This window comes from Strongylocentrotus purpuratus, unplaced genomic scaffold (genome assembly GCF_000002235.5).
Source record: "Strongylocentrotus purpuratus isolate Spur 01 unplaced genomic scaffold, Spur_5.0 spur5_scaffold_10, whole genome shotgun sequence".
In the NCBI taxonomy this organism is placed as follows: Eukaryota; Metazoa; Echinodermata; class Echinoidea; order Camarodonta; family Strongylocentrotidae; genus Strongylocentrotus; species Strongylocentrotus purpuratus.
This window is the reverse complement of record NW_022145595.1, coordinates 26650235-26771072: the sequence shown is the minus strand read 5'-3', so window position 1 is coordinate 26771072 and position 120838 is coordinate 26650235. Positions and strand designations below refer to the sequence as shown.

Sequence of the window (120838 nt, the reverse complement as noted above, 5' to 3'; positions counted from 1 at the left end):
GATTTCCCAAAGTTGCATTTTGGCTCAATCAGAACAAATCTATAATCAAATAATATTAACATATTCTGAATTCATTTCATCTGTTGAAAAAGGATCCAGGCCATGCACTACATAGTTGCTATGAGTTGATTTTGAAGTGTTAACCAACCTGAATCATTGATTTATGACTGTCTTTGCTCGATGATTAAACAGAATATTCCACTTTGTACTGCATTTAGGAACGAAGAAGTGATTGGAAGAAAAGCTTGAATTTATCTGCTTCTCTGTCTTGTGATCTTCATTTGGTGCTGTTTGAATACATCTCTTTGTTTATTTATATCATTCATTGTTCTATGTACATCACATGTTAGTAGGGACCAAAGCTATGCTTACTTTACCTTTCTTATTTAAATGTTTTTGCACTCGTCTTGTACTTTTGTCTCTTTCTCTCTCTCTCTCTGTCTCTCTCTTTAAAAACTTATTTATAAATATCTAAACTTATATGTATATTTGTTACACTGTACTTAATATGTTATGAAAAAAAATACCTGGTAGTTTAAGTTGACTGAAACATAATGTTTCTTGTTATATAGAGTTTATTATTTTTGTGTCTGTGAGGAAAAATATCATCATGAAAATTATATTTTGTATTTATATTGTATTGAATGCTCACTTTATCAAATTTGTGTTTTGTTTATAAGAACTCTGCATTCTTGTTGTATATGTCTCTTATGTACCTTCTTGACGTAGTGAAGATGCAAGGCGTCTTCTCAGAATTATTTATGCACAGAAAATGTTTGTCAGCATTAAAACATCTCATCTCAGATGATTATTGAATAAATACAGTTATTATTTTATTATTATTATTATTATTATTATTATTATTATTATTATTATTATTATTATTATTATTATTATTATTATTATTATTATTATTATTATATCACTAGTCAAGCCTTATAATGATGTAGGATTACTAGCAAGTTACTTTTACATGCCAAAATATTGCTATTTCAGAACTTAAAGTATAACTAAATTGCATTTTACAACTATCAATATAAGCAGAGGTATGCTGAATATAATTGTTACCAACCAAACCGGTGCCAAGTTTCACATGAATATTGCACAGCTAGGAAGCCATAACATAATTGTAAAACAATGCCCTATCCTTACAACACATGCCCTATAAGGGAGCATTGCCTGAGAACTTCCTAAAATTTGGTTAAATCGTTAAAGTATCACTAAAGAACACTATTAAACTGGTTTATCAAATATTTTTGAAATAGTTATTTGGATCTGTGTTGGTTTCTCATGAATAAATTGGGATCAAATCGAGATTAGCAAAGAAAATCCAAGGAACATATAATACAGATGGCTATTTCCTTTGCATAGTTATGTTTTAAACCTCTTCTAAAAAAGCTATATTTATTTGTCAGATTTATTTTATTTCAACGATCTAGGAAATCTCATTACAAGGCACAACAAATTCTCCAGTAGGCCAGTCTACTACAAATTTCATGACAGCTTTTAAACCTCTCCCTAATTTTAATATCCATTTGGAGATGGTTTTATTTTTAGTTTCTGGTGGTAAATTTAAATTTCCATTTGGGTTGAACCTGAGTAATATAGACCTACATATTACTGGATGATCTGATGTTAACTGTCTTTGTATATACATTATGCCTGAGGACAAATGATATTTTATCCTTGATACTTTTTGACCAAGTTATCTCACTTTATCTGGCTTGTCCTCTACTCTGAATGTATGTATATGAGTAGTAAGCTAAGCTGAGCTCTGCTCAATAAACAAACAGTATTCATAGGGTTAATGTATTTATAATTATGCTATCCACATGTGACCTTATACCTCAAAATCAGGAGTAAATCACCGGATCTTTGTTAAAAGCAAGTTTTAAGGTCCTATGAACATTAAATATTAAATACTTTAAATGGTATGACCTCTAATTATAAGTACAGAGAGAAGTGTCTGTTTCATAAAATATTTAGGTAACTTTTGCCCAGTTTTGCAAAAAAATTTAGATTTTTTTTCTTTTAATGCAACCATAAACTTTATTTCTCTTATATCATATTGAATAATTATAGTTTGCTTAAAACTTTCCACTATTTTTGTTCAAAACTTTCGAATCATTAACCTTTTACATACAAGACTTCAAAGTACATTTCATTTTTTAATTGGGTTTTGGATCTGATCATATTTTACACTAGCAGATTTTGGATTTTGATCAACTCAAGATTTTATCATAGATATTGCAAAGATTTGCTGGTGTTTTATTTTTGGTTTTGATATATAAAGTCACAGAAATATTTATCATAGAAACAGTATTAAGACAATCAATGCTTCATTATAATAGAATAATGATATTTATGACGATACCTTCATAAAGAAGTATTTGGTCTAGGCCTTTATATATTATCAAATTGAATTTTGGTTAAAAAAAGCTCCACAATGACTCTATATCATTGATCATTTCACTTTTGCCACCTATGTTAGTTAATATTAAGAAAGATGATTTGCTCCTCAAGTAACAATTTCTTGTTTATATTTGATTATATCAATCATTTCAATGATATGACTAACTTTGACATAGAATCAGAGGCTAGATATTAAATTTTTAAAATATTAAACTTCATTTATTATTTTTCATTTTTGTGTGTTTTTGTTAAATATGTAACCATATGATTTTTTTTAAAGCTAGTAAATACCCCTTAAACTGTGCATAGAAATTGTGCTCAATAATTACAGATAAAGTTTTATTTTGATTTTTGTGAATTTAGACACTGATATTTTGTCATGTACCTCTGATTTTCACTATTTATGAACAAAATTTATATGAAGTACATTATGATGATTTTTGATAGTTTTTCTGTTCTGTAAAAATGAAAGGTGGTCAGGCAAAATTCTCTAAATACCAGGTTTCATGTATATGCAATCAAAATTGTTAGATTCGAATTCCTAGGAATTATTTTTTAGCCTGCTCAGAATGGACAATAGATGAAGATTTTTTTTTTGTCTTGAAAAAATCTTTGTTTAGATAAAGTTAGCAAACCAAAAAAGAATTATGCATTTCAATAATACATGTGCTTTTTTAGGGATTTTATTTTATTTCTATCGTAATAAAATCAGCAGGCATTTAATTAAATAAAAACTTTTCCATTGTAATGTCTGATTATGTTTTGTTGACTAATCTCAAAGACTGTGATGTTGGTGGTGGTGATGATGATGAAGATTATTATTAGTGTTATGTGGTGGTGGTGATGAGGATGATAATCACGATCATGAGGATGATAATCACGATCATGATTAGTGGTATGTGGTGGTGGTGGTGGAGGTGGTGATGTTGATGATGATTAGTGGTATATAGTGGTGGTGTTGGGGGTGTTGCATGAGGTGGTGATGGTGTGGATGAGGATGAGGTGATGATGATGATGATTAGTGTTATATAGTGGTGGTGGTGGTGGGGGTGTTGAGGTGATGATGGTGATGATGATGATGATGATGATGATGATGAAGGTGATGGTGATCGAGGATGATGGTGCATGATGATGATTGGTGATATGTGGTGGTGGAGGAGGTGATGATGATGATGATTAGTGGTATATAGTGGTGGTGGTAATGGTGGAGGTGTTGCATAAGGTGGTGATGTTGATGAAGGTGATGGTGATCGAGAAAGATGATGATGATGATTAGTGGTATGTAGCCAAGTGGTGGTGGTGGTGACGGTATAGTGATTGGTAGTGGTACCTCTACACCTACTGCCATCTCACTTTGAAAGGGTGAATGAGTGAGAGTTAGGGAGAGGGGAAGACGGGAGAGAGACAGCAGAGAAGGGGGTACAAATAAGGAGAGTATAGGAGTGTGAAAATAAGACAACCCTTTGCCACAACTTCGTCTTCTTAATTCATATCTCATCAACATGCCCCCCCCCCCCCTCCCCACAAAAGAAAAAAAGAAAGGATCAAGAAGAAAAGGGGGGGGGGGTACAACCCGTCCCACATGCTCTACTTTGTAGTTCAGCTTTGTTTTTCCACAATGCATTTGGGGGGAGCCATCATCTCATTGCTGGATGAAACAAATTAAAACAAAAATAGGAAACAAGATAATGTTTCCCATGCTTACATAGCGGAGTATTAATTTTGTAGAGAGAGAGAGAGAGAGAGAGACACAGAGAGACAGAGACAGACAGACAGACAGAGAGAGAGAGACAGACAGATAGAGAGAGAGACAGACAGACAGAGACAAAGAGGGGGCGTGGAGACATTGATCATCATCTATGGACTGTGCATATACCTTAATTTTCTACCTCCTCAACAACAACAAAGTGTGTGATATTTTCTTGCAAATTCCTAGACTTTGGATTTGAAATGTTCTTGAAAGAAATGACATCATGGAAACGAAATGTATCATCAATAATGATGTTTATGTATATTTTTTTTAAATTGGAACTAATTCATTCGATTTCTAAACAAATACAGACTCGGAGTCAGAGCCCAGTCTTTTCTGTTTTGCCTTTATTCAGATTTTTATATACACAATAATAAAGAACCTTATTTTTATAGAGTACATTGTCTCATACACATTAAGACATATTTTTAAAATGTTGTTAATAACTATCCAACCTAATATAGACTAGTACATGTTCAATCGAGTATACAAATTGTGAAAAAAATTCTTCAATTTCAGAGACGTTGACCAGAAGATCAACAGCGCCCCTACCAGTCCCAACATTTCTGTACATGTGCTGCGTGTTGCTCCAATGCACGTGTTTATAAACATCAAGTTTGACAAGTATAAGTTTACAGCGTGCTCCAGACTATAGCGCCCCGAAAGGATCAACGATCTTCGCACTCACCACCCACCCTCGAGCTCTGGCGTTAAACACACTGCGGATCATGTACGGTTTGACTGAGTAGATTCTAGAGAACTCAACACCATGACAAGTAAAGGTAGCAATTTCAGCATCTATGTTGGGAACCTCCCGATGACATTTACGGACGTGAGTAGAATTTGAATTTATGATTAGATGTCTTTATTTATTATAAATTAATGTTATTTTGTTCATGAACTTTTGCTTTTCAAATTGCGTGCACAAGCCCAGACAGTGCACTGCATAGCACAGATTGAAAAGCATGAGGCACATGAATACGCTTCCCCTGCTGTAGAACATGGTTGAACATAAGTAAAAAGAATGTTTTTTTATCCAACAAAGCAATGTAAGGCAATTAGGCTGTTAAGATTTTTAGAAATTACATTTTACTTTAATGTCAAAACTGGAGGAGGATAATTAAGCTGATCTAAGCAACCTTCAACTTCAAGCTTGAACAAACTTCGAGTCAGAGAACTCATTACCAAAACAATCGCAGTTGTAGCGTTTAATTAGCTCCAAATTTGTTAAATAATGAAAACTAAGAAAGTGAAGCTGGAAACCTGTGTAACATATCCTCGGTTTTATCTATCAGATGATGATAATCTGCCAGATTTTCTGGAAATTATCTTTATTTCTTATCAAATCATGATTTGTTTTTCTTGCAGAATGATTTTCAACAGTTGTTTGGTGAGATGGGTCCCATCTCGTCATTATTCTTGAAAGATGGGAAATCCAAGGATGGAACACAAACGTTTAAATATGGGTGAGGATTAATTAATAAAAGCTGTCTCTGCTTTTTCAATTTTCCCTTTTGTATCGTTTACTACGGTTGGATAATTGAAAAAAAATCACAACTATTGACCAAACCTCCCCACTTTCATTTAAAAATGCAGTTACTAAAGAACTTTTTTCCAAAATGTAATCGTCCACCACCTACAGTCAAAAGTCTTCTCCGGAGTATTTAGGAGGAAAAGAATCCAAGGTCCAAGATTTACTCAGAATAATACATTTTCAAATTTCGAGACGCAACCATGTTTCTCTCAAAAGATACAGCTGGCAAAAAACATGTCAATATTCATCCAATTTTTGTCAGAATCGACAAAAAAGATGTACACGCAGAGTTATTTTGTTTTGCTGATTATAGCTCAACAGCTGCATCGCGCAATATGCAACCATATGCGTGTTGCTTAGCTACACGCGCTACTTAAGCGTGATCGCAAGCTCCACCCCCGTTGTCTTCCGTGTGCGGGTCTGTTCGCCAATTCACAAACACACACATGTGGTCTGAATGCATATGCATGTGCAGATTCTACGCGCCGTCACCATGGGTTTTGGGCTGTGCGGAGCTCACCCCTCCCTACTTTAATAGCTGAACCGAAAAATGGGGGAAAGGTATTTTCGAAACTGTAATGGCTTGTGATCCCTTGGGGCTAGAGATAAGCGAAAATATAAGCGCCAGATTTATTTTTTACAACTGGGACCGCTCGGGCGTCATTTCTCCAAAATGGCAAATCTCGGAACTAGCAAGGAAACAACATTTAAATCGCTGTTTTGACCAATATATTTTTAGAAATCTGAGATGACGCCCCTTTGGAAATATGAAGATTAACCTGCTCTTTCATATGACACCTCATTTATTGAGTATTACTTTCAGGATCACGAGCAATAAAGGTTTGAATCTTGATTTGGTAATAAAAACATTGACCAATTTTGCATGATCGCACAATGCATGTAGACTGCATAGGGATGCGTGCAATCTCTACGGGAAGGATTTTAGCACACAACATCAGGTGCGCGATCAGACACCCTACTATAAGATGTATCACAGAACTAGAGATGACCCTTTTAACATTTTTCTCTCTTAAAATTTGTATTTTTAATTGGAACTACAGTGTGTTTGGATTATTGCAAGCTTAGTAGTGATAATCTATATCATAGGCTAAATCATGAATTTCTTCTCGGATTTACTTTCATAATGAAGGTTGAAGGATAAGTGATTTCATTTCTTGAAAGAGAGTTAGCTGATCCTGACAATGATAGTTGATTTTTTAATTTTTTACTGTACATTTGTTATGAGAACAGGGATATACATTTGTAAGTGTCCGGATAGTAATGTGTTTATTTGATTTAGTAATTCGGTGAGCAAACTTGATTAGTCCACAAATTTTGTACATGTTTTTGCTTTCGTTTAGGTTTGTGAACTTTGAAGAAAGTTCGTCTGTAGATGTTGCTATATCATCATGCCAGGGTAAACTCATAATGGGACGAGTACTGACTGTCCGGAAGTCAGAAAAGAGCAAAAAGTAAGAAATATATTTAAATTTTGCTTTCAATTTTGTGTACCATGCTTGTAGATTTGTAAACGTCAATCTCTTCTTATATTTATGTTGGTTGATTTATCATTTGTAACATTTTGTAAATTTGCAATTTTCAGAAGATTGAGCACCACTGTTCAAGGTTGAACAAAAATATAGGTCAAAACCCCTCCCCCTCCCCCTCCCCCTCCCCCTCCTCCCTCTCCTTTCAATAATGCAAAGCAGAGGAATGCATATTGATAGCATTCCATACCAGCTGAAAAAGATATGCATATCACCATAAATATCAGCATTTTTGAACCTGCACTCTCGACACAACATGTGATGTATCTATTCAGTGACCTGTAGGAAACACCTATTCATATGACTACAGTTAGGGCTTAGCTTTTTGTCTTGCTCTTTGCTGTTGATAACATCTTGTACACTTTCTAAGACCTTTCTAAGGTCAATTGCAAACTTGAAACAATGATTCTGATTGGCCTTGTTAACAATATGTGCATGGAACAGATTATGCAACAGATTGTAAACCTTTGTGTTACAGAGCTGTTGTTGTGTATGCCTGCATGTAGCTGTTCATCTATCATCATTGTTTGATGATAGTATTGTGATTTGTTGTATTCAAGGCTCATAGTAGGATAAGCTAGGGATTATCAGAGAGTGTCAATAGTCCTATTAAGCTCCCATTGTGTTCTGTCATAAAACTCTTTGCATTGTTAGGTCTCAAGTACAAGTCACAATTACTTATGGGCTCACTAGAATGTAATCCTTTGATAAGGTCTATTAGGCTGAGGATATGGGGTGAGACATTGTGTGTCATGTGTTTAATAATTGCTATTTTGCACCTTCTGGAACTCCAGTTAGCCTAGATGCCTCAGCTTGCTTGGATGTATGGGGCGCAGTTATCGGTGTCTGTTCTTTTGATACCCTTCAAAGCCATACTAATACTCTCTTTCTTTTTCTCTTTCTCGTTCTCTTTCTCTCTTTCTCTCTCTCTCACTCTTTTTCTTGCTCTCTCACTCTTTTTCTTGCTCTCTCTCACTTTTTCTTGCTCTCTCACTCTTTTTCTTGCTCTCTCTTTTTAAAATTCTCTTCACCTTCTCTTATCTTCTCCCTCTGCCCCTCTCCCTCCCACTCTATCCCTCTCACTCTGTCAAAATATACACTCTCTCAAATAGTCTTTGTTGATTACAGAAATAGTCTTGTTATATATTTGACTTTGATTTCCATCTCAACATCTGTAATAGAGGAAAACGTGATAATGATTATATGTTAATGCAATATGGCCTTTGGTTAATACATTGTAGGGCTTGTGAGTACCATATTTTACCTTCAATGTTTTTTTAAATTTCTGTACAAAGAATTAGATATCAAAATGGATAGCCACAATCATTAACCAACAAGTAAGTTCATTTTCACATAGAGTATTGATTTCATTTTCAAATAGAATTGCCCGTAACAATGTCCCATATTTTCTTTTTCTTAGCCGAAGTCTGTTAGGAAATACAGGACGTCCAAACCCAAACTGGAATGATGGTGCTCATCAGAATAATAGAGGTATATCAAATGTCATCGGTAGCTAAGTTGATGTGTGACTAGTTATTGAAATGTACACAATTAGAAGATTTGGATATGTGTCTAAAATCTCATGGTTACATTGTAACAGTTTTATTTTTAAAGAGTTCAGTTTCAAAATCAGACATATAAGAAAGTGTATAAAGGGCTTAGACCTCTCATGTTGAAATATGAATGTGTCAAAGTCTGTGAAGCATTGTAGATCTTTATATTTGGACTAATTTTGATTTTATTTTATTTCTTCATTTTTTGAAATATAATATAACTGAATAACAAAGAACAAAGAACATATACAAACAACAATTTATTCATGTCAAAATGTGTTTTTACATAATATATGTACATATAATAAAAACAACTTAATATTTCCCATAACACATTATCTTAAATTTAGAGTATTATCCGAATTATCTGTTGAAAAAAGTGCAGGAGACCGCAATCATAAGTGATGCTTGAAGGTAGTGACCATTTTTGTGTGCAGTTTGCATATTATTATAATATTTAGCATTATTTACACCTGTTTGTCTCATGTTTTTTTCTTCTCTTTCCTGTAGGATCAGAGGATATAAAGAAACTCCAGGGATATGAGGTAATTTAGTTTTGATTGTTAGTAGACTGATCAATTCAACCCTCTCCCCCATACCAGAATGTGGAATTCATTGATGTAAGATTAAACATAACATTGGCCAAAACCATGATGGATAATGAGTTTCCAAAGCACCTTGAGACATACCTTTATAGATGATACAAACAGAGCTGCCACCTTTTCCGTTTTACCCGGAATTGTTCAGTTTTATCATCCAAATTACGTTCTTTTCTTCACAAAATATGTTTTTAAAATATTTGTTGTAATTTTATTTTAATTTTTTTTTTTTTAAACATATCACACATCAAACGTCTGCCCTATAATGTGATTTTGATCTCAAAGTCAATAGAAAACTAAGGTTAAAACATACTTCAAGAGAAAAATATTCTCAAAAAGAAGGAAATGCAGATAATACCTAAATAACAACAAAATACTTACTTGTAAATAAACTATAGGTCCTAATATGGAAGAAAAAAAACTGCATGAGGAATGGACATTTCTGCATTGGAAGTGTGTCATGCATGGTTGTAAGTTTCGTTTTAATGAATTCCTTTTTTTTTTTGCCATCATGGTTCCTTTTTTAGGTCGCACAATGTTGGCAGCTCTGTACAAATGGAATGTTACTTGTTTCTTGCTTTCTAATGAATCTTGTAGGAGATGGTGAGCATCACCCACGTTGTAGATCCACACACCCTGTACGTCCAGGCACTCAACAGAGACAACCTAGAGAAGTTCTCTGTCGTCATGGCAAAGCTCCAGGACTACTGTAACTCTGCACCAAGGCTACATGAGCTTCACCAGGATAGAATCAAGGTCATTAAATCAATTTAATCAAGTATATTGATGATTTAGTGGTAATAAAACACAATGTAGCTTTAACATATTTAAAGGGATCCGGTAACTTTGTCTTAGATCCTTTAAAAAAATCCTTGATTTAGCTCATGCTGCAATGATAATTATAAACCTTTAGGTCAGTCAGGAACCCCATGACTTTTACAAGCAGATCGCCTGTCTGATTATCAAGATATTTATCATTGAAAATCGAAATCAAATTTTGTGTTTGCCAAACGGTTTTCATAACACTACAGTCTATTGGGGAAAACGAGTATGGTAAAACCGGTCACTCAAAGGTTTTTACTTTTTTGAGGCACTTCTTGATCATTTTGAAGCGCAATTTTTGTAGGGCTTTAATATTACACCATATCACAGACACTGATAAGATGTAGGGCCATGCATCTCAGATTTAACATTGTTAAACGATCCCTTAAGTGACCACTTTTGATGATAGGCATTCTCATATTATCACATTTGAGGAATATTTTGGGAAAGAAACTCAAGTAATGACAAGTTAATGAATGCACAGGATACACACCATATGAGAAATGATGTTAAATGTAACTTTCTTTGGAGAGAGGCATGTAGTTGTAAATAATTAAAACCACACAATATTCACTATGTCAGTCTTGTTAATTTTTGGCGCATTTATTTGAAAGTATGTTAAAACATAATTTTACCATGTATTGTTTTGTTACAGAATATACACACAAGAATACTTTCATTTTTATACAACCTGCATACTTTCTTTCTCTGGAAATGCTTGTTAACCTAAGTTGTAATCATTTGAAGTTTTACTTTTTCTCTTTTCTTAATCAATCTGTTGATGATTCTTTCAGATCTATGGTGCAATTTTCAAGGATGATGAAGCGTGGTATCGCTGCAGAGTGCTAAATCATCATCAGAACAAGGTAAGAACAGGTGGAATCTCTGCCCTCTTTATCTTTGCCCTCTATTTCCTTAGTATCAGTTGCTTTTGTGTATGAACTGCTAGATGTTACAATATGAAATATTGTCTATAAGGCCTAAAAATAAAAGATGTATTGCCCTTTAAGTGCCAAAACATGGGTCAGTCGGCCGGGAACCTCTTTCATTTTTTTTTCTCCCTCTTTGGACTGATATTTCTCAGTTTTTAAAGCTTTAATTTTTGTTTTCTCTAAAAAAACACTTTTTTTTTTTTTTTTAAAGCCGAAAGTAGATTTCAAGATTTTGGGGTCGGTCGCAAATGGCAATACAACATCTTTTTTTTAAAAGCCTAATGCATGTAACAGTTGACTAAAAATATATTTCCATTTGTTCTCCCCTACCGTTCCCAGGCCGAGGTGTTATACATAGACTATGGGAACAGTGCTGAGGTGGATATTAATACTATGGTCCATCTCTCTGATGAGCTAGCAAGCATCGGTCCTATCGCTCAGAAGATCAGGATCATCGGTGTAGCTCCAGTGTTGAAAGATTCTTCATCTGATGCTGCTAGCCAGGTTAGTCCCGTGATGATGCAAGAGCTATTTTTGTAAGGGATAGTAAAGAATGAGCGACAGGTAGCTTAAAAATTTAGTTAGGTGCAACGCTACAGCTTATTTAAACAGTACATTTCTTGCAAATCCACATTTGTTGTTCACCTATGTCTCAGGGATCTTTCAAACCAGTGTAAGTGTGCACCTGTGTCCAACGTACTGCTTCTGATGCATGATAAGAATAGCAGTGTACAGGGTCCAACAACAGATCCTTTTGGGACTCCATGGGTAGGCATGTGAGGTGATGACTGAATCCCATCGATGACAACTGTCTGTATTCATGGTTGGGGAGGGGGGGGGGGGGGGGGAGGGGAGGGGTCATTCCAGGATCTCTGCTGCAGAGTGACCCAAAAATGTTGAAACTGTAAGGTCCCCAAAGTACCTGGACTTCAAGCCAAACCATTTTTGTTTGGTGTAGTAGTTTAATAGTCAAGTTACTCAAATTACTCTTCCTTTGGTTTCTAGACTATGCCTATATGAATTCCTTAATTATGCTGAGACTGGTTTTCGTTAGCAACTGAAGATCATTATAACAGGCATGATAATTACCCGATTTAAATCGGTTTCCTGATTTTTAAAAAAATTTTCCTGATATTTTTCCAGATTTTTTTTTTCTTCCCCCGATTTTTCTTCTTCCAGATTTTATCCCAATTTCCTGATTTTTCCCTTATTTTGTTTATCCTTCTTTATTCTTCCCTATTTTTTTCTCCGAGTCCTCGTTCTTTCTTTTTTCACTGCTCACTGTCACCCCTGTTATAAACCCAGGACAAGGGTTCCCTGGCTGTGCAAATTTACAAAAGTTATTCAGCAGCTTCCTTTTGTTTCCAAACCAGGCCTATACATTCCTTGGAACTCTTGAAGCGGAGGGAGGTGATGGGAAGCAACTGAAGATCATCATCGCAGAAGGCATCAAACCCCAAGAAGATGGCTCCCTACCTGTACAGCTCTTCCACAACCACGTCAATGTAGCACAGACAATCAACAAGAGGTTTGCTCCAGGCTACCAAGAGAAGATGATCCAGACAAGCTCCTCCAGGCCTCCTCTTAAGACAGGTGGTAGTGGTGGAGGAGCTGGGAACCAGTGGAAGAACAAGGAACTGCAAGGAGGGGGTGGAGATGTAAATGGCATCAATGGTAAGAATGAGAAACCTTGGAGTCCTGGGGGGTGTTTCACAGAACTTGTCATCAGTCACAAATGACAGTTTTTGTTATAAGCTAGTGAAATCTTTGCTTCAGATTGGTTATCAACAGATTTGTCACTGATTTTGTCATGTGTCATTGAAAACAGGCTTTGTGAAACGAGTCCCTGATATGGACAACCTATGTTGCATTTTAATAAAGCTCTTGCAGTGAGTTACTCCAGTAAACCTACTTTAGCGATCACTCGTATGAAAAGATCACCAATCCGTGCCCCGCTTCTCCTAAAAATGAAGAAGTTTTGCAGGTTGATAAGGCAGACGTTGTTTTCCATAGAAAATAGACCATTTTCGTAACTTCTCTTGAGCAGTTTTATACAGATTAACGTGATTTGTGACTAAATAAATAAGCTTTAAAGGGATCCGGTAACTTTGTCTCAAATTCTGAAACAAAATCCTGGATTTAGCTCATGCTGCAATGATAATTATAAACCTTTAGGTCAGTCAGGAACCCCATGACTTTTACAAGCAGATCGCCTTTCTGATTATCAAGATATTTATGATTGGAAATCAAAACCAAATTTTGTGTTTGTCTAAGGGTTTTCATAACACTACAATATATTTGGGAAAATGAGTATGGTAAAACCGGTCACTCAAAGATCTTTTCTTTTTTTAATCACTTGATCATTTAAAAGCGTGTTTTTTTTTTAGGGCTTCAATATTACACCATATCACAGACCCTAATAACACGTAGGGCTGTGCATCTCAGATTTAACATTGTTTAACGATCCCTTTAACTCTCATTATTCATCTGTGATGGATAAATCCTAAAAATGATCATTGGACTTGGTATTATTAACATATGCATCCCAGGGTAAACTATAGAGTGGTTTCGTTCTGTGTATTATTTGAAGAAGAATAAGCAGGTTGTTTTGTGACTCTTAAATTGTCACCAACTGTGTACATGATAGCTAGCATGAGTTTGTCTAAATACATCAATATTTACAGGACACAAGACACACCACCATAACAACAAAGATATGAGTGACTTGATGAAGAGATTGGAGAACTTGGAAGGTGTCATGGAACAACTCAAGGATGATAAATTCATCTTACAGAAACAACTACTACATCACAAGGTATTTTTCTTCCTGTTAACATTGCTAATACCACCTGCAGACGCTATAGTTTATTTATGGGTTCTAGGACACCTACCCCCTAGACATCCAACCCTCCCCCCCCCCCCCCCCCCCCCCCCGGATTACCACAACTATCCTAGGGGGTAGTTGTCTGGGAGGTAGTTGTCCTAGAGGGTAGTTGCCCTAGGGGGTAGTTGTCCTAGGGGATAGTTGTCCTAGGGGGTAGTTGACTGGGGGTGGATGTCCAGGGGGTAGGTGTCCGGTTAAGCATTTATGACATGAAGAAATTTAGGAATTTTGCTAGAAAGAGAATTAATTACTACATTACTTCTCTTATTTATTAATATTTGAATTTAAAAATGATGTTTGGTAATGTTTGATATTGCCAAATAGCTTTTTCAATAACGTGAAATCATATTAGCATTTATATTCATCCAAACATGGACTTCAGTGATGTGATAAAAACTAGAGGTACTAAAAATGTGAATTTTTTGTATTAATATATTTAGTAGTAGTAGTAGTAGTAGAAGACTTTATTGGATAACTTGTTTAGCACAAGTAATAAATAATAAGATACTCATTTCAAGTGTGTAGGATAATATGTATTACATACAACATATAGCTCTTATCAGAACTTCAGAAAACTGGTAATTGATATTCGCCAAAAGTATATTTCATTCAAAACTTTTTAGATGACGTGTTGTTTGATATACTACTACACATAGTGATATGTTGCTTTATAGTCCAGAAGATATGAAATACTATGTGCTGTAAGGTACATTTTACAACGGTGATGTATGATTATATTGATGTATATGGTTTATTTAGACCGAGGAGGAGAAGAAGAAAGAGGAAGAATCCAAGAAGATGAGTTGTGTTCTCCAGTCCCATCTAACACCTCTAGCTGAGAGCTTTCAGAGGATCAAAGAGGCCAGGTATGATGGCTGTCTTGAGAGGTGATGAGAGAGAGGTGGTAGAGGTCATGTTAGTGGTTTGGATGATAGTGATGATATTGATGGTGGTGATGATGATGGTGATGATGATGATGATGATGGTGATGGTGATGGTGATGAGGATGATAGTGATGATGATGGTGATGGTGATGGTGATGAGGATGATAGTGATGATGATGATGATGATAAAGATGACGATGATGAAGACGACGATGATGATGATGGTGATGATGATGAAGACGATGATGGTGATGATGATGATGATGATGATGGTGATGATTATGGTGATGGTGATGAGGATGATAGTGATGATGATAATGATGATAAAGATGATGATGATGAAGACGACGATGATGATGGTGATGATGATGATGAAGACGATGATGGTGATGATGATGATGATGATGATGATGATGATGATGATTAGGATGATGGTGATGGTGATTAGGATGATGAGGATGATGAGGATGATGAGGATGATGATATTGATGAGGATAATGATAATTATGATGATGGGGGTGGTGGTGGTGGTCATAACAATACCCAAAGGAAAATGTTTTAAAACGTATTAGTTTTTTCAATTAATTTTGCTCTGTCAAATCATAAACGTGCAAATTTACATATATGTGTTCAGTCAATCACTCATAAAACAGTATAGGAGAACTATAAATTCACAGAGCTGTCTTTATGTATACATGTAAAGGTATCTTTACCTTTCATCTTTTGTTTGAATGCAGGACTGGTTTCTCAGTTGATCCCGAGAATAAGAACACCGTCCTGCTCGCCATTGATCTTGCTGCTAAGAGACTGCATCCATTCATGGAGGGTAGTCCTACCAAAGAGAAGGGTGATCTGATCAGTCTCATCCCGGACTCAGAACCAGTCGGTATAAAGCTCCAGGAACTAGAGAGAATGCAGCAGGTCTTACAAAACCTACAGTCTCAGGTAAGAATCACTAGTGATCATTTAAAGGGATCCGGTAACTTTGTCTTAGATCCTTAAAAATAATCCTTGATTTGGCTCATGCTGCAATGATAATTATAAACCTTTAGGTCAGTCAGGAACTCCATGACTTTTACAAGCCGATCGCCTGTCTGATTATCAAGATATTTATGATTGAAAATGGAAATCAAATTTTGCGTTTGCCAAATGGTTTTCATAACACAACAGTCTATTGGGGATAACGAGTATGGTAAAACCGGTCACTCAATGATTTTTACTTTTTTGAGGCACTTCTTGATCATTTTGAAGTGCAATCTTTTAGGGCTTCAATATTACACCATATCGCAGACACTGATAACACGTTGGGCCGTGCATCTCAGATTTAACATTGTTAAACGATCACTGTAATGTATGATAATATTGTGTTTCTTAGTCTCTGAAGGCTTACATGGTGATGATAGATTTGAGCAAGATTTGCAGTTACATCATGTATTCTCTTGACTTAGACCACTCATGCTCTATCTCGACGTTTCATGGGTTGTATCTATTAAATAAAAAAATTGTGGTTGTATATCTTATAATACACAATTTGTCAATGTCTTCAACATTGAAGCTATCTTTGATTGGGTGACAAACATGTAGTGCTGAAATTACCTTCCTGGGAAATTAAGATAACAAATACTGTCTTGGTAGTTTCCTGTACTGCACTTGTTAACAAACTTTAAATTCTAAAACTAGGAATCAAGCATATTGATCGTGTGGAAGAGCTGTGATTGAGATTCACGTATCCTGTTTGTCTCATTCAGGTTGAATAATAAAATCTTCAGTTTAATCTCTCTCTGTATTTATCTTCATATATCTGAATTTTCTTGTAGGCTGAGTTGGCGGATGCAATGCTTCAACGGAATGATGCCCGTCATGAGGCCTATAAGGCTCTCACTAGCTTCTTGGATGATGTCAAGAAGTTACCCATTGCCAAAAGACTAAAAGATATTGAGGTAGGTAATTGCAGGCTGGTGTAGATTTGCTGATTGCACTGTTAACCAAATTTATTCCTTAAAGCTAAACTTTAGTACTGGTAATGCGATTGCATTGTGAAAGAAAAGGTGTGAAAGGATCAGAAACAGTTGATCATGTAGCATGTAAGTATTGGTGTGCACTGCAAGGTTCTGGAGTCATCAAAATCATAATAAATTTGACCGAGTCTTGGTAAAGTAACAAACACTCACATAGAAAGCTATATATGGGACAACACACATCGTGTCGGGGATGGTACTACCTTGGTTTCCTTGTCTTTCTATGCTCATTACTCAGCCAGTATACATTTTCTTCCAAAATTGTTTGGCACATGTCATTTATTTGTAATCTTGAACATTCAGTGTAAGTTTCGTTTGATTCTGTGAGAATTAATTTTTTTTTTTTTACCAGTACTGGAGTTTATCTTTAACGTATGAATGTTAATTTATATAGATATTTATTACATCATCACTGGATGGATTTTGTCCTTGTTCTCTGTTTTTTGTAGACATCTGTCTTGTAATCTCACCTCATCTCGTCTTGTAAGGGGATATATTTCGGATGTAGGTTGATTTGTTTATAGGTAGATGCTCACATAACATTTTTTCTTACAGTGGTAAACAGCAGTTTTGGATAATAGTAGTTTGTTAGTAAGTCTTCATTGAAGATCTGTTGTTCATGTGTTGTGAGGCTGAAAATCATGTTAGTTGCCAAAATTTTGCAATCATGTTTCCTTCAATCTAGTGTCTTTTCTTCAATTTTCTGTCTTTATTCATACGTGGATTATCTTTGCATATTTGCTCTGTTGTCACATTCATTTTCTTCTTTCCGACTTTCTGTCTTCTTGTTCTACTTGGACAGTTTAGAAAGTCAGTTAAACAAAGGGTATGGATCTTACATAGATCCGACCAAAGTCTTTTCCCACTTTCTTCAGTGTTCACAGTTTCCTTTATGTTTCTGTCGATAGAGTATGGTGAACCAGTTAGAGTCCGAGTATGGATCTTACCTGGACCCAACCAAAGTGATGCAGCCAGACCATAGTGTAGCAGACGTAGAATGCTTTGATGAATACCAAGCATGGCTGGTAAGTTCAGGATAGTCTTCTCATGAATGAGATATCTTCTATCCAGATGATGATGTGGGGGGGGGGGGGGGGGGGGGTGGGTGGAGGTGGTGGTGGTGGTGGTCATAACCATAAAATTTTTCTTAATGTATACAAAATGAAAATGAATAGTGGTTTCTTGTTTAGTGCTCATACCCACCGTGTAAGATGATTATGTTGCTCCATAATACACTGTCCTTAGCTAGGTTACCAATTTCTTTGCTTATAGCATCAAAAAAGGTTTCCATTTACTACACCTCTTACTATAAGATGACTTTTGTGAATGTTGTGTGGATATTAAACTCGGTGTAATTACCCCATCGACTAACAAATTCTCTCATTCCAATTGACGAGAACCATTATACCATATATGGTTCACATAGTCATAAGGGTTAATAATATACAGATGTTAATCGCATGTGTTTAATTTCTTACACAGGAAGAAAGATCTGGTAAGATTACCCCTCTACGTGATGAGACCAATGAGCTGAGGATGAAATGGTGTGAGCTACTCACCAACATGAACAAGGTATGGTGTTCTGTTATTTTCTATGAACAGAGGTGTAACAGTTTCCTAAAGGGATAAGGGGACAAAAGATGCATTGTTGATATTGTTGTATTTTGAAATTTTCAATATTTCGACTTATTTGAATGAGGAAATTGATGAAGAAATAGAAATTTTAATAAATAAATGAGTAGAAGAAGAATGTTAGAATTCTCAACAGGATTCTTCATTCTTGTAATTTGTATATGAAGGTTTTGGAAGGGGCATAATTGTTATTGGTCCATCACTGAGATTCTGCTAAAATGTTAACATTTCAGGGGAATTTAGGCAGTGCATTACAATATGAAAGATGCTATTCTAGTGGATGCCTGTATGAAGTGAATATTTCTCCAAAGATAATGGAGCAACTATTTCTGTTTGTGTTTCCAACAAATAATCAGGAACAGGAAATATTGTTGTCATAACCTTTGCAATCATTTTGCTTGTCTTTACTATGTTCTTATCAAATGCAAATAGTACAAATTTACCTGACTTTCCAATTTATAAATTTTAATTCATTCTTATTTTGTAGTCTTTCCTGTTTGATGATATCTGCTCACCATCTCTGGAATCTACCGATAAGCTAAGGGATGACTTCCTGGTTGCTATGGAAACTGAGCTAACATTCACTCTCCATGGTTACACGCCATCCATTGAGCTGGATGATAGCACTGCATTGCAGACCAAACAGGTGAGAAGAATCATTCAGTTAGAGAAAGGAATGGCTGACAGACTAATGTATAGAAGAGAGTCAGTAAACTTTGAAAGGAGGAATACCGCATTTGTCGGCGTTAAGACCGCACCGCCACATAGGTCGTACCCCTACTTTGACATTTCGTGGAGAAAAATAGGAAAAAAACAAACAGACAAAACAAAATCATTGTTATTTTCTCATAGAGAACTATTTTTTCTACAAACTGATACCAAATTCATCAATATTCTTATAAAATTTAAAGGAAAAAACTAAGCTTAAAGTTGTATTTACCTAAAAAATGTTGGTAAACTTAGCAAATCTTCATCAATTTTGAAGATAGTACTGTATCACAGGCAGTTTTGTTGTCTGATATTATACCCCTACCAATCTCAATCCTTCAACAATTAGATTTGCTTCTGATTGATTGGGAACTCGATGTAGATCAATCGTAACAGGTGTTTGTGCAGGTGTTGAGTTTTTTTGCCATTGGAAACCTTGTGACTGGGGGAGGGGGGCACCTATTTTAATTTACTTGGATTCATCTGAATTTGGAAATTGTAATTAAATTGTTTATACTTTTAATATATAATGCTTATCAAATTTATACCAAATTTAAATGATGTTTATGTCACACATGTTATCATTAGTGTTTTCAAAATATGTTTTCATGACCTGTCAAAATGGTCATAACATTAGTGTAATGTATATGTTAAAGGTAATACAAAGTTTTGGGAAATTTGAAAATTGGGTGGGTAGTGATTCTTTACAGTTTTTATATATTTGGATGCCCCTGTAGATGTATTATAAGCACTAGAAAAATTAGCCCCCAAAACACTTCTGCTTTCGAGAATAATTGAATATAACATTTTACCGGTGCTCCCTTTTTGAAACTTTGATAAATTTCAAAAAGCGCCTACGGCCGTACAATGGTAGCTGCGACCATGGAAATCTCAGAATATGTATTTCTGATATATAATTTCCAAACAGGAATAGCTAATTGGTTGATTTTAGTCAAGAAACATTGTTTTATAGCTTGATTAATATCTTGACCTTGAGAGGGAGCTATACAACATAAAGAATTTGTTATTTACAATTTCATAACTTAAGATTCGATTTGAACCGCGACAACGATCACTGAATATTTTAGTATCGCATATGCTTCCAATATGTTCATTGAACCAAATTCATGACACCATACCAAAACTTTGTATTACAGGAGCAAGATGTGAGAGAAGTGGAGGTAGTCTCGTCCACCGTGCATGCCCTGGTCAAGGCCCTCGTCAAAGAGAAACAGACGTTGGCAAGCCTGGCTCAGGTGTGTGATAACTTCACCACGATGGCCGCTCAGCTCAATCCCTGGCTGAACAACAGACCTGATGTATCGTGTCTACAGACTATCATGAAGGAGGTCAAAGGTCATAGGTCAAGACTCAGGCACAAACTCGCTGATAAGAAAGACCTGGAAGAGGTAGGCCTCTGGGTTTTCTTTCTCCTCCAATTCTTCAATCATCCAGAATATTGTTTGTGATTGATAGCTGTCCTTGCAATCATCTATTTATTTCACCAAGTTTATCTAAAATTCCTTTTACATATATAATGTTAAAGTCATTTGACCCAGTTCTGTATAGATTTTTTATTAGTGTTTTATTTTCTCTACAGTATATAATTTGATTTACAGTTCACGATACATATTTTGCCATCAAAGAAACATATTTTGTAAGCTTGAATTATTGTAAGAGAAAATCTTCACATATTTTACCCAACAGACCATTTTTCGTGTTTTTTCTTCTCATATGCCTCATTTATTAAGATAATACTTTGTATATTCTTTTAACAGGATACCGAGCAGTGTAATGAGAAGTGTATGGAAGAGCTACAGGATGAGATACATACCATTCAGGGGAAGCTGTGGACGCTCTACCAGAAGGAAGATGCATTACTGGTACCAAACATAACATTCTAATGCATCAGTCTAATATCAGCATTTAATAATAATAATAATAATTAACAACATTTGTATAGCGCTTATCACAAAATATGTCTCTAAGCGCTTAAGAAAAATAGAAAGAGAAGGAATTACAGCCAAATATTAAGTTATACATAATAGATAGTGGACAATCGAGGGGGCTGCATATGCAAATGAAAAAGGCTATTTAACAAAAAAGTAGGTTTTTAACATGGATTTGAATTTGTCTGTTGAATCTGCTTGTTTTATACATTGAGGTAAATTGTTCCAGAGTTGAGGGGATGCTGCATAAAAAGTTCGGGAACCATAAGACTGGGTATTGGTGGCAGGAACTATTAAGAGTCATTTCTTGTTTGAGCGCAGGTTGCGGGAGGGTAAGTATTCTGATATCAGCCTTTGAAGGTAGACTGGAGCTGTTTTTGTCAAACATTGGAAAGTCAGCAAGAGGATCTTAAAATCAATTCGTTCCCGGACTCTTAGCATGTGAAGCTCCCTAAACAGTGGAGTGATGGACTCACGTGAACGACGCTTTGCAATAAGTCTAGCAGCTGAATTTTGTACTCGCTGCAATTTGTTAATTTGTGCATCAGGAAGACCATACAGAAGACTGTTGCAAAAGTCAATACGAGACATGACCAGTGACTGAACAAGTCTCTGGGTGGTCTTTTTAGTAAGAAACTGACGGATGCTACCGATTTTATGCAACGCAAATGAGGCAGATCTGCATACATTGTTCACATGAGTCTTCAGAGATAGATTATTATCAAATGTGACCCCAAGGTTTCTAGCACCTGTAGAACATTCTATGTCAGTACCATCAAGACATACATCATCAATCGGACTACAAGTCCTATGTCTGCTAACAAAGTGTATACACTCCGTCTTATTTTCATTTAATTTCAATCCATTCTGTATGGACCAATTCTTAATGTCTGTAAAACATGCACTGAGTCTTTGTAGAGTTATTAGTTTAACAATCATCACCATTATTACTCTCCTGTTATACATGTAGTATTATCATTCCTGACTTGATTATGACCGTCTTAGTTTCAAATGTCAATGTCATCATTTACCACTATCAAAATCATTGTGTTTACTGATGAATGTATCTGATACACAACTATCAAGTCTATCAAGACAGATGAAGGTTTTAATTATTGTTCGTGGACTGAAATTTTATCAAATGATATTTTATACAGTAGGCTTATTGTTGCACCATGTGAGAGGCGGGAGGATTGGGGAGTCTTGAAAAGAACTGTTGGTAATCTTTCTTGAGTTTATAGTTCTAAAGAGAACTAAAGCGTCGGAAGGAGAGAATGGGTGGTAGGAGGGGCTGACAGGTTGACTATCAGTTGTCAGGAGTGGGGAATAGCTGCCGTGCGTGGGCTTAAGACACCAAGTTGCTGTGGGCTCGAGTCTCACACGGTGTAACCATAAGCCTGCTGTATATCTACATCACCATGCAAGCCGATGCCTATAAGCAGAATCTAAAAGTTTTTTATGCCTCCGTTACGAAGTAGCCGGAGGCATTATGTTTTCGGGTTGTCCGTCCGTCCGTACGTCCGTACGTCCGTCCGTCCGTACGTCCCGTTCTCGTGATCGCGTTATCTGAAGAACCGATTGATGGATTCCTGCCAAACTTTAGTCATGTATGTATCTTGCAGAGCCGATGAACTGATTAGATTTTGGGGTCACGAGGTCAAAGGTCAAAGGTCACAGGGCTCATTATGTATGCAAAAACAGCTCGTGATCGCGTTATCTAAAGAACAGATAGATGGATTCCTGCCAAACTTCAGTCATGTATGTATCTTGCAGAGCTGATGAACTGATTAGATTTTGGGGTCACGAGGTCAAAGGTCAAAGGTCACAGGGCTCATTATGTATGCAAAAACAGCTCGTGATCGCGTTATCTCAAGAACCGATTGATGGATTCCTGCCAAACTTTGGTCATGTATGTATCTTGCAGAGCGGATGAACTGATTAGATCTTGGGGTCACGAGATGAAAGGTCAAAGGTCACAGGGCTCATTATGTATGCAAAAACAGCTTGCGATCGCGTTATCTCAAGAACCGATTGATGGATTCCTGCCAAACTTAGGTCATGTATGTTACTTGCAGATCCGATGAACTGATTAGATTTTGGGGTCATGAGGTCAAGGTCAAAGGTCATGGGTTCATTATGTAGGCAAAAATAGCTTGTGAACGCATTCTCATTAGAACTGACAGATGGATTACTATTTAACTCAGGACATCTTGCAGAGCCAATGAACTGAGTAGATTTTAGGGTCATGAGGTCAAAGATCAAAGGGTCATATATGTATATAATGGATTACAATTGAAATTGATTTGAAAAATTTCTTCTGTTTTGGTTTGTAAAATTGCTCCATGACGGAGGCATCATTTTCGACTGCGCGCAGTCGAAGTTCCATCTAGTTTTTTTTTCATTTCACGACAAGTTTGTATATCAAGAAGTTGAAAACTTTTTTTTTTTCTTCCTCTTTCTACATATATTCATGAAGAAACCACTTGATTCATTCCCTCTCTTGTGTATTGATTTGCATTTTAACAAGTAAGATATTTTACTGTATCTTGAATGCCTCTTCATGAATTATTTGTATGTACTATTACTTTTTTTTAGAGGGAACTTTCTGAGCTGACAGCAAATCATTACCCCGAGCTGCCATTCCTGTACCCAGTCATAGGCATCAGCAAGTTCTTGGTAAGTTGAATTCCTCATTTCTGTCTCAAAAGGTAAAGTGTAAGCACTATCTAAATGCTTGAAATGGGAAGTCATCTTTTGAAGGGGAGCATTGTTGTATGATGCTGTCCTATGATGCTGTTGTCATGACATCACAAAATACTGATTCTTTTCCTGTAAATGTACTTGTCTCTGTTTGATTTTGTTCAGCCCACATTCTAGTGATGGTGCCTTGCTGTATGCAAATTCCTGTCATAAATGTTATGAAATGATATATTTTCTTTTCATTGTGTATTTATTCCAAATCATTTATTGCTTTAGATGGTATTGGTGATATAATAGATTGGATAAAGGCACACTCTTCAAATCTCTTTGTATTTCAGACATGGGAAATGATATCTCATATGCATGAATGTACATTTGACATTTCATTATAATGGAGTCAATCTCCTCTTACTCATAGGAAACCAATGGACTAGTCAAAGATGGTCGTGACCTCACGCACTTTGACCTTTCACCTGTACCAGACTGTAAGAAGACGACCGTGAAGCTTGCCAAAGCTAATGGAAAGCCTGTCAGCGTCATCAAGGTACAGTCTTGTTTGCCGATATGTCCATTGTGAACTGTTAATACAGTTATCCAACATGTCCATGCAAGAATTGTTGGCTGTTTTCAGTATGTACCCCTGTTATTTTTGTTGATAATCATTATACAAGTTTAAAGATAAAGACCAGTTCTTGTCATGCGATTGCATTGTGAAAGAAACGTTGTGGAATCGATCAGAAAAGGTTGATCATCTAGCATATAAGTATTGGTGTGTACTGCAAGGTTATGGAATCATCAAAATGATAAGAAATTTGGCCCAGTCTAGTAAAATTACAAGCACTGTACACAGAAAGATGTATATGGGACTATGCGACACGTGCGCGATATCTATCCGGTCCAGATATAATAATTTACCAAATATATCAATTTAATAACTGATTTGATTGTAGGTGATCCACCTGCCTGACAAGCACACTCTAGATAAGATGATAGCCTACTCTGTGATTGAAGTCCCAGCCTGCATGAAACTCCATGCCGTCTATCCAGAGAGTGACGGCTCTCAGCTCTTCCTTCAGTTACCATACATGGGACTAGGAAACCTAGAGTCTGCTGTTAAAGAAGATGGACTGCTCAGCAGAACAGATGTGATCAATGTCTGCAGGTAACAGCTTCTTAGAGAATGATGATGACTACAAACGTTCTTATGTGGATGAGGGTCATGAGGATATCGATGATATTGTATTGAAGATGATAATAATAATATTAGTGGGTTACTTGTTACTTGTAGAGATAATCCCGATGGCAGCTATCATACAGCTAAACTGGGTTCTTGTATAGCGCTCATGTCTGTCAGACTTGACACTCCTGGCACTCCCGATCATTACCCTGGCTTTAGCACGGCTGCCATTACGGCGCTCTAGCATTTCAAGGAATTAATTCCTGCCAGGTACCCATTTACATCACCTGAGTTGAGTGTGGCAAATGTAGATCAATGTCTTGCCAAAGGACATTAGTGCCGCGACGGGACTCGAACCGCAAACATTGTGATCGACAGTCCGGGGTCATATCCACTCGACCATGACATCTGATGAAGAGAATGGTTTGGATGGTGATGATGATGATGGTGATGGTAATGATGATGATGTTGATGATGCTGCTAACGATGATGAAAAAGAAGATGGCTATAATAATCAACGTGTAAATTTACATTTGATTCTTACATCTTAGAATGTCAAACATTACATTGTGTTTGTTGCCCTATCCTACAAGAAAAATAAATATTTTCTTTTACCATACAAAATTCTGAGCTAACTCTTGAACCCTGCCGCCACTCCTGTTCTTTCTTATCATAGGAATGTCTTAATGGCATTAGAGGGACTTCACCGACTAGGTCTGGTTCATGGAGGAGTACATCCAAGGAACGTCCTCTTAGAGCAAAGAATGGAAGGCAAGGAGGAGGGGGAGGAGGAGTCTTGTATCATTGCCAACCTGGCTGAATTCGACTTCACTATGACAACTGTAAGTAGAATTTAAAGATAAAGACCAGTTATGGTCATGCGATTGCATTGTGAAAGAAACGTTGTGGAATCGATCAGAAAAGGTTGATTGTCTAGCATATAAGTATTGGTGTGTACTGCAAGGTTCTGGAATCATCAAAATGATAAGAAATTTGGAAAGTTTTCCAGCAAAATTTGTATCAACACATATTAGTCAAACCATATTCTTTAACATGAAAGGTAATAAGAGCTTCCATTCCATTTCATTTTTTGAGGGGGGGGGGGCATTTCCAAAACTGGTCTTTACCTTTAAGATATTCAGGTGCCAAATGATTGAGTAACTGGTGTTTTGTCTCTCTCTGTCTGGTCGCTCTTCCTCCTGCACCTGTAGAGTGAGACAGCTCTGAAAGGATTCACCTCTGAGACAGGAATGCGTTTCACTGCTCCAGAGGTTAACTGTGGACTTCAAGCGACATCACAAGCTGATATATTTGCTTGTGGACTCCTCCTTCTTTGGGTAAGAATTCATTTTTTAGTTTCCATGGTGATGCCTTTCATGTGTGAGGTTGAGGCTTTGATTTTTAATTGGGAAATGATTTTGTATTTCACGTCATTAATTATTGTTTGCCACTCCTCGCCCAGGGGTGACCGTGAACCATACTTTCCAATACCTGCATATGTTTCAAATATTTTAGTATTTCTATCAGTTATAATCAGCTCATTTGAAATCCAAAGTGGATTCTTTTCAGGCTGAAATCTCATTTTTAATATACACCGATTATTAGAGTGCATAAGATGTATGGATGTACTAATAACATATATGTCTTGTTTTTGTTTACAGGCCCTTTTCCCAACCAGAGTCTTCAAAGTTGAGCCAGACGGCACGCCAGACCTGGAAGGCTGCAATCTACCGCCCTCTCTGACGGAGGTTCTAGATTCCATGCTGAATTACAGCCCTTCCAAACGACCCTCTGCTGCCCGCGTCATGGAGTCTGCATTCTTCACCAATCCTCCAGAGTTTGCCGAAGAGACGGTGACGCCGATGGAGGTGGCAGCGGTTGATGGAGGAGATGTGTCTCTGAATGAGAGTTCTCTGTGTGATATCCCAGAAGGAGAGGAGAATAAGCTTGATGTTAGTGCACCAGGAGATCTTCAGATGGAGCATTCACAACAGGTAAAAATGGTTTTGCTTCAAGAATTCTTTTATATTGCACGACCTCTTATTAAAAAGAAGAAGAAAATATCAAGCATCTTTATGATATTCATATGTGAAATTATGTTGCTCTGCTGTAATCTGTATGTATACTATGTTCTAACAAATCATGTCGCAAATCTGAACAAGTTATTTATGGTAAAGATTGATACTAGTGTGCAATGTATGTCTTCAGACACATGCTCAATTTGAGAAATGTTTAGTCATCACTCTTGCATTAAATAAGGGCAAGGAAATCACCCATTCCATTTATTTGATTTCTATCTGACCTTTCATGAACAAAATCCACTTGTGGTGAAAGTGAAGACACATCCAGCCTTGCCTCAGAAAGAACCCTAACAAGCTGCAGTGGAGATATCAAGAAATGGGATTCATTTGAGACTCAGATTCATTACAGCCACACTGAATTTGAAATGAAGATGATAAATTCACTGTTCTGTCTATTTCTCTTTCCTGTTTTTTTGTCTTCTCTCTATTTCTGTATACCTGTTTTAGACAACACCTGTTGATGTTTCCCTGAAGACACCACCAGCGTCTCCTGTCAAGGAATCCATGACAGAAAAGAAAGGCCAGGACTCACCAGGACACATAGTCCAGGACTCACCAAGACAAGTCCAGGACTCGCCAGGACACGTAGTCCAAGACTCGCCTAGACACGTTCAGCAGTCACCAGGAGGTGTAGCTCAGAACTCACCAGGACGGGTAGTCCAAGGCTCACCAGGACACGAAGTCCACGACTCGCCGAGACAGGTAGTCCAGGACTCGCCGGGACTTGTGGTTCAGCATTCACCAGGATGTGAGCAGACCCACGATGAGACCCCTATGGATCAGGGAGAGGAGCAACGAGCAGAGAAACCTGAGGCGGTAGTCCAGGAAGTCAGTCAGTTCACCCTGGAACCTGCTCACAAAGGTATGACTGTAGTAATGAAATCATGATATGGACTTGGGGAAAGGGGTGTCAGAATGTATTATCTGAGCTTCAATGACAACTGTGAATAGAATTCCAAGTCTATGGGGTTTACGAGCCAGTCAATAAGAGAAACCTGATTTTGGCATGTCTGACTTGAGACCCAGTAGTTCTTGACAAAAAGGTATCGAGATGAATTTTTGATATATAATTTTCATAAAATTGTATCAAGTGGCCTGTAAGTATCAAGATAACTGACCGAATCTAGTCCTCGAGCCTTGTTAGTTATCAACCAATGCTTTCATGGCTGTAGTAATGGATGATTAAATCAAACGAGCTTCATATCAAACTGTACAGAATGAATTAGATCATTTAAGACTTTTAATTGAAATGTTCTTTACTGTATATTTTTCCCATCTGACAGTTGAAGAAGAAGCTGGTGAAGAGGCTTCAGACTGTGATAGTGGTAAGTTCTTGTCTCAAATCTTCTTCGTAAAGTGAGGAGTGTGATGTATTCTTTCAGAAGGGAATGTGATATCTCTATATACGTTACTGTCATGTCAGAGGTGTAGCATGCAATCTGTGTGGAGAAAAAAATTGGCAAATCACTTCAAATTTAGTTCATTCAGATAAGTACCCTCAAAGTTCTTTTAAGCCAATTCCCATTTTGGTCTTGTAACTCAAACACCTGTTTAGTATTACAGTAATCTTAATTCTCCTGGAGCTAGTCATCCGCAACATTTGTTTTAATTCTATCATTTGGTGCAGTTAGGATGAGGGTTATCTCTACTAAGCATTAATTCTAATTCCATGTTTGCCTTTTGTTTGAAGAGCCTCCTCCTCTTGAAGATGATGAGGTCATCAACCATGTACCAACACTGGTAGAGAGAAGCATGCCTTCAGAAGGTAAGTCTAGTGAAACTCCTTCTCCTTCGGGACAAACTCTACAGTAAAGAAACCGGTTTGATAGTGGATTTCTCCATGGTTCTAAAACACCTCTTGCTATCTGAAAGAGAAAGTGAAGTACAGGTCCAGGGGTGTTTTACTATGATCCTAAGTTGAACTTATCTGTAAGTTGGACTTACTAGTTATAGAAAGCCATTAGCATTTTAGAAAATATTTTGTAAAAGTTATTTTAAAAGGCATATAATGTTGATTCAAATCATTCATATTTTCTATTATCATGGAGATTTCATGTTCTTGATGTGGAATTTATGAATAGTCTAAAATACTTGGAATTTTTGTTTTTGAATATATTTTATTTTAAGGCTACAAATTGCTCTCCATAATGTCTAATTCCAACTTAGAGTTAAATTTGACTTATGTTCTTTGTGAAACACGCCCTTGTTTCTAAAGAGATATGTATTGACCACAAGTTCTCCCATTAAGTACAAACTTAAACTCCTATCTCTTTGGTACAGAGTTATGATTGATGTTCAGTTGCGATCTATTTGAATCAATTACAACTGTTTGATGGGACCCCAGGTACTTGATGAAAGAAATACTTCAGTTTGAGCAAAAAGTTTATTATGTTGTAAAGAGAAACAACTAAATATTTAGAGGTGTCTATGCTCTCGAACCATCCCAAACAAAACATGACACAAAATAATGTTACACTGTTAGTTAGTTCCAAATTGGTCATTGTATATCACTTGAGCCTTGTTCAGATATGAAAAGGCAAAACCATGGCAATTTTATAATAACTTTTGTTAATGACGTAAGTGTACCATGCATAATATTGCTGTATCTTACAACACAGAGCTCAGTGAATACACACTGGACCTTTGTTGCACACACTTACCATTCATTTACATGGAATAAAACCTGGCAGATTTTTTTGTGATGCTTTACCATGTCATTTATGAACGAGCCTTTATAATGATGAATCTAGCAGTTGCAGGGCTTGAATTCAATAAGCTAAATACAATTCTCTTTCCAACATATCAGTTAACATAGCAGTTGGAAAATGTACATGTGATTAAAGTTGACTGATTTCTTTATTTCCTATCTTTTGTTTGTTCCCACAGAACCAGTTGGAGTCACCAATGCTCGAGAAGAGGCTGATGATAATAGCTCTCCAGTGTGAGGGCTGATGCTATCTCCTTATCCCAAGTTTCAACTAAGCATCCAAAAATTGGTCAAAATCCTAGCAGGAATTGTTTTATATTACAGTTGTTTTACGTTCTAGAATTTTTCATAATAAGAGAAACACCTTGTTTTATCTAGAGTTCATTTTAGTATTGAACCAAAAAGTAAAGGTATAACCATTCGTTCAAAAGCCAAAAAGGGCTTGTGATCATGGAAAGTTACTTTATTTTTATCAGTAGATATATACTTTGTTTTTATACATTGACAGGCTGACTTGTTACGGACATGTATATTATGTAGAAACTCAAAACAGTTTATAGGTTAACAATGACTTCAGGAATTATGAAATGTGTGAAGCCAGTTGGTTATGTTACTCAAAGATATGTCACTAATGATTTATTATCGCTCGCTTTCTTTACCTCAAAACTCAACATTTTGATCAAGAGCAAATTTGCTTGAAAATGTTATGAATTAATCATGATAAGTTAGTTTTGATTTCAACTCAAAATGTTTGCCTTTAGTTTATAAGCAGCTGATTTGACAAAGTATTATTCAAGTTGTTGCGAACAGTATTCCTTGCCAACTAGTATTAGCTTTTCTCCCCATGATGATGTTGGGCAGAAATTCCATTTTTATGTTTGCCAAGGAGAGGGCCTTGTTTATACCTCTTTCAGATGTGCCAAAGATACAAAGCTGCAAGCTTATGATTCTGTATTCATTTGTTGTTTTTGATATGTGATATGAAGATGGGGAAACGTTTTCTTTCTCAGATGTTTATGTTTAGATTGCCAACAAGCGGCCATTCTCGTACCTCTTTCAAAATGTGCCAAAGGTTTTACACATACAGACATATGGTTCTGTAATGGAGTGTGTGATGTATTATATTGATGGATGATCAGGTAGAGTTGCTTCCATTCCATGAATTCTATAGAGAAGAGGTACCAATAAGTTTCTAGTTGTACATCTATGAATGACGCCTATACCGAATACCGAGTTTTAGCTATAGAATATTAAGAAGCTGATGACGGTGGCTCTTCTTTGCAAGTGATGGGGTCGCCTTGCCTCTTTCCATTTCTGTTAGAGGCAGATTGTATTGATTTATGTGACATTTGAGTCAACAGTAGTAGTTGTTGAGATACATCATGTGTAGTGAAGTTGTTTGATCTTAATGTCAGGGAGATAGCCCAAGGTTTCTGCATGTAGCAAACACTCTTGAACAGTTCTTCCAACAGTAAATCCAGACAGAGGCTACAAGTGAAGGTTTAGGATGAAAAGCAGAGGAAGAATTAACATGCTTAATTTACTTTTCTTTTTTGTTTCATAGTTAATTTTCTGATGTGTTCTTTAATCTTTACCTTACTTTATTTCATTAGAGATTTCCTGTAGTTTGAAGAATTGCTGTCTAGCACTGATTTAAGACTGAACGCTGTATTGTCTGTGATCTTTGGTAAGCAATGCCACCCTTATTCCCTACTGGCCTGTCTTCATGAGTCGAGTTAGCACTCTCTATCAAAAACAGTTTGGAGAGACCCTTTGGATCAGAGTGTACTTCCAGAGTAAAGCAAGTGTAGAAGTCTTTATTTGTACCAATACTGAATACCCTTTCCACAAAAGTAGAAAAGTTGTATGATAGATGGTGCCAGGATTAGAGATTAAAATATAATATGAACGTGTGGTCTCTTCACCAAATCCTTCTGAAAGGCCAAAGAACCATAAAATTTGAATTATCCAAACTTCCAAAATCTTCCAAACAGTAGTGGTGCGAATCATGGCTTTCCACATGTTCCTGACTACTGCTTGCAGTACGTGTCTGGTGTATGCTGGCTTTCCCTCCAATCAGAATTGATGAACAAGCTTGACCAATCTTGGCCTACTTGGTATTGCTTATCAGTATTACTGGTATAGATGATTGTACACATGATTTCAATACAAAAGAAACGTCAGAATTTCAGCCTCTATTTCAGAAGCCAAACCATGGCTGCTTCTTAGCCCCAGTCTGTTCCAGTGAGAGCATGTACTTGATACTATGGTGTGTGCATATTTAACTTTAGTCAAACTTCCCTAGATTCTTCTTTGGTGTAGTCTGCTTCCTTCAATCTTGAAGATTCTTGCAGAACTTTGGTGTAGTGTGTGTCACAAGGCTAGGGTGCATGTGCCAATAAATAACAAGGTGCAAGTAAAAGCAGCATTGGATCTAGCTGCTGCAGCCTCTCGTCAAGGCTGTCACAACATTGGCTGCGAGGGTGTTCCATGTCCTCACAGTTCTGGGGAAGAAGGAGTTCTGGTGTTGCTGAGTCCTGGATTGAGGTCGGAGATATCCTTGTGAGAGCTGGTTGTGAATCTTATAGAACATCAAAACGCTGTTGGAGTGATGTCCATCCAAGCTCCTGCAACATTGAAGATACGCTGGATGTGTTGCGGTATTGATTCAATTTGTATCAGGCTTTTAAGGATTATTTGCCTAGTCATTACAAAAGGGTAATTCTAATAGACTTTATATTAGCCTTTATTGCTAAGTTTGTGGTAAAATGGATGATTATGTCCAATCTGAGTGGTACTTTGTGTCAGAATTGAAGCACTTTTTTCACAACCGAATGTGGTCAAAGTGCATTCAGGAGAGCTTGCACTGAATTCTTCCCCGAGAGAGGACCTGTGTTCCAAGGTCAAGGCTCTTGTATTCTGTCCTTGATATCTTGTGTGTGTGCATCAATCAGCCATGATCTCGGGTTGTTGAGTTCATCTCATCCACTTCCTTGGCATCAGGGTATGTAGTTGTGCTTTCTGGTTTGCAGGTAATCACTAGAAGCACTCATCTTGAAGGGTGGTATGTCCTTGGTGTTCCATCTGATGGTAAAGTTAGCAGGAATGTAGATAGAAAACAAAAGGAATTGTTATTGAGAAATTTGCGTTGTTGGGGTGTCTTCCAAGCAAGTTTGTATCCCTCAGAGAATTACAAGGTGAATGTAGTAGATGTACTTGCCTCCTTTGTTTAGGAGCTTGTTCTTCCTGTAGGTATTAGGAATGCATTATGGGGTGAGATTTGAATTGATTTGAATCTTTTTCCGTATAAAAAGAAGTACAATAATCGAAACATTACACAATATGTAGACATACTATTAGAGATAAATGGCTGGATGGATGGCCGGCCAGCCCTACTCGGCATCCAAAAACATGGTGGCCCTGTTCAAACGAGGGGTAGGAAGGACTTTGGATTGGTTGGTATGTGTGCTATATCCTCTTTGGCATGGGTTACGGTCTTTGATCCATAACGACCTGTAGCTTGAATCTTGATGCCCCTTTGGTGGCGTGGCTTTTTCGAAAAATGAACCCTCGACGGGATCTTCAGTAGGGTTGAGAAGGCACTTGCCGCTACCTCGTAGATATTTTCGTTTGGTCTGGATAGTGCTTCAGACTTTGGGTAACTACATGTGCAATCCTGGAAGACTCCTTGTTTTGGGATAGCCTTGTAGCTGATGTGATGTACTGTGGGAGGCAGGTAGGATAGTATTGGAACAATTCATCATTGTGACCTCATTGTGTGAGGTCATGGAATCCCTGAATGGGCAAAGAGAGTCAGCATAACAAGGTAAACAGTAACATACATGCAGATGATTTTACAGACCCCTTTTCAATTTGACCACCCATATTGTTTCTTTAGAAATTCCCTAAAGTATCTTGAAATCATGTTCGCTCTTCCTTTTGGGAGAATTTGTATCTTGATACCCATTATAAACAGACGGCTATACCTATTGTACATGACTCTAAATGGGGACAACTTGGTAGAATCCTGTCTGGTAGTGCGATATGCAAAAAGGATGGTGTTAATCCTCTCATCCCAATCAACACAGTCCCCTCTCACCGAATTTTCCAGACATTTGATCAAGGTTTGATTAAACCTTTCACACAGGCCATTTGTTTGTGGGTGATATGCTGATGAGACATGGTGTTTGGTACCCGTCAGCTTCAGCATCTCTGCCACTAAGTCGTCGTTGAATTTTCTCCCCTGGTCGGTGACAATTGATGCAGGAAAGCCTAACCTATGCACAGAGAAAAAGATTATTATAGGACAACAAAACAAAAGGAAAGATTTGACAATTAGTTCACTTTGGTAGCCAAATTTTAAAAGTTGTGAACGAATCAGGTTCCCTAGTCCAACACCTGGTCATTTCTAGACGCGTGTATCCTCTCTTCAAACAAGAGACTGGGAAGTTCTTTCTAATCTTCCTCAAGCTTCAAAATATTTTGCATATTATCACAACCAGATGATTCTACAGTATTTTGATCAAACCCTCATGCACCTCACAACACACATATCATTAAAGCAGCAACAGTTTTCAAAACACGCCCCAAGTTTTGCCTGTAGGTATGACTGGTGGTTTGAATGAATAATGCCTCACCTACTCGCTCTGCTCATGCACATAAATTAACATAAATCAACATAAACATGAATATGTATGAGGTTGGTATCAATATATACATTTATATACTGGAAGAGAAAGCCACACCAGGACATATGAATTACAGAAGTCGATATGAAAAGCCTCTGCTTGGAAGTAAATGTATCAAGTATACTGGCCTTAGAGAAATGCACTTTGATGAAGCTCCATAGGCCGAGATATTCCTGCATATGAAGGATCCTCATGTAAAGAAGATACTTGGTATTTAGAGTTATGTAGTAAGCAAGACATCCCTTAATGGATTAGACAGAGGTTGAAAAAGTATGTAGAGAGTTCTAAGAGTGCGTTTGTGGTATTGACTCTGGCCGGGTATACCGCATCATTTCTTGAGTTGATGTTACTTGAGTTTGAAATGTTAGAGAGTGTCTTGAGTAAAATTTACTCGCTGGATGCAACGTTTGGATGCGGGCTTGAAATTCAAACTCCGCGCCAGTATATCAGAATGTTTTTCAAAGATGTGTAAGAACGACTGGAAGAAATGAAAGTGATAACTTTTTTGAAGATGTGGTCAACGTTGTTCATCTTAGCCTAGGTGAAAGAAAAGATACACACAGCAGAACAGGTCTTTGCTTCGAGATGATATCAGATATGTGTTGTATGGTAGTCGAAAGCGACTAGTGGTAGTTTCGTCTTTCCCATTCTTTACTTCTGTTATTCCTCCAATATATTTGTTTTCTTATCATTTCTGGTTTACATACAAGTAGATCTGTAGCAAAGTTGTTGATGTACTAGGCATCCAAATGTACTAGTGTTGATTTTAATCTTAGTTTTCTATTAAGAAACAAGTCAAAGTGGTTTGTTGTGGTTACGGAGGAGTATGTATCAAAACTCCTTTTATCAATGATGTTCAAATTAAGGAACATTAGTCTGAGGTATTATGTGATTCAATGGGCTTTGAAATACAGTTGCCGATATGAGGTCAGATCTGTAAGAAGTTTGTCAAGTTTTGTATTCATTCTGAAGTAAATTGATCTACAGGGATTGTAGATGACTTCTACAAAATATGAAAAACTGCGAGAGTTTTGTGTTAAAGGTGGAATTTCCACAAAAATGCTTCTGGTGCATTATTTAGTTCTCCAGCCGGATTTCCAAAGATTAATCATTCCAAAACTTTTAGTTTAAAAAGTAGATAAACAAGAAGTTTTAGATATATGTGCAAGTTGAAGGCTGATATAAGATCTACTTTGCTGATGACTTTTTTTTGTCAAATGTTTTGTACTTTTGTATATGCATGCGTTTAGTATGTTCTGTTCGTGTTTGATTGCCAGATGGCTGGCAAGTCCAAGATCTAAATAAAAGATCATTTATTGAACAACAAAGTATACCATTGTTATTGTGAATTTATTTTGCATACAACTCTTATACTTGTGTAAATTATGTTGTATAATAGCTAGGATCTAGATATATGTCATAGCTTATAATTCCATGTACCGGTAGTCTTTTGAATGAACAAAAATGTGATTAAAGAGGAGGTTGAGTTCTGGGAAGAGGTGAACAATTATTTGTGAGCGCTATCATTGTAATTATGCAAGTGTGGACACATTTTCCTGTAGTCCCATATACATCTTTCTTTGTACAGTGCTTGTAACTTGGACCAAATTATGATGATTCCAGAACCTTGCAGTACACACTTATAGTTATATGCTAGGTGATCAGCATTTTCTGATCGTTTCCACAATGCAATCGCATGACCAGAACTCAACTTTATCTTTAAATGCATCTTTACTCTCCACCAATCAGAATCACAGATCTTATATTTTAATTGATTTTAGTGGTGTACCGTGGCAACGATTTTATGCAACATTCTCTTGGTTTAATAAGTAATACACCGGCAGAATTTGGAAAAGTTGAAGGGTCCAATATATTTTCTTGATTTTCTCAGGATAAGTTGTGGCTTTTTTTTTTTAACACAAAAATGTTGAGAAGTCAAGGGTTTTGAAGGAAATGTGAGATACTGATCAATATCTTTTGCTGCAACTGATTCCCTTGATACATGACCATGATTCAAATGTTGATGAAATTGTTTCAAGTCTTACAACTCACAGGTAATGAAGTAAAGTTTCCAATTAAAGGAATAATTGGGAATTCTAAAGTGAGAACTATATTTAAATGGAAAAGCAGATCTATCCAGCCAAATAAATCATTCCTGTCCTAACACTTTTTGGAAGGCTATTTGATGAAATCAAACATCAAATCAATCTTTGAAAAACTAAATTAACTAATAATAATTAAAAAGTTCACCAAATAGACGTCTTTAGCTAACGATGAGTATTACCTTCAAGTTGGAGAGACATTTGGATTTCATGAACAACGGGGCAATTAAATCACAAACCACAAGAATACAGATCAAAACATTTTATTTACAATATGGACAAACATGTACACACATAAAATGTAATTAATTTGAATACATTAACTTTGTAAACATTTAAGATACCCACAAGGATATAAATGGATAGCTGAATTTGAGCTCTGCTACCAAGTATTTCTAAGCAAATCTGCCTAAAATTATATTAATGGAGGCATGGGCATCGAACAAAAAGTATACAACAACTACAACTCTGCTATTGGCCTATCATAAGGTTATACTGTGTAGCTGCTTGTAATGTAGATCCTATAAGGTGCTCCCATTCTCATATACCCCTTGTTAATCATAACATTTAATAGTTCGATATTATAATTTAGTGAAGACATTACGTTGATGATTTCACAGAAAGGTGTATTTTCTTCTTTTAGGGTCACATTCCTTTGATTACTCAAAAACCTATCAAATATCACAGATCACACAGGGTACTGACAATCTATTACTAGTATATGAATCACTGATCATATAAAAAATTCTCATTATTAAACTGAAAACTTGGTTTGAGAATACATCAACTGGGCAGCTATATGGAAGAGGAATGATGGAAACATTCAACTTTGAAATCCACAAAGAAACCAGACGGAATACATTCATAAGTGTCCCACAAACATTTTCTCCTTCTAATAGACATAACAATTTCATATATTGTAGTGACTTTAGCACTCTACTCACTCATATTTTATAGGCATGTGGAATTTTAAGAAAATTATTAAACTTTTCATTAAAATTGTGTTCATTGTAATTAAATCTTGTGTCTTCTGTAGTAGGAAAGGTAAACATGTACCTGGCTGTACCTGAATAGGAACAAGTTGGAGAAGAGCTGTGACAATATTTATCGCCCAAGAATTGATGCAGACCACTTTTACTTTATTTCAAAGATTTTTTTTTTTTAAAGTGTCTTCATCAATCATGGTACGAAAAATATAAACCAAAACACCTTTTCCTATTGTTGTTCATATTCAGCCGATGTCCTTGTCCATTCAGATTTACAGACTAAATCTGGTTGTATGACAGATATCAAAGTGCTGTGGCTCTCCAGAAAAAGTGTCTCGTAGTGAAGCGAAAGAATCTGCAGGTATTCCAGATAGAATTCATTGACATCTCCTTGGTCATTGTTCAGAGTCTCAATTAATTGTAAGATAAGAAAGATTTATTCAGCAGCTTGTTCCTGGCCTCCCCCATCACCACCCTCGGCTGGTTCACCCTCGGCCGGTGCATCAGCATCAGCAGCAGCAGCCGGTTCTTCTCCTCCTTCTTCCATCGGTGTTTCTCCTTCTTGTTGACCCTCCGCTGGCTCTGCTGCTGGTGTCTCCTAGGTACGAATATGAGAAAAGAAAAGGTGTTTTATCATCATAATACATTCAATTTCATCAACATGTTAGGGATTATAGCTACTGGAAACTACTACTAAAAATGCATGTTTGAAAATGTAAATAAATTAACATGATAATGAAGCCCTGAAAACTGAAGGGGTTTCCTGAACTTGCCGTTATTTTTTATAAAAAGCAGTGAAAAGTTGTATAAATAGCTGACTAGTGCTAACATGCTCAAGAGCATATAGTTCTATAGACCTTCCAAATATGTGTTACGATGAGATAATTGATTTTTTTTTCTTCTTCAAAATGCTAAAGGAAAATACTCAGATGAATTTTAATGCAAGACATGCAAATTTAAGCAACCTAATAAGCATTCTTTTCTTCTGTTGGAGCTGAATAGGTTTCTACCTAATAAGTGGATTAATCTAAATTGAAATCTAACCTCCTGTGTTTCTTGAGTTTCCTGGTTTGCTTGCTTGGCTTCATCATCCCCAGCCTCCTCACCCTCCATCACTGTCTCTAGGTTAGGTGCTCCAGGCAGATTGGAGCGATCCTTAGGAGCTGCATTCTTCTCTGCTGTCTCAGCTTCCTCTCTAGCTCTCTCTTCAGCCTGCTTGGTTGAGAGAATGGAGAAAAAAATATGGGTGAGAAAATATGATGCAAGTTGTATAAATATCTAAGCAAATATTCTAAGCTTGCTTCTTTAAAGCCCCTCTGCACTAGTTTGGCCAGGAGGGATTAGTCCTCCCTGCATGGTTACTGACATGTGATTATCTCATCAAATCAGCTCTCAATTAACATAAGAAAAAGGGGATCATGGGCGACCAATGGTCACCGCTTAGGCATTATTTGCTATATAGAGGGCGAAAGTAGCTATAAGTAGTGCAGTGGGGCTTTAAAGCAGTTCATATGATGAAATATATTTGTTTGGTATATCTGAGGAATTGTTCTGATCCATTCAAAGATTGCACTTTACAAATCATGGTATACAACTCACAACTTTGAGAGTATGTTTTGTCAAAAAATTGCATTTTCTATTAATCTACAATATGTGATTTATAATTATGCCTATTTACGGAACATAAAGTACACATACACTGTACATGTATGCATCGATAATATACTTCAGTTCTATTTGTCCACTTTCTCTAAACTTGTTTCATTACATAAGACTTTGTCATTTCAATAAGAATGACTTTCATTAAGTTTACTTGAATTAGTTTCATGTAAATGGATGTTTACTCAATCTGACAAATCAGAATTTACAAGAGTAGCATATTTAATTTAAACAGAAATGTTTACCAGTAGGGGAACAAAAAATCATGTATTGTCTTTTTTTTTATCAATCAGTCTTTAACATGTATTATGGGTAAGTCTGTTATGGACTTTATTTGATCTACAAATGAGACATAAAATGGGGATGGGGATTACTCACCTCTCTTGCTTCTTTCTCCTCTTGTGCTAACCTCTCTGCTTCTGCTCTCATCTTTTCTTGTCTCTCCTTCTCTTTCTCCGCCTCTATCCTCTCCCCGTCCAGTCTGACAGCTAGCTCTGCTTGCTGAGAATCAAGAAGGCACAATCAAGTTAGATAATAATAATAATAATAATAACAATATTTATAAAGCGCAACATATCCATCTCTAGAGATGCTCAAGGCGCATACAAATTATTTAAATTAATATTCAACATACTTAAGATTAAAGAAATATTAAATGTTAACTTACATTACATCACATAACTTCATGGTGCCATGGTACGTACAATGTGGCACAGTGTGATGGTTCGTTTTGCATGGGTTGTATAACAAGAACATTGAAATTTAACAATATGCATTGAGCATCAGGTGAGTTTTAAGCCCAGTTTTGAAAGTAGAAAGAGTGTTGGCTGTCTGAATAGAGAAAGATACCTTGTTAGGTTGGGTTGAGTATTAAGGGAATAATTGATTCCTTAAATCTTTGCTCAATAATAACAATAACAGTAGTATTGGACATTTCCACAGCCCGTGCCTGTATATTCACCACGCAAGGTGCTTGAGGTGTTCCTATATTTACCTCGGCTCTCGGCTAGGCTACCAATTTCGGTGCTCACAGCATTCAAGTAATTTCTTTCTTACTGAAACCCATATAACCTCTGGGTGGAGTACCTGGAGCATGAATACCTTAATCTGATAATTACAGTCTACTCTGGGAATAGCAGAAATAGACAATGCGGTACATTTTCCACACACCCTCATGTAACATTAATATAAGTGCATTGGATCACTGAGTAATGTGCTCAGGTATACGAGACAACACCCTTCTGGCTCTCAGCAGATGTCGTGTAAATCATGTAGTTTAGAGCCAACAAAACAACACATAATGCATTTTGGGCATTTTCATCTACATCTACACACAATATTCACATTACTTGTAAATGTTTCTGATCAAATGCATGATTTATAAGCAAACCTCATTTGCGCAGACTTCATTCTCCTTGTATTTATTGAGCCATTGTGCGATGTATTCAATTGGATCAAGAGGTCTCTTCTCTGCTACCTCTGCCAAAGCTCTAGTCAGGCAGTCTCCAAGATGTTTCTTTAGATATTCTGTGTCCATGTTGGATTATGAAACTGGTATAGGATGAAATAATCTGTAGCAATAGAAACAAAAAGAAACAGACTAAATACAGATATTTTTCACCCACATACCGATATTGCAAATGAAAACTTTATACCAGAGGTACAACTATTCTACAGCAACCACTGACTTACTCATTATGTAACTTGCCTGTAAAATCATCTGCCACTCACTAAGTATTCAAAATGTTTCCACTTGAAAACAGATTTAATTAATTTAGACTCGAGGCATTCAAATTCAAATTCAAATGATTTTATTTCTCATGCAAATTATAATACAAGAATAATTATATCACAACAAATATGCAATAAAACGACACAACATCTATAAGGTCTATGGAGATGTTATGAAGCTGACAGACTATTTCAGCAAGAGCTGACAAACATCAACATCTGTGGCATCCTGTGATGTTGATTATAGTTCTTCTGAAAGAATATTCCTAAGAGTCTGGAGGTTTTGAAGTTAAAACAATTTAAGGCTCAAGCTGTTTTAAAATGTAAAAAAATAGATAGGGTCAATAGACATTACTTTGAATGAATAACAAGCTACATGTACATCACTTCCATGTGAAAATGTGTGTTTATAAAACGTAAAGTATTGAAAATTCATCTAGTAATGCGCAAATTTGCAAGAAAGAAGATTGACGGCCTATGGAGATCTTGTAATGGATGTCACTTCTAAAGGAGGGCAGTGTTGCACATTGCAGTAACTTGTTTTCTTGTTAGATTAATTCAATTATTGATGGTAAATAAAACAAAGAAGAAAAATATGTGTAGTAGTAGGCTGGGCTCTTACTCCCATCTTGAGACCCTAAGTTTCTTTATGATTGGAAGTCCCAAGTCTGCACACTCAAGTCATAAGACCTGACTAAATTTGAACAAGAATTTCTCTCAAAATCTAATGCTAAATTTCATATAGATCTACATGTAATTCATGATAGATGTAATCTAAAGTAAAGGGCAACTTACTAGTCAAAATCTCATCAAACATTGAGCAAGAATAATGTAGAGTCTACATGTAATTTTCATTAGAAAAAGTCAGTGTCATTTTAATATTGCAAAAATAAACATGCCCATGCCTGAGCACTCAAATATTTAAAATCGATCTATGTTTAGTGAGTGATTTTTTAAACAATCGTTTTACTTCTGAAAAAACACAATGAAATTCGAAAATTTAGACTTTTCACAATATTTTTATTTATTTTTGTTACAAATTTGTATTCCTCTTAGTACAGTAATAAAACTTTGTGTTCACTGCACATTTTGTTTCATCAGAATCACGCAGTTACATTTAGATCTATGCAAAAACATGTTAATAATATTGAGTTTACGAGAATGGTCGTTGAGAGAAAAATACAGCCAAAGCAAAGCAAAGGCAAAGCAAAAGCAAAAGCAGGCTGGGCTTGGCTTGATTTGGCTTTGAATGTTTGGCTTTGGCTTGTAAAACTATTAATAGAACATGTGAGCAACAGCATCAAGATATTGGTGATTCTTGTCTCAAGACGGCTACGTGTTAAACACCACTCCGATCAAAGTTCAAATGTCGCAGATGCACCGTCGCCGATTTATAAGCTCGGTAACAAATTTTACAGGATAGACACTACACAAGAGTGGGCATATGGGACCGTTACACACTTTTATCTTGATGTTCACAGTCAAAGTTCAACTTAAATACAAAGATATGTCTACAATATTATTTGATCCAACAGTTAAGATTACTACGATATATCTCACCGTTTTCTGATCTCTCCTTCTTTTATTTACTCACTTCCTAGGCTGGATTAAGGTTCGGTTTATGGTACGGTTGCCAAGACAGATTTTGTTGCTGTATTCAAAACAAGCTCGTTCAATATTGTTTGAGAATTCGTCACTAAATTGCATATCAGGGTTTTTTTTTTAAACATAAAAAATATTTTAAAATATACATAAATTAATAAATATATTTTTTTTAAATTTATTTTAAATACAATTATATCATAACATGATAATGTCAACTTGATTTTATGAATATTTTTGACTTATCGCTGAGCCGAGAGTTCCAACCAGTACATAATAGAACTGTCATCGGCATCCCCAATCCACAGATGAGTATGAATTTACAAATAGTACCAAAATATAGAAGAAAAAAAAAGAAGAAATAAAGTGAAAGGCGTAAATATTCTAAAAAAGAATGAAACGCCGATAATACCAAACAACAACAACAACAACCCCAATCCACACATAATGACCCCACGGCCATCATCTCTCACTGGTGACAAACTTGTTACCGGTCTTCCACGTCGATTGATTGATTGATTGATTTTTATTCGACAAGCTTCCAACATACAACAATATACAATATAACAGATCAAAAAATAAGTCAGCTTGAACAGGATAACCCACGAAAGCTCGAGAGCTTATTTCCAGTGGAGGGGGGGGGGGGGGGGGGGGAGGCCGGGGCACAAAATGGCATGGGGTGAATTTCAGTAGCGTACGCAGGATTTTTACAAGGGGGGTTTTAACATTTATAAGCGGGGGGGGGGGGGGGGGGGGTAAGAGCACATTTTTTTTTTTGCTCCCGAAAATTTGCAAATCGCGCCGGCCACAAATTCGCTCGATGGGGGGGGGGGGCCTTATTTTTTGGGGGGGGGGTGGGGGCACGTGCGCCCTGTGCCCCCTGGATCCGTTCCTGTCCGTTACAGACATGTATACAATTAATAAGTTAAAATGGTAATATTTACAGACAGATAAGAAAATAAAAGAATTACTTATGTGAAAGATAATAATATTAAAAACAACCTTGTATGGCCGAGCTTACTTTTTTTTAAAGTTCATTATTCGTTTATGTATTCTTTATACAAAATACACAATATGAAATGTATTTGCACAACATGATGAAGATCAATTGATCATTGGGAAGGGGAGATTAAAGTATGTAAATTATTCCAATAGCTATAGCTTGCTGAGTGAGCTGCTAAAAGAGATTAGTTCATCAAGTATCTGGGAATTTATATAGACGAGAATTTACTTTCGAATGATCATGTGCAACATTTAATTTCCTTTAAAACAAAAGGTTCAACGTATAGGCCCCCTACAGCCTTTTTATTCTACAAAACTGTAATCCGATCTCAGTTTTACTAATGTAGTGTGGTGTAGGGAAGGGGCGGCGCCAGGTTATTTTGTTAGGGGGCGACTAAGGCGCGCCACGCAGAGGGAGGGGGCGGGGGGGGGGTGTCGTCTTTGTGCATACTTTTTGCCAAATTAAAGAGAAAACAGTCTTAAGTTCAACTAACAGGAACAAGAACGCAGGGGGTGTCTGAGGGGGGATGTGCCCCCCACAGATTTGAAGATTTTTTTTTTTTAATTGATGCATGAATGGCTCGATTTGGTGCATACTTTTTGCAAAATTAAAAAGAAAACAGTCTTAAGTTAAAGTAACAGGAACAAGAACGCAGGGGGTGTCTGAGGGGGGATGCCCCCCCCCCCCACAGATTTGAAGATTTGTTTGAAAGTGATGCATAAATAGCTCGATTTGGTGCATGATTTCGCCAAATTAAAAAGTTCCACTAACAGGAACAAGAAGGCAGGGGGGGGGGGGGGGGGGGGGGGGAGTGTCACCATATTTTTCAGAAGGATTGTTATAAATGAATTTTTCGTTTCCATTGAACAATCAACAATAAGGTTTAGGATATACAAGGGATTAATTTGATTTCTTTCAGTTGGCGAAGGTTTTTCATCGTATTAAACCAATGTTTGAACTTCCGGTAATGTGAATGTAATAATGTCGCGTCTAAATCTGATCGCCTGATTTGGCTTGCTTTTTCTGTCTTTTCTTCTTTTTCTCTATCTTTATTTTTTCCCTCTCCCCCTCCCTTACGTCATATTTTACATTTTATAGTTCTCTTTCTCCTGGCCTTTCTCCTTCTCGTCCCCTTCCTTTTCTTTTATTCTGTTTTTTTTCCTTTCTTCTCCTTCTTTTCCTTTCCTTTTCATTCTCCTTTTCCTCTTTCTCCTTCCTTTCCTCTTCCCTTTTTCAAAATGATAGGGGGCGGTTGCCCCCTGCCCCCCTGTGTCGCCTCCCCTGGTGTAGCGTAATATGAAGAGGTGGTGGAGCGACATCCAAAATGGGGGGGGGGGCACCAACAAAAAAGGGCACTTTCTGGAGAGAAAAAAGGGCACCTACAACGGGAAATCTCAAACCGAAAATATACATTTTTTTAAACATTTGTATATACCCCTATAATGTGATTACATTACCAGGGATGATTTATTTGTTTATCTTCATACATCATATAAGATATTGTTTAAGCATCATACCTTGCAGTTGGGTGTGATGGTCCGAAAAGTCATTTGCGAGCGAGGAAATTATTATGAAATTAGGGGCACGTTTAATGATGAGAGGAAAAGGGGACACTTATTGAAAGGGATAAGACACTTATTAGAACAGAACAGGAGCACGTGTCAAAGTACAAAGGGTAATTATCAGGAGTCAAAATTGGGGCACTTCTTACACCTAAAATAGAGGCACTCACCAGGGATAAATAAAAGGCACTTATGAGAATGGGAAATGGGCATTTGTCGATGGAAAAGAGGCAACCATCAGATTTTGATAGGGGCATTTATGAAAAAGGGATAGATTCCTTGTAAGAAAGGAAAAGGGGCACGTATCTATGTTTAAAGGGAAATTATCAGAGGTGAAAAGGGGCACTTATCGCATCTGAAAAGGGGCACTGACCATAAATGAAAAGAGGCACTTATGAGAATGAAAAAGGGGCACTAATAATAAAAGGAAATGCGCATTTGTTGAAAGAAAAGGGGCACCGATCAGATTTTAATAAGGGCATTTAATGGAGGTGAAAGGGGGCTTTTATGAAAAGGGGAAGGGGCACTTATAAAAAGGAAAAGAACATTTATTAGGAAGGAAAGGGGGCACGTGTCAAAATAAAGGGGGTTGTTTAGAGATGAAAAGAGCACTTTTCAGGAGGAAAAGGGGCACTTGTCAAAATAAAACGAGTATCTCTCAGAATTCAATAGGGTTTTACCAGAGATGACTTGAAAGGGGTACTAGCATGATAAAGAAAAGGGACTATTTTTTAGGTGAAAAGGGGCATTTATGAGAAGGGGAAGGGGTTCTTTTTTAAATGGGGGCACTTATCATAAGGAAAAGGAGCACTTATTAGAAAGGAAAGGAGGCACATATGAAAATATAAGGTGCGCTTATCCGAGATAAAAAGGTGTAGTTATTAAAAGAGGAAGGAAAAGGGGGCACTTGTCAAAGTAAAAGGGACACCTCTAAGATTTGAATAGAGCAATTATCAGATGTGAAGGGGTGCTTATCAAAAATGAAAAGGGGCGCTTCTCGTATCTGAAAAGGTGCACTTACTAGAAATTAAAAAGGGCACTTATGAGAATGGAAAATGGACACTTATTGCAAAGGAAAATGGGAACTTGTCGAAGGAAAAGGGGTACATGCCAAAATAAAAGGGGCACTTATTAGAGGTGAAAAGGGGGAGGGGGCACTTTAAAAAAATAATAATAATAATAATAATAATATTGGATTCCTATATAGCGCACGTATCGACCTTGCAAGGTCCTCAAGGCGCTCCAACATTACCCGGCTATGCTAGGCTGCCGATTTCGACTCTCACAGCATTTTAAGGAATTTCTTCCTACCGGTACCCATTTAACACCTGGGTGGAGAGTGGCAAATGTAGATCAATGTCTTGCCAAAGGACATTAGTGCCGCGGCGGGACTCGAACCGCGGACCTTGTGATCAACAGTCCGGCGACGTATCCATTCATCCACGACACCTCTAGGGGCACTTGTCAAAGTAAAAGGGGCATTTTTTTATGTAAAAAGGGGCACTTTTCTATGTAAAAAGGGGCACTTTTGGGGTACTTGAAAAAGTGGGGGTATTTTTAAATGAATAAGTTACAATTTATTGTTCCCCCTGTTACATATTTTTTCACAAATTATATTTTACATTTTCTCAGCTATGATTTTCATCAGTAAAGGTTAAGTCATTGATTTAAAAAGTCTTTCCAACTAAAGCTTGGTGCATGATCAGTGGCGGATTCCCCCCCCCCCGGTAAAAAAAAGGGGGGAGGAAAGGGGGAAGGGGGGAAAAGAAAAAGGGAGAACAATAGAAAAAGGAGAGGGAAAAGAAAGAAAAGGGAAGAGAGAAAGAAGAAGAAAAGAGGGAAGAGAGAGGAGAGAAAAAAAAGGGGGGGGGGGAGGAGAATAATGAGAAGGGAAAAGAAAGAAAGGGGGATGATATTATAAGAAGGTAATTTTTACCGGGAAAGGGACGGGGGCACGCAATTTGTTTGGTAGTTGGAACGTAAGTTTTATATTATGTTTTTAAGAAACAGACCAGAGGGGGCACAGTGCCCCCACTTTTTCACGCACACGAAAAGTGCCCCTTTTTACACAGGAAAAGTGCCCCCTTTTTTAAACATAGGAATAGTGCCCCTTTTACTTTGACAAGTGCTCCTATTAATTAGTAAAAGTGCCCCTTCAACTTTTCTTTTATTTGGTAGTGTGCCCCTTTTCCTTCGACAAGTTCCCATTTTTCTTTGCAATAAGTGTCCATTTTCCATTCTCATAAGTGCCCTTTCTCTGGTAAATGACCCCTTTCAGGTACGAGAAGTTACTCCTTTTCACTTCAGATAAGTGCCCCCTCCACCTCCTATAAATGCCCCTTTAAAATCATTTTCTTTCAACTAGTGAAAACTTTCCTTTCTTATAAGTGCCCTTTTTTCATTCACATAAGTGCCCCTTTTCATATTTGGTCATTGCCCCTTTTCAGGTGCGATAAGTGCCTCTTTACACCTCTGTTAATTTTCCTTTTAACAATGATACGTGCCCCTTTTCGTTTCTAATAAGGGACCTATCCCCTTTTCATTAATGCCCTTTTTCACCTTTTATAAATGCCCCCATCAAAATCTGATGGGAGCCCATTTTCCGTCGACAAATGCCATTCCCTATTCTCATGACGGACCTTTTCCCCTGGTGAGTGCCTCTTTTTGAGGGTGTAAGAAGTGCCCTATTTTCACCTCTGACAATAATTACTCTTTGTAATTTTCGCACTGCGACCTCACAAATCTTAGAATTTTTCCTCGCTCGCTCACTAATAATTTTTCAGACCATCACACCCAACTGCAAAGCATGATGTTTTTAGCAATATCTTATTATGGTGTATAAAGTGAAGCAAGTATTGTAATCACAATGTAAGGGTTTATACCAATGTCTAAACAAAATGCATATTTTCGCTTTGAGATTTCCCTTTATAGGTGCCCTTTTTTCTTGGTCCCCCCCCCCACTTTGGAAGTCACTCGGCCGCCCCTGAAACAGATAGTTTGTATGAGTTCAGGAGTGGAAATTTTCTGTCAATTTGAGAACCAAAATTTAATTTTGCATCGGTGATATTCTGTTTCATTGAATTGAGTTTCCCGCAGAGAGGATTCAGTTGGTTTAATTAAAGAAGGAAGAGAGTCAAAATAAGAACCAAAAGCAATATGTTTTTTCATTTACTAATGACAACTATGTTTTTTTTTAGATCTCCTTACACAGAATATTGGAATGGGTTTTTCACTATGAATGTTGGTTGGAGACATCATTATTCATATTAATGTATGTTTCTATCACCAGGAAATAAAGAATTTTCTGTCTACATGAACCTTTCCTGGTTGCTTATCAATGCATTTGCCCGCTGGTAAATAATAATTTCACAAGTTGATATCCCTCACCATTGAATTTGTTTTTGGTAATGTCTAAATTTCGTTTAAAAATAGATGATATCAGTCTGGTAGGCCTACACAGCAGGCAAGAGTCAGGACTAACATTTAGCATGTTATTAATTTTATTACCACTCTTATATTCTCTGAAATGTTATCTTTATTGAGGGTGACTTGAAAAAGTTAATAACTTGGAAGGGAGGGGGTGCAACCTGCTACACGCTTTTACCTCTTTGTTGCTTTGATCCATTGCCGAAAATATTTTGGCACCTATCATCCCCCCTCCCCCCCCCCCCCAACAACGGATACAAATCGACACCCTTGCCTGCATGGTATATCGGTTGTAACATAAACCATTTTTTTTTTTTTTTAAATGTGTTTGTGACATAAACAAGTTAGTTAGATCAAAAGAAGTTGAAAAGTATACAGATCAAAATGGTGAGATTCTTCAACTGTTCTGGTCCAAGAACTCACGTTGGCTACAGCGAACCGGTTCTAAAGCTGGTTTTCTTGAAGTCAACCAAAGATCAAAACGTGCATAAAACATATCATACCAGACAGTATAGTCTGTAGGTCGAATCATTTATATTCGATCAAACTCATTATGGCGATCTAATTGTTATTGACTAACATGATTATAATACAGGAAATAGCCGATTCAGCTGAAAAAATAGGTAGTATTGGAAATTCGTTTTATTACATTGCCATAAAATATTGGAATTTCCCTCCTAATGATAATAAAGGAAATAGACAACTTTGCTCATTTTAAGAGGAAATTAAATGAATACCTATCACAGTCTGAGAAGAGAAGCGAATGACATGTTATATGAATCATGCAGAACACTTTTCTTTTCTCTACCAGGTTCATACTTTTTAATTTTTTATGATAGTTTTGTTTATTTACGTTTTAGAAATTAAAAATATTCCTCACTATTTTCCTCTTCCTCTGCCTCTTCCTCCTCCTCCTCCTCCTCCTCCTCCTCCTCCTCCTCTTCTCCTCTTCTCCTCTTCTCCTCTCCTCCTCCTCCTCCTCCTCCTCCTCCTCCTCCTCCTCCTCCTACGTCCTCCTCCTCCTCCTCCTTCCGTCCTCCTGTTCTTCTTCTTCTTCTTTTTCTTCTTCTTTATTTTCTTTGTCTTCTTATTCTCCTTGTACTTATTATCATTACTATCATTATTATTTTAATGTGGTTATTATTATTATCATCATTATTATCTTTAATAAGTTTTTTCTTATCTGTCTGTCATTGAAGTGTAAATTATAAATTATACGAAACTAACTGATTAATTTTGTACATGTATATGTCGGGGACCCCACTGGAAATAAGCTGGCGAGCTTTCGTGGGTTATCCTGTTCAAGCTGACTTTATTTTGATCTGTTATTCTTGTATAAATTGTTGTAATAAATAAATTGTTGAGGCTCGGCGAATAAAAGATCCTTTTTTTCTTCGCAATTTGCACCTTTAAAATGTGCATTTTACCCGTCACCATACCTGCTTGAGCGCGCGGGAAGCGTTATTTTTTTATGCGGCACAGATTGGGGCATGGCGCGTGTTAAACCTATGGGAAGTACGTTCTTTCCCTTCTGAATAGTGTCTGCACGTACGTGAGACTAGTCATGTTCGCTAGCGCATTAGCGCTGCGAAGAAGTTTGTATATCCATCGCGAACTATGTGTTTAGATAACATTCCTCTTCGTTTAAGTTAGTTAAGTTTTATTGACTAATTATTGTGATGTTCTCCTTATTGACGTGCTGCCTCCTCTTCAGATTTCCAATTTGATTTTAATTGTTGATGTAATGATTTTCCATGCGGTAGTGGATTACATGTAACACTATTAAAAACAGACCTCTACTACTTATACTGTCTAGTACGCACACGACCAGTATTAGTCTGTAAATCAAGACCCCTTTTTAAAAAAAGCCCCAATCTGTGCCGCATAAAAAAATAACGCGCGCGGGAATATGAAACTCCGTTTTGCCTTTTGAAAAACAAAGTTTTTGACAATCACAAGGGACATTTTCGCAAATAAAGTTGCTCTTCATTTCGAGTGCAAACTGTATCATGTCAAGGAAGAAGGTGAGTCAGATTAATATTTCACATGTCGTCAGTCCTATGAAGAAAACCGAGATATACCAATCGTTTGTCGTTCATGAATGTTGGTGAGAGGAACCAGCAGTGTTGATAACTTTTTGCGGGAGAGCGCTGGCCTGGTAAGACTTATGCAGGAAGTAGATACAATACAAAGTAGGCGGTGATCATTTGAATGGAGCTGCTAGCTGCTAGCTGAGCTGTGTCCAAATGGTGTCAGTGACAGTCTTTCTTCTTCTTCTTCTTTTGTGTAGTCTGCTTCCTTCAACCTTGAAGATTCTTGCAGAATTGTAAAAGATAGTGAATCTGTAGGCCTACCGACACGGTAGAGTGCATGAGACAAGGTGCTAGACCGAATTTTCCGTCTCTTTCGTTCGTTAGCCTCTTAATTTATTGGGGTAGGGTCGGCCTGCTCTCTCTTTAGAGACGGAAACCGTCTATACACATTCCCTTGATAACGCCACGGCCATTTCAGGTCGTAGCGTTTTGCCCCCAAAATCCCCCAAAATGTCGTTTTACCTCGTCTAGATCTAGATCTATATCCCAATGTAAATTAGGCCTAGGCTATAATACATCGGTTCCACTTACTAACTTGATTGAAATAATCCGTTTAATGGTCCCTTTTAAGGAAATTATGGGTCAAAATTGACATCCATGTTGAATCTACTAGTCTACGCCGAAGGCAAAATGATTATGAAGGAAAAACTGTGCGCCATCTACACGTTCGTAATGGCGTTATCACAGTTTTTTCCTTCATAATCATTTTTGCCTTCGGCGTAGACTAGAAGGGATGAGATTGATTTAGATGACTCCGGCAGCGAGAGTTTAACACGGCTTGCAAGATTTTCAACATGGATGTCGATTTTGACCCATAATTTCCTTAAAAGGGACCATTAAACGGATTATTTCAATCAAGTTAAGCAAGCAAAAAAGAAGAAAAATAAGGTTATCGTGCCTGAGTTGAGACTGCACTGAGAGTGAGAGCACACTCAAACTTCGCTTGATTCCAGTGAAAATCGCCAGTTAATCCCCCAATAAGGTGTGTGCAACAATGGTCTGTGTATTGAGAAGCTTGACAAATGTCAGTTTTATTGAAGTATTCCCCATACCATTACCAGATTGGTATTCATGTCTGGTGTCTACAGTAGTACAGTACATGTAGTAATGTAGGAGTGGTGTGGTCTTGCATATCAAGCCCATTTTTCTCTGACGAAGGATTTTCTCCTTTTAGAATTTGATAATTACTTTTTTGTGAAATATTGATGTGCTGATTGAACTACATGTAAAGCTTGAAGTTAAAGGCTTAACTTTGGAATCCTAATCAAAATCGTAGGCCTAGGCCTATGTCTGTTGGACGTCCAACGTTGGTGCGTTGGCATGTTGGTAATGTACATTTATGTTCTCTTCACTTAAGTTGGCACGTTTGTGTGTTGGGTTGGTCCAAAAACCCTAAATTCGCATGGTGGGGTTATTCTAAAGTTAAAAAAGTGTATCAATCACCTAAAAACACATTTGTGAATTGTGTACAGCCGAAATCTAATAGATATCAACTTTATAACAAACAGAATCAACCAAAAAAACAGAACCCAGGCCAACATTCTATGGGTTAATGGGTAAGAAAAAACATCAAATGACATTCACAGAACCCCAGTCTTTCTATAGATCAGTTAAATCTATCTAAGGCCAGGAACAGCTCCAAAATGTTGAAAGAACAAATGAGGGGGGGGGGGGGGGGGGGGGGGGGGGGGGGGGGGGGGGGGGGGGGGGGGGGGGGGGGGGGGGGGTCTGGCTCAGTCGTAATCCAAATAATTTCTGACAAGCAAGCAAGCATACCTAAAACAAAATCTATCCCCCCACCTCCCCCCCCCCCCCCCCCCCAAAAAAAAAAAAAAAATAATAATAATAAAAAAGAGTTATCAAGATTAGGAAGAGATGGGAGAAGGGGGTAGGGACCGATGGGTTCCAGATGCCCCTTGTTTATGACCCTCTTGAAACCGTATTTTGAGAGCTACTGTAGGCTAGGGCTTGACACTAACATACTAAAATACATGGGGGCTCGGGGCGAATTAGCCCCCGAAATGCCCAAAAGAGCCCCCGAAAGTAAAAAATTTGCATCGAGTTAAATGCAAAACAAATTAAAGAGTGTTATTTTCATGGAAGCAAGCTTGATAATTACCCCCCCCCCCCCCAAATTTTTTAATTAATTTTTTCCCTGATTGGATGGTGCTTTGCAGCATCTAATTGCTGGCAATTTGGCCATACAGTGCAAGACTACTTGTACATGTAGGATGTTAGTGTTAATGTCTTTTTGCGCAGAGTTACAAATTTTCACATTTTGGGGGTCCAGATTTCAAAAGTTTATTGTTGTCTTACTCCATCAATGTTTGCGCCAGTAAAAAGATCGATGATTTATATGTCGGATAGTACATGTAGCTCAGCATGCATGGATACCAGTAGCTGGATAGCATGAAAATGTCCATTCTGAATGTGTGAGCAATGGTATCCGCATGACTACCATGGTTTCCTCTACTGAAACCTAACTTGTAATTGTATTGATCTTTAAGCCACGTTAGCCCCGTCCCACACGTACCTACTGATGAAGCTAAGTGAAGCTGTCATGCAACTAGTCTCATCATTCTAGACTCTGAGTTGATTGTATTTATGATATTTGATTTGTATTTACCTGTACATGTAGAGAAAGAGAGAGAGAGAGAGAGAGAGAGAGAGAGAGAGAGAAAGAGAGAGAGAGAAAGAAAAGAGGGAGATAGAGAGAGAAGGTATGATTTGTAATTTTGTATTCAGAGAAAGAGAGAGAGAGAGAGCTCTAGATAAAGAGAGGGGTATTATACGATTGTTATTCAGAGAAAAGAGAGAGAGAGAGGGGGGGGGGGGGGAGGGAGGTATTATGTGAATTTCATTCAGATAAAGAGAGAGAGAGACAGAGAAAGAGAGGGGGGGGGGGTTGCCTCCGAAGGAGCTAGGCATTCCATCAATGTTAGATATTGCATCCGTTGTGGTGTGAAGTATCACATATTCATTTCCAATTTCAGAAATGCCCTCATTTCAGTACATGCACACTGTACACTGTATTTCGAACTCACTTCTGAGAAATATAATATAACTCAGAAAATTCTGTATTTTTCAGTTTGTACATTTTGTTATGCAGAGCACCAGAGCATCCAAAATTTGTAAAATATTATTTGGAAATATATATGATGTCTGCTTTCATTCTCTTCAAACCTAAATTATACTGTACATGCTTGAGAGAGACTGAGAGTAGATATGATTATATCAAATGGTTTCTGTCAAGTCATAGTTTCAATATTACTTTTGAAGTGTAACTGGATGTGATGGAAAATGCTTTTGTCATTGACATCAACAGTTTCATAAATGAAGGTCTGAAAGTTACTTTCAATTGAATAAAGAAATATATACTGTACACCACAACATGACTAATCATTATTCCATACTAAAAATAAGTACTGAGCCTTAGCTCTTTCTCATGTACATGTATCTCCAGCTTTCAATTCTGAGAAGTTATGTGAATAAAACATGTACATATACTGTACATCATTTTTCCTTACCATGATGCTGTTTTTAAAAAATCCAAAAAGCTTCTGATATGCTGCTCTTGGGGTCACTAAAAAGGGTAGTTAGATAGATAATAATGATAATATTCTGCTTTTACACACGTAAATGGCGCTCAATACGTCTATGATGTCTCTACCCGCTTTACAGATCATGTCCTATTAGGACTACATTTACATGTCCTATTAGGACTACATTTACATGTCCTATTAGGACTACATTTACATGTCCTATTAGGACTACATTTACATGTCCTATTAGGACTACATTTACATGTCCTATTAGGACTACATTTACATTTAGATACTAGATAGTGGACAAATGTTGTCACGTCAGAAATTTAGAGCAAAAACAGAGCGATAGATGAGATGATATAATGATCAGCGTGGGTGGGTGTGACAGAAAGACAGTGAAAGAGAGAGGGGGAGGAGGGGAGAAAATAATTGGGTTTTGGATCGACTTGTTTCCTTCACATTGTATGATTGTAAAGCATACCACAAAAGTAAGTTGATTATTCATGTACATGTATCTGTGTCTACAAACGACAGACAGGAGCTGCATTTACAACTGCAAGCAAAAATCTTCCTTTTTTCTCTCACATTCTGATGTTTCATCGGTAGTTGCCCTGGCAAACACGATGAGAAACCGAAATCAACAAATCCACCTCTGGAGTGTTTTTTTTAAATGCCAGCAGAAATTTCACAGATTCTTGCATTGTAAATATCTGCTCTTGAAACATTGGTCCTTGTGATCACGTGTAGAGCAGAGACAAGTCCGCATGCTGCCGTGCTCTCTACAAGTTTACCCAAAAATTGAAATGAGCAAACACCAACATTGGTTTAATGGCTTTTTCCAGTACTTGCAGTAAAAAATCAATGATTTTTCAAAATGGTGTAACTGGGTCTAGTATCTGAGAATCATAATTTTCCTTTTTTATTTATCATACCGGTATGTAATCTCCAATCCTCTCAAGTATGACGTCATAGAGGTCTGATAAATGAGATTATCTTATTTTTGACCTGCATCTAACCAATTGTCATGAATTGTCCTGCTCATGTTATCTCTATTCCTGTTGATAACATGAATCCATTCAGGTCTGATAACTGAGACTAGATATAGAGCGCATCAGATAGTCAACCTTTTCGTTGTATCTCTGGTCTGCTAAACACCTCAACTATATTCATGTCTGATAACTGAGACTACGTGTAGCTCTTTCTCATTTTCTGTTTAGCCCTTTGAGCTTTTATGTCAATTCAGGTCTGATAATTGCGGCTACAAGCACTTATAGAATTTCCTTGTATCCGAGTATCATCTTTCTCTCATATTTTTGGTATTTTTATTATCTAGTCTTCATTTGTGTCTGATGATTGAGACTACATGTCCATCTCTCTCCTACAATACATGTTTACCTCCAGCCCGCTCATTGTCTGGATTTCATTTGTGTCTGATGCTTGAGACTAGATGTCCAGTTCATCCCTGAGTATCACCATCTCTCTCACATTGTATCTCCATCCCTCTCAGAGACTGAACTTCATTCAAGAGCTTGATTCTTGACTTGCATCTCGCCCGTGGCACTGACGACTGAAAGCCTCATTTACTTGTTATCATCGACCGACCGCCGTCTACCTGGCCATCGCTTCTGATCGCGTTACGCCGATAATCGCTCTCTCCTCATCGCCAGGAGAGCCGGATACCTCGTCAGGTAAGAGAAACTGAAACGCATTTCTGATAGCTGCTTAGAGGGTAATTACCAATAATTGCATTTTCATTTCTGTTATTAGCTCTCGGATGTTTCTCTCCTCCCTTTGAGGATACATGAGTGCTCGAGGGCTGGGGGTTGAGATAATAGCTGAGTAGTATTTTGTAAGAGAGTTGATTAAAAGCCCAGGGGATAGCTTGATAGGATGGTATTGCCATGGAGTCAATAGCACGGTCAATTAGTGGATATGCCAGGCTATTCAAGCTCCATCCCACTCACTGCATCATTGATGTAACTTGATGCAGTGGGATGTCTAGGTACCTGATACTGATGCTGTTATCTTAATTTACTTTGCTGGATGACAGGGTCTGTCCCTCCCTCATGTAAAGGACTTTATTTCCATTTGTTTATTTTCTCTAAGTGTACACTGTATGCATAATGACAAAAAGCAAATATTAATTTTGATTACAAGGGATACATAACAAGGACTGAATGAAATACTCCCTCCATGCTTTGAAAACATCATTTATGAAAAACTAAATCTGCAATTACCAAACATTTCAAAATGAATAAATACATTTATAAAGAGTGAGATGAAACGAAATAAAAAATTAAATACTTTACCAATCACTCTATTTATATTGATTTTTTGATAATTTGCCAGGAAATTTTTTCGGATGATAGAAAGAGAGCAAGATTCCTGGTTGTCTGAGTGAGGCCCTGTATATGTAGGAATGCACAGTTTTTGTTTAAACCTTACCTACATGTAACATGAATGTTAGTGAAACATTGCAGGGAGAGAATATGGAGTTGATAAAACAGCCTTTTTACAAATAACATTAAACACTGACAAATAAAAGTATTGTAAGCATTAATTTCTCAGTCAGCAAGCAAGTAGAAAAATATTTTTGTTATTGAACTAAAAAAGCCTTGTATTGTAAGTCTTACTTGATAAGCTATAATTATCGCGTGATGCTAACAGGATGATATACAAGGAAAGGAGTTGTGGTCACATGGATTTAAGTCTCCTGACTGTAAACCACAAGGTACAGGGATCAAATCCCTGCTGCAGCAGTCCTTTGCCAAGACATTAATCCACATTTGCCACTCTCAACCCATGTGTAGGATGTGGGTACCTGGTAGGATTTATTCCTTGAATGAACTTAGCACTAAAGCTAAAGCTAAAGCCAGAGGTCCAGAGTAATACTATGAAAAAGGCCTTTCTTCTTCCAGTGTAAGTGCTGCTTCAAGATGATGAAGATAAACATACTGGAAGTGATAGAGATGTTACATTGTGTAATGTGTATATCATTATTTTGTACATAAGAATGGTGGAATATTATTACAATTAGGGCCAAAGTTCACATGCATACAAGACTGTAGACGTATACTACATGTAGTGCGCAATCTTCAAGTCCTTGAAGCAGCACTTTTCTTGGAAGAAGAAGAAGAAGAAGAAGATGTAAAACTTTTTTTATGGAGAGAAAATGAAGGCTGTGTGGGAGGAGGAGGAGGGATGAAACTACACTTATTTTTCTGAAGTAAAAAGCAGAGCTGTCAAGTTGAAATAGCAAATGAGAACAACAAAAGAGAAGAAAAGGAGTGAGAGAGAGAGAAAGAGAGAGAGAGAGATAGAGAGAGAGAGAGACAGAGAGAGAGTGCTTTTCCAGTGAGTGAATGCATGCATGATAATGCATCTTTGTGCCAATCCCCTAGCAAGCTTGATTTGTTCTACGCCTCACAATATTGATCCACTAATTGATGCGCTGCTCAAATGCAAGGTGTCAACAAGGGTTTCCATGGATACCAGGTGAACTGCATACTTTCCATTGGAAGCATATTAATTTTGCTCTCTGAAAAAAATTGCAATTTCCCTGGCAAATTGCCACCATTTTTTTAGAGAGCAAAATTGTGTGCAATTTTAAAAGTACAAAACCTGAACATCATTTATCCATAGTTTAATACCTGCATGAAAATTATTGTTTCACTGTTTCAAACCATTAATTCATCTGTGTTTTAATATTGACTTGAACGAATTTAAGAAATACCTGTTTCTTTAGTTTAAAAATGTTATAACCTGTATGGTAGGGAAGCTGTAATTGATTTTGAAAAGAAAAATACAAGGAACAACCAAGAAAAGTACATTGATAACATTGATACACTGTAAATGGTCAGAATTACATGTATCATTCATGAACACAAATTATTGTTGACAAGTGCTGGTAGTTTGTGAAGAATACATTGTATCTGAGCATGGAAATGAAATGAAATCTTCATCTTATAATTTTAACTTAAAGACAAAATTATACAATTGATACATGTACAATGTACATGTATACCAGATTACCAGTACATTTGTAGTAAAGCTACATGTACATGCAGATATAATTAAACTTGTCATGCTGATTGTCAAGATTTATTTGATTTTACACCATTAATACATATCCGGATAACTGGCTTAGGGATTTCTATTTCTTCAATTCTTGTTTGTTGCTCTGCGGCTTGTCCTACCAATCTCCCATATCAACCAAAGATCTTGTACCCATTGGTTACCATGGCAATAGAAACATCCCATCATTGCTTGTCCCTTCGATGTCCCTTCAGCCCACTGGTTCATGAGAAAGGGACGCGGGCGGCTAGCAGTAATTGAAATCGTGTTCATCATGCCTCCCTAACGCTTGCTCAAGTCTTATGCCTGAACTTTTCAACTTGCAGATCAAGTTGTTTAAAAATAACTTTACTTAAAGATTACTTTACAACAATGTTCTTTGTGTTTGTGTGGGTGTGGGTGTGTGTAAGATAGGGTGGGTGGATGAATGAATGATGTCACATTTCTCTTATTTTCTGTTGATAGAGTCAGTCTACTGTTATCTGGGTGTCTCTTTTTAAAAGCTCTGCATTCCTATTAACCATGCTATTAGTATTAGATAATTTCACCAAATGTTGACTGTAATGCAAGAATATGCTTTGTCTCTAAGTCATCCTAAGCCTGGAAAGGATAATTCATTTTTACTTTACACCTACCGGTAGTCAACTTTGCCTGAAAACAAGTCTATCAAAAAGTCTTTCAAAAAGAATTGAAAAAGATCTAAAAAGAGTCTTTAAAACAACATGCAAAAGACTTGATAATCTACATGTATTTACATTCATGTTTATTGCATTATACTGTAGTATGTGCAGGTATTACTATTATTCTCTTATGAGTTGATACAGCCCTGCCTTCAGAGAAAAATAAAGAGATGGCAATTCTTTCAAAAAGAATTGAAAAAGATCTAAAAAGAGTCTTTAAAACAACGTGCAAAAGACTTGGTAATCTACATGTATTTACATTCATGTTTATTGCATTATACTGTAGTATGTGCAGGTATTATTCTCTTATGAGTTGATACAGCCCTGCCGTCAGAGAAAAATAGCGAGATGACAAGGAGGACCGGGGGCGGGAGGATGATGTTTATGTTTCTTTTCTCTCCTCCCGGTGGCAACCTGTAAGATTGCGTAGATTACGTGAGGCGTGCAGTAGGTTGAGGTTGATGCAAACTTGCTAGCGGTAATCTGATTTGAGGTCATGTAATCAGCTGCGGCTTTGTATCAGTAATAAGGTTTCATTCCCTGTAGAGATGTCATGAAGCCTTTGGTGAGCAGATGTACAACCACATCATCTGTTCAGAGCAAGAAGGGCATTAACTCTGTGTTAAAGTATATGAGTTAGGGCCCTTCTGGTTCCAAAAAGATGACAAACAATGTAGGATTTAATAGAAATGATAATATACCATACTTACATAGCGCTGCTAGCGCATATCACAATATGTCTCTATGCGCTGTAAGAAAGAGTAAGAAGGAAAGGTGGATACTGGATAGAGTAACATAAGAAGAGTGAGGAATGCTCAACACATTTCCTCTCGTTAAAGCTACGGTCACAAAGGTTCGTACGAACCATTATTTCGTATGAATCTCCGTTTTTCCATTGTCTGAAAATCGTTCGTACGGCGTTCTTAGCAGTTCGTTATGGCATTTGTGACCGAGGCTTTACATTGGAAAGTAGTTTTTGAAAAGAAATGTTTTCAAGCGAGGCTTAAAGTTCATTCAATGCAATATTTGCCTACTAAAATACAGGTAAAAACAACTACCCTACTTGTAGTAGTACAGTACATTGTAGTTCAGAAATTGCACAACATTTCCCTGGTTCTCATCTCGTTCTGATCTATTCATTTCTACAAATCATATCCAGCCATTTCTGCCAATCGGTATTTGCTTTTCATTCACTCCACTTGATTTGACCTGTTGATTCCAATCCTGTACATTTGCCTCCTTGCATTAGTTACCATGACAACAACTACGAAGGTTACTAATTGGGAGCAACTGATTTTAGGATGTGCAAATTATCATCTGAGGTTAATAAATAGAGGGGATACTGTACTTCTGCTTGAACTGTACATGTACATACCTGCCAACCCTTCAGAATAATCCAGAATATTCTGATTTTTAGGATTTTAAGGACCTAAAAATTTGGAATATTCTGATTTTTCAAAATTTTGATTGTGTGTGTATTGCTAAAGCCAATTTAAGCTTGTTTTATCATGTGCCACGATTTGAGAGTTTACGTATTGCGTGCCTTGAATGGCTGCATGATCGAGCAGGGTATTTGTATCCGCTCTTTTGTACAGAAACCCTGTATTGACACTTTCACTGCCATTGCATGTGCAAACGCCTGTTAAGGGTACAGATTTCTTATTTTCAAAGGCATACCGTGCTAGAAATTGCTTATTCTTGTTTTCAAATGTTGGCAGGTATGCATATTTGTATGGTTGTGCAATGAATGATTCAAAAGTCTCCATGATATAATTCTGTTTTTCTTTTTAAAATTGTTAATACATCATAAAATCTTTGAGGGTGGTGATGTACTGATGTATACCTATACATATATATATATATATATATATATATATATATATATATATATATATAATTTTAATGGGTGGTATTCTCATAAGTTAAGCCGGGACTAAGTCCAGACTAAACAAGAATTTTAATTCACACTTCTATGGAATGCTAGGTTTCATCTTCCTCCTTCAATATTCATGACAAAGATAATCTACCAAAGACTTTGTTGAAATTCAGTTCATACTCATATTGTCTTTTTCTTCCCATTTCATTGCAAAATTAATTTCTTGAACACTTTTCATTGAAGGATTAAAATAATCTGTACATGGTAAATGAGTTGGTAACTGGCACTCCATAAAAGTGTGGACTAACTTAGTACGCGCTACCGGAATACCACCCAATAACTTTAACTTAAGATTGATCTTAAGTATCAGTTATATTTGATAAGAATACATGTGTGTGAGTCTGATTCAGGTTATACTAGCTTACCATCTACCAAAGATCAGTGATTTGATGAGGAATGTAGGCATAGACAGATTGTAAACAGAAGGAGAATAGGAAAAACATCAACAACAATAAAACAGCTGTAATAAACATGTTGTTTGTTTGATGGAGGTGGCATGTACATGTAGCTAGCATATGAAACCAGGGCATAGGAGTTTAAAGGTAAAGACCAGTTCTGGTCATGCGATTGGATTGTGAGAGAAACGTTGTGGAATCAATCAGAAAAGGTTGATCATCTAGCATATTGGTGTGTCCTGCAAGGTTCTGGAATCATCAAAATGATAAGAAATTTGGCTCAGTCATGGTAAAGTTACAAGCACTGTACACAGAAAGATGTATATGGGACTACATGTATGCCGCACGTGCGCGATTTATATCTATCCGGTCCTGATAGATTCAATACGTTACCAAATATATCAATAAGTTGTTCCCCGGCAAAACTTATATCATCAATGATCACGTATAAGTCAAAACATATTTTTTCACATGATTGGTAATAAGAGCTTCCATTTCATTTTTTGAAAGGGGGGCATTTCCAAAACTGATCTTTACCTTTAAAGTTTGTATTAATTTGTAATTACTTGTAGCTTTTTTTCACTTACCATATTCTCCACTTATTTTCTTTTACTTTCATTAGGTGGTCTGTCAATGACAGATCACCTATTGTTTTGTTATTTTTAATTTAATACTTATCCTAGCTTTTATTCATATTATTATGATTGAGGAGGGCAGCATGGAGGTCTTTCCCTTTAAAACAAGACATTTGATTTCCCTTCAAAAGACAATATCAAATGGAGACTGAATTAGTGAAGTGTAGTTCTAATAAGCAAAGTGGATTGGACAAAGAACCGCCTCTCAAAGTACTTACTTTCCCATAATCTCAGGGGAATGGTGAACGGTTTAATTAAGTCGCTGGATAATGTTCCGAGTCGTAATGTACAACTCATTGCAATTGTATGCTTTCTTAACAGTCAAGTAACAATCGATCAAAGGTAGGACCAGTACATGCACTCGACCTTATCTTTAAACCCTTGTCTTTTAGAAAACAAATGGTGTGCTGCCTCACCAGGTTCATGTACATGTATCTGTTCTAATATGAACATGGTATTTAAAGGTACAAGTAATGCTGTCAACACATTACTGATTACTCTCTGAAAAAAAATCAAGTGATCACGGACGTCACTCCTCTGGAGAGTGAAAATGTAGTGAAAATAGAGTGAACATTCACTCTTTTCTTCTTAGAGAGCACTCTAAAATCAATCGATTTTCACTCCTAAACAAGTGATCACGGATGTCACTCCCAAGAAAATGAAAATAGAGTGAAAATTCACTCTCTTTTTTTAAAGAGAGTACTCTCTTGAGAGCCCAGTGACACTCAAGAAGAAGTAGTGAGATGTTTTAATCAATATTGCAATTACATGTTCATGTAGGCCTATACAGGTCTATATTTACTTGAATGATTTCTGTCAAATGCTAAACTACTGAACAGCTTTGCAGCAGAATCAATCATTCTTTATAAACTGGCCCTTCATTTTTGTAAACTCATCGTTGCTCATTGACATTCAGTGTTCTACCTCTCGCATGCATTTTTTTCATTCAATAAAATGTACATAAAACTTTGCTGTTGTCTATCACTTCAAGACCTTCAAGATTAATCCCTAATGTCATTCAGTTTCACTCATCTTAATTACTGTAATTTTGATAGATTTATAGCATTGAATAGAAGGTACACTATAATGGAGGTATCAGAAAGTATTAAAGGGGTCCGGTAACTTTTTCTTAGATCCTTCAACAAAATCCTTGATTTAGCTCATGCTGCAATGATAATTATAAACCTTTAGGTCAGTCAGGAACCCCATGACTTTTACAAGCCGATCGCCTGTCTGATTATCAAGATATTTATGATTGAAAATCAAAACCAAATTTTGCGTTTGCCAAATGGTTTTCATAACATTACAGTCTATTGGGGAAAACGAGTATAGTAAAACCGGTCACTCAAAGGTTTTTACTTTTTTTGAGGCACTTCTTGATCATTTTGATATAACACCATATCACAGACACTGATAACACGTAGAGCAGTGCATCTCAGATTTAACATTGTTAAACGATCCCTTTAAGGGGTGCATGATGTGGAATGGTATCATGCATTTAGCTGAACAAGGATGTGTTGATGTGAATGAGGTATAATTATCTACCACATACATGTATGTCAATACATAAGACAGCTGTCCTGGTTTCCACTAACCCCCTCCATACCAGTCGCAAGCGCAAACATGTATCACAATGTAGGTCAAGTGCTCCTACCCTTGTCTCTCATTTGTAAACACGTACTTAATCCACTTTTTTGCGGTTTGCTTTAAAGGTGACAAAAACAAGTCGATCCAAAATCCCATAATCCCCCTCCTCCCCCCCCCCTCTCTCTCCCTTTCAATGTTTTTCTGTCACACCCACCCACGCTGATCATTTTATCATCTCATCTATCGCTCTGTTTTTTTGCTCTTTATTTCTGACGTGGACTACATTTGTACACTATCTAGTCCTTATCTAACTTAACTACCCCTTTTATTAACCCCAAGAGCAGCATATTAAGAGATTTAAGGAGGTTGTGAATAGCACCAAAGTAAAAGAAAATGATGTAAAATGCATTTCGGTGTTGCTATTATACACATAAATGCCAGCATTATTTGTAGGATTTCCATAATTTCTTTTCCATAAAACCAAATATTATTCTGCATATACTGTAATGTACGTATTAAACAACTTTTGATGTGTTTTTCTGTTGCACTTTATTTATGATTACATTACTTTTAAACGAAATCAGACTTTAAAACAAAGTTATTGATTAAGATATATATCGTATAACAAACAACATTTATACTTATCTCCTATCCGTTCCGGATGTATAGAAGTCGTTTTAACTCTTTGAATTAATTACTTCAGTGTCTGGGAACAGATGGAAGATCTGAATTATGACTGCTCTCTCGTTGGTCTCATGCGCCAGAGTATAGGGGTTCAAGTTTTTAATCTCATTGTATTGTGACAAAACTTCATAAAACATTAATTACAGCTGTTTTCGCAGGAGCAGGTTTTCATGACCTTGCTAAACTTAGCATTTGTAGTGTTGTAATTGAATCGTTTTATATCTTCCCTTGTGAATCTTACACCACTTTCAAAATGTGCAAAACTTAAAAAAAAAATATATTTGTGAGGCAGAATTAATTTCTATTGCCATGAATCTACATCTACATCTATAAATCCTCTGCTTAGTTTAACTTTATTTTTTATTTTAGTTATAAAAAAATAAACTCACCTTTAATATTCAATATTGCTCTCGACTTTGCAAAAACATAACAAAATATATATACATAAACATAATATAATATATATTTAATTCTTTGATAATTGCGATGATTTAAATTTTAAAATCTTGTACAAGATGCTATTTTTCCTTGCAGTAAAACCTTCTTGTTTCATTATATCCTCTGTGAAGCCAAACCAAACCTGATTTTGATTTCAATACTGTGATTTGAAAGAAATCCTGGGATGTTGTTTTGGTGTTTGTCAGCTGTGGTTCTTGAGCCGTGAATGATGCATGATCACCAACAAGGTGAAGATGGAAGGAGGATGCTTCGATTACCATGGTAACAGCACACTTGACACCCCCTTATCCATCATCAGCTGTGTTAAATCTCATACCTTCACAGCTGTGTTACCCTCTGAAGGAGGGCTGATCATTACTTAGATTACTGCTTACTCTTCATCATCTACATCACCGCAATGACATCATCTTTCCTTCGTCAGTTTTGTTTTGTTGTGTAGGATTAGGATGCACTTCAGTTTCTCATTCAATTTCATTGTCCTTTCTTTCTTTTCTCCTTTCACCTTTGCACTTGTTTTTTCTCATTTTTCTTATTTAATATCTCTTTAAAAAATCCACAAAACTTAAACATTATTAACAAAGTCGCTCAACACAATAATAAGTTGTAAATAGCTTTCACAGCTATACTTTCATTTCATTCATTCAAATATTTTCATTATTTGGCTGTAGTCTAGGCCCTTTTCCCTTTCATTTGAGAGACCAAACTAATTTTGACGTAAATGAGTTATAAAGTCAACCCTTATATTAAGTTGGTTTTAATACAAGCAGAAAAAATGAGAGAAACAAACTAGTGAAAGTTTGAGCAACATTTGATGAATATACATGTAGGGCAAACGGGTTGTTAAGTTGTGTTTGATTGATTACACCTTCGAAAATTCATAACTTTCTTATTTTCAATTGTTTTTTGCTTGAACTGTCACCGCCCGTTTCTCTCATTTTCTGCTTCTATTAAAAACAACATAATATCAGGGTGGACTTCCCTTTAAAATCAAGACACAAAGTACTGTTTCCATTTGAGTCTGTGTAAGCAGACTATTGTGATGAGTTCTTGGTGTAACATTGCGAAGATAATTGTCCTTGGATTGTCAATCTTGACCTGGTATTCTACCCATGCTAGGAATTAACAAACATCTCGCTACTCTGTCGTAGGTCCGGCAACGGTTCGCCAAGTGAGCTTGGGGGCCACAAAGGAGGATCTCAAGTTTAGTTGTTGTCTTGAGAACCCCAGCTTTTATTTTCAATGTTTCATATTACCACGACAATAAGTGCAATAGTGCATATTAAATTTCATGCGCACAAACGGATATTGTATTTCATGTTGGACAAGCATTTTTGGCTGTTTGCTCACATATGAAGCAAAAGAATGCTGCAGATGACTTTTTTGACAACACTTTCAGTTCGAATGATGCATTAGCGTAGCTCAGAAAATATGAAGTTATGTTTGTGCAGTTATGTTTGTGCAGTTATGTCAACATAATTTTGATGTGTGGGAAATTTTGCATCAACATCTTAACAGATGCGTTTGATGGTGATGGCAGAAAAAAAAAAATTAATTTAAAAATAGTAGGCTGAGAATGATTCTGACAAAGTCTTTGTGAAGAAGATGTTGATTCACACAAATGTATAACAAACACAAAAAATATGTAGTTTTTTTTATTAAGAATTATTGTACAAAAAGTTGAAGAAATTAAAAACGACATTAGAAAAATCATCTTTACCCTGATGGAACACCTAAAGGAAAGCATTCTGTATAGGTAGATACCCGAGATAACGTACACCTAAACCCCATGTCGCTAACTTTAAATATGGCATCTTTAATTGACACATATTCGTGATTTACGAGCCCCAAAGTGGAATGATAAATTTTCGCTTCTTTTGATTTATGATATATACAACTGTCCGCTTACAAAGAAAATTCATTGGTAAATGAGCGATAACAAATCTCTTTCTCCTTAGTAGAGGAAGAGGGGGGTTTATCCTGCATCTGTTTTCATATACATGTATATCTCTCTTTGATGGAAACTTGGTTCAGTGACCATGGCGTCTTCATTTCAAAAAGCAGCTTGCCAAATTGTAAAGATATTTAGTTTGAAATTGATTGAAAATTGACATTCAGCCAACCCAGCAAATAAGTATACTCTACATGAACAAGTACTAAAACAAGTAAATTACACCAAGAAAATATCAATAACAAAATTTTGGAATGCATTCATTTCAAAAAGCAGCTTGCCAAATTGTGAAATTATTTAGTTTAAAATAGATTGAAGATATGACGGTCAGCCAACCCAGCAAATAAGCATACTCTACATGAACAAGCACATGTACTATAACAAGTAATTTACACCAAGAAAATATAAATAAATAACAACATTTTGGAATGCATTCATTTAAAACTTTGCTTCACCAAAATAATGAATACAGAAATTATAGGTTTTCCCATTTAAATGTTTGTGAATATTTCACCTTTATAGTATACACAGTATGCTTTTCTCTCTGTGTTTGTTACTTATTGATCGTTGCCATTACACATTTCACTTGATTTTGCATCAGTATAGGCCCTCAAATTCCTAGATTTGTCTCCACTTTGTTGTTTAGTGTCTGTAATGGCAGTTGTTATTGCAGGGGAACAAGTTGGGGGTGACTATGTAAATGTATACAGGAGAAACATCAAAATCAAGTGTAAGCTTTGCTACGATTACAAATGTATTAATTCAATCGAGATTCTCCTATCAAGATTCCCCTTGTTAGACAAACACTTTAGACACCTAGGAAGAGGTGTAAGCTTAGCCTTGGGGTAAGGGGTTTCTTAGCATGAGAATTCAACCAAAACAGCCTCTGTAAACTTAGCCCTCCAGACTCCAGTCCCTGATTTGTTTGAACTCAATGCATTTCAATTAGAATCGATCATCAGTCAAATACATGTACGTCAGCTGAAACATGAAAAAGTGATTATAATCTGATAGGAGACATCACCCAAATAACCCTTTGTTCCTTTTTCTTCTTTCCTTTTTTCCTTGTATAATTTAGATTTTTTTTCTCTCAAGGGCATTCCCAAAATATCTCTGTATTTATCTCCGCTTTGCATGTTTTCCACACAGCCCTCCTTCAGGCCTTAATTTCCAATGCTGAATCATCATCACTTCTTTGTTCCTTCTTTCTTTCCTCTTCTTTTATTTTTACTGAAGTGGAAGGAAGAGTTGCCAAGAATTATGATGTGTCTGTCTTTGCACATGAGTTTATGTTTATTTCATCATTTTTCTATTTTGTTATAAATAGTGCTGTAGTCAAACGTTTAACCGTTCGGTATCCGACCGCCCATGGCGGATTCCGTTTTCAATTGGACGGTTTCGTTTTCCCGTTTAAAAAAAAAAAAAAAAAAAAAAAAAAAAAATTAAAAAAAAAAAAAAAAAAAAAAAAAAAAAAAATGATTTTTTTTTTTTTTTTTTTTAAAGTTTCGATTTATGCCCCTCCACCTGGCACTATGCCTGGCAATGTCTCCCAGCTCAGTAATCGGTGTGATGACTTACCACTTGGAAACTAGAACAACACTCCAATTTGTCTGTCATCTTGGTTTGAAAGTAATCTTTGTAATAGATCTCAATATATATTCATCCAAGTTTAACACATGGTGTACCACAAGGTTCTATCCTAGGTCCTCTACTGTTTTTAATTTACATTAATGATCTTACACATTATTCTAAAACGATATTGTTACTATTATTTGTGACTAGTTCACAAGCACAAATCGGCGCCTTCCCGCTTTTTCACACGGCCAAAAAAACAAAAAAACAACAACAACAAAAAAACGATTTTTTTTTTTTTTTTTTTTTTTTTTTTTTTTTTTTTTTTTTTTAATAAATCGTTTAACCGAAAACCGTCCGGTTTTGACTGGCGGTTAAACGGAATTGGAGATATCCGTGATGTTACAGCACTAGTTATAAATATTGCTCACTGCCCTGGAAACAGGGCCACTATGGTAACCAGGGGAAGTCTGGGTATGCTTGAAAACACCAGGTAACCAATTTACTTCTTCAAATAGACGTCAGCCGATACAGAGAGTGCAGAATACCGTTGTTGTGAAGGCAACTTTAGACAGCCCAACCAAAAAATACACTTTAGTCTTTACACAGCCACATTCTTCTGTGAGCGCTGTCAACTCCAGTAATGTTCCGTCATCATTCCTGCTGTCAAATAACATCATAGAAGATCACTGTCTCGTAAAAAGTGTTTCTGCAAACATTTTATGAAAGATATTGTGTGTTGAGGTTTTTACAAGTGTGATAAATCAACAATATTGTATCCATATTGAAAGCTTCGTTTACTGCCTATCATTGCAAAAGGAAAAAAACAAAAAAGGTTTTGAAAGCAAACATACACTTTCCCAGGAATTTAAATAAAGTTTTCAGTTATAAAAAATTCCCTTATTTTGGTATGGCTATTGCAAGTTCATAAACATGTACATTGTTTCTTGCAATGAAATGCTATTTAGCGGCAGGGTATGAATATCAGCTACCCAATGAAAAATAAGAATGGCAGAAAGACTTATGGTTGGATGTATGTGGATCACTCCATGGTTTTGAATATTCAGGAAAAATTCTCATTCTAAATATTTAAGAATCTCTGGCCTCTACTTTTATGTTTCTACCAGATTTGACTGATATACAATGTATTATGTTTTGTCACGCTCAACTCGATTATGAAAGGCAAAAAAAAAAACTTTTTGAAATATACACCTGTATGGTTGATAATCATCTCATATAAAATGCATGTCCACGCAAGTGTGACCCAACGGAAGTTCTGTATATTTCCCAAAAGACTGTGCGTGCACGCCCAACAGTTGTTCCTTGTGAACGGTAGGTCATTCTCTCCTAGTAGATTCATCCGAGTGGCAAAAGTGCATTCCTCTAACTCTAAGTGAAAGAATTTGCTTGCACACTTCCAAAACTCATGATTATCTTGGACCAGCAGAAAAAACTTGATGCTTGAAAAATTCACCCTCCATTATTCTTCGCACTGAAATATCTTGTATTTTATTTCTGATGAGAATAACATAAACATTTCAGGAGCATTTCTCATACAGGTAGAGGACAAGTGCCTATTTATATCAATCACAATTATAACGCTACTCAGACACCCCTCACCCTAGGCATATTACATTATGTAATTTTTGCGTTATAACACACCTAATTTTATGCGTACCATGCTGAAATAATTTCATAATGCCACGGCAGTGTTATTTGAAGACGGTTTGTACAGCATCACCTGCAAACAAGACTTTCTGCTTCCAATATTGAACTGACCTTTTCACTTCATCAATGTGACGTCGGTCCCTACAATTGATAATAATCTTCCAATTTTTATTGGTTTCTTGTCATATTGGAATGTACAGATGTGAACCTCATAGCTTTATGCTGATGTCTGTTAGGATATTTGGAGGTTTCGGAATGACGTTATTGCTGCAGAAGATGGAATGCAAGTAAACTGTTTTTATTACGGACTTGTGATGAACGTTTCTCAAGTTTCAAGAGATATGTACAGAATCGTTTCTTCAAAATTTCTCTCTCCCTCTTTTTACATACATAAAATAGGCCTATAGTTTTGTTTACAGGCATATATATCTTGTTTATAGAAGGCAGGGGAAATCAAAGTAGAAGTGAAACAAATCAAATTCTATAGATTTTATGTATTACGGGAAATTTTATTTCTTTTCAGTCAAGGAGTATGAGAAAAGTATGAGAAAATCAAGAATTAGGAGACAGGAGACGTGTAGGAGTGAGACAATGCAAGAGAGATGTTGGGAAAGAGGTGTGTTTTGAGTTCATCAAAGTGCAATTTGCTGTAGATGATGATAATGTATTTTGAAATTTGTGGGATTAGCTTTTACATTCATGACTATTATGATCATTGCTATTGATCGAGTACTTACTTACCGGTACTGTACAAATGTACATGTAGGTCTGTAACTCTACTTTATATCAAAACAAAACTAACCTACCTGAGACAGGTTTCCGGAATGCTAGCCCTAAAGCTGTCCTTATACAACCCCTGTTACTTTGCCTTGCCAAAAAGCTACCTGAGGTACCAGTATTGAGAGTGGTAAATATGAATGCAGATAGATGCCTTGCCAGAGGACGTTGCTGTGGAAGACATGCAAACCCTTCAGAAAATATAGACATGCCAGTAGACATGTACCTTACATATATTTTCTTTATGGAAAAGAAAATACTTTGTAGAACAGCTGTAGGAATGAGTTTCAGACAAATAATTGTATTAATTTAGCAATAACCAATGCATGTATGAAATTGCATGCAAAATTAATTACCAAGGGACATGCACTGTAGTTTGCCGTAAATTATATTCATTAGAGGCGTGGGGACCTACACAATGTATGCATGTATGGTTGGTAGACATGCGAGCAAGTTGTGCGCAAACAAATTAGGTGACCTATTTGAAGGGGGTAGCAGTAATTATTCATCCCCCCTCTATTTGTGCTTCAGAATAGGCTAGAAGAAATTTTTAATTCCTCTGTGTCCAGTTCACCCTTGTTTAGGACTATCGGTGTTTGTGTGTGTTAGAGAGAGAGAGAGAGAGAGAGAGAGAGAGAGAGAGAGAGAGAGAGGGAGAGGAGAGAGAGAAGAGGAGGATTTTTTTAAATTGTATACCTTCAAGCTCTTGCTATATTGAGTTTCAAATTGAGGATTACCATTGTACCAGAATATTTTAGAATTTATTTTCAAGTTGGTGTGTTTTTCCAATTTTTATTCATATCTCCAGGCACGGAATAGATTTAGAGCCATAAAGATGTAACTCGAAGTATTACTCACGTTCTGAATTTTGTGTTTCTTGTTTTAATAAAAGAGAAGAATAGTCTCAGATTTAAGGGAGTAAAGTACAGAGCTACAGTACATGATCTACCATAGTGAGACCATTATGCATGTTATCTTTATTTGAATTTAAAATGGTTGTATTAAGAGAAAATAATGTACCGGTACTGTCATCATTCTTGATATCATCTGAGTGATCTGACAGTCATTTGTTTCAAGGTAATAGGTGATTGCTTTTAACAGATATCTTGTTTACTGCTTTGGGAATCCTGATCCATTATCATAATCATAAAAGCATCTATGATGACATTTAAGAGGTGCTTTTTATATCATCCATCAGGAAAGTCGCTGGTTTGGAAGTGCTGAATGTATGAAGGATGTCAAGTGGAATAAACTCATCAATAATTTAAATGTCTATGATTGAGGAGGCATTTTACAGTTGACAACTAAATTATTCATACCCTTACCAATTTGTGTAATTTTTTTAAGTCTCTGAAAATCTGATTTGTCCTGATTTATGTTTCTTGAGATTGTGACATATCAAAGCTTACCGGTACATCTAAAAGTATTTAACAGGAGCCCTAATTCAACCAATCCACCTTTCATTCTTGAGTTACGAAAAACACACCCCCTCAAAAAACACTTCATCCAAAAGGTGTTTGAATAATTCAGATGTTAACTGTATCTCTTCTCAAGTCAACACCTATATTAAGCTACCATACTCTAGTCATGAATATTCCACCTATCAACAAACAAATCTCTTTTAAAAATGCTTTTAACCAATGCACACAAGGAAACAAACAAAAAATAATGACAGAAACCTATTTTTTAAAAGGCAGACAGGCAAATAAAGTACAGTTTCTTACCATTGGTCATGCATAAATCTCGTACCACCTTCTTTTATATAGGGGTGGGGGGGGGGGGGGATAATCCAGCCCAAGAAATTTTCAACTGTGGACCTTCTTTCTTTTTATCTTGCAACAAAAACATGCATATGTACAGGAATTTGAGGCTTGCTTTGAAACAAAGTTGTTTGAAAGATAGGTTTTGAGCTTCATATAAAAATGAGAAAAGAAAGTTAAATGTACAAAACTAAGATAATAACCCTTGATAGTTCATTAAAGTAATCGTTAAACCAAGTATCACTGAAGGAGTTCATATCATCTCTAGATAGATAAACTGTTTATCATCCTACTATACCCCCTACCTAAGCAAACCTGATCAAAATGAACCACACATGATGGCATCTCAAAAGTTCTTCCATTGATCGTAAAAGACATCTTCCTCATCCTCCGCCCCGACCTGGAGCGTGCCGGGGCATCCAGAGCAACTGTTGAACGATGACGACAGACTAAATTGGCAGTAATTGGCATCAGTCACAGAAACATAGTCATAATTGCCACCCAAAATGACAGGTTTGATATTCATAACGAGATGCTATGCTTGATGAACAGTGTTTGTCAATCTCACCAGCTCTGCCCACAACGACTGATCGAGCGTGGGGTGAGAATTTGGGATGGAAATTGTCAGTTTGGGACAATACATGCATAAGCTAGTGATCCTATGGAGAAGATTTGAGGTATAGAGTTATTCTCTACTTGGATCTACTGTAAAGCTTTTGATGGGTAGGTCATTGTGAATTGATCACATTAATTTATTATAAAAGCAATTCAATACCAGACTAGTCATTTGATTATAGTAATTATAAATGTCAGACTCCACATTCACCTCTACACATACTGTACATGTACAGTACATGTATGTAAACATTATTTTACAATTCAAGGGCATTTAAGATTAAAGAGAAGGTCAAATTCTAGAAAGAGGTAAAAAATAATTTGTGAGCGTTATCATTGTATTATGCAAATGTAGAAAACGTTCCCTGAAAAGCATGGCTCTTCAAATGCCGTAATATTTTAAATATGGCATGTAGCATCGTAAAAATCAGGACGGATTTGTATGCCACACGTTCTTTATGTGTACAGTGCTTGTAACTTTACAAAGTCTGGGGAAAATTTATTATTATTTTGATGATTCCAGAACCTTGCAGTACACACCAATACTTATATGCTAGATGATCAACCTTTTCTGATCGATTCCACAACATTACTTTCACAATAGAATCGCATAACCATAACTCAACTTTATCTTTAACTACAATTGAGTTTGTATTTGGATGAACTGTAAGCATTAACAAAATAATACCTTCAAATATATTTTTGGGGGATTCTCCTAAGCCATACTTTCTTCTCACTCACTTGAAATGTATTCACTGTTACAGCAGGATTGTACAATAGACCAGTTCACGGTTAGCAAATTACTGCAATGACCCTGAATATCCACAGATCTTCAAAACATGAAGAGGTCCCACTTTGTACATTTTGAAATAATCACTCCTACAGCAATGGAGGTGCCATATAAATAGCCTTTGTTTCCCATTTTCAAAGAATACTTCCACTTGTGTATCATGAAGTGCACTGCTTGTGCATGAATGAATAATGATTACATAAATTTCATGAGCACGTATCCAGTATTTCGTCTCCGTGTATTTCAAAATTTGTTCTGTAATGATCTTTATCTGCTCATGCTCAGACTGCAACTGTGAACTGGCTTATTGGATTGAAATCAAAATTTAAAAGATGTACATTGCACATGTAGCCATACTTCAAGTACAACTGTATATAATGGATGCAATGGGAACACATTCTAATATATATAAGGCAGACCTATATTAGAGGCACTGGGTTATTTCAATCATCGCAAGCACAAGTGCATATACGTCTTCATTCTCACTGGTGTTTCTTGAGCAAACAATATGAAATTAATTAATTAAGTTGACAAACAGCCTTGGTAAGAATTGATTAGACTGACACATGTGAAGGGTTGAAAGTCTAGACTCCTTTGCGTAATATTATTACCTCAGGCAATCCTATTCACAAAGTATATTTGGTCTTCAGATGATACATATTTTAATTTATTTATTTAAAGGATGGCAACGATGATACACAAAGGTGAAACAATTTGAAATGAGTTTTTTCCTCCAAATTTCACACCCTTCATAATATAATATTTTTACAACAATTATTTTGTTGTTGTTATTGCTCAAATACAATGCAGTATGATTAACAGTTTTATGTGAGAATTTTCTCACTTCAAAGTACCTAAAAAACAAAAAAAGCAGTAGCCCTTTCCATTTTTTATTCTTTGTTTTCAATCATTCTGACTTTTTTGTTCTTCCTGTCATCGCCAAATACAGCCCTACTTGAATAGTAGTATAGTAGCTATTCTCTACTCCTGACGACGGATAGTCAACCTGTTCGAAACGTTGAGCCCCTCCTACCACCCATCCTCTCCAACAGGCACTACAGTTCTCTTAAAAATATAAGCTCAAGAAAGATTACCATCAGTCTTTTTCAGGACTACACACACACTCAAGAAAGAAAGATTATCAACAGTCCTTTTTAGGACTCCCCAATCCTCCCCCCTCTCTCTCACATAGTGCAACAGTAAACCTACTGTATACTTTACATCATCTTTTAAAAAATGAAGTGGTTTCGCCGCATCATACCTGAAGGAGCCCTTACACAGTGAAAGGGTTTGTCACTTTGTCAAAGTTCTCTCATTAAGCGGTAAGTCAAGTGCTTACGATCCTGTCATCATTATTCTAAAGATGACGGCAGATATGAAAGCTAATTAATGGCTGGAAATTTCAATTCCGTTAGCCTTAGGGATGGTTACTATGCTACACTTTCTCCTTGATGATCATCTCGCATCATTAGTATGGACTCATGGGAGCACTGAGTCTACATGGGTATTAGTATGGCAAGAGTGATGGGGGAGGATAGGCAGAGAGAGAGAGAGAGAGAGAGAGAGAGAGGGGGAGACAGATAGGGAGAGAGAGAGAGAGGGGGGGGGGGGGGGGGGAGGCAAGATAAAGAGAAAGAATGAGGGGGAGAGGGGACAGAGAGAAAGAGAGAGAGATAGAAAGAAAGAGATAGATCGATAGAGAAAGAGAAAAAAAGGGAGAGAGAGAGAGAAAACTAAAATATATATATTTTAAATAATAAACTGCTATTATCTTATTTTGACACACGTTTAAGATGGAATTGATTAATAGAGTTTTTTCATAATGATCAGATTTCCTGAATATTTCAAAGAAAATTATTCTAGAATGTAAAGTAAAACAGGCTTTAAAGATAGTGTACTCATTTAGTCTGATATCTTACAAATTTGAGTATTTCAAATAATGAATTCAACAAATTTCTAAATCTGTTTAACCATTTTACAGTATACAGGTGGCAGCTAGTGTCTTTTAATAAAAATCGATTCGGCTTCAGTACAAATAGGAGAATGAATTGTTTATATCTTCATTCAATTTCAAAGAAATGAATCTCCTAACTATGTGTAAAATGACTTAAAATGTAAAATTTGCAAATATCAGGCTTGATAATTACCTGATTTAGATCGGTTTCCCAATTTTTTTCTTCTTCTTCTCCTGATTAAAAAAAACATTCCTGATTTTTTTTTTCTTCCCGATTTTCCCCTCCCCCCCCCCCTATTTTTCCCCAATTTTCTTACTCAAAAGTTAGATGCCATTTTTTTTTCCTGAATCCTTTTTTTTTTAGTGCTCACTATCATCCCTGAAATACATACATATACAGTAGTCCCTCCAAACCTGTTGCCTGTAGCCAAAGAATCATCCTTGAAATATGTTATTAGAGCAGTCAGCAGTCAGCACTTCAATACTTCGTAAACGTAAAAAGGTTATTATTTATTCATCCTATATATTTTCCTCTGCTGCTTTTGATGGCTTGATCTTATCAAGTATTCATGATTCATGAAGGCAGTTACAGGATTTGCATAATCAACAAGCTTAACCCATTGGGATATAATTTGATGTTTATGTAATGCATTTCCATACGTATATGCTCCAGCTATTTGAGGCTTTGTCTAGTTAGCAAATTTAATCTATAGAAAGGATGTGAGCTATTAATAAAACTTTGATTGTCATCCTATTAGAATCTAGAAATATATATCTAATTTTGTTAAATACTAGAATTGTTATTACCATTTAAAAAAAAAATCTGGTGTATATTGCAAACTGTTTTTGGTAGTTGCAGTATTTTCTTTCACTTTAATTAAAGAAATAAGTAATTGCAAATGTTTTAAAAAAATTGAATACAGTACACATTTTGACACATATATACATGTACAGTAGAGCAAATTCAGAGTTAACGTTATATTGGTGATGTGTGACGAGCCCTTAAAGGGATCGTTTAACAATGTAAAATCTGAGATGCACGGCCCTTTATCAGTGTCTGTGATGTGGTGTAATATTGAAGCCCTAAAAAAAATTGCGCTTCAAAATGATCAAGAAGTGCCTCAAAAAAGTAAAAAATCTTTGAGTGACCGGTTTTACCATACTCGTTTTCCCAATAGACTGTAGTGTTATGAAAACCGTTAGACAAACGGTTTTCACAATTTGTCATTTCAATCATAAATATCCTGATAATCAGACAGGCGATGGGCTTGTAAAAGTCATGGGCTTCCTGACTGGCCTAAAGGTTTATAATTATCATTGCAGCATGAGCTAAATCCAGAATTTATTTCAGAATCTGAGACAAAGTTACTGGATCCCTTTAATAGAGACGACACTCTCTTGACACTTCCAGACAGATGATTAGTAATAGGGGAGAATAAAAGGTTGTTTGTCTGTCTGTCTTTAACCTTTGGGGACTCATCGAGGCAAAAAAATGAAAGAAGAGAAGTCATTATTATTGAGCATGGCATCGAATTGATCTAGATAAACTGATTTACATGTACATGTACAGTATATGGATAACGCATGATCCAGTACTGACATACATTTGTACATGGTAGGGTAGGGTACATGTTCATATGAAAAATTGGGGGGGGGGGGGGATTCATTTTCAATTGTTACATGAAAATTGCTGACTTTTCACTTTCGGACAAAAAAATCTGCAGTTTTTCTCCACATTTTCAGTATTTTGTCCTCTATTCAAATTTATTAGTATACTGTACATGTAGTTAAATCCATTACCCTTCAATTATTTTCACCAGTTTTCCTGATGGCTGGCATACTTATAATACATGTAGGATGGATATTTTGAGATATCTGCCAAAGTCATTTGTATCTTTAATGTATGCCCATGCTGTTTTTATATTCATTGAAAATTATATTGATTAGTATGGTGCTATTAACAACTTAAAGTTCTTGAAGGCATGGTGGAAAAAGCTGCTGATGACTTTGGGGGACTGAGGTGCTAATTATTATAGATTTTTGTTTTTGCATAATTAGGTTCTAATCTCACCTTCAAATGCATTCACGGCCTGGCTCCTCCCAACCTATCTGAACTCACCACTATCAGGCACCCATCCTGCTACTCCCTCCGCTCCTATCAAGGCTCACACTGAACCATCCACCTAACCACACTTGGTGACAGAGCCTTCTTAACTGCTGCTCCAAAAACTGGAATAACCTACATGTATCGATACCTCTTTGTAACCTACAAACTGTCAATACCTTAAAGGTAAAGACCAGTATTGGTAACGCCCCAATTTCAAAAAATGAAATGGAAGCTCTCATTACCAATCATGTGAAAGAATATGTTTTGACTAATACATGATGATAAAAAATTTGCCGGGAAACCGCCTACTAATTCATATATTTGGTAAATTTATCTCTCTCATGGTCGTGTGAGAGAGATAGGGTAGTCCCATATACATCTTTCTGTGTATAGTGCTTGTAACTTTACGAAGAATGGGCCAAATTTCTTATCATTTTGATGATTCCAGAACCTTGCAGATGCTAGATGCTAGATGATCAACCTTTTCTGATCGATTCCACAACGTTTCTTTCACAATGCAATCGCATGACCATTACTGGTCTTTACCTTTAACAAATATCTAAAAACTGACCTCGTATGTTAGCAATATAACTGTAAAGCGCATTTGAGCCTGTATATGGAAAATGTGCTATACAAATACATTATTATTATTCTTTTAAAGGTGATCCTGAAGTATTAAGTCCCAATTAAAATGTATCCCAAGTGAACGCATCAACTATGAAAGCTTTGCAACATAATGACTGCCTTTCTGCTCATACTGGCATGAAGGGAATCATTAGACTCAATACATCATCTGCTGTCAGTTCTGTGTAAAAGTATATCATTTCATGCCTTTTTGGCACTCAACTAAGTGCTAACAGAACGGTCACAGATCATTTATGTAGTAATTATGATGATGGCATTCAAGGCTATGAAAGTATTTGTCTTTGTTTGTGAATTTGCTGGCAATAAGTTGATTCATCTTCTAAATGTAGTGCTTGCTCGCTAGTTGCCCAGAACTCACAGTTTTCCAGATGCCATTTACCACTTAAAAATCCTGGCAAACATTGTAAGATCCTGACCTTGTTGAACTTTTAAAAATTATCACGATAATTATGTTTTTATTGTTTTCTTGTGAATTGTATGCTTTTCACTGTAGAATGTAAATGACCACCAAAGGATGAATAACACATTAACACAAATATAAAAATTCATCTAGTTGATTGGCTGGAAACCGTAGTAAAAAGTTAAGAAAGAGCCCTATATATCTGTACATATTTCCTAAGAAAATTCAATTTTAATCACAACCCTGGAAGACAGTCATAATTGCAAGAATGTTTATGTGCTGACAGGCAGAAGGGCATTACAACGTAGTCAGATCTGCGTGCAAGAAGGCTGTTACTGCCATTGACCATTACCAAGTTTTGTCATTTTTTAAGTATGTGAAAAACTGATTTGTCCCCATTTATGTTTCTTGATGATGTGACATATCAAAGTTCACATCTAAAAGGATTCAACAAAGGCCCTAGTTCAACCAGTCCACCTTTTATTCTTGAGTTACGAAAAAATACAAAATAAAACATCAAATTTACAAGGGGTATGAATAATTTAGCTGTTTACTGTATCATACCATAGTCCTTTTCCCCTTTCTGGTTCTCAGCAGATAAAAAGTGCTTCCCACATGGACATCAAACTTGGCTCAAGAGATCACACATCCTGCATATCTCTTGAAATACTAGCCAGCAACGTGCTAGTTTGGAAACCAATCCAATCCTATAATATGAATTTGTGATGGTCCGGGTGTGTGATGGTACGGGTGTTGATTCTTGCCTCGTCGATATGATCTAGTTTCTAGCCTCTACCAGCTAATCAATAAGAAATGGATATTACAACGGGGGAGGTCGTGTCTTAATAAAAAATGAATCTATATGACAAGGGGAATGGACATCAAACAGAAGGCTTACCGTATCTTAAACGTACTTCTTAAGTTCTTTATCCATTTATGTCTTTGAAACACACTACCAATGACTATGGGCATCAAGAAAACACCATTTTTACCAAATCTTTGATTTGACTACAGCTCTGTTGCCTTTATAGATTAGATTCTATCACAAGGGTTTTTATGCAGGGCTTCATATTAATTCTTTCCTTGTGAAGTAAAATTGCGAAAGAGCCCACCATCAATTTTTAATTTTCAGGCCTGTGGAGGTAAAATTTGGGGGCCCAAATGTGCCAAATGTCTGATAATGTGGAGCCCTTAGAATGTATGCAGTAAAATCTCTAATCTCTTGCTATAATTTTTTCTTCTTCATTTGTTACATGGGAACTAAAGACTTCTATGACAAAAAATCTTCTTCTTTTTTTTTGGGGGGGGGGGGAGGGGGGGGGGGGAAGAATTTTCCTTTTTTAATGATATGGTCTTATTACCCAGGGTAGCCTCGATAGTATCGATACTGTTCTTCCCAAGGGCCCTGCAATCATATAATCTTATATTGAAATATGAACCGAGTATAATCAGTGAATGTTTGACCTCAAGTTAGAAAATGCTTCCTACGTGTAGTACTTGTATGTATGTCATGAAGGCCTAAACTGTTTTGCACTTGGCCAATTACTGTACATTTAATGCTCCGACTATCTGACAGTAGTGCCATTTGATTTATCTAGTCATTTGTTCCGTTGCCATCTGTCTTCTTCATCATCTCCTAAGTCTCATCTTGGCATGAACAGAGCAGGGGGTTGTTTCACAAAGACTAAGATCAACTTAAAGTTGGACTTGAACTAAGGCAGGCCATTCATGCCACTGGTTGCTCTCACTATTGGTCTCTCAATTATGATATTTAGATAATACATCGAAATAAGTAAATTCATTATATTTGTGATCACGATTTGTACGTCCCTCGAGAAACCAATGCCAGGATTGGTTAGAGGAACTAGTGGCATGAACGGCCTGCCATTGTTCAAGTTCAACTTAAAGTTGGATCTTAGTCTTTGTGAAACACCCCGCTGGAGTTCTAATGTCAGACTCAATATGCAGATATTTGAAGGGCATCCTCAAGAACTTTAAAGATATAGTATCAGCCATCTGGAAGCAGATGTAAAGGGGCTATATGAACCAAACATTCAGATATATTGGAAGTCATTTCCCAAGAACTCTTTGCATGTAGAGGTGCTGTGGTCGAATGGTTAAGTTGTTGGACTGTCGATCACAAGGTCCGCGGTTCGAGACCCTCCGCGGCACTAATGTCCTTTGGCGAGACATTGATCTACATTTGCCACACTCAACCCAGGTGATGTAAATGGGTACCTGGCCGGAATTAATTCTTTGGAAAGCTAGAGCGCCGTAATGGCAGCACAGCTAAAGCCGGGGTAATAATCTCCAAGTTTCGAAGCACTTAGTGATTGTAATAAGTGCTATATAATATAAAAACTGAGTATTATTATTATTATTATGTTCTCCTCTCTTCAGCTTCTCTTTGTATGGATGATCACGGTATATTTAATCAAAATTCTTAGACCAGACATTGTGACTTTTTTTCTATGCTAACACTGCATGTTGATGAATCACCCTGACAAAAGAAACAGTCACGTATTTGTGAAATACTTGTGCCTAGCCTGATTTTGGGATACAGAAAGATTTTTTGTCATTCTCTTCCCAGGTCAAACTGCCAAATTTCTTGGAATTTTCTGAATAATAATACAAATAATAACAATATTGATAAAGCGAAACATACCCATCTCTAGAGATGCTCAAGGCGCATACAAATAATAGCCAATATACTATACAGCACTTAAAAAATTAAGAAAGTTCAATTGAGTGGGAGGGGATGGGAATGACACACACTCCCACAATCCCCCTCTAGCAATGCCATGATACACTTGTAACTTTGTAAATATGTGTACGTGCATTTGCCTACAATAACCTCATTACTAAACAATCGTCATCGTAGCTGGTACGTTTTCTAACAATGGCTTCTTGGAACCTTCATCTGAGCTTAGTTCCAGCATGCTTGAGGTGCACAAGTAGCAATTAATTTGTTCCACATCAGGCTGTTGTTGTGGTGGTGGTATTGTTTGAAAGCCTGAAGCTTATTATGGGCAAGTGTGCCTATAGTTACTTAAAGGGATCTGGTATCTTTGTCTCAGATTCTGCAAAAAAATTCTGGATTTAGCTCATGCTGCAATGATAATTATAAACCTTAAGGTCAGTCAGGAACCCCATGACCTTTACAAGACGATCGGCTGTCTGATTATGAAGATATTTATGATTGGAATTACAAATTTTCAAAACTGTTTGACAAACGGTTTTCATAACACTACAGTCTATTGGGGAAAGCAAGTACCGTATGGTAAGACCGGTGACTCAAAGATTTTTTACTTTTTTGAGGCACTTCTTGATCATTTTGAAGCGCAATTTTTTTTAGGGCTTCAATATTACACCATATCACAGACACTGGTAGCATGTAGGGCCATGCATCTCAGATTTAACATTGTTAAACGATGCCTTTAAAATGCAAAGAAGTATTTCATTTCATCCTGTTTGCTAATTTCCTTGAAATGCTGGACAGGTAGGATCGTTATGAAACACTACACTGCTGGCCAAATGGCTACCAAAATTCTCATTCATTGCGCTTGGGTGATACGTTTGGTTTTGTAATACAGTCAAACCTGTTAATTAAGACCACCCAATTTAAGCAGAAAAAATGGTCACTATAAAGTGGCCTTTCTAGAGAGGTGGCCACTAAGACAGGTTCAATACCGTTTTATAATTATTTTTGAAGTTCATACACATTACAATGAAAGGTACACTTTGAATTTGTTTGATATGATTGCTATCTGTTTCATCATAGCAACAAAGATGTATAAACTCTATTCCACTATACAGGAGCTTTTGGGGGATTTGCAATTGTAAAGTGGAAATTCCTCAAAGTAGATTTTGAAATAAAATTATTTGAGCTTTTGAGAGATCTTTTTAAGCTTTCCTGAGCTTTTAATTAGTCTATAGTCTATATTTTTGGGTAATTTCATGTTTCCCCTCAAGTTCTGTTTTAAAATAACACCTTTTGGTTTTTCTCCTTTCTTTCTCTCCTTTACAGGGATTCCTGTACCTCAAGCAATCAAGACCGCAGCCTGCATAGATAGATACCCTTCCTGGATGTGAGTGATGCCCAGTGCTGCATGTAAATGATTCCATCATCCATCTGTACTCACATCCACTTGGGAGAAACATATACATCCTCCTAACACGTTTAGTCTAGTCTTCAGACCTCTCTTGACCTCATCCTGCCAACACGCACGGATCGGGTTTGCATCTGAGTTTCCCCGGTGGAGAACAGGGATGTGATACGATAGAACCATCGCTGATACCATACCAACTGATGCAAGGACTGATCGATGTCTTAACAGAAGTCATGATTAATATGCTGACGGTCATATGTCATGTGACTTGCAATGGATCTGAAGTGCTTACATGAGGTACTAATCTTGACCAATCCCCTCGCTCGCTATGCATGATTGCTTTTCTGCCGACGTTGAATATCGAGTTGCTTAACTCAACCACGCACTCCCAGTTTCTCTCCTCCCCCCACCCCTTCATTTTGCGTTATCCCGGCCAAAGATTTGATTAAAAGGCCCCAAATTAGATTTGATGTTACCTAGCCAAGGGGGATGCTAGCAAGATGATGATTGCGCACTTGTAAACTGAAGCAGAGACCCATTACAAACACTTTACAAGTCCTTTTGATTATAGCTGAGTACACGTTCTAAGCATCCAGGCACTCTTGGATATCGACATTTGTTTCTAATCCCTCGTGAATCGTGTGTCCATAAAGGCGGAGAATTCATCCTCCCGGTGAAGATTTAAAGCACACCCTCTCCAGGTGGAGACCTGGAAAGTTGCCTGAGTTCAACTGGATTTCATGAGGAGTTTATTTCAACTTAAGTTTGCATCATTGTGAGTGACGGATAGACGGGGAACATTCAAAACAGATCGCTTGATCTAGGAGGGGGATTTCCACACTCTTATCCATTTCAAGTTCAGGTACGTTAACAAAGGAATGCAATTATCCATCTAATGCATCCCAAAGCCCTCCGTGTAGAATGAAGTGGGTTTGCATCATAGCGGGGGTGGATTGTAAGCCCGTTGTGAATATATGCATGAATTTGAGATAGATTTTATAAAGCTCAGTACCGAGAGGGAAATCTGTTTTGATCTGTGCAAGGATTTCAGCAAATGGTTAATTGGAATATTTTAAAAGGATTGTTTTTACTGTAGTTTGTGGAAAGGTCAAGATGCTATCAATTGTGATTTTGATGTCTGAATACGTTATAGACTGGGCGCTTTTGTTTGTGAATTGATATTAGATAAATGATCTGTTTATCTGGAAAACTTTGTCATTATCAAATTTAATCCTTAATATCATTTAATAATAGTCACATTTGTATAGCGCTTAAAGAGAAGTTTCTAAGTGCTTTACATTGTTGTTATTATTATACTGTTATTGATATTTCTTGTTTTAATTTTCCCCCCTTTTTAAATTGAATGTTTTCTCACATACAATGTACATGTACAGACAACTGCATTGTATTTGATACAGCAGAGCAATGTTATAAATACAGAAATGATTTGATGTTGAATGCAATCACTGTGCCCACATGTATGTGGTAAGACTTTACAACCACAGCTTTTATTTAAATTAATAATAACAAACACAGACAAATAAAAACCATAGAAACCATAGAACATTATCTGTCGGTGTTTGGTTATTGAGGTTCACCAGCTATAATGATTTCTAACCCATGTTCATCTCCTCGATCAGTTCACTCCCTGGGAAATTGCATCAGCCTGCTGAAGCCTGAGAAGCCCCTTCTGCATGATCGAGAGCGGACGAATGAGACGTAGATCGAGCTGGCGTCATCTCGTACGATCCATCACTAGCCATTGGGAGAAATGAGGAGTTGATGAGAACTTCATTTCATCTTTGCCTGTATACTGTTTGTATATATGCTTCATCAGTAAGGCTATTCACCTTTTTCAAGTGTGGATCCCGTCACAGCTCAGACACAGTAACTGGACATCTTAACAAAAGCAATACAGGTAGGTTTTTTTGTCTTTTTGATTAGGTGAAATGATCATCTGATTTGTCCTCTAATTATTTTTAATTTATTTTACATGTCTATCTATTTATCTTTTTTAATTTTTTTATTTAGATTTGTTTATAGATTCACAAAAGAAAAGATTATTTGCTCCTGAACAAGAGTTTGTTTTGGCTTATATTACTCTTGTTTCATAGTGAACCTATTGTCTACTGGAACAAACCAGCAAAGCTATTAATACTCATCAACATTACATTAAAATCCTTAATAAACATATAGTGTCCTTTGTGCTTTTCAGAGATATCACTTTTTTGTAATTAACAAATGAATAATGATTTTTTTGTTTAATGTTATGATCCATTTATAATGATTTGTGTTAATTATAAACTTGAATACAGCATTTATTTTGTAGACAAGAGCAAAACTGTTTAAATATTATTCATATTTTTGGCTTACATCCAGTCCACAACAAAACAACAAAAAACAACAGGCTTTCAAATGACAATAGATTGTCATACATTTTTTGCTTATTTTCCATTTGTGTATTTTATGCGAGTTTCTCATAACCATTATCTACCAGCAGGATCAATTTATCTCATAAAAATAATAAATTCTTATTTCCCAGGTCAGTTAGAAATACTAAAAAGTTTGTTAGATTACAATAGCTTGTTTAATAGACCTATCATCCATGTGATAAAGCAACAGTCGGTACTAGTTACGGTAGGTAGATCAGAAAAGGTTATCATACAATGGTGTTTGTTTCATCTGTTGTTTAATTTGATAGCCACATATCAATGTTATGACTGCTTTTCATGACCAATTTCTAACAGCTTAACATCCATATCAAATGTAAACAATCAATATTCATTTACATGATCGACGTAGACCGCAAGAAGATTATCATCCAAATGTATAAGTTTCATTGATTGTTCATTTTGATCGGCAACATTGAATGTTTATGACTGAAAGATTGCCATGAAAACTGTATGTATGAGATAAATTTATCTCTTTAAAAGATATACCTACCCAGAGGTGCCAACCAGTACGATTTATTCGTATTTAGTACGATAATAAGAGTGGAATACGATAATACGATAGCACCTTTTAAAATATGATTTTTCACCCCCCCCCCCCCCCCCCCCCAAAAAAAAAAAAAAACATGACGTAATCGCATAGAAACATTTACAAGTAAACCCCCACAACCCCCAACAAAAACTTTGATTTACAATTTTCTTTTAAAATTTTAATGAAAGAGCAAACATTTTAATTGACTGTACGTACCAGTATCACATTTTTCTGAAATTTTACTGGCCCGGCCAACATGTATAATGGAATATGTTTAAAAAAAACTAATTACAGCAAAAATATGGTCTTTACGGTATGCATTTGCGCTGCGTTACGACATCAATAGGTTTTTAATAGTTGAAAGGAAGGCCAGTTGAAAAATACTAATTTTGATGGTAAAATACTAATTTTGGAGGTGCTGAGTACTAATTTGTACTTCCAAAGGTTGGCAGCTCTGCCTACCTAGCATCCAGATCAATTAAAAATAGTGAAAAAGATATAGTCAATATTCAGTCAGAAAACAAAAGACTATCATACGATCTTAATTTATTGGTTACATGAATTTTGATAGCCACAGAAAATAGGGCACACATCAAATGTTACAACTGTTAATCATGAATGACTATTATATACCAGCAAGATCAATCAATGTTGTAAATAGATGTACTTTAATACCTAACATCCATTTTCCAGATCAAATAGAATCAGTCATTATACAATTCCTGTTCAACTCTCTGGTGTATTCCAGGAAGGAAACTCTTGTTGTTTTGTTCGATGTCCTGACAAGGTGCCTAGACCACATACATGCTGTTGTAATTTGTTTGCCACGTAAGTGTACCTCCATGATGAATGCCTTGAACAAAATCATTATACATCTTTAATCATTGTCGGAGTACATAAGAAAACAGATCAACATCGGTCTGTCTTTGGCCAAGGAGGAAGAAGAGGAGGAATAATTCTTTGAGGGTTTGCTTGTGATGGATACTAGCCATAAGATATATATCTCTTTATTTGCTGTCATAAGAAGAACAACCCGTCAAATTCTTTTGTGGTTACACGAACAGTATATGTAATCCAAATATGCATGATATATATAATGTAATGTAGAGCCAACATGTCATAGATGTGATCTTTAAAATATAATGTTTGTTAAATAATATTGTAAAATTTGTCTCTTTTCAGCTATTAATCGTCAGTAAAGCACCACCAATGCCAACTGGATGCCAGAGAATGTTCAGCAAGCTGTATTGCAAGGTTGTTTTCTGCTGTGAATCCCATTTGAATGTGCTATAGGACTGAATTGGATGAAGAATTGTAAGAAAAGGAACTTTATTGATTTTTTTTTCTTCTTCCAAGAAAAGTGCTGCTTCAAGGCCTTGAAGATTGCGCACTGTGGGATTCTGCCTGGTGCTGCGACTTGTAAGACAGCTTTGGGTTGCTACGGTTGTTCAAATCAACTCTAAACTCAGGACAGGAATATTTATAAACGGGAGAAAAAAATATTTGGAGACAAAAATTGGAAAACTCTGACTTCTTGCCTTGACTTCTGAAACTGAATTTGACTTTGTTGGTGATAGTGTCTTAAAAACTGGGAACACTTGGAATCTCTCTGGGGATCAGAAGAATTAGAACGCAACCATCTTATTTCGTTAATTGAAGGTGAGTGATATTCTATGTTTTATTACAATGTGATGTGGTATGGAATGTCTGTGCGGAATATGAGAGAGGAAGAGGAAGATTTTGTTTTCCTTCTTTTTTTGAATGTCATGAACTTTGCATTTTTCCTGCAAGGAATATTATTTCTTTATTGCGACCAAAACTTGAGGCTGGATTTCAAATACAAATGAAAGTACAAACAGATAGGTAGATGACAATGGTAGAAATAATGTACACAAAGTCAAAGAAACTGTTGAGTCTGATACACAAATATATGAATAACAATTTGTTATGATCAATTTATTACACCTTATAAAATATGGGTTCACACTTCACAGGGTTCATGCTATGGTAGGAATACCGTTCAGACTGATTTGTTTTCCATCTCTTTCTCTTTCTTTCTCTCTATTGTTCCACACTTACTCATATACATAACAATATACATAATACATACTGATAGACAACTAGGGAGCACTTGTTAAATGCAAAGTCTGTACAAATTAAGAAAGAGCTCCAAGAACCTTTAACTTGAGCTTAAATGTCAAGTATTTATGGGGTTACTTTAACTACATGTATGCCACCTATATAACTTCAAAGGGATATATCATCTTGGAGTCAGAAGGGTATTAATTCTATGTAAAAAACTTCTTTAGAACTTTAAAAAATAGATATAATTTTTTCAAACAATTTTTTTGGCAAATGCACAGTCTCAAGTACATTGTACTTTATACTCCCATTCATGAATACTACTCATCAAGTGGAAAATTGTCCATAAGGGAAAGGTTTTAAGACAAAAGACTAGATGCTGCTCGGCAAGGTGACTTGGTCGATGACGTATTCATGAATGTACCATACAGAAGTAATGTAATAACGTGGATGGAAAGAGACACTCTTGAGCCGAAAGATCTGAGGATTTCCCCTCAATTCAATAGAATGTACTTCCTCATTCCATGAACAGAGAAGAATTTTCATCTCTAGGTTTTCAAATTATGCATTATCTTCAGAAAGGCATTACATTCACAATAATGATATTGTATTTGTATGGTAATATTACAGGAGAGACAGAGAATAAGAGTGTACTACAAAGAACAAACTTCAAGAGGGACATAAAATCGTTAGAAATATTGTAGAATGGAGAGAGGGGGGGGGGGGGGGGGGAGAGAGAGAGTAGTAGGGGAGAAGGGTTAGATTGTGTGAGAGAAAAGCTCTTGAAATTAGAAAGTAATTTATATCCAATCATCATCAGTACCGTAGTTGCTGGCTATAGGCTACATGATCATGTATTGGGCCTGCATCCTCAATTAGGAGAGAAATGTTGTTGTTTGCCCTTTCTTCTCTAAAGAGTATATTTCTTGGCAATCCTCCCCTGATTGATGCAAGATTGGTAGAATTCTGTGCTGTTTTAACAATGTATTTCAAAGGAATGACAAGTAAATTCCACAAGAGTATCGTACAATATTTAATTTTGTACGTGTTGTTGAGAACACAGATACTTCTTTTCCAGGGCAGCATGGAGCGGGAGTGCATAGGAAGTTCAGATACAGCTAGCTACATAACATTCTGTAATTGTATCCTTGGCAAACTAGTGTCTGAGCACAGACTCTGATATGACATCTGAGCATTTATAATCCATTGTGTCATGAACGAATCCCAATGCAGGGCTTCCCAATGGCTGAAGTGCAGTCTCTAGTCTTGCAGTTCAGACTCTGTTGCACCCATCACACCTGGCAAGGGCTCATCATGCAAACCACTTACACCCTTGGCTTTATACTTTACAAATGGACCTGGGTCCTGTTGCAAGACTATCATTGATGGTAACTTTAACACTAATGGTACCTTACTTCCATGGCAACATTACAGCCAATCAAATCATTATTACTAGTGGAGGTAGCCAGTAATGGCAAAGTTATATACCATAGATTGTTATTTTTTTTCTCATAATATCAATAACAAGTTACGATAATTGTTATAACTTATAAGCTACTTAAATCATGGCATTTGATTAGCTGAGAGCAAATTTGTCATACAAATTTATCATTTGTTATTGGTAACAAAAAAAAACAGGGCTCCCAGACAAGGAAATGAATCATGTGTAGACACCATTCTTGAAGTGAGCCCTCTTGAGTTTGAATACAGCATAATCCTCTGCTTGTTTCCCATCATAACAATCAGATCAGTCTAGCTGTAATAGTGTAGATGGTATTATGATTGGACCTACAGGTACTTTATGAATGAGATAAAGTCACAAAATCATCAGTCTTGCATTTCAAACTGGATTAAATGCTTAAAGGCAATAATGATGAATCCTCATAGGCTAACTGTAGCAAGTCACAGCAACAGAAAGAGAGACAAATATGGATCAATTGATAACAAAGCATTTACATGAAATCTGCTGTACTTAATGTATCCCCTGGTAGTATGCCGGTGGGGTACTTTGGATTCAGCAGCGTTACGCAGCCGCGTCCGCTGTGTCATATTTTTGTGTGCGCTCTAACGGCCACATTCCTTAACAGAATTCTTTCAAATTTTGTATGCAGGTGTATCTTAGTATAATATACACACTTATAACTTTTGGTGATGCTGCCCCCAGTGTTCCCTCTTCTATAGGGTAAAAGGCCTATTTTTGTGGATGGTTTAGTTGTGTGCGCTCTATAGGCCACATTTTTCAAGGAATTTTGTTCAAATTTTGAACAAAGGTGTATCTCGGTATAATCTACAAGCCTACAGATTTTGGTGATGCTGCCTCCAGTGTTCCGTCTTTTATAGGGTCAAAGGTCATAAAGATGTCTTGTGTGCACTCTAGAGTGTGGTTTTACTGCATCGTTCCGGAGAGATTTGTTTCAAATTTTGTATGGAGGTGTATCTTGGTATAATCTACACACCTATAACTTTTGGTGATGCTGCCCCAGTGTTCCGTCTTCTATAGGGTAAAAGGCCATATTTTGATGGCTGTCTTTGCTGCGCTCTAACTGCCACATTTCTTGACAGATTTCTTTCAAATTTTCTACAGAGATGTATTACACTTTAATCTACACACATATTGTTTTGGTAATGCTGATCCTAGTCATGGCAATAGTCTGAGCCACTGATGGCGACCTCTCTACGTCATCCTTTTGTTTCAGGGAGGGGAGAGGGGATCTTTGTCTCTCTTTTGAACATAAGGATGACACAAAATTGCTGCCATTGACGGGGGATACGTTCGCATTGCGCGGCAATACAGATTGCGATATTTCTAGTTGTATGATAGGGAATTAGAGATTACAGAAAGGGAAAGAAATCAAAAGAAACAAATCAAAACACAAAAATAATCTAGATGGAGTCCATTTGTTGTGAATAATATTCACCTCTCATTTGCCACTTACTCCATTCCAAATCATAAATATCTGATAATATTTTTAATTATAGCACCAATGTATGTAATGTCCTCATGCAGTCTTAGAAATAGATTAGCAGAATATATCTGGGGGAAAAGGTTTTCAGGGTGTCAACTTCAATCTTAAAATAAATTGTCATAATTCTTTTATTTTCATTCTGGTATGTCAGTCATAAAGTGTTGAAAGGGATTGATTTTAGATGGCTTGTCTCATGCTTGATACAGTAGAGTGAAGCGTAATGGAGCACTGAATCAATAGAGGCTCTGAAGATATTTTTGGCTTTCTCCGCAGATACTTTATTAAATTAGGATGCGTATCAAAAGTGCAGGCATGATCAATACGCAGAGTCTAGTCACCTACCAGTGAGAGAGGATGAGAGATGCAGTGGTGAGGATGAGAGATGGAGTGAGGATGAGAGATGGAGAGAGGATGAGAGATGGAGTGAGGATGAGAGATGGAGAGAGGGTGAGAGATGGAGTGAGGATGAGAGATGGAGTGAGGATGAGAGATGGAGAGAGGATGAGAGATGGAGAGAGATGGAGTGAGGATGAGAGATGGAGAGAGGGTGAGAGAGGGTGAGAGATGGAGAGAGGATGAGAGATGGAGAGAGGGTGAGAGATGGAGTGAGGATGAGAGATGGAGTGAGGATGAGAGAGGGTGAGAGAGGATGAGAGATGGAGAGAGATGGAGTGAGGATGAGAGATGGAGTGAGGATGAGAGAGGATGAGAGATGGAGATAGGATGAGAGATGGAGAGAGATGGAGTGAGGATGAGAGATGGAGTGAGGATGAGAGATGGAGAGAGTATGAGAGATGGAGAGAGGGTGAGAGAGGGTGAGAGATGGAGAGAGGATGAGAGATGGAGTGAGGATGAGAGATGGAGTGAGGATGAGAGATGGAGTGAGGATGAGAGATGGAGAGAGGATGAGAGATGGAGAGAGATGGAGAGAGGATGAGAGATGGAGTGAGGATGAGAGATGGAGAGATTATGAGAGATGGAGAGAGGGTGAGAGATGGAGAGAGATGGAGAGAGGATGAGAGATGGAGTGAGGATGAGAGATGGAGAGAGGATGAGAAATGGAGAGAGGGTGAGAGATGGAGAGAGATGGAGAGAGGATGAGAGATGGAGTGAGGATGAGAGATGGAGTGAGGATGAGAGATGGAGAGAGGATGAGAGATAGAGAGGATGAGAGGTGGAGAGAGATGGAGAGAGGATGAGAGATGGAGTGAGGATGAGAGATGGAGAGAGGATGAGAAATGGAGAGAGGGTGAGAGATGGAGAGAGATGGAGAGAGGATGAGAGATGGAGAGAGATGGAGAGAGTATGAAATATGGAGAGAGGGTGAGAGATGGAGAGAGGATGAGAGATGGAGTGAGGATGAGAGATGGAGTGAGGATGAGAGATGGAGAGAGGATGAGAGATGGAGAGAGATGGAGAGAGGATGAGAGATGGAGTGAGGATGAGAGATGGAGTGAGGATGAGAGATGGAGAGAGGGTGAGAGATGGAGTGAGGATGAGAGATGGAGAGAGGATGAGAGATGGAGTGAGGATGAGAGATGGAGTGAGGATGAGAGATGGAGTGAGGATGAGAGATGGAGATAGGATGAGAGATGGAGAGAGATGGAGTGAGGATGAGAGATGGAGTGAGGATGAGAGATGGAGTGAGGATGAGAGATGGAGAGAGGATGAGAGATGGAGAGAGATGGAGTGAGGATGAGAGATGGAGTGAGGATGAGAGATGGAGATAGGATGAGAGATGGAGAGAGATGGAGTGAGGATGAGAGATGGAGTGAGGATGAGAGATGGAGAGAGGTTGAGAGATGGAGTGAGGATGAGAGATGGAGAGAGGATGAGAGATGGAGTGAGGATGAGAGATGGAGTGAGGATGAGAGATGGAGTGAGGATGAGAGATGGAGTGAGGATGAGAGATGGAGTGAGGATGAGAGATGGAGTGAGGATGAGAGATGGAGTGAGGATGAGAGATGGAGTGAGGATGAGAGATGGAGAGAGGATGAGAGATGGAGAGAGATGGAGTGAGGATGAGAGATGGAGCGAGGATGAGAGATGGAGAGAGGGTGAGAGATGAAGTGAGGATGAGAGATGGAGAGAGGATGAGAGATGGAAAGAGGGTGAGAGATGGAGAGAGGATGAGAGATGGAGAGAGGATGAGAGATGGAGAGAGGATGAGAGATGGAGAGAGGATGAGAGATGGAGAGAGGATGAGAGATGGAGCGAGGATGAGAGATGGAGTGAGGATGAGAGATGGAGTGAGGATGAGAGATGGAGAGAGGGTGAGAGATGGAGAGAGGATGAGAGATGGAGAGAGGATGAGAGATGGAGAGAGGGTGAGAGAGGGTGAGAGATGGAGAGAGGATGAGAGATGGAGTGAGGGTGAGAGATGGAGAGAGGGTGAGAGATGGAGAGAGGATGAGAGATGGAGTGAGGGTGAGAGATGGAGAGAGGGTGAGAGATGGAGAGAGGGTGAGAGATGGAGAGAGGGTGAGAGATGGAGTGAGGATGAGAGATGGAGAGAGGGTGAGAGATGGAGAGAGGGTGAGAGATGGAGAGAGGATGAGAGATGGAGTGAGGGTGAGAGATGGAGTGAGGATGAGAGATGGAGTGAGGATGAGAGATGGAGTGAGGATGAGAGATGGAGTGAGGATGAGAGATGGAGTGAGGGTGAGAGATGGAGTGAGGATGAGAGATGGAGTGAGGATGAGAGATGGAGTGAGGATGAGAGATGGAGTGAGGATGAGAGATGGAGAGAGGATGAGAGATGGAGTGAGGGTGAGAGATGGAGAGAGATGGAGTGAGGGTGAGAGATGGAGTGAGGATGAGAGATGGAGTGAGGATGAGAGATGGAGTGAGGATGAGAGATGGAGAGAGGATGAGAGATGGAGAGAGGATGAGAGATGGAGAGAGGGTGAGAGATGGAGTGAGGATGAGAGATGGAGAGAGGGTGAGAGATGGAGTGAGGATGAGAGATGGAGTGAGGATGAGAGATGGAGAGAGGGTGAGAGATGGAGTGAGGATGAGAGATGGAGAGAGGGTGAGAGATGGAGTGAGGATGAGAGATGGAGAGAGGGTGAGAGATGGAGAGAGGATGAGAGATGGAGAGAGGATGAGAGATGGAGAGAGGATGAGAGATGGAGAGAGGATGAGAGATGGAGTGAGGGTGAGAGATGGAGTGAGGATGAGAGATGGAGAGAGGATGAGAGATGGAGTGAGGATGAGAGATGGAGAGAGGGTGAGAGATGGAGAGAGGATGAGAGATGGAGCGAGGATGAGAGATGGAGTGAGGATGAGAGATGGAGTGAGGATGAGAGATGGAGAGAGGATGAGAGATGGAGAGAGATGGAGTGAGGATGAAAGATGGAGTGAGGATGAGAGATGGAGATAGGATGAGAGATGGAGAGAGGATGAGAGATGGAGTGAGGGTGAGAGATGGAGAGAGGATGAGAGATGGAGAGAGGATGAGAGATGGAGAGAGGGTGAGAGAGGGTGAGAGATGGAGAGAGGATGAGAGATGGAGTGAGGGTGAGAGATGGAGAGAGGGTGAGAGATGGAGAGAGGATGAGAGATGGAGTGAGGATGAGAGATGGAGATAGGATGAGAGATGGAGAGAGGATGAGAGATGGAGTTGTGAGGGTGTGATGGAGAGGATTCAAGAGCAATGGAGACTTAGAGGGAGAGAGAGAGAGTGAGAGGGAGAATAAGAGAGAAAGAAGAAGAAGAAGAATATATATAACGACATGAAATGGTACCAGGCAACATGTGAGAGAGACCTCCCAAAACACACACACTCTCACACATAAAAAGAGATAGAGATACAGAAAATGTGTAACAGACAAGGGATATGAGGGTGAGTGAGAGAGAGAGAGAGAGAGAGAGAGAGAGAGAGAGAAAAGGGATAGGGACAGAGAAATAAAAAATGAAAGGAAGAAAGGAAAACAGATAATTAAGCTGACAGACAGACAGACATGAGTGAGAGAGAGGTACATGAGGAGACAGAGCTATATTTTAGCACCTCAGATGAAAACAAGTTTGTCAGAGGGCATTTCATCTGATGAGTTCACTCAAAGATGTGTTTTCATTATCTAGTAATCTTGGCTTAGTCCCTGGGCAAATATTTGATTTCAGTTCATACTTTATTTTCCTTTTTTTGTAAAACACAAAAACCTTTAAAATGAAACTAGGTATCATATCCAAAATTATTTGAAAATCAGGCCTGATAAAAACCCAATTTAAATCGGTTTCCTGATTTTTTTTTTCTTCCCGATTACAAAAATAGAAATCCAGATTTTTTTGATTTTTTAATTTTTTTTTTACCAGATTTGTGTTTTTCCCTATCCAGATTTTCCTGATTTTCCCCTTATTTTCTCTATTCTTCCCTATTTTGCCCTATTTTTTTCCCCCCAATTTTCTTACTCGAAAGGGGGGAATGTTGTTAGATGTCATTTTCCCCCTGCGAATCCTCTTCTCATTTTTTTTTACTCAAGGGGGGCGTGGTTGAGGGGAAAACAAAAACTTTTTTTTTTTTAGTGCTCACTATCACCCCTGGAAAATGAAGGGTTTTGTATGTGCATCATTTTTTAAATTTAAAATGTAAACATGTGTGTGAAGAAAATAAGATTAAAAAAAAAAATGCTACATTTACAAGACCTAATGATTATGAGATTAAAGATATTTTGAAAGCACACTGTACAACCATGCTTGCACATGTATGTACCGGTATGTTACATTTTCCCCTGAAATTTTAGGCCAGATGTTCCACAATGCATATGAAGATTGTTAGATGATAATGAAAACTTGGCTTTATGAGTGGGAGGAAAATAAGTTCAGTGGAGTGTTCTTGATACGTAGTGCATCTGGGATTCTAATTGCCTGTGAATTCAGTCTTTCGAGACCCTGGGAAAATATTTGAACAGTTTTAAATAAAACATTTAATCAAATCAAGTACCTGTTATGATTATCCTAGGAATACTATTAAAGCACTCAAGTATCAAGGTATTAGAAATACACACTGTAAATATCATTATGCAGCATTGTTCTCTCATAGTGTATCATGTTATGAGAGTTAGTTTGCATTGTTTCCATGTAGGGACTACTCAAGAGGATGTTGTTTTCTTACGGAGAAATTTATTTCATTAAAGGAAATCTATTGGAGTGAAATGCCCTATATTTTGTGCTTGTGGATTGTTTATGTGTTGGTACACATTCTATGTTTCCATTACTTTTTTATGTTTCTACAATCTGATTATCTCTTGCAAATTTGACAGATGATATCCAGGGATTTGTTTTTATTATTTCTAAATATTTTTATAGTATCACTTCCTTTTTAGATGATAGTTCAGCCATGCAAAAAAAAAGATATTTCTCCATCTTAGTTCCCTTTTCCCTTTCTCTTTTTTCCCCCTGACTTTCTTCCTTTCTTTCATTTTCTCCTTCTTTTCTCCTTTAGTCCAAGTATAGATTAAGATGGGATTTTGTTGCATTGGCAGCTGTTCTCATGGTTGGGCAAGATGTCCTTTTTGTCCCAGTCATAGAAACATTGATATTTGAAGATATTAATTTTCATTTTTTATGTGTGACTGGTAGAAAGACATAATATATAAAACAGATGGAGATTTACGGTCCAAGACATCAATTATTTTCAAGTTTTGACCTTTCTTTTCCACATGTTTTATACCATACATTATCTATAAGTTTAAAGGTAAAGACCAGTATTGGAAACGCCCCAATTTCAAAAAATGAAATGGAAGCTCTTTATTACCAATCATGCGAAAGAATATATTTTGACGAATACATGATCATACAAATTTTGCCGGGAAACCACCTTCTAATTGATATATTTGGTAAATTAGTTTATCTATTGGACTGTGAGAGATAAACGCATGTGTCACGTATATGTGCGTAGTCCCATATACATCTTTCTGTTTAAAGTGCTTGTAACTTTACGAAGACTGGGCCAAATTTCTTATCATTTTGATGATTCCAGAACCTTGCAGTACACACCAATACTTATATGCTAGATGATCAACCTTTTCTGATCGATTCCACAACGTTTCTTTCACAATGCAATCGCATGACCATAACTGGTCTTTATGTTTAACTTCTCTCTAGTTTAAGTTCTCTGTTTTGTTTTATTTCAAGTACTCAACTTGAACATGTTACAAAGATGTCTCTCACAGTAAATACAATATGATAAATATATAATTCCTTGTAATGGCTTGCACCCCACATCTAACCTCTTTTGCAGAGGTTTTCATACCCTTTCCAAAATTTAAAAAAAAAGTAGTTTTAGATTCCTTGGGATTGACCAAAATTGTATTTCACCTTTAACTTTGGTAAATATTGTTATCATTGTTATTATTCCCCCATAGTTCTGTCTTTGTTACTGGAGACTTTAGGCTCATTTACACCTAGCTCAAATACCATTTTGCAAAAATCATTGATATTTTGGACTGCCATTCACACTAATCGTAGAAAAAGCGTTGGTGTTTGATCATTCCGATTTTATGGTGCGCAACTTGTCGCTGCTCTGCACGAAAGCAAGAATAGTCGCATGACGAAAAACCGAAATCATTCACCAATGTTTCAAGAGTGGGCATTTATACTGCAAAAGTTGTTAAAATTTCTGCCGGTGTTTTAAAAAAACACTCCAGAGGTAGATTTTTTTTGGGGGGGGGGGAGGGGGGGGGGGAGGTGTTTGCCGGCTAGCAACTACAGGCAAAACACTGGAATGTGAGAAATATCAAGTATTTTTGCTTGTAGTGTAAACGCAGCTTTTGTGGGGTGCGCTCTCTATGAAATCAGTTTGCTCAATGGTGATTCCTGTTCTTCATATTTACTCTACCATATTTCCTCTTCCCCCGAGTTTATGGTTCATGTATCTTGGGCATAGAAAGGGCATTATTTCGTTTGTATTTACACTCTGTACTTTAAATCAATATTCACTGAATTTTCCACCTTTTGTGTATTAGGAATCATAGCTTTGGTTTCATAGTACTGTAGTCTACATACATGCGTGTATTAACAAATTCCAATGAGTAAATCAACTCTTGTTATGGAAAAACATCATCTGAAGAGATTTTTGAGGAAAAACTTTTCAGGAAACATAACTCTGATTGAAGCCTGCATGCATGTATTAACAAAGTACAATGAACATCAGCTCTTCTCATGGAAAAATATCATCTGAGGAGATTTTTATGGAAATGCATGTACTTCAGAATGTAGCAATAGATATCAACCTTCGCTGATGAAAATTTGTGGTCAAACTGTAAATGCTCCTAGTTCTACAATGACAAATTTATTCCAAACCTCAGTTATCTAGCATTGCCACCACAAACCATGGATTTACAGGCTTGAGGTGAATCTCTGATAAAGAGACAATGTTAGTATGGAATCAATTACAATGTGGAGTGTGGACTATAATATTTTAAGTGTGTCTGTGTATTAGTAGTCACATGGGAATGCATTTAAAAGGAATGTTTTCTTCTATCACGACCAAGGAGGAATCATGCTGAAGTTTATAAGGTAAGAATGTAAATCATTTTGGCTTAATCCATTGTCTACTGGAACTGGGTGGATCATGTATTAAGCCTGAGAGGATCTAGTAGTTAATTGGTTAAGTGAAATGATGGTGTTGTTTTTTTACAATGAGTGGAGAAAAGCATTGCTAAGTTTCCTGCTACATGTAGACTCTTTAGGCTACGTGCAAGAAAGCATGGGTTGGAGAAAGAGTTGAATTAAGAATAATGTCTTTTTCCTCTACAATTCATTTTTTTTGTTTAAAGGCCATCTGTACTAGTGTAAAGGAGAGTTTAGACCACCCTACAAGGTCACTGGACAGGTGATCATCTCATCAACTTGGCTTTCAAATAACATAAGAAAAAGAGGATCATGGGGACCAATGGTCACTGATTAGGCATTGTGTGTTATATACACCATGTAGAGGGCGCAAGTAGCTACAAGTAGTGCAATGTGGCTTTAAAAGACTAGTGAGAGACTTGATAAACCTGTGAAAAGGAAGACGAATGAGAGAGAGGTGGAAAAGAGAGAAAGTTCTTAAGAGGGCCAGAGATGGGGAGAGGGAAGTAGAAAGAAAGAGAGAGGAGGAGAGAAGAAAAGGAGAGAGCAAGGAAGAAATAGAGAGAGGGAGAGAGAGAGAGAGAGAGAGAGAGAGAGAGAGAGAGAGAGAGAGAGAGATACATGATTGACACGATGCTCTAGGCATTAATTTCTCCAAGCTTCTTTGCGTCAAAGATGGAGAAATCTAAAGGGTTACAAGTACAGTTCCAATTATGTTTGAGGATAGGTTTAGGTTTAGGCGAAATAAGTCCACGGTTGAAGTATTTGATTTTGATAATGTATTTAAATTGACCACAGAGAAATTATCATGGAAACATTTAACTAGGTCACAATGATCTTTAAAATAACTTCAAGGTTGAAGTCAGAGATGATTTCATGCTACATTTTTTCTGAATGATTAAAAACCTTGAATTCTTCCCACGTGTACCTGTACATGCCACTTCAAGCTAAAGATTTATGACTACAATGAGTTCCAATCAGGTTTTAGGATAGACTTAGGGTGCGTTTAATCGACACTTTTTCACCCTAGAATCACGGTTTCTAAAGACGTTTAGTTTAAAACGCAATGCGTTCAAGCGATTTTTTCGTCGGTCGTAAAAATAAACGTGTTTGAAAACACAAACATGAAACGCTGAAAAAGATGCGTTTTGTATCATGATTCAAAAGAATCACGGTCGCTAAAATTTGATTGAACGGACGGAGTTCTCAATCATGATTGTATGACGAAGTCTCTTCCGGTTTGGGAAAAACCGCGCGCCCACTTTGCATGCAATTTGCGTTCACTATACCATCGTGGCCTGTTCCGTTATGTTATTCCTTGTTTTTCCTTCTATCATTTTCTCTTTCTGTCTTTCCTTATGTTATTCTTTGTTTCTTCCTTTTATTCTTATGTTATTCTTTGTTTTTTTTTCCTTCTATCACCTTTTCTTATGTTATTCTTTGTTTTTATCATTCTATCATTTGCTCTTTCTGTCTTTCCTTATGTTATTCTTTGTTTCTTCCTTCTATACTTATGTTATTCTTTGTTTTTTCCTTCTATCACCTTTTCTTGTGTAATTCTTTGTTTTAAGCATTCTATCAATTTCTCTTTCTGTCTTTCCTTATGTTATTCTTTGTTTCTTCCTTCTATCATCTTCTCTTATGCTATTCTTTGTTTTTATAATTCTATCACTTTCTCTTATGTTATTCTTTGTTTTAATCATTCTGTTACTTTCTCTTTCTATCTTTCCTTTTGTTATTCTTTGATTCTTCCTTCTTTCACCTTCTCTTATGTTATTCTTTGTTTTAATCATTCTATCACTTTCTCTTTCTGTTCTTCCTTATGTCATTCTTTGTTCCTTCCTTTTTTCACATTCTCTTTCTGTCTTTCCTTATGTTATTCTTTGTTTCTTCCTTCTATTTTTATGTTATTCTTTGTTTTTTCCTTTTATTACCTTCTCTTTTGTTATTCTTTGTTTCTTCCTTCTATTCTTATGTTATGCTTTGTTTTTTCCTTCTATCACCTTTTATGTAATTCTTTGTTTTAAGCATTCTATCACTTTCTCTTTCTGTCTTTCTGTCTTTCCTTATGTTATTCTTTGTTTCTTCCTTCTATCACCTTCTCATTCTTTGTCTTATTATTGCGATCTATGCTCAAAACAGCAGTCGACAGTCGGCCGTAAACAATTCCAGAAAGCGCGCCGAAGTTCCTGGGCCATACTGCGCAGTGTGATGCGCAGTGGTTTGGCTCGCAATGAGCTAGAATCAGCGTTGATGAAAAATCGCTTGAACGCAAACCGCAGTGACCTTGCTTTTTGTAACGGCGTTTTGAATTGTGATTCATGTTTGTGATTCTAGCTTCGAAAATTCGATTGAACGCACCCTTAGGGTTAGATGTGATACATGTAAGTCCATGGTTGAAGTATTGAATTCAAATAATGTATTAAAATTGACAACAAAGCGATTATCATAGAAGCCTGCAGCGTGGGAACACTTATCTAGGTCACAGTGATCTTAAGAAGGTCCTTGTTGATGAAAACATGAAGGTCGAGATTGAAGATTATTTCATGCTACATTTATTCTGAATAGATAAAAACCTTGAGTTATTCTTACATGTTCATGTAAATGTGGCTTCGAGGAAATTGTTTGACAGGTACATTGTGTAGATACAGTGTGTAGAACTGTTGTGGCAGGTGTTTAACAATAGATGTCCAGCATTGTATCCACCCTCTTATCACCTTACGTGACATCACAATGTAAGAAAAAGGTCTAGGAATGAAAGGAAAATTTGAATTTGTTAATGTGTCCTCGTACTGTTCCACTTTTCTTGAAAGATACTTGATTTGTTTGTTCATAATTTTCCAATGAATTTTAATATACACACTTGTCACTTAAAGGGATTGTCAAATTGAAACTACCAGTAAACCTGCCTGCCAAGAAACTCACACCCTTTTTATAAGAATTGTGTTCGCTAACATTGCTTGCTTATTAAAGGGATCGTTTAAAAATGTTAAATCAGAGATGCACGGCCCTACGTGTTATCAGTGTCTGTGATTATGGTGTTTTATTGAAGCCCTAAACAAATTGCGCTTCAAAATGATCAAGAAGTGCCTCAAAAGAGTAAAGACCTTTGAGTGACCGGTTTTGCCCAGTAGACTGTAGTGTTATGCAAACCGTTTGGCAAACGCAAAATTTGATTTCAATTTTCAATCATAAATATCTTGAAAATCAGACAGGCTATCGGCTTGTAAAAGTCATGGGGTTCCTGACAGAGCTAAAGATTTATAATTATCATTGCAGCATGAGCTAAATCCAGGATTTTTTTAAAGGATCTAAGACAAAGTTACCGGATCCCATTAAAGGACTTTTTATAATTGCATAAAGCAGAAACCATCATTGCAATTGCAAGAGTATACAAAGCTAATGTACAGTACATGTACAGATAGTCTGTAGTCAATAACCCTGATATTTCAAACCCTTGTTGTCGTAACTGACAATGCTTTGTGCCTGCATTGAACTACATGTAGTAAAAGTCACTTGATACCAGCAGAATTTACCAGAGCCTATCAAAGCAAAAAGATACCTGTATCTCTTCGATCAAAGTATAGGCTCTCTTTTCAAGCTTGAAGGTGTTTGTGTCTGTGTCAATCGCTAAGCACCTTGTGAAGCATTTTGTGCCTTAGTATAGCGATAGAAAGGATTAAACTCTTCAGGGATTTGTCTCCTTAGATCTTTTGGCTTCATATAATCTTATTATCAAAGTCGTCATGCCGATTCGTCTTCCAAAGATCAAGATAAGGTAAGAATAAAGAAGTAAACTATTTGGTAATTGGTGATTGGTTAATTCCATTAGAAAAATGGAAAAAATTTGATAATACCAGTAACCCTCTTAATGGTGATAAAAAATAATGACATTGTTTTGGTACAGTCTGGAAGTACTATTTAAATTGGACTACTAATCAATTGTTTCATAGTTTGAATGATTCATCATTATGAATGAAATGAATATAGATTGGAATACTGCTGTGTAGGACATACAGATATGTCCAGTACAACAAATACCTGTTTGACAAATGTAAAACCTGGGCCCCGTCTTACAAAGAGTTGATAATGATATTAATCTTAACTTATTTGCGATTGATATCGATATCGCAACTACAAACTTGCGATTGATTTGGATCAGTCACAACTCTTTATAAGATGGGGCCCAGACATTGTCTATTTAAAGCCAGAAAGACGTTGGCTCTGAGTAAAAGTGTTTGAATTAACGCCCTCCTTGCTCCAAACAGACAAAGTGTTCACATATTGTGTGAGAGGTTCAGATTCTCAACACAACACAACATTTTTAACAATTCTTGAAAGTTTCATGCTGTGAAAATGGCAGAGTTTCATGCCACACACAACTCTGAATTATCATGGGCAAAAGTTTCTTACCACAAAAATGGGAAAGTTTGTGTTTTTACAGTTAGTTCCCCTCTGGTAGGGTCATGTGTTTGGAGCCAGAAGGGTATTAACTCTTGTACTTTATTGCCATCCTGGCTCTCAACAGATCAAACACTATAGAAGAAAGAAAGAAAGGATATTTCATGAAAAAATTCTTTTGCACCAAAGTGAAGCAGTCTAATTTGTGTCATTTGATGTTATATATTTTATGTACAACTTCATAACGGTTATTTTAAGAGGTCTTGTAGAGTTTCAGGATTTGTTAGCTTCAGTCTGGTCTCTTTTTGTTTTTACTGACCTATTTTTGAATCAAATTAAACTGAACTGTTGTTCATTGTTCACAATAACAAGATTGTTTTTTTTCTCCATACTTTAGCTTTATTTTCAATTACAGGTTTACTTATGGAATGTTGGGATCATACCACATTATCTTTAGTACTGTTGCCTCTTGGCCACCCCCCTATTTTTACTTCTAATTATTACACATCAACTGTTCCTTTACCCCCCCCCCCCCAAAAAAGAAGATATTATTTTTTTTGTTCATGAATTATGATGAATTTTAGTGTAAATCTATCTGAGAGGAGCACCAGATAACAGCCAAATAGGGTCTCATGCTAAACAAACACAAAAGTTTTGGTGGCTTACCAAAATTATACATGAGCTTTTAAAGATAAAGTTGAGTTCTGGTCATGTGATTGCATTGTGAAAGAAGCAGTGTGGAGTCGATCAAAAAAGGTTAATCATCTAGCATATAAGTATTGGTGTGTACTGCAAGGTTCTAGAATCATCCAAATTATATCAAATTTCGCCCAGTCTTGGTAAAGTTACAAGCACTGTACACAGAAAGATGTATATGGGACTACATGAACACGTGGCATAAAAATCTGTCCCGATTTGTATGGTATTACATGCCATATTTAGAATATTAAGGCATTTGAAGAGCCATGCTTTTCAGGGAACATTTTTAATCTGATGTCCTTCCACACTTGCATAATAATAATGATAACGCTCACAAATTATTTGTCACCTCTTCCCAGAACTCAACCTTCTCTTTAAGTTTAAACCAATTAACAAGACTGAGCTATTGAATTCAAAAACAAGTTTGTTTTTCAGAGGGCTCTAGTTTTTACCACAAATTCCATGTCTAATTTGTATAATTTTAGAAGCAAATTGCACCTGATTAGTTTGGTCTATTCTTTACATTGAAACTATTAGAAATACAGTGGCAATGCGTCATTTACTTTACAAGTAATGATTAATAACATTTTTTTCTTCTTCAAACAATGGTTGTTTTTCCACAGCTAGGGCTCTTTTTTTATTTACAGGACTTTTTGTAGAGTTTTTTGTTGTTGTAAACTGCTGATAATTATTACTTTCTTTTGTGGTCCATTCTATTATTTCTGGTTTCTTTCTATTTTTCCTTTATAGTCTTTTTTTAATTTCTTCCCCAGCCTTTTTTTTTTTTTTTCTTCTTCTTTCCATTTGGCTCTCAGGACTAAGCTCATTAGGCCACATTGTATTTTTCTAATGTAACCAAATTGAGTGCATACATTGTACATGTATGTCTTTGTGAAGTGTCTCAATATAGATTATTTCATTCACCTGTTAAGAATAATTGCATTTGAATATTGTCAGAATTTGACTGTGTATCTTACGTGTTGTTGAGTAGGGTAAGCCATAATGTTTGTCCTACCTTCATTAGCAGCAAATAAGTAACTGTATGCAATCCGCATTCTGCCTGTTAGAGATACAATTATATGTAAAAGGTGAATGCAATAATTTATCAAAGCACTTCACAAAGAAATATATATATGTATTCAATTTGGTTACATTACAAAAATGCTCCAGGCTCATATAGATTTATTCTTAAGAATGTAAAGTATAGGATGTATGAGATACAGTATTGCATTATTAATACAATAAATGATTATTCTTAAGAATCATTTTCTTCTAAATATAACTAAGTGTATAATCCGATAGTACTTGTCACTTTCAGATAATGTGATTAATATTGGGATTTGGATGGATGACAGCTGACTTCATGGAAGATAAATAATACTTTCCTAATTCTCTTGCTATGTAATCAAGTATAAGGTCCAGGTGCTATCGTAATAAGCCTCGTTTTCAAATCGATTGGAGTGAGATTGCAGCACCTGCATGGTCACATTCCAAACGTTAATAAAAGTTCTCTACGGTGGTGTGTATTTTGGTAGAGGCTTTCCTGTTGCTGCTTATATGTACATGTAGATGCAGATGAAATTCACCTGTGAGTCGAAAATTGAAAGCACTTTTTGTACAATTTAGTGGAATTATTTTTAACTTGCAATTAAAAAAAAAAAATAATGTTATCATTAAAGTAAAGTAATACAAATCGTTTCACGAAGTGACGGTAGTGAGGAAAATCGTAACGCAAAGTGAATGCAATTTCTTTTCACTACCGTCACTTCGTGAAAACAGCGACGAAATATTGTTCTAGAACAATCTTCCATGTCAAATAAACGGGTATAATCAAAATGTAATGTGATAAGACTCTAGCTAGTTCAAAATATTTAACGCAAGATATCTGGCTGAAAATAGATTTGAAATGTGTTACAGGTTTTCTTACATGTTGCCTTTGTAGAATACAATACAATGTTTCCAATCAAAGAAATTAATTAGAGATGTTCTTGTCATCAAAGAGAGAGACAATAGAGAATTAGACAAACATGTTGTTCAACATCTGCCATGCTCCCAATTTGGGCTAACGACCTTCTGATTCTTAGCAGATGACATTGTCTTGTTAGAGCCAGAAAGGTGTAAAGTCATATTATTGAATGGAGTAAATCCATTGACTACTGGAACCGAGTGGCTCCTGTATTAAACATATGGGGAATATGAGAGCTCGGCAGTCAATGGGGTACCATCCTTCTTGCCGTCAGCAGATGATATTATCTACTGTGTGATGCATGGGATCTCCCTACAGCTTGTTCTGAGAAATGTTTTCATCCCATGATATTTCTCAGAAAAGAAATCTAGCTCGGATACAAGAAGAAACATCTTGAAGATAGGAAACGGAAATGAACAATGCTCATGATGATGATGGATTGCTCCTTCCAAACTCCCAAGGTTAGCAAAACCTTAACTTCAGATCTTTATGAGCATTATTATGTCATCGTTTTGAGCCAGAAGGGCGTTAACTCATATAATTTAACATAGTCAATGCCCCTCAGGCTCCAGACAGACAAAGATTGAATCATTTCATTTCATGATCCACTTCGACAGAAAGCAATTCCCAAATATCTAAGAAACTCATAACATTGCTGAAATATCAAAAATATTTTGTGATTTGTAGAATTTAAGTTAATGAAATATAATTAATTGATGGATTAAAAATCAACAGTGCAGATTGGAAATAAACTGATCAATACATACATTTAAATATATTGTTGATATGCATTTTGATCCTGTCTGCGCATTAGGTTCATTACAATCATTTGACATGATATTTAATCTTAGGATTGAAAGCACAACATCACTTTTCATCCGGTGTAAAAATAGATTCTTTGCAAGTTCACATTCCCTACAACTTTTCTAAATATAGAATACTTCCTCTGTAAAGTTTTAAACTTTTAGAATGATTCACATGGTATCACGTTAAAGCATCTACCGTATCACTTTCAGGGCTTAAAGGGATCCGGTAACTTTGTCTTAGATCCTTTAGAAATAATCCTTGATTTAGCTTATGCTGCAATGATAATTGTAAACCTTTAGGTCAGTCAGGAACTCCATAACTTTTACAAGCCGATCGCCTGTCTGATTATCAAGATATTAATGATTGGAATTACAAATTTTGAAAACCATTCGCTACAGCCTATTGGGGAAAACGAGTATGGTAAAACCGGTCACTCAAAGATTTTTACTTTTTTTAAGGCACTTTTTTATTAATTTGAAGCGCGATTTTTTTAGGGCTTCAAAATTACACGATGTCACAGACACTGGTAACATGTAGGACCGTGTATCTCAGATTTAACATTGTTAAACAATCCCTTTAATCCAAGAGACATATAGTAGAAAACAGGAAACAGAGAAACCATGTTTTTAAATGGATGAAAAATACACTTCAGTGGAAAGTGATTTAATCAGCTAATAGCTGTTAAAAAATCCCTTAGAATTTTTTGAAAATTGTCTCTTCTAGAAACGAATGAAAGAACACATACATTAAATGTAAGGAAATGTCACCTTCACAATAGCTACATGTATTAAAAGCAAATCTGTGATCAAAACATGAACAGAAAATACAATTTTATTTTGGGATATGTGTTGTACGCTATTTTCTTTCACTTCACAATTGAATCATTACAACTGCTCATATGTTTAATTTTCTTTAATAATCATTTATGAAACTGAAATCAATGGGGAAAATGAGTTATCATGGTAAGACAGTGTAATTTGAGAATGAAAAGATAGTGAATTGATGATTGATTTTACCTCTCAAAGTTGATTTCATTAACAAGTATGACAAATCATGACTATACTCATTCAATTTAATCTAAATTGCAATACAATGAATGACTGAAGTTTGAAGGATAACATATATATTCACTTGTAAACATTTTGGTGACTTAATTTATTTGATAATGTTGGTCAATTAAGAAAGTTAGAAACAATTTGAGAGTCATTAGTGGTTCATTTTCAACATATTCAGGTTCTATTTGTAAAGTGCTTTGATAACAACACCCATAAATAGACAATCCAAAATGGCTTGTGCAAACCCAAAAGGGATTTGTAAACCAAAGATGGTACAGAAAGGTGGAAAGGTATTTTTTGTGAGTGAGGGGGGGGGGGGGGGGGGAGGACGAGGGGGAGGGTTAGAGGAAGGAGAGACGGGATGGGTAGAGAGGGGGATGGATAGATAGAGAGGGAGAGAGGGGAATGGTTAGAGGAAGAGAGAGAGAGAGAGAGAGTGAGAGAGGGATGGGTAGAGAGAGGGAGAGAGGGGAGGGTTAGAGGAAGAGAGAGAGAGAGAGAGAGTGAGAGAGGGATGGGTAGAGAGAGGGAGAGAGGGGAATGGTTAGAGGAAGAGAGAGAGAGAGAGAGAGTGAGAGAGGGATGGGTAGAGAGAGGGAGAGAGGGGAATGGTTAGAGGAAGAGAGAGAGAGAGAGAGAGTGAGAGAGGGATGGGTAGAGAGATGGAGAGAGAGGGTAGAGAGAGGGTAGAGAGGGGAGGGTTAGAGGAAGAGGGTTATAGAGGAAGAGAGAGAGAGAGAGAGAGGGGGGAGGGGTGGAGAGAGAGAGGGAGAGAGCGCGGAAGGGGTAGAGAGGGAGAGAGAGAAAGAGAGTGAGAAAGAGATAGAGAGATGGGTCTCAACTACGTATTGGAAGGTATATCTCCATCTTGTTATCGTTGGCTGGAGTCAGAGTAAACTTTGATGCAGTGACAAGTATATTGCTCCGTCTACCAGATACCATCAATGCATTCCTGAGATGGTTTAGGCCATGTTTAAGGGATCTAGATTGCTGAAGGGTTAAAGGATGCCCCTCATCAATGTGGAAATTACATGCAGTCTCTGGCAGTACTTCTTCTTTTTTGCACAGGGGCCCCCAGATTGAAATGTGTAGGGTCGGTGTGCATGAGACCAATGTTGAATGTTCACTGTTTAATTTTTTTCATTTTGAGGGTCTTGACTCTATTTAATATATATATAATAGAGTTAACTTTGGAAGTGGCAAGGGGCCTCTGCTAGTCAGCACTGACTCAGGACTACCCCCCCCCCCAATGCCCTGAACTAGAAATAAATGTCTTTTTTTGTCCAACACCAAATAATATTTGAAATTGATCTTGGGGGAGGAACATTTTGTTGTTGTACACCTTGTTCATATACACCTTGTTCATATGAAAAGAACTATCTGAGAGAGAGAGAGAGAGAGAGAGAGAGAGAGAGAGGGGGAGATAGAGAGAGAGAGAGAGAAGAAAAAAAGACTTAATATATTGAGGATCCCCCCCCCCCCCCCTTCTTCATCATCATCAGGGAAAGGTGTACATGTATAGGCTGTATTTCAAGTTTATTCAGATGACTCACTGATCATATCCTAGTCATGATGAATCAGAGTCGAGTATCATGTAACCTTCTATGTTGCTCACCAGCATCCATTCATAATGGTGGCAGGCAAACATACCAGCTTAGCTGGGTGACAAAAATACAGCCTTGGCAATATGATTTGAGAAATGAAGTACATATGTTTTCGTTTTATTTTTTGTTTTTTGTTTTTCTTTTATGTTCATTATGCTCTGTACAAATGAATGTTATATATATATATATATGCTCACATAAAAATATTTGTCTTGATGAAAGATTATTAAGCTTTATGCTTATGATGATCTTAAAAAACACACTGAAAAAATATTAGTTCATATATTCATACATACATGTACTCTAAATTGGCAACTGCATATACAGCTATGACACTGTGCAAAACCCAGAAATGACTAGAGTACATGTACATGTAATAAATATGGATAAATGACTTAATCCCTATCTATTAGTATGGTTTCAAGTGCTCTTAACCACAATTTATTTGTTTATATACTCTGCTCAATTTCAAAGCCTTTCCAAGTATAGTACAGCATGTTGTGCCTACGCACTTCAGGTTTAGTTTCAGACAGTAACATGTTGTTAACAGGACTGGTCATGATTAGGGTATGTTTTCATATTGAATGTTTTAAGAAGTTAGATGTCTTTAATCTTTCCTTGCCATCCAGCTGATTAATTTCATCTCGTTCATAACGACATTAAAGTTTCTCTGTGTATACTCTCTTCGTGCCCCTCACCCGAAAGCGTGTCACGCTCTCCGGCGGCGGGGACCAGCACCCTCCCACGGTTTATACCAGCGTCCTAGAGCAGACATTCTGGACATACAGACCTTTCAGACAAACAAAACAAGCAAGTCAGTTCCTTCAGCTTGTAGATGCATCATTCATCATATCGTCTTTTCATCGGAGGTCTGCTTCTTCTTCGTCTTCTGATGTATTTTCCACGTAGCAAGCTTGATGATGACTGTGATTCAAACTCTGAAACTTGAGAGATGCTGCGTCATAGCTTCCATATAATCGGTTTTGATTGATGTTGTTGTCTCCTGGAAATCATTTTTTATGTTTCTGTGTCAGGATTATTATTTCTGTGAAGCTATTACAACACAGTGCATTTGAACGCGTTGTTAAACGCTGACAGAAATTTATATCAGTTGCTTTTTGCGGCTGAAATTTCTGATTATAAGCAGGTAAAGTCTTGGAGGACATTTAGTTTGTCCCGTTAGATTGTTTCTTGTTGCTGCACTGGAGTAGACGAGTGGATCGATCTGCTTTGTGTTAGATGTACACATACTGTTATGGATATCTGGATGCACATTGATAGAATCGTTCCACGGAAAGGTTGTTCTACAGAGCGCTTCGGAAGACTTCAGTAAGATCTAGTTGTCAATGTTATCCTCAAGCACATCGAAAGGATGTTTTCAAGAGGTTTGTTCTGCAGAGTCTGTACTAAACCTGTCTATTCAGTCACTGGGATTGTTTGTATGTCAAGGTGAAGCATTTTAATAAGATCTTCCTGAAAGTTTCTTCTGCAGAGTTCTTAGGAGCAATTTTCTTTCGTTAAAATCAGTTGTTTGTCAAGGATATCCAGAAGCACATTGGGAGGATACTCCTAGAATTCTAGAATTGTTGATTTTCCTAGGAGGACGTTCAAATGATCAGACGTACTTGAATTATTCAGTTATTTGATGCTTCAATTCATTCATCCTAAGAATCAGGTTGTTCACAACGAGAGCCAAATTTGGTTCTACGTTTTTTTTCCAGTGCTTTCCATGGATTTGTTGCTTAAAGTCTCCTTATTGGTGCAAACAATTAATTGAATGAAAATTTGGTCTTGGTAAAAGTGAAATAATAGTAAAAGTAGAATTAATGTTTCCTTTATATGTCTCTGTAGTAGCTCATCATATATTAGGAATTTTTTTTGTTATGATGTGTGGTATACTTTTAAGAATTACACTTTTTTACATGAATATGTTCAACCGTCCAAAATTCATTTGAAAAGTGTATATTTAGGAAATTATCTCCGGTGTGAAATGTGATTAATTGTAAACAAACCTCTTATTTCTAAAGTGCGACAGACAATATGTCAAAACTCACGAAATTAAAAAATTAAAATTATAGACTCTCAAAACTGTTTGATACAATCTTCACTGTGGTTGTTTTTATAATGTGTTGGAATATAAACAATGAAACAATAGTGGGATTTTTCTTTCAAGGTTGTTGAAATTTTTATTTTTACTTTGCAATCTCATATCAATGTTTGAATCACTTATTTCCTTCCTTGTTCCAAAAATACACGGAGCTGGCAATATGTGACAAGTTGTACATGTAGTCTTGTTGCAAGAGACCTTTTTCTTTCTGTACAATGAAATACATGATTTTCTACCTTTCCTTTAAATTGTTATTACTAATATCAAAGCATGCAATTTTCTGTGGCATAAAACAAAATGAAGGAAAAACCATCCCCATAACATTGTTTTTTTAAAAGAAACTCAAGGGAAAGGGGATTGATGAATACTCTTTTTGGTAAAAATGAAATTACATCAAATTTCTTTTGAAAATAATTGCAATGGATGCCATAGAGTGGAGAAATGTACATAGGCATTCTAGCATGCTTTTATAGGAGAAGTGATTTGTCATTTGAAGACAATACTTAATCGAAAGTCTATTTTTGAACAACTATTTTAAGATTTGTTCATGTAAATAGGGCTTACTTGTTGTGTTCATAATTAGCCTTTATAATATTTGAACACAACAAATATAATAAGATAATACCAGTTTCTATGAAACTATAATTTAAGTTAGTCTCCTGTAGCAGTAGTCTAATTGAATGCAGCGTTAGGTTGTTACATGTAGTTGCTTATAAAGAAGGTGAAATAGTTAGAGATTTATATTTTGAGTTTCAGTTTTGTGTGGGAGTCGTTGTTTGTGATCTGGAAACATTAACCAGCATTTCTTTATACTTTGTAGCATCTGAAACTACCCTGTCTTGAGCTGAAGCGTATCGTCTCTATAATGTTAAAGTTAACATCCGTCCAGTCTGTAAAGAGTTCTGATCAAGTCTGATTCAGCTGTATTCACTCAACTTCCTTGTAGTTGTAAAACCTTGATACACAACAGAGTACAATCTGTGGTATACGTAGACTTGAATTTACACCTCTTTTAATGAGATGGGATGATTGGGGATATATGCAGCATCAAATTCCAATCAGCAGTAATTGGATCTCACCTAGTGTATAGTTTAGGAAGAACCATCTAGCCTATTACAGCAATAGTTTGTCTGGTTTGTGGCCATTTTTCCAAGATGGAGCAGAATTTTCTTCAGTAAGCATGTAGAATTTCCTGTCAATCAGCTTGTATGAAAGCACACCGGTTTTCGTTTGTACACTGTAGCTGTTGTCTGATATACTGTATGAAGCTTTGACCATTTATACAAAAATACACAGGTTTACTAACATTTTCAAATTTATGGATGTTTCTTTCCTGGGAACCTAGTGACAAGGTGTTCTATTACCCTGTTCTGAATTAACTACATTACTTGGAATTCAGTCGGCATACATTACTTGTTGCTTCGTCGGGCAAGTTTCAGGCAAGCTTTCAGGGTCATAAAAAACATTATTTCTTTAAAAAGTATGCATAAAATTTGAATATGTTAGTAAACCTATTGTGCATTTGATGCTAGCATTTGGATGTTATGTGCACTACATCCTCTTGATGTACAGTGTACATACTGGGAAGTTTCATAATGTAGATCTTTATTGTTTGCTTTTTTACATTTGTTTTAACTGTGTGGTATAAGCTTTAATATGGGATTCTTCTGAATACTCAGGATGTATTGAAAGATCATAGATGTATTGTAGATACATGTACAAAGCATACAAACTCAAATAAAGCTTTCACTCCTTTGCACATTCTGAACTTGGTGCTAACTTTGGAATGTTTTAATAGCCTCTCAATGCATATAATGTACAAGGAATTTTGTTTTTCATGTTCATGTAGGTTGAGTTGAAATATAATTCTAATATCTCTGTGGTATTGAAGATCATGAAAGCTTTATCATCGTTTGAAACATAGTTTTAATAGTATCATAGCGGTAGATAGTATCAGACCTTAATAGAAGTCTACTGATAATAGGATTAATTTAGTGATAGGATATCTCATGGAAGCTGTGCATATAGTAGATGTAGATTTGTTCTTTACTAAAAATTCATAGGGGCTAAAGGGCACTTTGTCCCTGCCCCCTTCCCCTGAAAAAGGAAATAGATGAGCCTTACTCTTATTAGTGCTACTGCTTCCCATACTTTTAAAATGATACTTAAAAGGATAAAATGATATTCAGTATTCAGAACACCAGGGGGAAGGAGCACCCTACCATCAAAATCTCCCCAAATTGTTTTGGAGGCCATGTTTCATAAGAAGCTATGGGGTAGAAAGAGAAAAACAAGGATTGGTTTCTACATTTCGATTAATATTTGTGATGCTGTGGGATTTATTTTGGTGTTAAAGTTCATGTTCTTCTGGCTCCAGACATACAAAATTCAGTTTTTATGGTTGATAAGTGATAGTTGTGGGTGGAATGAATCTTAAGGTGATTCACTGATTTTTAGCAGGAAGTCGATGTTACATTAGATTTAATGAAGATTAACAGGATTTGCACAAGACCGAAGCAGTAAATGGAAAAAGTGGGAAAATATGATAAACATGTTGTGTGTTTTCAATTTCAAAATAGCCGGTGGGAATTAATTTGTTCATTATTATACGAAGCAAATAAAAAAGTTACGTAGAAAAAATTAATTAATTACGTGGGACTTTATCTGTGGGGCTTCATTTTCACGCAGTATCCTCTTTTAGGAAGTCTTAAGGCGTCATTCGTCCTTCTTCAGTGGTTTTTCTTTTCAAGATAATCATTGATTGGCTGATCAATGACCAGGTTTTAGTAGTTCTGTTCAGTTTCATGAATTCTCTTTGGAAATTCACAATTATGTTTTGAAAGCCTTTGCACAATAATCTTGCTGATATATATTTAAGAGCAGTCATGTGTTTCAATCATATCTACTGTGGACATACATGTGTTGTCTAGTTCAGAATCTTTCAGAATATGATACTCCTAGCAACAAATTTTGTGAAGTTGCTTCATCTACTGTACAGTTAAGCACAAGTAGAGAATCCTGCGAGGTAGGAGATTGTCCATTGACCAGGGGGACGTTTCACAAAACTTGTCATCAGTGACAAATGACAGTTTTTGTTATAAGCTACTGAAATCCTTGCTTCTGATTGGTTATCAGCAGATTTGTCACCGATTTTTGTCGTTTGTCATTGAAAATAGGCTTTGTGAAACGGGTCCCAGATTGTGAAGGATCGCTACCCATAGTTGAGGGACCCCTTGAATTGATTGCTTGCTTGCTTCATTTTCTGAGAGCATCGTCTCCTCCAGTCTATCAACCACAAACATTCATTTTCTTTGTTTTGCTTTGCTTGGATTGTCTGGAAATGAAAGTAGCTTTAGTTTCCTTCAGAGGTTATAAAGAGAACTTTTCTTTCATGAATACATCCCTCTTTAGGCCCATTGCTCAAGTAATCACTTCCCTTTCCTTATCTAGCTTACAGTTTTCATTGACAAGATGAAAATGATATTCATAGTTTTTGTGTGAAGCCTGGTCTACTTTTGCAACTAGAACCCTCATTAATTTTCTCCTTCCAGCTCAGCGAATCAAAAGTAAAATGTTGAGTGTCCCAATGCTGCCATTACAGATATTGCTTTTGATTACTCTGCGTAAACTTTGAGGTGCTTTCAGCTAGTGAATGGCTTCCCTATCTGATTCTGAAGGTGCTAGATCCTAAGAGAGATAATGTTTTAGACTGTTGGAAGTATTTTCCTGTTCATTTCTCCCTGTTCCTCAAAAGTGGATCAACGGACTGAAGTTTTGCCTCTGTGTCTGAACTTTTCTTGGCGACATTAAGTAACCCTTGAAGTCTACTATGATGAACCGAATGATTACAGGTTGTGTGAGATACCTCTGATTGGATGCTTTGGACATCTTCGAATGCAATCAACTCTGAATACAATCAACTCTGAATGTAATCAACTCTGAATGCAATCATATCTGAATTCAGTCATCTCTTAATGCAATCAACTGAGAATGCAGTCAAACTGATGAAGATGAACACTCATCATTGGTAGATATGAACTGTGTTGCTTCATATCCGTGCCTGATGTGAACTGAACTCCTTTCTACATGCATACAGCCTAATGTGAACAGAACTCGATCTTTTATGCATACAGTGATAATTGAATGCTGAATTTATAGTTTGATTTAAAAAAAATATATCTCAAAGAAGTGGAATTTATCTGCTTTTTCTTGTGAACTATATTTTGGAAATATATATAGTCAAGATGAAGGGGAAAGGAAAGCTGTTTTTAAGACCGTCTTTGGTAACAAGACTTCGAAACAGGTAAGTAATTCATACTATACAAATGCTTTCTATTCAGGCTTGCATGAACACTATATTCATGATTTATTATGATATTAAAATTTGAAATAATAGAAATTTAGAAAGGGGCTATGATATTACACCTGATATACCTTTCCTCAATTGGTCTTACAAATTTAAGACTTCTTTGTTCTTAGTCAAATGAAAGCTATTCCTGTAATACGATCTACTGAACTGAAGTCTTATGATATCTCATATCCACTTGTGATTGTTAGTGATGTATGATGATATTGAGAACATTCCAAAGGAGACTATGGTTTTAGCATGTTAGAGCTTTGCAATGGTGATGAGAACATTATGGATGTGCAATGGATTCAGTATGTAAGGGCTTGGTAATGATGTTGTGCTGTGCAATGGTAAGAGTATGGTATGAATGTCACGGATGTGGTGTTGTGGAGAATGTTACGGGACGTGCAAGAGTTTGAGTAGAATACCAGCCAGCCCTCTGGTAGGATACGCCTGTCAGTCAAGAATTTCATCCTAAATTCTCATCCCGGCCGTCTTGATGATTGATGTTAAATCATCTAATGGATCGACTGGAATGCTTCCTGGTAGAAAGCATCCTGAAAGTCAAGTCAAGTCCCCAATGCCTCTTCAACCTAGAGATCGTCATCAGGAGACTATTCCTTGAACTTCAAACATTCTCTCATCATGGTCATAAATATATTTTATTCAAGAGCAAATCCAAGTTATTTGTTATTGTTTCGTCTCTTTGGAGCTAGAAGGGTGTTAAGTCTGTATTGAAGTATATGAGTTAAACGCCCTTCTGGTTCCAAACAGATGATTTGGAGCCATGTCTTTTTTTAAAGTATTATGGAATTGAGAACATGAAAGAAACATTTAAACAAACTATAATTACCATTGAGACTATTAGTAAATATGAAATTGTCCCGCAAGGTGATTAGAAGTATTATTATTACAATTTCTTTGATTGGTTTGTCTGATTTTTCTGCTTCTATTGAAAGTCAGTTATTTTTGGAGTGGACTTGTACTTTTAGCTTGAATTGTGTTACCGGTAATCAACCTTAATAGCAAGTAATGTTTGCACTGGATATACCGGTAGTATTTTATTTATTCAATTACCTCTCTAGGCTTTAATTGCCCTTTTCTCCTTAGATTGACCTCTTTTTTTTATGATTCAAACATTTAGAAATAGGCCACTGAACAACAACAACAAAAGCAACAAAATAGTGCATTCTTGTGGTTTGTAATGACACAATTTCAGGTTAGAACTGGGGATGGTTGTGTTTACATTCACAATACACCAATATTTGACTTGGTCATGCCTGTGGGGAAAATGGGATACTACTGGCAGTCAGAACAAGCTTGCTAGGAGGTGTTAGAAAAGTAGCTCCATCACCTGGCTTGACGGAGTTCATGAGATTGTAATGAATTGTTGAATTGTCAGGAGGTGTAATGCAATATCTCAGAGACAAGATGAATTCTCTCCTGGGGTAGCAAAAATGTGCTATGACACTCAATTTCCTCCATCGTCCAAGCATGACATCATGATGCGCTTGCAGTCTTGTTGGAATGACGTGTGTTATATTAGTCATCTCGTTCGGAGTAAATGGTCCAGTGTTTTAGTCTAGACGAGCAAAGTCTTAATGAAATTACATTATGTGAAATGTACGACGTCACAAGATTGTGAAATGCTTTTCCCCCGAAAAAACCCTGTTCCAGACTATTTGATGTATGCATTTCCAATTTTATATTACCACAATATAATGTGCTTAGTTATCAGATGTTTTAGTGTTGCAGTATATTATAAACCAATGGTGGATAGGGGTACAGGGGCATATGCCCCCCCCCCCCATTGGAATCTTATCTGGCATACCTTAAACGCACATATTTTTTTAATGCCCCCCTAGTTGTGCCTATCTCTACCCTCTGGCAGCAATTTGGCCCCGAAAGGCAGTTGAAAAAAAAGGAAAGAACTTTTAAGAAATGCTTGGGGTAATATGTTACCACTGAATTCTCTCTATCCCATACATGTAGGCTTAATGCCGGAGCCACTCTGTTCCAGCAGACATTGGGATAAAAGTGACAAAACTTTTGTACAACTACTTGTCACATATTTTTCAGGCTTGAAAGTAAAACACATGAAAGAAGGAAAAAACAAGTTAATGAGAAAACCTAGTCTTCCCTTCCGGTATGACTAGTATGGTTTGTTTTTAATAAGCAAAATGACAGGAGAAAACACATTCCGGTACGCAAACGCCCCCCCCCCCTCCCCCCTCCCCCCCCCACACACACACAAGCACACCCCACACCAACATGCTCCTAAGCAACAGAAAAATAGAATGATAAAAACTCATGTATTGCTATGATAGTTCAATAATGAAAGTAATTACAGACTGCCCTCACTCACCTAAAATCACCTTATATGACGTACATTGGGGTTGCCCCAAAAGTCATATCCTTAAAAGGGAAGCCGGCAATTTTGTGGTTTGTATTTCCTATGAAAAATCTGTTATATTGATCAATACAGTTGCTGGTAGTGTAGTTTTGCTGACGTTAGTATGTGTGTCATCATGTTTTGACAAATGAGAGAGAAAAAGAGAGGGAGAGATACATGTAAAGGAATACCATAAGAGCTTTTGAAAACATACAACGCGATTTCCTGCCCATGTTTTTCTGTATCTTAGAGACCTCTGTTGTATCATTTTGTGTTTTTGTTCTTTTTTTGTTCTTTTTTTTTAACGATTTATTCCCTTACTTTTAAAATCTTTCTCTGTCTCTGTCTTTTTATTTTTTTTCAAAATTATTTTCAAAGTGGGATTCTTTCCTGTTTACATGCTGACGAATCATCCCCCCCCCTCTCTCTCTCTCTCTGCCTCTCTCTGCGTCGATGTGTATCACTCTCATGATGTAATGATGCTTTTTCTTCTTATACTGGCATTACATTACTGGCATATACATTGCAGCCAACAAAAAATGTATTAAACCTTTTGGTTTCAGGTATGGATGGGGGAAATTTCCATTTCCCCCATGAAAGTGAATTAAGTATTATTAAGTGGTTAATTAAGGAGATAATCTTTGTTTTCACTTTCGTGAATGACATCAATAAGCCCATTCTGTTACGTTCGATCCTGCATTACAAGTCAGGTGATAGAATTACTTCTACATCATACTTCACCAAGGTGAAAGTACAACTAACTAGTACATTGTACATCATACAACTATACTTCACCAGACTTGAAGGGTTCTACAGTAGCATAATCAGAATATAGGAAATTTCTCACAAAACTTGTATTAAGAAAAGTTGTGGAAAGATTCATATTATCACGAAAAGGGCATACACACTAGATAAAACATCGTATAAAGGAACTTGTTTTGAATAGGTCAGTTGACATGACAGCTGGCTATATAGTGAGTGCTCACGATAAGCCATGCCCAGTTATACGATTTATGTATGGTACAATGTCCAGACTAGAACAGAACCCTGATCCTTTATCAACTTTTGGTCTGAAACGATACTCAAACATGTGTTTCGCTATACTGCACTTTGTTGTACTTTGTTGTACAACGACATTCAGATTAGGAGAAAAACGATTACTTATCATAGCTTTACAATTCTGGGATAGTTATACGTTTGACAACTGAATTATTCATACCTCTTGCAATTTTTTTGTTGCTGTTGGTAACTCAAGAATGAAATGGTTCAATTAGGACCTTTGTTGAATACTTTTAGATGTGAGCTTTAATATGTCACATTTCAAGAAACAATTCAGGACAAATCAATTTTTCACATAACGGTACTTCAGAAATTACAAGACTTGGTACACATCCCATCCCAGTATAGCTTGGAAAAGCTGCTTCAGGGATTACCTCATCAAGTATCAAGGTAAGGGTAGGATTAATTTAGTCGTTAACTGTGTAGCCAATTTAGGAAGTCTGAATGCAGCGTTTGTGACGTTATCTTGACGTCTTGTGTAGAGCAGTAATTGGCAAGATGATATACCTCCTATTACTGTAGCGATTAAGAATTACAACCCTTGCTAAACGAGTATCGGCAGCTAGACGGAAAGCAGATGGGAGATTGGGGTTCTATCGAAAACAGAGGCTGATTTTAAGCAAATATTTAGATAATATGTCAGGCAATGATTTATGAAATGTTTTAGGAAGCTTCAGAATTAGAGCAAATTTACAGGATGTTTTCCCACTTTTATTGCCAGTAGATGGATTAGGACAAATGTTTCAATTTCTCTCTAATCTAGTATGATAGTAATATAAAGATAACACTCTGGATTTATTTACTGCAAAGGACTTTGGAAAATCAAATTCCTCTCTCACATCTTACGAGAGGTAATAAAGAGTTTGGGAGTGCATACAAGACGTCAAACAATTTTGTTTTGAAGAAGCAGTTTGTCCAGATAGTGGAATGTTTAACAGAGGGAATTCTTAAGTAGATTGGAAAAGAAAGTAGAAGTCTAGAAGATGAACAGGAAAGATCCGCGAAAAGAAAGGAAAGAGCTTAATTTTAAGAGCTTACTTTCAGGTATATACTCACTGTGAATAGTCAATTAGTAACATTTCTGTCTATGAATCTTCCGGCCTCCTTTTAAATCTACAGATTAAAATGTTTGATACGCTACTCCAAACAGTGTTTTATTAAATCATCCCGTTTCTGAAGGAATTCAGTGACATATATTTCCAAAGGGATTAAATCTTTTGTTTTTATTGATTGTAATGTTTCCTATTTTATGAAATCCAATACAGTATGTACATGCATGAGGGATTGAGATAGAAGGCTTTTATGTTATCCTGTAAAATTCATTTATAAAATAATTATTTGAGCATCAAATTACATCTCTTGCAATGGAGTTATCAATTATACTTGCCTTTGTCAATTTCATAATGAATTTATTAAATTATTCATGTTTGACAAGATGACAATGAAGTGAAATATAGTGCAATCATGAATAATAATAATAATAAAAATAATAATAGGCATTTCTATAGCGCCGTCTATCTAGATAATTCTATTCCGAGGCGCATTTATTATTACCCCGGCTTTAGCTTAGCTGCCGTTTATACATTATACAAGCATTTATACTTTTGGCTCCAACATACACAAATAGGGATTTTTAGCATCATTTGTATATTAACATTACGATCGGACATATTGTTATGTCTCCTTTCCCAAAGATTAATTAGATATAAAATGACAT

General features: G+C 36.7%; 2 protein-coding genes and 1 long non-coding RNA gene across 5 annotated transcripts; 2 read left to right on the top strand and 1 right to left on the bottom strand.

Moving 5' to 3' along the window:
• Window positions 1-4852: 4852 nt before the first annotated feature.
• Window positions 4853-31246, top strand: LOC100893206 (serine/threonine-protein kinase 31). Its single transcript, XM_030979922.1, has 28 exons — window positions 4853-4994; window positions 5531-5628; window positions 7058-7168; window positions 8664-8734; window positions 9307-9341; window positions 9993-10151; window positions 11012-11083; window positions 11489-11653; window positions 12523-12823; window positions 13834-13964; window positions 14793-14899; window positions 15655-15862; window positions 16735-16857; window positions 17844-17960; window positions 18418-18507; window positions 19055-19213; window positions 20433-20684; window positions 21054-21158; window positions 23820-23900; window positions 24343-24468; window positions 24875-25086; window positions 25778-25943; window positions 26313-26438; window positions 26763-27095; window positions 27630-28044; window positions 28466-28507; window positions 28873-28947; window positions 30069-31246. Exons 1-28 carry the CDS (start codon window positions 4932-4934, stop codon window positions 30125-30127), a joined length of 4002 nt encoding a protein of 1333 aa, XP_030835782.1. The 5' UTR covers window positions 4853-4931; the 3' UTR covers window positions 30128-31246.
• A 5187-nt stretch (window positions 31247-36433) lies between these two features.
• On the bottom strand, window positions 36434-42733 carry LOC592523 (DPY30 domain-containing protein 1). 2 transcript variants are annotated; one of them, XM_030979923.1, is made up of 5 exons: window positions 42616-42733; window positions 40715-40895; window positions 39703-39825; window positions 38710-38880; window positions 36434-38263 (listed from the first exon to the last, which is right to left on the bottom strand). In XM_030979923.1, the coding sequence occupies exons 2-5, from the start codon at window positions 40859-40861 to the stop codon at window positions 38102-38104; spliced, it is 603 nt and encodes a 200-aa protein (XP_030835783.1). In that variant the 5' UTR covers window positions 40862-40895; window positions 42616-42733; the 3' UTR covers window positions 36434-38101. The 2 variants fall into 2 exon arrangements, with proteins under 2 accessions (XP_030835783.1, XP_797134.1); XM_792041.5 differs by having other exon boundaries at window positions 38710-38877.
• A 7787-nt stretch (window positions 42734-50520) lies between these two features.
• Window positions 50521-87881, top strand: LOC115921768. Of its 2 annotated transcripts, XR_004063103.1 has the most exons (6): window positions 50521-50672; window positions 55794-55974; window positions 83000-83943; window positions 84722-84999; window positions 86757-86891; window positions 87246-87881. It is a non-coding gene; the product is annotated as an uncharacterized LOC115921768 (long non-coding RNA). The 2 variants fall into 2 exon arrangements; XR_004063102.1 differs by lacking the exon at window positions 86757-86891 and having other exon boundaries at window positions 87246-87879.
• The last annotated feature ends 32957 nt before the right edge of the window (window positions 87882-120838 follow it).

Bases quoted from the DNA above. Each gene is read 5' to 3' on its own strand.
- LOC592523 (XM_030979923.1), bottom strand. From the start codon at position 40,861: ATGGACACAGAATATCTAAAGAAACATCTTGGAGACTGCCTGACTAGA. The intron at 39,826-40,714 runs GTTTGCTTATAA...CTTGATTCTCAG, and splicing joins ATGAAGTCTGCGCAAATGAG to CAAGCAGAGCTAGCTGTCAG. The intron at 38,881-39,702 runs GTGAGTAATCCC...CTCTCAACCAAG, and splicing joins AGGAGAAAGAAGCAAGAGAG to CAGGCTGAAGAGAGAGCTAG.
- LOC100893206 (XM_030979922.1), top strand. From the start codon at position 4,932: ATGACAAGTAAAGGTAGCAATTTCAGCATCTATGTTGGGAACCTCCCG. The intron at 8,735-9,306 runs GTATATCAAATG...TCTTTCCTGTAG, and splicing joins TGCTCATCAGAATAATAGAG to GATCAGAGGATATAAAGAAA. The intron at 28,045-28,465 runs GTATGACTGTAG...CCCATCTGACAG, and splicing joins CCTGGAACCTGCTCACAAAG to TTGAAGAAGAAGCTGGTGAA.